Source organism: Prionailurus viverrinus, chromosome D2 (genome assembly GCF_022837055.1).
Source record: "Prionailurus viverrinus isolate Anna chromosome D2, UM_Priviv_1.0, whole genome shotgun sequence".
Classification (NCBI taxonomy): Eukaryota; Metazoa; Chordata; class Mammalia; order Carnivora; family Felidae; genus Prionailurus; species Prionailurus viverrinus.
This window is the reverse complement of record NC_062571.1, coordinates 77,088,397-77,232,575: the sequence shown is the minus strand read 5'-3', so window position 1 is coordinate 77,232,575 and position 144,179 is coordinate 77,088,397. Positions and strand designations below refer to the sequence as shown.

At 43.0% G+C, this 144,179-nt stretch overlaps 1 long non-coding RNA gene across 1 annotated transcript; it reads right to left on the bottom strand.

The window, feature by feature from the left end:
* Positions 1 to 53,918: 53,918 nt before the first annotated feature.
* LOC125148115 (uncharacterized) lies at positions 53,919 to 92,497 on the bottom strand. The gene is made up of 6 exons (XR_007145426.1): positions 92,417 to 92,497; positions 91,438 to 91,524; positions 86,415 to 86,595; positions 84,292 to 84,675; positions 56,582 to 56,731; positions 53,919 to 54,075 (listed from the first exon to the last, which is right to left on the bottom strand). It is a non-coding gene; the product is annotated as an uncharacterized LOC125148115 (long non-coding RNA).
* Between the last annotated feature and the right edge of the window lie 51,682 nt (positions 92,498 to 144,179).

Below are 144,179 nucleotides of genomic sequence, written 5' to 3'. Positions count from 1 at the left end.
ATGAACACCCATTCATAAAACCTTTTAACAGTGGTTTGCCATTTGGCACTGGAATAAAAACAGAAATTCTTGGCAATACCTACTTGGCCCGTGTGAGTGCCTCATCTTCGGACTCATCTTGACTTCTTCGCACCTCAGTCACTGCCACCCTGGCCTTCTCTCAATTCCTGGAACATGCATGCTCTCTCACCTCAGGGTGTTTACACTTTCAGCTCCATCCTTCTGGAATGTTCTTCTACCTCAACCAGGTTAGCCAATCCTCACCCTTCAGATTTCCATTCAACTACCCTTCTGGAGCAAAACCTTCCTCGCCCCTTCTGAATAGGTCTCCCACCCCACACATAGCAGATCTCAATAGGTTAGGTATCCATCCAGTACCTCGAACCTCACGTCTCTCCTCTTCAGCACTTACTGTTGTTTGTGTCTTAGTGATTTACCGAGTATTTGATACAAGTTTCTCTTTTACTACACGATAGGCTCCATAGGGCAGGCACCAGGTTTCTTCTTCATTGCTGTGTTCTCATGACCTGGGTCAGTGCCTGGTGAGTTACAGGTGCACAGTAAACATTTGTTGAGTGGATGAATCATGAATGGATGAACGCATGCCTTTGTGTTTGCCCATGTGCCCGCTTGATTGAAATTCCAGCGTCCGGCACCAAAGAGCATTTGTATTAGGGAATGTGTAAAGGAAAGTGTTACTGGTCACCCAGCCTTTCATAAAATCATCTCAGTAGGGCCACCGCTGCAGCTACAAGAGCGGGTGATGAACTGCATGAACCTGCTGCCCAGTCAACACTAGTTCAAAACGCTCCCCAAGCAACTTACATAAAACCGTTCAGTGAAGTTATTTTGCGTTGATTTGTCCATTGGAACAAGTCAGGGATCTCTGCCAAGAATAATGATTTCCTTTTCAGCACAGGCAGTGATTCTTCTGAGAAAATTGCCCAGGAGGTTTGGCTGCCTCTGCAGGCTGAAGATGTCTACGAAATGGAAAAGGACCGATTTTTTCCCCTCATTCACTGTGCCAAATGGGCGTGTAGCTGTCCAGCTAAAATTACTTGCCCGCCTCAAGAAATTCAGGCAGAAGTAAAAAGAAGGCGGTGGCGGGAGTGAGATGAGAAGAACTCTGAGGCATGATGGCCACTGTTTATGGCTTTCTCTTTGCACCCCAGGCTCAGTGCAGACCCTCTAGGTATTCTCCTGTGTGGTCCTCACGGACACACTCCAGACGGGGGTGATGTCACTATCTCCTGTGACTGACGAAGGAACGAGTGGCTCAAAGAGGTTAAATGACTCAGCCAAAGTCCACATCTAGGAAATCAGAAGCCAGCGTCTGAGACCCAGGTCGGTAGGACCCACGCATCGTGTGCCATTATGGACCATAAATGAAATAAATCACGTACCTAGCATCCCAGCTCCCACCCTCCAGCCTCATTGGTCCTACAGCTAACACAGTGAACCAAACCCACATCTGAATGCAAATTGTGTGGCTAGAAGTGTAGAAAATCTCACAACAGCCCTGCAGAGTACAGTACAGGGCATCAATAATGTCCCTACAGTCACATCATTAGTAAATTGCCATCTTGGTATTTGAACCCAAGATTCTGGCTTCAGACTGCTATGCATTTGACCCCTTCTCCTGTAGAACATTCCCCTCCTCTTCCAGTGGCCAGTATGCCTCTCCTCTCTCCCCAAGCAGAGGTTCCTGGGAACACCTAAGAAAAAGAGATTAGAGAACCAAGACCCAAGCTGATGGAGAACCCGATGCCTGCTTTTCTGAAAGCCACCCAGGTGTCTTTGCATTCATGGCAGGTACTGACCACAACAATTATTCTGCTCTAGTTCCAGAGATGCTGAAAACATTGAAACATGAAGTCAGAAATCACTTAACAAAATAAAAACATTGCATTAACATCACAGGTCTGATTTTAACACTCTCTAGTCTGTTTATTTGGAAAGATCAGAAACCCTAACAGGATTCTTTCCCCTGTTCTCAGGGCGAGATTATCCCACCACACAAGCTGGGAGAGTCAACTGAAATCCCCACTGTTGAGAGGCTGAAAGAGACTTCCAGATTTCTAATAGGCTCCTCCTGCCTCAGAAGTTCTAGAAAGATGTCAAATTTCACTGGAGACGGCCAACAGTCCCCAGACACTTCAGAGCCCAAAGAAGCCTCAGGATGATGGTTCTTTGCACAGTTTAAATTACATCATCTGAGAAAGGAGAGTAGCCAAAATACAAGTGAGAAATCCCATCAGTGTTTCCCTGACAAAAGAGCTCTTGCATTATGACTTCAATTATTCTTCCAGCATTTCTGATTAAAATATAATCACTTTCACATGGGTCCACAGGAGATAGGACTCTGGAAAAGAAATGATTCCTTCTGCACAGAAATAAAAGAAATTATAGGGGCGCCTGGGTGGCGCAGTCGGTTAAGCGTCCGACTTCAGCCAGGTCACGATCTCGCGGTCCGTGAGTTCGAGCCCCGCATCGGGCTCTGGGCTGATGGCTCGGAGCCTGGAGCCTGTTTCTGATTCTGTGTCTCCCTCTCTCTCTGTCCCTCCCCCGTTCATGCTCTGTCTCTCTCTGTCCCAAAAATAAATAAACGTTGAAAAAAAAATTAAAAAAAAAAAAGAAATTATAGGATTTTAAAAGACACGGTATAAAGTTAGATATGTGGCATTTGGTCAGGACCCATCAACATGTAAAACCCTCATGCTCTCTGACACACTACACCCCCAAAACCTGCCCTGTGACCAGGAAGGAGGCACATGAGGGTCCATTGCAGGAAACCCCACGAGGGTGGGCATCTTGGTCTAGAACAGGCACTAACATTTACTAAATGCCTCAAAAATATTTATTGAATGATCAAATAAGTAGAGACAAGCCAAATACCAGTCAATAGGGTGTGGTTCGATGAGTTAGAGCAGAGCAAGACTTTGGAACAAAGGTCAGAGGTCAATTGTAAACATACACCACCATGTAAGGCACCCTTGTTATGTCACTGAGGGTAAAGCGGATGACTTGTATTATCACTTTTTGTTGTTGTCAACATGGAAAGAACAAAAGTCCTGGAAGTGTGTGTGTGTGTGTGTGTGTGTGTACGTGCGTGTTCGTGGCCAAACTGGTAGCTGTGTTATACATAAGGAGTTGGACTAGGAGAGAGGATTTATGGGATAGAAGACATCCATTATTTACTTTATATTTTTCTGTTTGGTTTGAATTTTCAGCAGTCAATGTGTATTCATTTGTAATTTAAAAAGTATATCAACAATATCAAAAATAAAGGCTGCTGCCTGTTGTCTCATAAGCTGAGATCTCAGCTGTACAGGCTTCTAAGTTTCCAATATGCTACAATTCACTGGCATTGATCTGTCTCTCTGGCTCTCATGTGGTTCCGAGTTTGAATGTCAGCCAGGCTTGGCTATTGGCCACAGGACAAGGGTGGGGGGCAAGCAGGGGTCATGACGAAGGGGTTACAAAACACAAGGCTGGGGACACCTGGGTGGTTCGGTTGGTTGAGCATCCAACTTTGGCTCAGGTCATGATCTCATGGTTCATGGGTTAGAGTCCCGCATCGGGCTATGTGCTGACAGCTTGCTCAGAGCCTGGAACCTGCTTCAAATTCTGTGTTTCCTTTGCTCTCTGCCCTCCCCAACTTGGACTCTGTCTCTCTCTGTCTCTCAAAAAAAAAAAAATAAAAGTGAAACACACACACACACACACACACACACACACACACACAGAAGGCTGAGCCCTGGCCAATCCCTTTACATCAAACATCAGAAATCAAATTATTCACTGGACGAAACTGGAGAAAAGTCACGAAGGTTACTTGTCATTGGAGTTTTAAGAGGGAGCTCTGGGGTGAGCAGTGCCACCAACAGTTCCACAATCAACACCTTATACCCAGTGGATACGGGCTTACAGCATAAGCATTTGCAATAAGTGCTTGTTCACCGAGAAGTCCAAGATCAGACTGTGGCAGGGGCTAAGAGGTGGGTCAGAGGCTGTTGTTGGTGGCTCTGCCAGATACCCTAAATCTCCTTCTTCCCCTTGTCTTTTTTTCCCATCTTCTCTAAAGGCCCCAAAGGGCTTCCTTCCCCCAGTCCACAGGGTTAACACTGCTCTGCTCTGTTTCCTCCGGTGACATCCCCCAGCTCCAACCTGGCTCTTCTCTCCAGCCCAAGCCTGGCTCTGAAATAAAACACTAGTTCCCTGCTAAGCACTTACCACCTCCCTATTTACTTATTTGAAGAACTTTATTACCAGTTATGAGGGACATATGAGGACTTACAAAAATATGCACCTAGAGGGATCACAGAAGCAGTAAGCAGCAGTTCTGGCTTCCGAAGCTATCAGAAACACCCTAAAGTCTCGAACGAGAGCCCGCCCCTAAGGACTCCCAGGGTTGATACACGTCTGGATAAAATTTTCCATCTACATTTAAAATTTTTGCACGTATAATTTAGATTCATAAAATCACTGCAAGATTTTTCTAAAGTCACCAAAAAGAAAGTTAAACCAATACTGACAGTCCGATTAATCACATTCCAGCAATAGCGTAAGGAACCCGAAAGAGCTGGAAAAAATGAATGGCACAAGGCGGGGGGGAACGCCTGTACCTTTTTCCACCTAAAATTAAGTTAAAGTTTTCTAGAAAATAGTCCAGAAAATATTCTAATTAAATATTAATTGTACCACCCATTAGTGTATACTGGAGATACAGATCATTGGCGTCCTCTTAGAAACCCATAATTCAGGCTTTAATACTTAGAAATTACAGCAATAAGGAGACAGTAAGATTCTTACCCTGTTACTGCAGAAAACTGAAACACCAAAGACATAAACACATGGACCAAATGGTAGTCAAATGGCAGATTCTATTTTGGACCAGTAGAGAAACCTAACATAAAGACAGCCCAGGATGACCTCTTGAGGTCACAGTTGGGGGAGGCAGCCTGAGGCCCTTCCTGTCTGAGTTCCCTACAAGCATCCACTGGGGTCCAGGCAGAGAGCAGAGCAATCCAGGAAGGGATGTAGGGTCAGGCTGTGGCCCCAAACCATGGTTGGGGCAGAGAATGCAAGACAGGACGAGATCATGCAAGGTCCATGGTCTTACCACCTGGCGTCCTCTGAGGAGCAGATTCTGGGGAGTTGGGTATCTGTCCGACTTAACAAGATCTCAGATGGGAAGGGGTACCACAGGCTTCTGATGGCCTGCTTCCCTGCCCAAATTACCAAAGTTTCTTTGATTTGCAAGGATAGACCCACTCTAGCTCGTTGAGGGGGTGGGGTGGATGAAAGGACATTCTTGGAAAGATACTGGACTATCTCATGGTCAGTTAGATATCCAAGCAGCCTGAGGCTTTCTCTCTCCATTTCCACCATTAACATGACTTGGTTCCTGCAATACTGTAGTGCAATCCTGGGGCCAACCATCTGGAGTTAGACTCCACAGCTTAAGGGCTCAGTCTCCGGCAAGACTGCTTCTCCCTTCACAGACTAGCCACAGCCTGGGGGGGGGGGGGCCCAGGCCACCTGCACTCCTGACCAACTGGCTACAAATCGAAACCCTCCTCAATCTTGCCACAGCAATAGCAAGAGTGTATTGATTATGTGAATTTCAGAAATTACATTAAGTCCCCAACTTTATGATTTAGGAAAGCGTGTATTAAAGAAACACTGGCTCAATTCAGAAACAGCCGAGGATAGTAGGTAAAGAGACTGGATATGTCAGAATGACTGAAACACGGTTGTATGATTTGATAAAATGGAAAACAGAAACGACACAGTGGCATTCTTCTGCCCAAGCCCACAATGGCAGACTCATATCATACGAGGATGGAGAAATCTCACCCCAGAGCTAATATCTAACGTCTGAACGTTCTTTGTGCTTTTGACTCATGTTAATCATTTATCCCACAGAAACTGCTCTGCATGGTGAGTTGATAAGGAAGCAATATTTCCCTTTTAGAAACAACTGGACAAAAATAATTGGAGGCTCAGAATCTCATTATGTGTGTGACACACTTCCTCTTTTCCAACTTGTCAAGTCCAACTAGAAAGAAAAGATTGATGCCCACAGAGTACCCCTGGGACCACTGGCTTGTCCAACATTGACCTCTATGATCCCCAACAGACTCAGGAAACAAATGAGCTTTGGGCAGCTTGGGTTTCAATATTATATTTACATAAAGCTACCTGCATTTCCCCTTCATTCTAATTTGGAGGAATAAATACAACGCCCTTTTTACAACCCCCATGATTTGTTGACTGGTCAAGAGGTTGGGAAAGGTAAGGAGCACGCCCTGGAGCGGGTAAAAGAAAGTCCTAGTTGCAATATGGGTGGAGGGAATGCACTGTTTCTAGTCTAGCTCAAGGCTGCATAATACAGTTGGCGAGATTTATCTTCAAACAGATAACAATCATCTCACCTTTTTCTTTTTGCAGACAGGCTGGCTCTAAGCTGTGCGCACACACAAAAAGCACAACATACAGGGAGAAAAGCAAAGCAGCTACAGAAAGCTGGAAGGCTGTGGCTTCTCCTCTTGGTCAGACCCTCAACGGGGCTGTTCCTTGACCAGGAGCTTTAGCTTTAATCAAAAGGACAGTTTCAGTGCAGTGACCGACAATCCACGGGCCACAGATCTCGGGGGGAAAGGAGTAATTTCAAAGACTGTGAACACACGTGGCAACAAGCACTGCCATTTTCATCTTTCTTTTGTTACCATAAAAAATAAAATGATGCCAGATTTATGCCTGTAGGTGCTGTGAAGACTAACTTGCTTTTAAAATATTCCTCAAATGACCCATAACATTTTGTCATATTATATATGTTCTCAATTAATAGATATTAAAAAGTACAACCACCATAGAGTGAAAATCTGTGCAAGTTTTTGCCATTAAAATAGGATGTTTCTCGGTCCCCTAAAAGCTGGGAATGGCTTGTCTAGTCTACTGGTTCCTGTTCCCAGTGAGGATGCTTTGCTCAAAGCCCTAAATGTTTCCTTAACTCAATCAGCCAGTGGAGAAGCCCATACATGGTGAACCACTGTGTGAACGCCGTATTTACTGGGCCACCGGGATAAAAAGTATACTCAGGAGTACCTGGTTGGCTCAGTCAGTTCAAATCTGACTGTTGATTTTGGTGCCGGTCACGAGCTCATAGTTCGGGAATTCGAGCCCCGCGTTGGGCTCTGTGCTTATAGCATGGAGCCTGCTTGGGATTCTCTCCCTCTCCCCCTCTCTCTGCCCTGTCCCTACTCATGCTCGCTCGCTCTCTCTCTCTCTCTCTCTCTCTCTCAAAATAAATAAATAAACTTTTTTTTTTTTTTTTTTTTTTTAAAGTATACTCAGCGGGAGCCTGGGTGGCTCAGCTGGTTAAGTGTCCGACTTCAGCTCAGGTCACGATCTCACAGTCTGTGGGTCTGAGCCCCGCGTTGGGCTCTCTGCTGATGGCTCAAGCCTGGATCGTGCTTCAGGTTCTGTGTCTGCCTCTCCCTCTGCCCCTCTCCTGCTGGTGCTCTGTCTCTCTCTCTCAAAAATATATTAAAAAATTAAAAAGAAAAAAAGCATACTCAGAATAGACCGCCTACAGATTCTCAAACTAAACAACTTTAAACAAGAATGGTTCTTAAATAGTAATAAGAGCCTCTTTGTGAAGCCTATTTTCCCAAGCAAAATGCCCACAGTAGTTCCCCAGGAAGGAATCAGGGATTAGCCATTCATTTCCAGAAGACATGTCCCAGTGCCTTTCCTGAGAGCACTGTCTTGTAGGAGAGCTAAGGCTGGGTGTTATCGACTGATTCATTGTCTCCCCCATCCCAGATTCTTATGTTAAATCCAAACACCCAATATGATAACATTAGGAGATGGGGCCTTGGGAAGGTGACTAGGTCACAAGGGTGAGTTCTTATGAGTAGAATTTTTTTTCTTAAAATAAGGACCCCAGGGAGCTTCCATGTGAGGACACAGTGAGAAGACGGTCATCTATGTACCAGGAAGTATGTCTTTACTAGACATCAAACCTGCTGGCAGCCTGATGGTGGACCTCCCAGCCTCCAGAACTTTGAGAAACAAATGTTTGTTGTCTAAGCCCGCCATCTACGCTATTTTGTTGTAGCCGTCCAAACGGACTAAGACAACTGGGCTCTGCCCACGAGGAGTTTCCACCTGCTGGGAAAATGGAAGCCTACAAATGATGAGCATCCACTGCATGTCCCACATGTGTATGTGATTAGCAGTTACCCAAAGAAGAAAGTGGTGAACTCCAAGAACGACAAATGATGTGCCCCATAAGCCAAAAGGCGGAGAGAGATCTGTAGCTGCAGGAGATCAAGGAAGATTGCCTGGAGAAAGCAACATTTGATCTGCTTTTTGTTTTTTTTTTTTTTTTAATGTGTATTTATTTTTGAGAGAGAGAGCGTGAGCAGGGGAGGGGCAGAAAGAGAGGTGGACAGAGGATCCAAAGCAGGCTCTGTGCGGATAGCGGATAGCCCGATGCGGGGTTCGAACTCACAAACCTCAAGATCATGACCTGAGCCGAAGTCGGCCGCTTCACCGACTGAGCCACCCACAGGCGCCCCCTGACCTGGTCTTTAAAGATTACTTCACGTTGCTGCTGGTGGAAGAGAGGGTCAGATCTTCCGCAAAGCACAGCATTGAGACTTGCGATCTGTATGCACTTCACGGAAGCATTGACTTGCTTGAGTCCAAAGACAGGGGTGAATGCTAACGGTTTCCTTGTTTAACCCCTCAGTCAGTGTGGGCCACGTCCACCTAAGAGAGACAGAGGAGCCAAGGCCAGACAGGTGACCCCCAGCGTCCCGGCCTATGACTACAGTGAAGGGTCAAAGGAAGGGTATCGGCCCAGGTGTCCCCGGCCCTTTTCCCATGTGTATAATGCAAGACTTCCGGCCCCTTGAGAAATGCGTGTGTACGTTCACACACATGCCCCCAGCGCCCATCCCCCGGCACCCCTACTTTGAAGAGTCACCAGAGAGTCTTCACATAGGCTCACAACAGCTCTTGCCTTTTGTCCTGCAGGCCAGTGTCCACAGTGCTGACACTAACGCTGAAGTCAAAGGACACTCCGTTTTCCCAGTGCCGCCAGCCTCCTCCAGCCAGAGTGGGCTGCTCTTCCTTCTCTGAAGCCCAGCTGTACCCCACGATAAGTGGAAAAGACGCCCCCCATCCTCACACGGCGTCATGATTCCCACCCAAGGCCAGGCCATGGACACCCCTCACCGCTCCCTTCCCTCCCCACAGGCTCTGTCTCTCCACGGGCCTCACAGGACAGGCCAGATCAGCACCACCAGTGTCAGAGACCCACCCCAGACCAGTCTCATCTTCTCCATACCACGCCTCCCCGCTCAGCTAAACACACCCTGGGAAATGGCCTCCTGGGGGTAGTTTGTCAGAAAGTGAGTTCCGGAGAAGTAACCTGGGGTCCTAAGCCTTCGGGGGAAGGAGTGGGAGATGTCTAGCCTCATCTTCTCAGTTCAGGTCAGTCAAGCCTTGGTCCTGAGGGATTCTTGCTCAGTAGGTTTGGGGGTGTGGCTGAGCACTGTTACTGGCATTTTCAAACGATGCCAATGTATATCGAAAGCCAAGAACCACCACCTAGGTGTCCCCAACTGCCAGGAGGAAGTCAGCATATTTTATCATCTCAAACCCACTGGAAAAGAAAAAGTACATAAATACCAAGAGTTGTTTTTAAACCAATGAGACATTGGATTAAACTATTTTTTTTTTTTTTTTTTTTTTTTTTTTTTTTTAAATTTTTTTTTTTTTTCAACGTTTATTTGTTTTTGGGACAGAGAGAGACAGAGCATGAACGGGAGAGGGGCAGAGAGAGAGGGAGACACAGAATCAGAAACAGGCTCCAGGCTCTGAGCCATCAGGCCAGAGCCCGACGCGGGGCTCGAACTCACGGACCGTGAGATCGTGACCTGGCTGAAGTCGGACGCTTAACCGACTGCGCCACCCAGGCGCCCCTGGATTAAACTATTAAATGTGTGCTCAAGACCCAGCAGAGTTTGGGTCCCCAAAACACCTGATCTTTAGATGGTTTTGAACCTGGCCCAGGGCATGAGGAATCTGCACTTAACACCAGGGTGCTTGCCTAGGTTTCTGCATTGCTTTTCCCACGGCTTCAACCACAAAGAAGAACCCAGAAACGTAGACCCTGCCACAAAAGCCTTCAGCTGTGGGAACAGCGCTCCCATAACCAACATGGCAAAGATTGAACTGAAGTGTGAACCAGCAGACTGTTGCGGCTTTAGTGTACCCTCGGGGCAAGATTCTTCCTCCCTGCTGTTCATATTCCAGCCAAGGGGCCCATCAGCCTTCACAATGCTTCACCCTGCACACTATTATTTTCACATTGCTTCTGTAAGTGCGGTTGCCAACTTTCTGATAACATCCATCCACCTCCAGGAAGGTGGAAGAGATCTTCTTTAACAGGCTCTGTGAGAGCCTTCCTCAACATAGATGTTTTACAGACTCCTAGTCATGTTCAAAATGGAAGAGGAGAAACATAGCCCCATCTGGCCATCTCGCGTGCTTACATTTTTAAATATTTTACGAGAAATGGTAATTTTAAAGTAGCACTCAGAAATCACTTTTTTACAAATCTTATAATCTTATTCAACTTTTTACAAATATGCCAACAAAGCACTACCTTGTTCCAAGTGGCTCAAAGAGCCATTAGAAGCAGATCTTGTTCTTTTAACCTTCCTGTAAGTATATTTCTATTGCGCTGAAATCTATGTTAATATCATAATGGCTCCATACTGCCAGCTAATGTGATGTATTATGAAGTATGAAGAGCTGAGTAATTTCCATATTATGGGACTCAAATCTATTCTTAATGGGCACCTAAATGTGTATTTATATATTACCTCATAATAAATCACGGAAATGACCCAGAAGTTTTTAAGCACATTATTTGAAAACTCCTAACAGCTCCAGAAACCTCAATAAATCTCACTGTACAAATTAATATGTAATGTTTCATTTGACTTACACAAGAAAAATGTATTTTAAAGGCCTACAAGCAAAAAAAAAAAAAGTACATCTATGTATGTCACCTTTGAGTTCATTTATCAAGAGGAGAAAAGGAAAAAAAAATGATGTGCCATATACCCGAAAAATCTGTTGATTTAACTCTACCTGTTATAAATGAAATGTTTTGTTTTTTTGTTTTGAAATGTTTATTTATTTATTTTGAAAGAGAGAGAAGGGCGTCTGGGTGGCTCAGTCGGTTGAGCATCGGACTTAGGCTTAGGTCATGATCTCACGGTCCGTGAGTTCAAGCCCAGCATCTGACTCTCTGCTGACAGCTCGGAGCCTGGAGCCTGCTTCGGATTCTGCATCTCCTTCTCTCTCTGACCCTCCCCCATTCATGCTCTGTCTCTGTCTCAAAAATAAATAAAACATTGAAAAAAGGTTTTTTTATAAAAGAGAGAGAGAGGAAGGGGAGGGGCAGAGAGAGAAGGAGAGTGAGAATCCCAAGCAGGCTCTGCACTGTCAGCACAGAGCCCAAGGCAGGGCTCGAACTCACAAACTGTGAGATCATGACCTGAGCCAAAACCAAGAGTCAGATGCTCAACCGACTAGTCACCCAGATAGCCCTAAGTGAAATGTTTATACAAAAAAAGGACACTATGCTTTGAGGAGAAATTTTGAGTTAATTTTCCAGATCATTTAAATTAAATTAATATCCATTTCAAATATTTAGATTATTAGAGCCAAGCTGAGATAGAATGGTTTGAATTCCTGATGTAATATAATCACCTCAAGTACCTTCTGAGTGTCTTTGTCAGTCTCTATTCTAGGATTGTTCTAGCTCTTGGCACAACCAGTGGTGGCCCTAAGGTTTTGGTGTTTTCTTAAGTCTCTATCCAAAAAGGTCTAGATTGATTTTTCTTCCATGCAAAGAACAAAACTAATTCTGTTGACTGAAAACTAGAAATTGCCCTATGGAAATTACACTGTAATGAACTGTAACTCATTAGTTGCACGTGGGCCTTTTTGGTGGCCTGGACTTCCATCCACCCTGTGGGCTCCTCCTTGGCCTGGGACGCTGGCATGCAAACTCTCTTCACCCCACATTCACACCGGTAGAGGAACCCCTAAGTCGTGTCTGGATGGCTTCCACTGACCCTCCTGCTCTACCCTCCACCCTCCTCCACTCTGCACTATTTGCGAAAGGCTCTCATTGGACCCACCACTCCTCTACTTGATTCCCCATGACCAACACTGCCAGGAAGTAGAAGGAGGGAGGAAAGTGAAGTGGGGGGTACCTGTGTCCCTTGGCTTACTTTTGGTCTCGCAGTTCGGACAGCACCCTCTACCAAAGGTCACAGCTCCTGCTGGGAGATCCCCTCCTCTAGTTTAAGCTTCCCTCCAGGTCCCAGCAACTGCCCCCTCAAGCCAAAGGGTGATGGGAACATCCCCAGAGCCCTGAACCATCCCTTGGTGTTTCCTCTTATCCTCCCCACGCTTTTATAAATAGCTACCTTGACTTGTTTTTCTAAGTTATCTTGTACATTTTTCAGCAGCAAAAGCAAACTGCGTTTCCGATCTCTCTCTGTTTCTTGCCAGGGGAGAGCCTTTATACAAAAGGACACATTTTGGATTTTCCTCATTGTGAATTTTAACCCTCTTTTTGTATAATTTCTACAATAATTCATAAACATTTATTTTAACCTACTTTTCTTTTACTTTTCAGGTCAATTTTTTTATTCTTCACTTATTTGTTAAAATAAAGATTCTTGTGTAGTAAAAAATGGTGATGTAATTATATGATTATATATATAATTATAATTTTACGTGTCGACTTGATCGGGCCATGGGATATCCAGATATCTGATTTTTTTTAATTAAATTTTATTTATTTATTTGAGAGAGAGAGAAAGAGAGCATGAGCATGGGAAGGAAAGAGAGAGGGAGAGAGAGAATCTGAAGCAGGCTCCATGCTGTCAGTGCAGAGCCTAACATGGGGCTCAAACTCATGAACTGTGTGATCATGACCTGAGCTGAAACCAAGACTCAGACACTCCATTGACTGAGACACCCAGGCATCCCTGTGATTTTTTTTTTAAGTAAGCTCTAAACCCTATGTGGGGCTTGAACTCACAACCCCAAGATCAAGAGTCACGTGCTCTATTGACTGAGCCAGCCAGGTGCCCCTACCAAGATATCTGATTACATATTATTTTCGGTGTGTCTGTGAGAGGGTTTCCAGAAAAGATTTAGTGTTTGAATTAGTGGACTGAATAGGGCAGATGGTTCTCCTCAATGTTAGGTGTGCACCATTCAACCCATTGAGGGACAGGGGGAACATATATATATATATATATATATATATATATATATATATGAATGAAACAGTGTCTTTGTAGGTGTCATTAGGTAAGATGAGATCACACTGGATTAAGGTGTAAACTAATCCAATGACTAATATTGGATAAAAGAGAAAACACAGACACATGTAGAGAGAGAAGAGCCTATGTGAGGATGGGGGCAGAGGTTGGAATGATGCATCTACAGGCCAAGGAGAACAAAGGATTGCCAGCAACCACCAGAAACCAGGAAGAGGCAAGGAAGGATGCTTCCTTCAAAGCTTCAGAGGGAGCATGGCCCTACCAACACCTTGACTTTGGACTTCGAGACACCAGAACTGTAAGAGAATACATCTCTGTTGTTTTAAGCAATCCAGTTTGGGTTCCTTTGTCCCCAAAGCCCTAGGACATGAATCTGGGGGTGAGTGCTGTCCCACCACATGAGCTTCTTGGCATCTCTTAGGACACAACACTCTCAGATTGTCAGTATTTTAGCCATTTTAGCATGTGTCCTGCCCCAATAACTGTGTTTTGATGGTGTGTCTTCTCCCCAAGAATCTTTCCATATATCTCTCTTCATTTCCAGTGTCTCCTGCCTCCCTCCTCTCCACCCAAGACCCTTTCCCCAACTTCCTAGGAGAGGAAAAACAGAGTCTCTTGTAAGAGACTCACAAGAGTCCCATAAAAGAGAAACCAATACGCCCAGGTGGTGCCCACTGGACCCCTAGTCCATGGACAGCAGATCATGTCAACTGTCACCACACAGGTCACATGTGCCTATGGCCACCATGTTCCCAACGTTTTAGTCAAGCAAAGACTGTGACACTTTAAGATCATATCCATTCTTCTCCCCAGTTGTCGCCTTTGCCCATTGAAGCAGGTTCTTGTTTCATTGCTTCAAGGGAGAAACATGCTAGGGCAGAAAGCAACCAGCCTAAAACTTTCTTGGCTTTTGCTTTCCAAATCCTGAGCCCACCACATGGGGCAGAGCTGGTGGAAGAGGCAGTGGGGCTCCAAGAAGCAGGATGGTTCAGGGAGGGTCTTCCCATTGAAGAAGAGACTTCCCTGCGATTGGAAGGAGAGCAGCAGGGATCTGACCCCCCTTTCCCCATCCCCCATGAGAGAGCCAGCCAGACCCAGAGAGGACCCCAAAGTGTATGGTCAGAGACATCAAGGGTCTCAGACCCCCCACACCTCCATGCCCCAAGCACAGCACAGAACCACCCCTCATTCTGAAGTATGAGATACTCAGCAGAGGGACAGATGGTGGCTAGAGATCCTTTCCCTTTCCTGACTCTGGTCACAGCCCCCACGGGGTGTGGCAGGAATCACACAACAACTGAGAGAAGATTCCCCTTGTCTAGTAGTATGAGGAGGGGGACTTAGAGCTAAAAATTAGGTTTAGGGGCACCTGGGTGGCTCAGCTGCTAAGCCTCTGACTCTGGCTCAGGTCACGATCTCATGGTTCCTGAGTCTGAGTCCCACATTGGGTGAGCTCATGCCCCGCTTCAGGTGAGTTCGAACTCTGCTTCAGGTAAAAGACACAAGCCCCGCTCTGGGCAAGCCCTGCTTCTCTCTCTCTCCTTCTGGAAGAACCCCCTCCTGGGATTCTCTCTCTCTGCCCCTAGCTCACTTGCGCCCTGTCTCTCATAAATGAATGAATGAATGAATGAATGAATGAATGAATGAATGAATAAATAAATAAATAAATATTAGGTTTAAATTTTAAAAACTCCAGTGATACTTCTCGTACACCTGAGTTTATGGCCTAAGCACCACTAAGTCTCCCTGTCGGTTTCAGTGAAGACTGAGACGGGTGAAGGGCAGGTACTTTAATTTACAATTAAAGTCAAGGGAAGCTAACATTCCTTATTCCAAATTACACACAACAGAAATAAGGGCATATGCTTAACAGAAGACATCTTCTAGAATGTTCCCAGGAGCACTTCCCATAACAGCCCCAAATTGCAAACTTCCCAATGCCCATAGTTGGCAGAATGGATAAATAAACCACAGTATACACACACAATGAGAATGAGTTTTCAACTACACACAACATGGATAAGCCTCACAGACAAAATGCCGAGTGAAAAAAGCCACAGGAATCCATTCACATAAACTATAAAAACAGGCAAACGCATCTAGGCAGTTAGAAATTAGGGGCATGGTTGGCCTTGGGGAGAGTTCTAATCTAGTGATTAGAACTGGGCATGAAGGGGCTTCTAGGAGGCCAATTAGAGTTTATGAGAATTCTCTCACCTGAGCACTTATGACCTGGCACTTTTCTGCATGTGTATTTCCCTTCACTACAAAAGAAACAAACAAACAAAAAAAACAAAACAAACAAACAAAAATACAAGCTAAAGAAAGGAGAGAGTTTCAGACAAAGCGGGCAGAGACAGAGAAAGCTACACTGGGACAGATGGGGGCAGACAGGGACAGGCGGGGACAGTCCAGGCAGACACCCTACCCTCTCCAAAAGCATGAGCTATGTGGCCATCATGGCAGTACCAAACACACTGGCTTGGGAGGGGGGATTGGAGGAAAGAGATAGGATGTTTGAAACTACAAGATCTGGGTTGATGTTCCGACTGTTTGTAGGAAAGGTTGGCACTTAACAGGCAACCCTCAAGCGCTGCCCGCCCTCCCCTCCCCATCACCTGCTGACTATGAACAATGGTGCTAAGGCTTCTGAATTTTATAATGAGCAGAGCTGTGCAAAGTCTCTTACGTACTCCGTGCACGAGGAGAGGATTTCTATAGCCAGAGACAAACATTTACATTGGCTTGTTGCTGAGTGTGGCAAAACAGATGGCCTGCAGTGTTTCTTGGGGGGATAATGCCATTCACCCATAAGTCATAGCAATTTAATGACTGTTATAAATGGCTAAATAACTTTTTCCAAAAACCATAGTATCACTGGAATTGTGTAGAGGCATATGAAACTGTGCTCAGGATATTTCCTAAGAAAGCTGGGCTCTCGTATGCCTTGCCTTACATTCCCGATGGACTAATCCGCATCCCATCCAACCCTAGGTGCAGCACAGATGACCTTCAGACTTGCTCACAAAGATCTTCACTGTGAGTTTTTTGGTGGCCTGAGAAATGTTATCTTAGCTGGGGACCTACAAGCCCCTGGAGGATAGGACCATGGGTTATCAATTGCTGGCGTTAATATACACCAAAAAAAGTATATATCTGGACACAACCCCCATGACTCCACAAGCATTTCCCCACTTGATTCATTATCCTCCCTTATATGAATGCATGTTCATCATCTGCATTACCAGGCCTCTAATGATGCCATGTCAGACCCAGATGTCATCTCATTATTTCTGACACTCACAGAACCCACAACAGTAAAAGCCAATTATAGGCTAGAGAAATCCCACAAGACCTTGCCTATTCTAACAGCTAATATGTTTCTGCATCATTATACTCAGAGACGGCCCCATACGATGGATGTCTGTGCATATCTGTCCTGGGCAGTGGGCCCTTCCATTCACAGGGGTAAAGAGATGGAGTTTGGAATAGCTGGCTGTTGGAATGTCCTGGCGAAAAGCCATGGGATTCATTAGCAGCTCGACACCTGAGGTGCTGTCTTTTATTCTGACAGACACGAGGAATCAATTTCAGAGAGTGCTTCATTGACTGAGTCAACTTGGCTGAGGTGGGGCCATATTTAGAGATCCAGTAGAGGGTTAACCAGAGGAGAAACGTGCTGAAGATCGGCAAGGTAAAGGGAAGCAGCAGCCATTGCTTCTGGAAGCTCATCACGGTTAGGCAAGGTGAAAACATGCTGAAGACCTGGGGCTCTAGTGTGTTCCTGTTCTTCCCTCAAAACACGTCCAGCTGTCCTTCCTAAATGCCAGCCTACTAACCAGCAGGACATCCAGACCCACATCAAATGGAGAGGAAAGTCCTCCACAGACTTCATCCCCGCCCCTTGGTGGTCTCCTGCGAGCAGTGGGACCTGTGTGGAAGCTTCCCAGTTTGGGCAGCAAGCTCTGACTTTCTACCCGGCTTGTACTTCTGGACAGCTGGCGAATGACTTTTCTCTGACCTTCCAACGCTCCTTTCTGGATTCTTTTTCCAGCTTAAAGGACTGGCCTGGTCAGTGGGGTCAATAGAGGCAATCAGTGGGAATTCATTTCTCCATAAATGTTTATCCAGAATCCTCCGTGGACTGAGCACTAAGGATACAGAAGGAAATAGATAACCAGTCCCTGTCCCCCTGAGCCAGCACATCTAGTAAGAGGATATATCGTTCACAGGAATTTACAACATCATAGGCACCAGGCTAAATGCTCTACATAAAGGATTTCATTTAATCCCCATAAAAAGAATTTTAAACCGTAGGTACTATTATTGCCTCCATTTAACCAACAGGGAAACTGAGGCTTAGTGAGGTTAAGAAACATGGATGCCACCAATTCCAGAAGGCATATTCTGACCCACTTTGCCATTGAGTCTCCTTGGGCAGGAAGATTCCCCCAAAAAACCCAGACAAGTTTCCAGTGCAGCAGGTACACACAGCAAGAATAAGCCGGCCCCTGAGGAGCTTCTTGTCTCGTGTCCAGAGCTCCTAAGTGACTTCAGTTGAAGGAAACACTAACCCTGGAACAATGCTATTCTGGCATCTGAAAAAGGCCTTATTGGAGGACAGTGGGCACAAGGGCAAGGCCAGCTGCTGGCCAGAGACACAGCTAGGCAGCAAGGCAGGCCCAGGCCCACGTAGGTGGTTGTTGTTTTATTAATACACAGGGATAATTAAGTTATCAATCAAGTTCAAAATACGTTACTTGATCTTTTCTGTGTTAATAAATAAATAAGTGGTAGAATGAGCCAGAATCAATTCCAAGAAGAATACCCAACCGTTGATGTGGTTTTTCTCACAGATGATGGAGAAGAGAGGTGATTCCAGAGAACTCTCACTTTGCAAATCAGACATTTCATAATATGTGAATTTTCAGCAGTGAAGATATAGACTTTTGTCTATATCCAAAAAAAATAAACAAATGAAGCCGCTAAGGTGGCCAGGAGTCTACATTGCAGTATTGGTTCAATTAAGAGGCGTCTTCACTGCAAACACCATTTGTTCAGAGGCAGCCCACTGGCCCAGACCTTGCCTTCCTCACTCTCTGCACCCAACCTTTGCATTTATATACATTCAGAGAAGAGAGCCGTATTAGCAATTGCTCTGTGGTAATGAAGTCCAAGTTCACCTGTAATTGATCTTGTCTTATACCTCTTTCCCAATTCATATAAAGTCTGAACCATTAATCATTCCAGTAAAGCCCAGAAATACTGCGTATACTGATCGCCGGAATTTTATCACTTGCTGCTCAGGAAACAATGAGCTCAAAAAAACTTGATAGCATTTTCATTACAATTTAAGAATATCACTCACAACTTTTTTTGTGGTCCTGTCACAAAACAATATGTAAATACATATTATTCAAACCGATACACTAATGAAAAGGTTGGATTTGAGTTTGCCAATATTCTTCTTGGATTGATTTTTACCTTTTTTGTCAAACAAATGCAAAAACTGAACTGAAACTTTGCAAAGAGACAAGTTTTCTTCATTAACAATAGAGGCAGAAGCCTAGCTATTAAACTGGGCCCCGTAAGAATACTCTTTCTAAAGTCAGTACGAAATCCCAATTATTAGTGATTTCCAGTTTAATTATATAGTTTGGAACAAAATAAAAACAGGTTTCAGGGGAGGCTGGGTGGCTCAGTCGGTTAAGTATGCAACTCTTGATTTTGGCTTAAGTCATAATCTCATGGTTCATGACATCAAGCCCCACGTCGGGCTCTTTGCTGACAGAACAGATCCTGCTTGGGATTCTCTCTCCCTCTTTCTCTGCCCCTCCGCTGCTTGTTCTCTTTCTCTCTCTCAAAATAAATGAATAAACATTGAAAAAACAGGTTTCAATAATAATTTCATCTTTTAGTGAATACAAGTATTCAAAAGGCACAAAACTATGGGTTGAGTCACATTGGACTCTTCGTGTCTTCCTACCCACCGGGTTTATGCATCTCTGCCCTCTGTCCTCAAACTCCTCACCCCATCAGTCCTGCTTAGCATCAACCCCCAGGTGGACTATCACTCTGGGAGGTATTATAGGACCTTCGGCTCCCCTTTGATAGAATCAATCTGCAAATCTTCCCTAATCCAACAGCTTCACGTGGTTTGTGTACTATGAACTTCCATTGTTGACAGGTCCTTGCAGCCAGGGTCTGTTACTACTGCCTTGGCTCCTGTGGCCAGCCTGGTGCCCAACCTAGAGTCTACACTTGGTAGCACCAACAAACAAATATGAGGATGGTGATCCGGACTCAATGTCCAGCCTTGCCACAGTACTGACTCTTTCATGCTCAACAGTCATCAACTTCTCTGGAGCACTGTTTCCTCATCTATGACATGTAGAAAAATAAAGAATCACTACATTACAGGATTTAGAATTGCAGAAACATCCAAGGCTATAATACATAGGAAAGCAATTTGTAAGGGATAAACTAATAAATACCTTATGGGACTACTCAGTGCTCAACTGAGAGAAAGTTTGAGTTCGATCTGAAGGGAAGAAAAAGCATGGGTTTCCAATTTTAATTCTAAATCCTTTCCAATTTATTCAAGCCCAAGTAAAGAATCCACTTACATTTATTAACATATCTCTGCCATGTGTGAATTTTGAATCTGTAAGATCCTGACTGCCTTAGTCTGCAAATTTCTCCCAGTTGGTCTCAGTGTATGTATGTATGTACGTATGCATACATATATATGTATATATAGATATATACACACACATATAAATATATATGGAAAGACATATATACGTGTATACACATATACATATATATATATGGAGAGACATATATACATGTATACATATACATATATATACATATATATGATATTTTATTGGAAAGCTAAGAATAAAAATAAAGATAGAAATTATGTTTTCTTCGGCAAGAAGATTCTCTTGTTAAATTGATGTAATCTGTTCTTTTTCTTATTTAGAACTTGCCTTGGGAAATAGTATTGAATATCCCTACAGAATTTGGGGGGTTCTTAATGCTTTTTAAAGTACTCTATACGTACAATGTGGGGCTTAAACTCACAACCCGGAGATCAAGAACTGCTCACTCTACCAATCGAGCCAGCCAGATGCCCCCTAACCCTACAGAATTTTTTAAGAGATCTACTTTGAGTTAATTTTCTAGGACATTTCACCCCATTTTCCAGTTTTCTCCTCTCCTTACCAACTTTCACCCAAAAAGCAACAAACATGCATTTGTACATTTAATTATCCCTGAAGTTCAGACTAATCCAGGCACTTTCCAACACAAAGGCTGAAATTCCAATAGCAACGACAAGTAAGCAGATGGGCTGTTTATGGGGAAGCACAGGAGAAAATGATGCAGCCTACTTTATACACCTTCTCCAGGCAAAATAACTCCAGGCCCTTTACCACATTATTAAAGTTATAAATTAATCCAGCTTGAGGGCTTGGCAAAGAAATAACAACTACGGAGAGAGGGGGAGAGTCAGGGAGCAGATCAGATAAGGAGGAAGGTCCGCTGTCAGCAGAGGCGCTGATTTTGCACATGTGGCAGGATTCTCAACTACAGCCTCCTGCCACCTCCAACACAGATTTGTTCTAAAGTCTTCCTTCTGATGTCTGGTGATGGAGAGCAGCTGAAGCAGCATTCCGTAGGAGCACTGGAAGCCCCCTGGCTTGCATTAGGAAGGAGAGGTCTCTCTGTAGACCTCTGATTTCTATGCTGAACTCAGCCACGTTGCCATTTTGGACATGACACCACATTCTTTTGGTTACTGGTTATAACAACGCACCTCCCCAGTGTGAGAATTGTAAACTCAATGGAAATAATAGTAAGTGTACCCGGTAGGGGCTGTCGGCCAATGAAAATGATGTGGCCGATGAGGGCTCAACAAAGTGATATGTATTCTGTTCTTTGCAAATTCCAGGCACTTGAATATTTGCAGATTGAGCTACCTTGCTCTCCCTTTTTGAGTGAAATACATGAACCACTGGCTACAACTCTAAGTGATAGATAGTGCAGAATCTACCAATCTACGGATTATTCTTGGGATTAGCAGGCTGTCAATGCTCCGACCCGCCACTTAACAATGGCTATTTACATACCCAGTGCTTGAAAATTTCTAGAACCCTTAAGAAATCTTCACTCATATAGGGAAAAGATTATAGTCCACACAATTTATATTTTAGCTGTTAAAATTTATTCCAACATTTCTGGAAAATATTATTAAAAACTGACCATTCACAAAGGTAAGAAAAACCCCTCTGCATACGTTATAGCCAGGGTATTGGTATTTCCAGACCTAGCTCTGGGCCTTGAGCAAGTCACTTTTCCTACCCTTCTCCATAGGTAAAAGCTGAAGTTTGGTTAGATCTAGGGTTTAAATAAACTTCACGGCAAATCAATCAAAACTCAGTATTATATTGGAAAGGGTTGTGAGGCCGCATCCAAGCCTCATGAGAAAAAGTGCAGAGGTTGATTAGCAATGTCTGAAATGAACCAAAGAAAGTCCAATGGTGCAGGGGCACCCCCCGGGGGATGATTGATCGCTAAGATCTCTCCAGCGTCTAAAATCCACGCAGAATATGAGCTCTGGCATGTCCTTTCACGTCACCCGCTCCAGAAAGCCAATCTAAGCACAGTCTCTCATGAAGCAAGGAAGGAGGGAGTAATGCTCACCAGATTGTCTCCAGTCACAAGGAGTTCAGAGAGAGAAAATCCAGAGATGGGGCCAAGAGAGAGCGACAGAGAGCCCTTGTAGAAGATCAGAACATGCCACCCCAAAATATGCTACTTTGGCATAAGTATTTTTTTTTTGAGCTAAAGACCATTGAGAAACAGCAAATGTCAAAAAACCTCTCTGCTCTTCCTCATTCCATGATTTTGCACTTGCCTGGCTATGCACCCAGCAAAACAATTTCTTGGTGAGCCATACACCGATCAGTGTATGAAAGGAAAGCTTCCTCCTGCATTTTGCCACCCTTGTGAAATAGCCACAGCAGTATAAATTATGGAAATTCCAGAGTAGGGCCCTCAAACTTTACCAGGGGAGCTTGATAAAAATACAGATTCCTGGGTCCCATCCCCAGAGACTCTGATTCAGTTTATCTGGGTAAATCTCAGGAATCTGCATTTTAAACCAGTTCTTCAGGTTCCTGGAAAGCAGGTCGCAGAGGGCACCACACCTGGGGGAAACCCCTCACTGGGTAATCCATCCTACTTTTGTAGAAAGTATTGCAATAGGCCCCCATCGTCCCTGAAATGAGCCAAGAGTTCTTTCTGATTTGTATCTGGTGATATCCATCAAACATGTTAACGCCAACCACAAATTAACGACTTTTAAGCAATTTGTGTAGGTGGCTGCCCACATCATCGATCTTAATTCACAAACACTGATGACGGTCTACACAAGAGTAATAATGTATCCAACCTCACACATAAATCTTTCAAATGGAAGTTAAGTGGGTAGATGTAAGACTCTGGTGGGCATTACTCAATGTCCCAAGAGGTAGCATTAGGTTAACAGAACTGAAGCTGAAAAATCAATCAGACTATCAGGAGAGCGCCTGTCTTGCCCTGTTCAGAGCCACACCCAACTTCAAAGCCAGTGCAGGGACTTGGAGTAGAAACCCTTCTCCTCCGGAAGGTGGGTGTGCCATGAACCTGGAGACCCTCTGGAGGGCTGTGGTCACTTGAAAAGGAGAGTGGAATTGGAAGAAAGCCAATCTCCACAACTCAGGCAAAGTGCTCACAGTCTGCCTCAAATGGTGGAAGTGACTTTGAAAGATAGAATCCAGACATTACAGAGGTCATGGGTTGTCTATCCAACACCCCTTCTTTGGGAGAACATCCTTTCTCTCCTGTTACATGATGACCTTGCATGTTACACAGCCTCACTTGCTCGATAGTGATAGGGGTGGCTCAGATCTGCTTTCCCTGCCCACCGTGATTGGTCACAGAGATGGTCATGTGGCCCAAGCAGAACCAATCAGAGTCCTCCCATGATATTTTACATGCTTAAGACTGAGAAATAGAAAACCATGTAAGCTCAGAAATGTCACTGTGCAGTTTAGCTGCCAGGATGGCAAGAGCCATTCTGAGAACAAGCAACACAGAGGAAGGAGGGCTGGGAGATTCAAAAGTCCGAAGACCATTGTTTGAAAGCCCAGATCTATCCCTGAATTCTACATTACATAAGCCAATGCATAATTTTGTATATGTTTTTAATTGTTGTAAAAAACACATAATTTAATTGTTGTAAAAAACACTATTTTTAAGCGTACAGTTCACTGGTATAAAGTACATTCACACTGTTGTGCAACCATTATGACCACCATCTCTAGAACTGGAACTATACCCATAAAACGACTCCCCATCTCCTCCACGCAGACCCTGCAGCCACCATTCTACCTTCTATGATTCTGACTACTCTAGGTACCTCATGTAAGTGGAATAACAAAGTATTTGTCTTTTGTAACTGGCTTATTTCACTTAGCGTAATGTGCTCAAGGCTCATCCCTGTTGCAGTGTGTGTTGGCATTTCCTTTCTTTCCTTTCGAGGTTGGACCATATTCATATGATATGAATAGACTCATATCATTTTCTATTATTTGTATGTACCTCATTTTGCTTTTCTATTCTTCCATCAACGGACATTGGTGTTCCTTCACCTTTCGGCTCTTGTGAAAAATGCTGCTATGAACATGGACATACAAATATCTTTTTAAGCCCCTACTTTTAGGTATATACTCAGAAGTAGAATTGCTGGATCATATGGTATTTCTATTTTTAATTTTTTGAGGAATCACCATACTGTTTTCTTCAGGCTGTAACATTTTACATTTCTACCAACAATATTTGTTATTTCCTCCTTTTGACAGTCATCCTAATGAGTGTGCAGTGGTATCTCATTATGGTTTTGATTTTAATTTCCCTAGTGATTAATGATATGAACATCTAGTCATCATGTGCTTATTGACAATTTGTACATCTATTCAAGTTCTTGGCCCATTTTTTTGAGTTCTTTGATTTTTTATTGTTTTTGAGTCATAGGAGTTGCTTGTACATCATAGATATTAGCCCCTTATAAGATAAATGACTCGCATATATTTTCTCCCACTCCGTAGGTTATCTTTCACTCAATTATGTCCTTTGATGCAGAGAAGTTTTTAATTTTGATGTAGTCCTATTTGTTCTTTTTTCTTTTGTTGCCTTTGCTGTGGTATGATATCCAAGAGCTCATTACCAAATCCAATGTCGTGAAGTTCTTCCCCTGTTTTCTTCTAAAAGTATTATAGTTTGAACTCTTACCCTTAGGTCTTTGATCCATTTGATTAATTTTTGCATTTGGTGTAAGACAAGGGCCCCATTTTATTCTTTTGCATGTGGATATCTAGTTTTCTCAACACCATTTGTTGAAAAGACTTCCTTTCCCTTACTGAATGGTCTTGGCAACTTTGTTGAAAATCATTTGACCATATAAATGGGGTTGATTTCTGGACTTTCTATTTTATTGCATTGGTTTGTATGCATATCTCGGTGCCAGTGCCACACCATTTTGATTACTGTAACTTTGTAATAAATCGGCTTTGTAAAAAAAAGTTTTTAATTAGGATGTGTGAGACCTCCAACTTTGTTCTTTTTCAATACTGTTTTGACAATTTAAGGTCGCTTGAGATCATATGAATTTTAGAATAGATTTTTCTATTTCTGCAAGGAAAAAAAATCCCACTACCATCAGGATTTCAATAGGAATTACACTGAATGTGTAGATCACCTGGGTTAATACTGACCTCTGAGCAATATTAAGTCTTTGAATCCATGAACATGGGATGTCTCTCCACTCATCTGTGTCTTCTTTGATTTCTTTCAGCAAAGTTTTATAGTTTTCAGTTGTACATCCTTCACCTCCTTGGTGAAGTTTATTCCTAAGTATCTTACTCTTTTTGATGGTATCATAAATGGAATTGCTTTCTCCATTTCCTTTTAGGGCTGTTCATTGGTAGTATATAGAAATGCAACAAATTTTAAAATGTGTTGATTTTGTATCTTGCAGCATTGCTGAATTTATTCATTGTGACAGGTATGTGTGCATGTAGTCTTTAGGGTTTTCTACACATAAACTTATGTTGTCTGCAAACAGACAGTTTTACTTCTTCCTGTCCAATCTGGATAGCTTTTATTTCTTTTTTTGATGAATATTTCTGGCTAGGACTTCTAGTACTATGTTGAACAGAAGTGGCAAATGCAGGAATCCTTGTCTTACTCCCGATCTTACAAGAAAAGCCTTCAGTCTTTCACAATTGAGTGTCATGTCCACTGTGAACTTTTCATACATGGCCTTTACTATGTTTAGCTGATTTACTTCTATTCCTAGTTAATGCATTCATTTTTAACATGAGTAAGTTTTAGTTAGGTCCCTGTTACTTGCAATCAAAAGATTCTTCACTAAAACAAGCATATTGTAATGTCTACAAATACTTGGTCCTGGCAAAAGTGAGCACCTGTATGAGAGTGTAGCTCAAATACATCACAGAGTTATGGAGCCAGCCCCACCCAACACACGATAGAGTCATTTCTGGGGTTGCAGAAACTGACTTCTTTGTAGTCTAGTGTGTTTTGGTTTCTTTACAGGTGGACAAGCACCCTACATGGACCATAGAATTTGCACAACTGTGTGCTAATACACCTTATACCCTCAAAGGAGGTAGAAATGGGTCAAGAAACTTGATCACAAAAGGCAGAGCATGTGAGTCCCAGAAAGGGGGAGGAAATCCAACCAGTACCCAACAACTAGAGGTTTGGGGCATCACTGTTTATAAATGAAAAGCCATGTGTGGTGTGACCACGTGTGACTCTCACCCTCAAAGTGCCAGAGGCAGAGATGAGTCCATGCTGCTTCTGAAGCCCCAGAAGCACATCCTACTTCACTGATCCCAAACACACAGAGCACTTGAGGGCCACATGGTTTTTAGATAACTAGTTTGGTTTATGGCCAACGAGAGGGTTAAGCTGAGGTGTGATTAAACTTGCCCCATTTGTCAGCACTTGGAGTTTGTGGGCACCATGCTGGCTGCTGATGACAATGACAGAGAAGATCAGAGACCAGCTGGCTCCAGGCTTTGGTGAACACAGCTGGCCACACACCGAATGGTAGTCAATTAACAACCTTGGGTTCCAGGTACTGAGCTTTTCAAAGCTCATTTGTCCCACTACCTCTAGAGGTACAACCTAAAACCTGGGATAAAAGAGTAGAGTGACATCTTTTACGCACAGAGTACTAGTCGTGTCGGTCATCCCTCTTGCTCCCCCTCGACGATCCCCTTGACTTCTGGGCGACTTGTTCTGTCCAGTCTCACAGTGATGGCACTGCCTCCCAGCAGCCCTCCCTCCTCTATGAATGAGTCGCCCCTCCAGTGTTGCTTGTACCCTCACTTAGCACCACTCTATTTTCCTGCACAATACTCACTTGCGCCATGATGTCTCTCCCAGTTGGTCTGCAGCTCCCAGGCAGCAGGGACCTCCTTTTACTTCTTGTTATGTTTATTTATTTATTTTTGAGAGAGTGTGGGTGGGAGAGGAGCAGAGAGAGGGAGACAGAGAATCTGAAGCAGGCTCTGCGCTGTAAGCTCTGCACAGAGCCCAACACAGGGCTCAAACCTACAAACCATGAGATCATGCCCTGAGCCAAAATCTGATGCTTAACTGACTGAGCCACCCGGGTGTCCTGGGGACCTCCTTTTAGTTACCTTTCTATCTATTCCATTCTATTCCCCAAAACCCTGCATAATGTTCACACATAGTAGGTACATGACACATGCATATTACATCGATATAAATGGAATCTATTAAACAGATAAGAGAATCACACACAAACTGCAGGATTGGGGCTTTTAGAGGCTGAGAAGGCTCAAACTAGGCAGCTGCAAACAGGTGGAGGAGGGAACTTGTCCAGAGAAGAGACCTCGCAGCCTGAGCACAAAGGGAGTGACATAAAGCATGCTCTCTACCACAAAGGCGCTGGGTTTCTAGCAGAACTCACGCCCGCCAGCGAAAGCCACTTGGAGATGGAGAGAGTGGGTTTTCCACTCAGTTTCACCCACACGCATCTCCAAGGAGAGCACGGGAGGCTGACTTCTAGATAATTACATGAACTCTGATCATTCAACTGGCTCTGCAAAATTGGATTCCAAGAGGGAAAAAGTTTAAAGGGAAACCTTACGTGTTAATATCCCAGGAAAATCACCCTAAACCAATATATTTCAGCTCAGCCTTAGAGTACTTTACTGACTCACAAGTAGAAAGGATTCTGAGGGGCACCTGGGTGGCTCAGTCGGTTGAGCATCCAACTTTAGCTCGGGTCATGATCTCGCAGTTGGCTAGTTCAAGCCCACATCGGGCTCTGTGCTAACAGCTCAGAGCCTGGAGCCTGCTTCGGATTGTGTGTGTGTGTGTGTCTCTACCCTCCCCCACTCATGCTCTGTCTCTGTCTCAAAAATAAATAAACATTAAAAAAAATTTTTTTTAAATGAAAGGATTCTGAAACTCTGCTGGGCATCAGATCACCTCTGGAACTTGGGCAAATGCCTGGATTCTGATGCCCCTGTGCCGGCCAGCCTGGGAATCTGCATATTTTCTCTCTCCACCACTTCCTCCATCCCCCTGCCCCAGAATCTGCATTTTAACAAACACCCAGTGATTCCAATGCCTGTGGCCAGTGAAACTGGCTTCTGGAAGCACAGCTGCTGGAAGGGGGGGTGCGGGGAACACTCTCAGGAACCCCCACCTGGGGCACAGCCCTGGTGCTCAGGCTGGTCCCTGCTGTGTTCTGCACTTTGAACCAAGCCAAGATGTGGGTGGGGTGGCGACATTTCCCTTTGAAAATAGGAACATTTGATCCCTGCAGAGATGTGTACATGAGACTGTCCTCTTTCAGAGGTGGGCAGAGTGAAGCATCCCACCTCTCCGAGAGTAAACCTTGCAGAGTGGGCCCAGCGAGCTGCGTGCACAGGCTTCACCTGCCTTGCCCTCAATTCCTTAAACCCAGGGATGAGCAAATGAGAGACAAATCACACGGGAGGCAAACATAGAACGGATTTTTCTTTCTTTCTTTTTTTTAATTAACACATTTTATATTTCAGGGGAATTAATTTTAAACATAACTGTCTCCACCTGGCAAATTTTCAGACCTGCTCAAGAAAGTAACTTACTATGGGAATTCTGCAGGCACACAATAAAAGCACAGTGGGGGCGCCTGGGTGGCTCAGTCGGTTAAGCATCCGACTTCAGCTCAGGTCATGATCTCACAGTCCGTGAGTTTGAGCCCCACGTCGGCCTCTGTGCTGACAGCTCGGAGCCTGGAGCCCACTTCAGATTCTGTGTCTCACCCTCTCTCTGCCCCTCCCCTGCTGCTCATGCTGTCTCTCTCTGTCTTAAAAATAAATAAAAAAACATTTTAAAAAATTAAAAAATAAGTAAATAAAAATAAAAGCACAGTGGGAGAAGACAGGGGGCAGTGGCTTTAGGGCGGGAGCAGAGCTGCCTGGTTTCCTAAGGTGGATATGGTTAGACTTTGACTTCCAATTTCTAATCTCATCCCACCGCCATGGCAAGCCCTGAGCATTGGGTAAATATCGAAGAGGTGACTCAGCAACACAGAGAATGCTCGTAATCCCAAAACGAAAAATACATATACCCCCTCAGCTGAATGTTAAGAGATTTTCTAAACTATGCGGTGAGAAGTTGCTGTTGCCAAGTTGAAAAATAGTTGGAAAACCTTAAGAAGACGAGCTGTTTGGGTTTGAGATTGTTTTGCAGACCATGGAGACCAGGGAAGCTTTAATCATACTGAATGAAAATTAAGATTGCAGGGGCCATTTTTATTTTTTTTTTTTTAATTTTTTTTTTTCAACGTTTATTTATTTTTGGGACAGAGAGAGACAGAGCATGAACGGGGGAGGGGCAGAGAGAGAGGGAGACACAGAATCGGAAACAGGCTCCAGGCTCTGAGCCATCAGCCCAGAGCCCGACGCGGGGCTCGAACTCACGGACCGCGAGATCGTGACCTGGCTGAAGTCGGATGCTTAACCGACTGTGCCACCCAGGCGCCCCTGCAGGGGCCATTTTTAGAGTGGTTCAGTACTTGGGCTTTGAATGCAGACAGATCTGAGTTTGAATCCACTTTTTCTTAAAATCCACTTTTTAGCTGTGTGGCCAGAGGCAAGGCACATAATCTTTCTGAAGCTCAGTGTCTTTATCTGTAAATGGGTTATAATAAATCTCAGCTATGAAGATTAAATGCAGTAACAGAGCCCCGGTGAGGAAAAGTTCGTTGATTTCTCTTTACTGATTTTTTTAATGGTCTTTGAGGATTGGTGTAATGCAAGGACTTCTTGCCACCAAGTCAAGCCCCAAAGGCTACTTACTTGCTCCCACTGTCCCTGAGGCAACAGAAGGGGGACTTAAACTCAAGCACCCAGATGTCTCAGCTGGACCTGTCATTCAGGATTGAGAGAAACAGAACAGGTGGGAGCAGCAGAGAGTTTAGGGACAACAGCTCTAGGGACAATAGCTCATGTCCTGGACCCCAGGGCCAGTAGGCATTAGGGGACGCTACCAAGGCTCAAATTGTGGATGACCATTGGTTCTGGCTGCCCAGCTCTCCCTGTTCCAGGCCACACTCCAAGTAGGTGTCCTGATCCTTTGCCTATAAGTTCCTTTTCTAACAAAATTAACCGGGGTTGCAATGTTTATAGCAGCACTATCAACAATAGCCAAATTATGTAAAGAGCCCAAATGTTCATCAACTGATGAATGGATAAAGAAGATGTGATACACACACACACACACACACATACAACACGCACGCACACACACACACACACACGCACCCAATGAAATACTACTCAGTGAGGAAAAAGAATAAAATCTTGCCATTCGCAAAAACACGGATGGAACTGGAGGGTATTAAGCTAAGTGAAATAAGCCAGTCAGAAAAAGATATATACCATATGTTTTCACTCATATGTGGAATTTGAGAAACTTAACAGAAGCCCATTGGGGAAGGGAAGGAAAAATAAGTTACAAACAGAGAGGGGAGGCAAAACATAAGAGATTCTTAAATACAGAGCACTGAGGGTTGATGGAGGAGGGGAGGTGGGAAGGTGGGAGTGGGGAAAATGGGAGGTGGGCACTGAGGAGAGCACTTATTGGGATGAGCACTGGGTATTGTATGTAAGTAATGAATCATAGGAATTTACTCCTGAAGCCAAGACTATACTGTATACACTGTATGTTAGCTAATGTGACAAGAAAGAAGAGAAAAGAAAAGAAAAGAAAAGAAGAAAGGAAGAAAGAAGGAAGGAAGGAAAAGAAAGAAAGAAAAGAAAAGAAAAGAAAGGAAAGGGAAAGGAAGGGAAGGAAGGGAAGGAAGGAAGGAAGGAAGGAAGGAAGGAAGGAAGGAAAATTAACCAGGGTTAGAAGAGCTGGAGATTAAGTGAATCAGTGCTCCATGATTGTACTAACCACACCTACATAATGCAATCTCCGTAGAAACCCTACCTGAAGGGATTTGGAGAGCATCTGGTTGGTTTATGCATCCATGAGCTGAAAGGGTGCCACACCCCAAACTCCATGGGGACAAAAGCTCCTGCACTTGGGACCCATCTGGACCTCACCGTCTGTACCTCTTCATTTGGCTTTTCATCTGTATCATTTGTAATAGTCTCTGTAATAAACTGGTAACAGCAAATAAAAGTATTTCCCTGGGTTCTGTGAGCTGTTCTAGCAATTTATAGAACCTGAGTGGGGGAGGTGGTCGTAGGAATGCCCAGTTTGTAGCCAAGTCAGACAGAAGTGTGTGTCACCTGGGGTCCCAGAATTTGCAGTCGGCATCTGAAGTAAGGGGCAATCTGGTGGGACTATGGTGACTGCTGTGCTCTGGGCAGTTAATGCCAGAATTGAATTAAGTTTTAGGACACCGGGTTGGTGTCTCCATAGAATCTGGAGAACCGCTTGATGTGGAAAATCCACACATCTGCTGTCAGAAGTTCTGTGAGTGGAGAAACAGTTTTCATTTAATGCCTCATACCAGAGAATTCAAAACCCCTAGCAGAAGGCAGAAGTCCTGGCTTTCTATTTTCATTTGACCAGACCATATTTCTCTTAAGCACTGTGCACAGGAAGTTGGAGTTGCCTAAATGATATTACCATAAAAATAGCTGCCCTATATTTCTATATCAGAAAGTAAACCTCAAGAGGAAAAAAAAATCCCAACTTTGGATCTCTGAAGAAAAAGTACAATATGGAGTTTCATTGTGTTATCTCCATCACTTTCCCTCCTAATAAAACCCTTCTTCAGAATTCCATCCATATTTTAATATTTCGGTTTAAATGAATTTAAAATGATTTAAATATGAATCCACTGAGGTCTTTGAAAATTCAGATTCAAATCAGGAAATGTGCAAGGAAGATTAAACCTATCTGGTATATAGAAGGCCACTTGAGATTGTGTCAACTGGGGTTTTCCAAAGAAACAGAACCAGTAGGACAGAAACAAATAGAATTTACAGAGAAATTTATTTTAAGGAATTGGCTCATGTGCCTGTGGGACCTGGAAAGTCTGAAATTCATACGGCCAGCAGGTTGGAAACCCTGGAAGGAATTGGTGCTCAACTTTTGAGGCAAAATTTCTTCTCTGGGAAACCTCAATTTTTGCTCTTGAGACCTTCAACTGATTGGGTGCGGCCCACCCACACCATCAAGGGTAATCCTTTGCTTAACATCAACTAATTGTAGACATTAGCAACGTCTACAAAATTCCTTCATAGCAACACTTAGACTAGCATTTGGTTAAATAACTGGGTGCTATAGCCTAACCGAGTTGACCCATAAAATTAACCATTATCACTTAGCAGAACTCAGCATTTCAAACCTTTCCCCCATGCCATAGTGCAGCCAAGTGAATTATTTGGCAAGCTACGTGCATCATAAAAATTAATTTGATTAATCACACCCTCCATTTCATTCATTTTGCCAACATACTTGTCACTATATAACACAATATATGAGTATATATACTTAGAGATATGCACACATATAAAATCTGACACAACATACCTTTCCAATGTGCTGGTACCATAAGCCTTTTTTTTTGCTCATTTCCTCCCCAAACTGGCTATATTTTTTTTTAATTTTTTTTTTCCCAACGTTTTTTATTTATTTTTGGGACAGAGAGAAACAGAGCATGAACGGGGGAGGGGCAGAGAGAGAGGGAGACACAGCATCGGAAACAGGCTCCAGGCTCCAAGCCATCAGCCCAGAGCCCGACGTGGGGCTCGAACTCATGGACCTCGAGATCGTGACCTGGCTGAAGTCGGACGCTTAACGGACTGCGCCACCCAGGCGCCCCAAACTGGCTATATTTTAAGTGAACATTTTAAATTACTTTTTCTACGGATGATGCTTTTGGGTTCATCACATTTCCCTTTTTTGTTGTTGTTAAAATGATGATATTTAACTTGCATTTTCATTTCAAACCATTATGTAGTTATTGTTTAGAGCCCAGAAAACCAATCTGCTCTCTGCCTGTCCCTCAGACACCAGTGATTTTGCCATGTTGAGATGCACAAAGAGAAAAGCTACACACCGTTTCACATCTGAGTGAGCTCTGATAGTCCTGAGCTCTGACTATCGTGCAGCAGGACATTTGATGGCCATTAACCTCTTGCTTAATTACTTTGGCAAATGTGGTTCAAAAACAACAACGACAACAACAACAAAAACTAGACAGGAAAATCCATGCCTGCTTCTCTGCAATAAACACGGGCCAGACTGCAATTGTATGGTGCTAGTGAGATCCAAAGCACTGTGAGTCTTAATAATAATTTCTGGTAACGGAGGAGGGCTTGTTTTTAAGGTGAAAAAAAAAATCAGTAAGACTCCTTTTGCCTAACCAATCCTCATCTGTTTGTTTTCTCCAGACTTTATGATGATCATTCTGTTGGGTATTCCTTAGCAAACCATAACCCAGAGTGATTTAATTGGCTTTAATAATAATGCTCACTGGTGCTTCATCCTTCTGGAAATTCATTGCAACATGAGTGCATAAATTGGCAAATGCCTGCCGTTGGGGATGCCTGGTTATAACTCTCACCTCTGGACTCTCATAAAAATCAAAGAAATAATCACGGCCTCTTCCATCTTGACTTTCCGATTGATTATTCTTCCTCACCCTCCCGCCTGCTGATGATAATGCTCTGTCTGGATCCAGCTAATATTCAACACGCTGACACTGTCTCAGAAACAAATGAACTTCCCTGGTTTTTCCAAACCATATTTCTTTCCTTTGAATTGGTATCTGCATAGGTCCTTTTCACCAACATAAAACGTTTGCTAGTGCAGACACAACGTAAATCTGTGTTTACCTGTGGTTTGCCTTGAAGGAAACCATACAGTTTGCGTGCCTCAGCTTTCTAGAATGAACTTGGAATGCTTTTGGCTTGGTCAGGGAATATTCCAGATAATTGAAGGTCTGTGGGTTTGTTTGTTTGTTTGTTTCAATAATTTGGAGTTTCTCTAATTGCTTCCACTTGATCTGGAAAATACGTAACTAAAGCCTTTGTAAAAAGGCAATATTTAGGGGCACCTGGGTGGCTTGGTCAGTTAAGCGTCCGACTTCGGCTCAGGTCATGATCTCAGAGTTTGTGAGTTCGAGCCCCACGTCGGGCTCTGTGCTGACCGCTCAGAGCCTGGAGCCTGTTTCAGATTCTGTGTCTCCCTCTCTCTCTGCCCCTCCCCTGTTCGTGCTCTGTCTCTCTCTGTCTCAAAAATAAATAAACGTTAAAAAAAATTTTTTTAAAGGCAATATTTAGAAAGATTTACCAATTTATGCAGTATTTATCCATGGTTTTAATGAATTAAACAACTGGAAGGTGAATTTAAAAACAGAACCTTTATAGGGGCGCCTGGGTGTCTCAGTCAGTTAAGTGTCTGACTTCGGCTCAGGTCATGATCTTGCAGTTGGTGAGTTCGAGCCCCGCATCGGGCTCTGTGCTGACAGCTCAGAGCCTGAAGCCTGCTTCAAATCCTGTGTCTCCCTCTCTCTCTGCCCCTTCCCCATTCACGCTCTCTCTCTCTCTCTCTCTCAAAAATAAACATTAAAAAGATAAAAACTAAAAACAGAACCTTTATAAGTATATACCATCCTCACCAGGACAAACGGATTCCCTTATATTTTAAAATTGGTTACAGTTATCACTATGTTTAGTCCCTCCCATCCCAGAGATGCATAACTGAATCAGTAGAAGCAAAATTTCAGGAAGCTGAGTTTTAGGAGAGACTCAAAAGATAACACAATGTCTAAATATTTTTTTCACAAAACGTTAACCCTCTCTCAAGTGGGCCAAAGCTCACATTTAAAATTTTTTCGTTTCGGGGCGCCTGGGTGGCGCAGTCGGTTAAGCGTCCGACTTCAGCCAGGTCACGATCTCGCGGTCCGTGAGTTCGAGCCCCGCGTCGGGCTCTGGGCTGATGGCTCGGAGCCTGGAGCCTGTTTCTGATTCTGTGTCTCCCTCTCTCTCTGCCCCTCCCCCGTTCATGCTCTGTCTCTCTCTGTCCCCAAAATAAATAAACGTTGAAAAAAAAAAATTTTTTAAAAATAAAATTTTTTCGTTTCATTTCAGTAGCTAATGAGCTAGCCGCATTCCTGGAAACCTTTGAAATACATTAAAACGTCCTTGATTTGTAGGTATGTGTGTAGACCATCTGAGCAGTGATTTACATTTTCTAGAATGATGTCCTCTTTAGTACTTGGGGACAAGGCACAAAGATCCTGTTTACAAATAATAAGCTGCTGGTGGTCAACAGTTGATTTCATAGACATGACTCCGTGCCAACATTAGGGGTCACAACAGTTTTGCCCAGAGTTGACCAGTGAGAAGCAAAACTGGTAAAGGGGAGGCTCACAGAAGACTGAGTGACTGGAACTGACTTTTCTTTAGGGTGAAACACAGGGTTCTCAAATATCAGGTGGCCCATCTCCTCTTCAGAAAAAAAACAAAAATATCAAAGGTAAAGCAGAGCAAACATCATAAGAAATTGGGGAAGGAAGGAGGGGGGCGGGAAGAAGGGAAGAGAAGGGAGAAACCGCCTTTTGTATGCTCACTGGAGGAAATCCAATTTACTTTTTGCAATTTTGAAAATAAAATCCAGGATAACATTAAGTAGGGGGAAAACATTTTTTAATAAAAGGAAATAAAGAAAGAAGAGCCAGCGGCCGCCTCAGGACAAGCAGCAGCTTCTCTAAGTCCCAGGCTTCGAGCATCCCAGCATCAAGCTGGAGCCTAGCTTTTCATCTCCAGGGATGAAGAAAAGAGAAGAGAAAACAAAAAGATGAAGATTATAAAGACACAAGCAAATGAGAGGGCTACCCCCGCAAGAATCAAATCAAATGAAAGGAAATCTTAAAGTTTCCAGAACACCAACTATAAGTTTCTATTTCAAATAGGCTAAGATTACGATTCAAGGCATTTCTAGACAGCTCATCGGATGTATTTGAATGAAGTGTCAAGAGTTAGTAAAACTGGCCATTTGGTAATGCATGGCTGAATTAAGTTACAAAAATTGAAATTCTTTAAAAAGTCAAACCAGTTTATCTGAGATTAGGGATCTATCCTTTCCACCACAACCCTCCCCCCACCCCCCCCCACCCCCGTGTTAAACCTGGCTTTAATCCCAATGCTTGGCCGTTCCGCTCCCTTTGGGCTCCAGTCACGAGTGGAAAGGACTTGCCCAGATTAAGACCCAGGTTGTACTTATTTATTATTTATTTTTTATTTTTTATTTTTTATTTATATTTTTATATTTATATTATATATATTTATTTATTTATATTTTTATTTATATTTTATTTATTATTATTATTTACCTACATACCGTGCACTGCCTAGTTTCAACCGTATATCAGAGATGTCTTCCCGAAATAGAAAATCAAAACCAGCAAAGTCAGTCACCACAAAAAACAATATAGGCACTGTTACTGGCCACTAACTGACCCAGGAGCTTTCTGTTGGTCAAAGCGACACGTCCCTCTTTAACTTTCTTCCTTGAAGAACAACTTTTCAGATGATAATTTGTCTTCCCATTGGGCCTTCACCAAGAGAGAGAACATTCTGGCCACACAATTCAATTGCACGATCCCCCTTTCATGATAACACTCCTCAGTGTGAATGAGTAAAGACTTCTGCTTTTATAAATCAGCCTTTGTAGGCTTGGCCACTGGGAGCCATGCCAGAAGTCTCTGCACATCAGATTTCTCACACACACAGCTGATGCCCACTTTCTCCATCACGGCAAAAAGCAGTAAATGTCATCCCAAGAGCCCACCAATTAGCCTTCACCCCTGGGTGATAAACCGCCCTGGTATCGTTCTTTTATCCAGGGCTGGAGCCTCCACTTTCCACTGTCACGGAAAACTCAGTAACTCAATTATTGGACAAGCCAGGGAGCTTCGCTCCAGTTGTGTCAATAACAGAAAGTTCATCACACGACAGATCAGTGAGAGAATGGCCATGCCCAGAGGTAGGCCCATGTATTTGTCACCCCTTGACTCTGTGTATAGTGTTGAGCACTGGGTGTGTCCCAGGCAGTGTGTGTGTGTGTGTGTGTGTGTGTGTGTGTGTGTGTGTGTGATATTAATAAAGAAAATATAATCTACACCCTCACTGTGGCTTGTTCAACCTGACCCCTTGGCCTCTTCAGTGAAAAACACTTTCTAGTTCTTTAGTCGCCGAGCTGCCTCCAATTGCAAACAGGCATGGGGAGGGGGTGGGCAACAGAAACAGACGTTGAACAACAATGCTGACGATGCTGTGTTTCCGGACACTGGCAGAAGCTATACAACTTCCAGGCTCCCACCCATCCCAGTCAGAAATGTTATCTCTAAAGCTCGATCACTCTTTTTTTTTTTAATATATGAAATTTATTGTCAAATTGGTTTCCATACAACACCCAGTGCTCATCCCATAAAATGCCCTCTTCAATACCCATCACCTACCCCCCCTCCCTCCCACCCCCATCAACCCTCAGTTTGTTCTCAGTTTTTAAGAGTCTCTTATGCTTTGTCTCTCTCCCACTCGATCACTCTAATATATGACACCAGAGGCAAAGTTGGATCTGAACAGCCTGCTGTGAGTAATGATCTTCAACAAGACGTGTGTCTGCTTTTAGTCCTCTGCTAAAGTTTCCTTATGAAGCAGTGAAATGTCTGAGGACTTCCCCCTTTGCTTTTAGAATTAAGTTTTAAATGGTCAGAAAGGAAGTCTTTGTCAGCACTGTTTATACTCTTGACCGCTTTGGTGAAGAGAGAAATGGTATCCACAGGAGCACATTTCTCAAGCGAAACAGATCCAAAGGGAGAAGATAAAACTCAGGGATGAGAAGCTCCTTTTTGCCAGTTATCAGGACAGATTTGAAGCCTCTGCCCAAGCACAGCTTTTGCCAAGTGCAACAGTGCATCCCAGCTTGCCTCGGAGCTAATAGCCTAAGCCCCGTATTTCCAGTCCCACCTGAGTAAGCGAAAGTAATGAATAGTGATTATCATGGAGATATTATGCTTATCATCCGGTCTCTTATTGTCTACAGCGCACCTGCTCCAAGAAGAACAGGTATTTAAAAAATCCTACATCTTGCTAGTAATCACAGGAATGCAAATTAACACCGAGATGTCATTTTTCACCTGTGAAAGTACAAATTTTTTAAATGCTCTTACCCAGGGGTTGACTAAGGTGTAGGGAAGCTGTTTCGCAGGGAATGTAAGTTGGTACAGCTTTTTGTAAGATGTTGCGTCAGTATGCATTATAAACTTCAAACTTTGTGTATGTGTGAGCTTGGGAATTTTTTTTGTTTGTTCCAGCTGAAAAAGCAGAAAAAAAAAAAAACCATAATTCCTAATGACTTGACCAATAAGGAGACTTATTTTCTCACAAGGCAAGTGTGGTGGTAGAAAGCCTCAGGGCTGGTCACTTGAGAAACCCCATGAGGTCATCATAGGCCCGGATCCTCACTGTCCTCCTGCTCTGCCCCCATCAGCTCGTTGGCTCACTCCGGTCATGGTCAGACACAGGATGGCTCCAGCAGCACGTTTTCACATGCTAATAACCCAAAGCAGAAAACAAACAAAACCCTGCCTCTTCTTCGATGTCTTTACAATGTAGGAAGTCGAGGGACGCCTGGGTGGCTCTGTTGGTTGAGCATCCGACTTTGGCTCAGGTCATGATCTTGCAGTTTGTGAGTTCAAGCTCAGAGCTGGAGCCTGCTTCAGATTCTGTGTCTCCTTCTCTCTCTGCTCCTCCCCAGCTCATACTCTGTCTCTTGTCTCTGTCTCTCTCTCAAAAATAAGTGTTAAAGAAATTAAAATGTAGGAAGTTTCTCCAGAAGCCTCCAGAAGCTCCTAGAAGACTGCCCCCCTCTACTCTCTTGTTGGCCTAATTCAGGAGTCATTGGACCACCAACAGCAGCACCTCAGAAATGGAATCTCTCAGCCCATCCTGGACCTACTGAATCAGAAATTCAGGGTGAGGATGATTCTGTTTCTCCAGATTGAGATCCACTGACCTAAGCCAACCAAGTGACAAGGGGAGGTAGGATTACCACTGTTGATCCATCTCTCGGGCTGGGCATCAAGCCACCTTCCCTGAGCACAAGGGTCTCACCTTGCTGACCTCTACGCACCTTCCCACTTGTGTGATGATCCCTAACTCACATCCAGTATCATTAGTATGTTTTCCAGCTGAGGGGCCAGAAAACCTAACTGAAGAGGTTTTTAACATTGAGGAGCGTTTATTGATTCATTCATAACAAGGGTAACGCATGGGGTTAATTCAGATGCTTACCTTTCTAAACTGTTTATATTCCTCTCCTCCTTTCTCTGTGGGAGGGAGATTCTGTGCCAGTAATAAAATACATCCATAAATTCTTTGATACTCCTCCCTTCAAAAAGTGAAGCCTGATTCCCCTCCCCTGGAGTGTGGGCTGTACTCAGTGACGCACCTTTAACAAACAGAATGGGGTAGAAATGATGATGTAAAACTTTCAATACTGTGTCACAAAAGATACCGTGGCTTTCTCCTTGCTGTTTTTCTCTTGGGTCACTTGCTCTGGGGGAAGCGAGCTGCCATGTTGTGAATACCCCAGCACCCTAAGAAGAGGTCTCCACAGAACTGAGTTCTCCTGCCAGGAGGCTGACATTTTGACTACAGCCTGAAGATTCACGAGATACTTGGAAGTGAAACTATCCAGGCTAAGCTGCTCAGTAATTCCTGACCCACAGGAGCAATGAAGTAACGTTTTGGTGTTTTTAAGACCAAAAAAAAAAAAAAAAAAGATGTGGGACTGACTTGTCATATACCTGATGCATAACTAGTAGAAACCCCCAGAATAACGGCTTGGGCTTCTGGAGCTACTTGTTTTATTTTACAACCTTTTCTTCTTCCCAAGACATGTATGATTCCCCACCAGGGCTGGGCTGTTTTCTTTCTACACTTAGGGCCTGTTACTGATTCTGGTCCATTGTGAGGCAAACTTTCTCCTTGTTTGTGCTGATGATTTCTCACTGAGACGACCTGGCATCTCCCTCCCTCTGCATCTGATTCCCATGGCCTTGCCTTGCTCTTTGCCACTTTCCTATTTGCGTTCTAACAGGGATCTACTGGAAAGAAACTGCATCTCATCCTGTAGCACTGACTCGAAGAGTAGAAATTTCCTGGGACTCCTGGGTGGCTCAGTCGGTTGAGCGCCCAACTTCGGCTCAGGTCATGATCTCGCATTTTGTGAGTTCGAGCCCCATGTTGGGCTCTATGCTGTCAGCTCAGAGCCTGGAGCCTGCTTCCGATTCTATGTCTCCTTCTCTCTCTCTCTCTCTCTCTCTCTCTCTCTCTCTCTCTCTCTGCCCCTCTGCCACTCGCATCTCTGTTTCTCTCTCTCAAAAATAAATGTTAAAATAAAAAATGCAGCTTCCTCAACCCCTTCCATGGTCCATTATCCAATTCTGAGGCACCCTAGTTTTTGAGAACTGCAACTATTTTTTAATTGAAGTTATGGTTTACCTACAATAAAATGTGCAGATGCTAAGTGTTCTAGTCAGTAATTATTGACAGTTATGTACACCTGTGAAACCACCCCCTAAACAAGAATTAGCACATATCACCCCAGAAAATCCTCTCTTGCTCCTGTCCAAGCAATCCCACCCCCCCCAAAAGCCAAGACTACTGCATTTCTATGATCATAGAGAATTTTTCCCAGAACTATTGCTTTTAGAAACACTAAGGCTAAAAAAAATTTCTTATCTGTCATTTGAGAGCTCTAAATAAGCCATTTTTGCCTGATGAGAGGAAGAGATTTCAATAGTCCATTTGAGGAGACTGTCCCATTTTCCTAGGAGAGCCAGCCAAAGGGACCTTTTAGCAATGCAAATACAGAGCCTTCTGAATTGGCTATGTGGCTGGAAATGTGATTGGAGGGGGAGGGAGGGTGCTGCACGGGGAGAGCGTTCCAGGTTTCTGTGCTGGAGGCAGAGCTGCGGCTCTTAGGCACTGTAGAGAAAAACGTGTCAAGGACGGTGGAGGGGTTGCCCTGGCATGTGCCCCGACCCCGAGGCTTTTGGAAAGGGTCCAGCCCAGGGTTAGGGGTTGAGGGCCCCAAGTAGATGGGATTATTTTCATGAGAGACCTTGTGACAGTCTGCACTCAAACAAGCATCCTCAGCAAAGGTGGCTATTAAGAATGGCACTTTGTAGGCGCATGGGTGGCTCATTCAGTTGAGTGTCCAACTTCGGCTCAGGTCATGATCTCACGGTTCATGGGTTTGAGCCCCACATCAGGCTCTATACTGGCAGCTCAGAGCCCGGAGCCTGCTTCGCATTCTGTGTCTCTCTCTCTTTCTTCTTCTCCCCTATTTGCATTCTGTCTCTCTCAAATATAAACATTAAAAAAATTTTTTCTTTTAATTCTTAAAAGAATGGCACTTTCCCCATCAAGCTTCCTAACTAACCTACTACTGGCATTCACAGAAGATTTTGATATATATATATATATATATATATATATATATATATACATACACACACACACACACACACACACATCTGGCTCAACCATTGAATGAATTGTCTTATTAGTTCTCATAGCTGTGCAGTTAATTTGCCAGGGTTTCCTAAATACATATCTTCTGAAAATAAGGATACTTTTATTTTTTTCCTAATTGTTATAATGGGTTTTTTTTCTGCTTTATCACTTTTACTACTATTACGTTGTTTTAAAATTTTTTTTTTCAACGTTTATTTATTTTTGGGACAGAGAGAGACAGAGCATGAACGGGGGAGGGGCAGAGAGAGAGGGAGACACAGAATCGGAAACAGGCTCCAGGCTCTGAGCCATCAGCCCAGAGCCTGACGCGGGGCTCGAACTCACGGACCGCGAGATCGGGACCTGGCTGAAGTCGGACGCTTAACCGACTGCGCCACCCAGGCGCCCCAGTTTTAATATTCTTTAGAATGAAGATATTGGTGTTGAACGTTTGACTAGGCTGAAAATTATAGATTTGGGAATAGAGCAGCTATCACTGGAGTAAACAGCAGAGGCCACATCAGTAGTTTGGGTGTGATGGGATAGTGGCTGGTGGTAACAGAGAAACAGAGAGTAGGGGCCTGAACAAATGTTGGACTGTGGTAAGAGAAGGCAAAGCCAATGTAGACCACAGCTCCTAATGCTGGTGGTTTCATTGACATTAAAACCATGAAAAGAGCTCTACTTGGACACAATCTTGATAAAAGAGAAGGAAATTAAATACACATCTTAGTTTATGACAGACTTGTGACTAAGGAGCCAAGACAAATTAGCAAATAGCTTTAGTTTCTACTTTATGGTGTGACCCTTCATCTACCAACAAGAAGAACATATTTTAAGAATTAAAGTTTGGGGCATCTGGGTGGCTCCGTTGGTCAAGCATCCAGCTCTTGATTTTGGCTCAGGTCATGATCTCACAATTTGTGGGTTCAAGCCCCACATCAGGCTCTGTGCTGACAGCTCAGAACCTGGAGCATGCTTCGGATTCTATGTCTCTGCCCCTCCCCTGCTCACGCTCTCTCTCTCTCTCTCTCTCTTTCTCAAAAATAAACATTAAAAAAATAAATAAATAGGAGGAGGAACCAAGATGGCAGAACAGCATGGAAGCTTTTTGTGTGTCTCGCGTCCATGAAGTACAGCCAGACCAACACTAAACCATTCTGCGCACCTAGAAAACCGATTGGAAGATTAACACAACATCTGCACAACCTGAACCACAGAATTCAGCAGGTACGCGACACGAAGGGCTGAACTTGGGGAGCAAGAAGCCCCAAAAGGTAGGTAACCCCTTTTGCCGGCAAGAGAGAACAGAGACTGGGGAGGGGGGGAGCATTTGGGAAAAGCACCCATCCCCAAAAGCAGCTGGAGAGAAAGTGGAAAATTGGAAACAGCCGCAGGGACTGAACTAAAAAGGGAGAAAGGAGAAAGGAGAGAGGAAAGGGTTTAAATTCGATTAAGACTGTAAACAAGGAGAGTGAGTCTGCAACTCCGCAGCTCCCTACCTGGTGGTGCTCTGGTGGGAAGGGCGAATCCCCAGGAGCAGAGTGGAGTCTGGGAGGTTCTCAAGCCACACGAGGAAAAGCGGTTCCACTGCTGAAAGGACATTTGGTGGAGACAGTTGAAGCCACCTGGTCCCAGCAGACCCCAGAAAACGGCCACATTCGCTGGGGCTGAAACAAGGTCGTTAAGGCTGAAGACTGGTGCCAGATGTGTGTGGTGATTTTCCATAATCCCTGAAAAGCTGCTGCCACACTATCTCATGAACTTTTCTGGGGCGGGCGGCACCTGGCCACAGTCTTGGGGCACCAGCCACAGAAGGGTCCAGCAAGCATTCCTGGGTGCAGCCAACATTCGGCCGTTGCTCATTCGGCCATTGCTGGGTGAGACCCTCCTGCAGGGGGCGGAGCGGGTCAAAGCTGCTGTCCTGCGGAAGTAAGGGGCGGGGGAAAACAGCAGCCTCTGAGACAAAACTCGGGAGAGAGATACTGCCTGGGCCTGGTCACAGAGAGTGTAAAAGCGGGGAGTGAACAAGAGCTGAAGACAGAGGACCGGTGCACGATTGCTGATCCGGGAGAAGCGACTGGGTGGCTAGGTGACGCCATCTTTCACCAGTCCCACGCATGCGCATGCGCACCCAGGAGCACCGCAACAATCCACCCCAGTAGGCTAGCAGCGCCATCTAGGGGAGAGCAGAGCTGTTACACCGAGCCCCGCCCAACTGGGCCAACTTTGCTCCTCAAGAATACAAACCTCACAAACCTTAATTTATGGACTATAAAGAGCTACATGGACTGACCTGTAGGGAAAACGAAGCAATTTCAGTCCTACTTCAATCTGTTAGCATGTTCATCTACTCAATTATTTTTTCTCTCTCTTTTTCCTTTTTCTCTTTTACAATTCTTTTCTTTTTCTTGAATACAGAAAGAGAAAAAACTCATTTTTATTTTCAATTTTTATTAAAAATATGTCTTTAATTTTTATTATATTTTTTACTTTTGTGTAAATTTTTTCAAATTCTACTTTACTTCCATCATTTTATTTTAGTCTACTTCAGTGTACTCACCTTTTCAAATTTTCAAACAATTTCCCTTTTTTCTTTTTTCTCTTTTTCATTTCTTTTCCTTTTCTTAAATGCAGAAAGAGAAAAACATAATTTTTACTTTCAATTTATCTTAAAAATATTTTTATTTAATTTTTGTTACTATATTTTTTGCTTTTATGTAATTTTTTTCAAATTCTACTCCCATCATTTTATTTCAGTCTACTACAGTGTATTCACTTTTTCAGATTTTCAAATGATTTCTTTTTTTTGTCTTTTATTCTTTCTTTTTTTTAATCTTTTTTTCCCTTTTTCATTTCGTTTCTTTTTTCTTAAATACAGAAAATGAAAAAATTCATATTTTTTCTTTTTAATTTTTATCAAAAATATTTTTCTCTAACTTTTTCTACTGTATTCTCTGCTTTTGTGTATTTTAGTCTACTTTAGTGAGTTCATTTTTTCAAATTCTCAATTTCCTTTTTTTTTTCTCCCCCTCTTTTTTTTTGTTCCTCTAATCTGTCAAACCACTTTCTACACCCAGATCAAAACACACCTAGGATCTAGCATCATCTTTTCTTTTCTTTTTTTTTTTTTTTAATTTTTTTTTCCAACATTTATTTATTTTGGGGACAGAGACAGAGCATGAACGGGGGAGGGGCAGAGAGAGAGGGAGACACAGAATCGGAAACAGGCTCCAGGCTCTGAGCCATCAGCCCAGAGCCCGACGCGGGGCTCAAACCCATGGACCGCGAGATCATGACCTGGCTGAAGTCGGACGCTTAACCGACTGCGCCACCCAGGCGCCCCTAGCATCATCTTTTCGATTTGTGTGTGTGTGTTTAATTTTTAATTTTAATTTAATTTCAATTTTTCTCCCTCATTAATTCCTTTTCTCCCTTCAAAATGACAAAACGAAGGAATTCACCCCAAAAGAAAGAGCACGAAGAAACGACAGCCAGGGATTTAACCAACACAGACACAAGCAAGATGTCTGAACCAGAATTTAGAATCATGATAATAAGAATACTAGCTGGAGTTGAAAATAGACTAGAATCCCTTTCTGCAGAGATAAATGAAGTAAAAAATAGCCAGAATGAAATTAAAAATGCTATAACTGAGCTGCAATCATGGATGGATGCAGTGGTGGCAAGGATGGATGAGGCAGAACAGAGAATCAGTGATACAGAGGACAAACTTATAGAGGATAAAGAAGCAGAAAAAAAGATGGAGATTAAGGCAAAAGAGCATGATTTAAGAATTAGAGAAATCAGTGACTCATTAAAAAGGAACAACATCGGAATCATAGGGGTCCCAGAGGAGGAAGAGAGAGAAATAGGGGTAGAAGGGTTATGTGAGCAAATCATAGCGGAAAACTTTCCTAACCTGGGGAAAGACACAGACATCAAAATCCAGGAAGCACAGAGGACTCCCATTAGATTTAACAAAAACCGACCTTCAACAAGGCATATCATAGTCAAATTCACAAAATGCTCAGGTAAGGAGAGAATCACAAAAGCAGCAAGGGGAAAAAAGTCCCTAACCTACAAGGGAAGACAGATCAGGTTTGCAGCAGACCTATCCACAGAAACTTGGCAGGCCAGAAAGGAGTGGCAGGATATATTCAATGTGTTGAATCAGAAAAATATGCAGCCAAGAATTCTTTATCCAGCAAGGCTGTCATTCAAAATAGAAGGAGAGATAAAAAGTTACCCAGACAAACAAAAATTAAAGGAGTTTCTGACCACTAAGCCAGCCCTGCAAGAAATTCTAAGGGGGACTCTCTGAGGGGAGAAAAGATGAAAAAAAAAAAAGAAATATATATATATATATATATATATATATATATATATATTTGGTATATATATATATATACCAAAAGCAACAAAAGATTAAAAAGGACCAGAGAACACCACCAGAAACTCCAACTCTACAAGCATCATAATGGCAATAAATTCTTCTTTCAGTACTCACTCTAAACATCAACGGACTCAATGTTCCAATCAAAAGACATAGGGTAACAGAATGGATAAGAAAACAAGACCCATCTATATGCTGTTTACAAGAGACCCACTTTAGACCTAAAGACACCTTCAGATTGAAAATAAGGGGATGGAGAACCATCTATCATGCTAATGGTCAACAAAAGAAAGCTGGAGCAGCCATTCTTACATCAGACAATCTAGACTTTAAAATAAAGACTGTATCAAGAGATGCAGAAGGGCATTATATTATAATCAAGGGGTCTATAGACCAAGAAGACCTAACAATTGTAAACATTTATGCACCAAATGGGAAAGCACCCAAATATATAAATCAATTAATCACAAACATAAAGAAACTCATCAATAGGAATACCATAATAGTAGGAGACTTCAACACCCCACTCACAGCAATGGACAGATCATCTGATCAAAAAATCAATAAGGAAACAATGGCTTTGAATGACACATTGGACCAGATGGACTTAATAGATATATTCAGAACATTTCATCCTAAAGCAGCAGAATATACATTCTTCTCCAGTGCACATGGAACATTCTCCAGAATAGACAATATACTGGGACACAAATCAGCCCTAAGTAAGTACAAAAAGATCAAGATCATACCGTGCATATTTTCAGACCACAATGCTATGAAACTCGAAATCAACCACAAGAAAAAATTTGGAAAGGTAACGAATACTTGGAGACTGAAGAACATCCTACTGAAGAATGAATGGGCTAACCAAGCAGTTAAAGATGAAATTAAAAAGTATATGGAAGTCAATGAAAATGATAGCACCACAACTGAAAACCTCTGGGACGCAGCAAAGGAGGTCATAAGAGGAAAGTATATAGCAATCCAGGCCTTCCTAAAGAAGGAAGAAAGATCTAAAATAGACAACCTAACCTTAAGCCTTAAGGAGCTGGAAAAAAAATAACAAATAAAACCCCAAACCAGCAGAACACAGGAAATAGGAAATAATAAAGATTAGAGTAGAAATTAAGGCTATCAAAACAAAACAAACAAACAAACAAAAAAACCAGTAGAACAGATCAATGAAACCAGAAGCTGGTTCTTTGAAAGAATTAACAAAATTGATAAACCAGTAGCCAGTTTGATCAAGAAGAAAAAGGAAAGGACCCAAATAAGTAAAATCAAGAATTAAGGAGAAGAAATCACAACCAACACAACAGAAATAAAAACAATAATAAGAGAATATTATGAGCAATTATACACCAATAAAATGGGCAATCTGGAAGAAATGGACAAATTCCTAGAAACATATACACTACCAAATCTGAAACAGGAAGAAATAGAAAATTTGAACAGACTCATAACCAGTAAGGAAATCGAATTAGTAATCAAAAATCTGCCAAAAAACAAGAGACCAGGGCCAGATAGCTTTCCAGGGGAATTCTACCAAACATTTAAGGAAGAGTTAACACCTATTGTCTTGAAGCTGTTCCAAAAATAAAAGTGGAAGCAAAACTTCCAAACTCTTTCTATGAAGCCAGCATTACCCTGATTCCAAAACCAGAGACCCCACTAAAAAGGAGAACAATAGACCAATTTCCCTGATGAACATGGATGCAAAAATCCTCAACAAGATATTAGCCAACCGGATCCAACGATACATTAAAAAAATTATTCACCACAACCAAGTGGGATTTATACCTGGGATGCAGGGCTGGTTCAATATCCACAAAACAATTAACGTGATTCATCACGCCAATAAAAGAAAGGACAAGAACCACATGATCCTCTCAATAGATGCAGACAAAGTATTTGACAAAATACAGCATCCTTTCTTCATAAGACCCTCAAGAAAGTAGGGATAGAAGGATCATACCTCGAGATCATAAAAGCCATATATGAACGACCCAACGCTAATATCATCCTCAATGGGGAAAAACTGAGAGATTTCCCCCTAAGGTCAGGAACAAGACAGGGATGTCCACTCTCACCACTATTATTCAACATAGTATTGGAAGTCTTAACCTCTGCAATCAGACAACACAAAGAAATAAAAGGCATCCAAATCAACCAGGAGGAGGTCAAACTTTCACTCTTCGTAGATGACATGATACTCTTTATGGAAAACTCTAAAGATTCCACCAAAAAACTGCTAGAACTGATTCACGAATTCAACAAAGTTGCAGGATATAAAATCAATGCACAGAAATCGGTTGCATTCCTATACACCAACAATGAAGCGACAGAAAGAGAAATCAAGGAACTGATCCCATTTACAGTTGCAGCAAAAACCATAAAATACCTAGGAATAAATCTAACCAAAGAGGTGAAAAATCTATACACTGAAAACTATAGAAAGCTTATGAAAGAAATTGAAGAAGACACAAAGAAATGGAAAAAGATTCCATGCTCCTGGATAGGAAGAACAAATATTGTTAAAATGTCGATACTACCCAAAGCAATATACATATTCAATGCAAACCCTATCAAAGTAACACCAGCATTCTTCACAGAGCTAGAACAAATAACCCTAAAATTTGTATGGAACCAGAAAAGACCCCAAATAGCCAAAGAAATCTTGAAAAAGAAAACCAAAGCAGGAGGCATCACAATCCCAGACCTCAAGCTATACTACAAAGCTGTAATCATCAGGACAGTATGGTACTGGCACAAGAACAGACACTCAGATCAATGGAACAGAATAGAGAACCCAGAAATGGACCCACAAACATATGGGCAACTAATCTTTGACAAAGCAGGAAAGAATATCCAATGGAATAAAGACAGTCTCTTCAGCAAGTGGTGCTGGGAAAACTGGACAGCAACATGCAGAAGAATGAACCTGGACCACTTTCTTACACCATACACAAAAATAAACTCAAAGTGCATGAAAGACCTCAATGTAAGACAGGAAGCCATCAAAATCCTCGAGGAGAAAGCAGGCAAACCTCTTTGATCTTGCCCGCAGCAATTTCTTACTCAACACGTCTCCAGAGGCAAGGGAAACAAGAGCAAAAATGAACTACTGGGACCTCATCAAAATAAAAAGCTTCTTCACAGTGAAGGAAACAATCAGCAAAACTAAAGGGCAACCGACAGAATGGGAGAAGATATTTGCAAATGACATATCAGATAAAGGGTTAGTATCCAAAATCTACAAAGAACTTATCAAACTCAACACCCAAAAAACAAATAATCCAGTGAAGAAATGGGCAAAAGACATGAATAGACACTCCTCCAAAGAAGACATCCAGATGGCCAACCGACACATGAAGAAATGCTCAACATCACTCATCATCAGGGAACTACAAATCAAAACCACAATGAGATACCACCTTACACCTGTCAGAATGGCTAACATTAACAACTCAGGCAACAACAGATGTTGGCGAGGATGCGGAGAAAGAGGATCTCTTTTGCATTGTTGGTGGGAATGCAAGCTGGTGCAGCCACTCTGGAAAACAGTATGGAGGTTTCTCAAAAAACTAAAAATAGAACTACCCTATGACCCAGCAATTGCACTACTAGGCATTTATCCAAGGGATACAGGTGTGCTGTTTCGAAGGGACACATGCACCCCCATGTCTATAGCAGCGCTATCAACAATACCCAAAGTATGGAAAGAGCCCAAATGTCCATTGATGGATGAATGGATAAAGAAGATGTGGTATATATATATATACAATGGAGTATTACTCGGCAATCAAAAAGAATGAAATCTTGCCATTTGCAACTACGTGGATGGAACTAGAGGGTATTATGCTAAGTGAAATTAGTTAGAGAAAGACAAAAATCATATGACTTCACTCATATGAGGACTTTAAGAGATAAGACAGATGAACATAAGGGAAGGGAAACAAAAATAATATAAAAATAGGAGGGGGACAAAACTGAAGAGACTCATAAATATGGAGAACAAACTGAGGGTTGCTGGAGGGGTTGTGGGAGGGGGGATGGGCTAAATGGGTAAGGGGCATTAAGGAATCTACTCCTGAAATCATTGCTTCACTATATACTAACTAATTTGGATGTAAATTTTAAAAAATAAAAAATAAAGTTAAAAAAATAAAAACAAACAAATAAACAAACAAATAAATAAATAATAGAACTTCCCTGAGTGACCTTATTTACATCTAAAGGCATCCCTAACAATATTTTACTAGTGTGGGTTATCTTTTCCCCACAGACAGGAATGTTCTGGGTAGCTCATTTGACTTTTTACTTTCTTCCTTTAATACCACTGTATCTTTGAGATCAGTCTGTTTTTCACATGTGTATACAAGGGTATTGAGGTTGAGCATAAAATGAGCCCCTGGTAGTCCTCCTGCAGTCACATTGCCAGTGCCACAGAAACCCAGGGTGGCCCCCCAGATTCAACCAAACTCTCTCCCTCTAGAAGTAACTGTATCCCAAAGTTTTGCTCATTATTTCCTTATTCTTTGTTAGTTTTGCCATACGCGTCATATACTCCTAAATGATATATTGTCTGATTTTTCATGCTTTTCAACTTCACATAAATGGAATTACATGCATTTTCACGCATCTTTTAAAAATTCAGTATTATGTGCACAGTTCATTCCTGCAGATGCTTATAACTATTGTGTATTAATTTGCATAACCACGCATCATTATTTATCCAGTCTTCATCCTCAGACATTTGGATGGTTTCCAGTGTTTTACTGGAACAAAGCTGGTATGAATGTTCCTGAGCATCTGTGCAGGAGCACCTCGATGCCACAAAGCGGAATTGCTAGGTTAGGGGTACACACGTCTTCAACTTTCACTCAATGCCACACCAACGTCCAAAGGGGCTGCAGCAACCTCCATTCCCACCAGCAGAGGGTAAGTGTTCCTGTGGCTCTAAGCTTTTCAAAGACTTGATATTGTCATAATCAAACTTGTGTCAATGTTGTAACTATAAAATATGGCTTTAGTTTGAATTTCCTTGATAACCAATGAACTCGATGGTCTTTTTATACATTTATCAATCACTGAGTGAAGTGACTATTCAAGTCTTTAGTCTTTTTTTCTCTGTTGGGCTTGATTAGTAAATAGACGATTATTTTTAACTGCTATATGATACTCCATTTTATGAATTTGCCACACTTACCAATTCCTCTTACTGTTGGATATTAGCTTATTTCCAAACCTTTGTTATTACAGGCAATGCTGTGGTAAACATCCTTGTATGCAAGTCTTGATGTAGGCAAGAAATTTCCTCAACCCGGAATTGCTGAGTCTTTGAGTATGTGTATATTCAGTTTCCCTAAAAGCTGACAAATGGCCCCCCACAATAGTGGCACCAATTTTCCATCCTCCCCAGTTTCCCATCCTCCTCCAAGTTAATGAAGGTTCCCATGCATTCTCCACACATCTTTCCGCACTGGACATCATCCACAAGGCATCTCTAGGTAGCACTGTCTCGTTTAGTCTATGAATAATTTTGGAAGGTAGAAAGTGAAAATGAACCAACATGTTTCTAGTACTTTGCAATTTGGGAAGCATTCTCATCTGCATGACCTATCTCACTTTATGGCCAAATAGATCTATTTCCCTTGCAAACCATACTCAAAGCCAGTGAACTGCATTCTGTAAACTCAATATCCTGCCTCATACTTCCATGTGAATACAGGGGTCTTACCAACCCAAAGAACCCCCAAAATATTTCCCAAACCCTTGGGATAAAGAAGGAGCCACAGTATCATAATCACTCATGCATTTCTACCGACGAAAGCTTGCTCACAAATTGTTGATTTTTCTAGAGCTTTGTGACTGTGTTCCTTATGTTGGTAATATGTCATCCTAATGATTTTATTTTAACGGTAATGAATTATGACTTCGTTCCTGCAGTAAGGCATATGGTATCCCTTTTCAATCCCAAGTGAATCAGTGTTGTAATAATGAATACCAACTTCATCAATAACATTAGAAAATACAAAATGTTGTTCTCTAGTCCTTGGCATCTCTTTCTGTAATCTTTGCCCTCCATCACTTTGACTAATATTTTCTAGATTTAGCTTCCTTTTTGTTTAGCTTCCTGTTGTTTAGCTTCCTTTTTGTTCATGCATGTCGGCCTGAATTATAACTTCCAGATTCCGTTTTCACTAATAATTTTTGAGCGCTTATATTGGGCCGTTTCACACACTGGATCTATCGTTTATCATGGAGACAACCTGGACTCATAAGAGCCATTTGGCCCAAAGTCCAAAGGGTGGAGCCGGGATTTTAACCCCAGGTTTTGACCTCAAAATCTAGTGCTTTCTCACGCCCCAACTTGGTAGAGTTTTTGTTGTTTTTTAAATATCACACATTGAATTCTGGACATTTTAGTTAATTTTCTTTAGAATCCTAAAGAAATTTGAATGGTATCACTTCATCCATGATGCTGGAGTCCCTGTGGAGTAAAAGGGCCAAGCCTACATTTCAGATAGGACCTTGTCTCTTCTGTCAAACTCAGCTTCTCTGAAAAACATCAGGTTGAGGGTGGAGGATCCCTACCTCCACCAGCCAGCCACCCTAACTGATATTTTCATTCCCTTTCCCTGTGAGAATCAATACCAACAAATCTGAGTCTCTGTATTTCTAGCTATACCTCTTTCTGTGTATAGATTTATGCCTTTGACTATCTTAGGAATCTGTCTAGAATGGGTGAGAATACCCCTTATTTTCCAGCATCAAATTTAAATCTTCCAATAGGAATTTGGTTTTCAGAGCAGTACTTGACTCAGATTAAGCTAAGACTACAAAAACCTCAGACTTTATAAGAATATGATGAGTCATGTAAGATAAAGAGTCTGGAGACAGGACACTTAGATGTCATAAAATTGTCACTGAACAAGTATGCTCTCTTAAATTTTCTCTGCCAGCCTCCTGTGCCTTTCTGACTGCTGTTCCCACTGCCTGAAAGTAACCCAGCTGCTCCCATCCTCACCAGCCATCTGGCCTGTAAAACACCCAGCTGAGAAGTGGTGTCCTCATGATTGAAACCTTTCAGACATCCCCACCTGTCCCTTGTGATAGTCAGCCCCTGCTCCCACACAATGTTGCAGTGATGCAGTCATTCAAATCACCCATTCATCTGGCAAATACTCACTGAGGGCCTACCAAGTGCCGGGCACATTTGGCTGGAGCAGAGGGTAAGACATCATGTTCTGAAACACCCCGGGGGGTCAGGCTGCAGCCATTCTCAGGATGTTAGGTTTTGGCAATGAGTGAAAAGGGGATCTATCAGAGGATTCTGAGCACAGGTGGTCAGATCTGGAATATTTTCGATGCTAATGTGCCTTCCTACTAGATGGATTATCAAATATGAGAGAAAGAAGTATGAGTTGGAGTCCACCCCTCCAGGACAGTCCTTACCGGACCGGCGCACAGATATTTATGTATCTCCGCTCCTTACTGGATTGCAAGACACCCAGGACAGATGCTGTCTCGGGATTCTCAACCTCCAACCTAGGGCAGGACACGTAGGCAAGAAACATGTGTTGAGGGCGCCTGGGTGGCTCAGTTGGTTAAACGACCAACTTCGGCTCAGGTCATGATCTCACAGTTCATGGGTTTGAGCCCGGAATCAGGTTCTGGGGTGACAGCTCAGAGCCTGGAATCTGCTTCTGATTCTGTGTCTCCCTCTCTCTGCTTCTGATTCTGTGTCTCCCTCTCTCTCTCTGCTCCTTCCCTGCTCACATGCTGTCTCTCTCTCAAAAATAAATAAAAATAAAAAAATTTTTAATAAAAAAGAATTTCTTAAAAAAAAAAAAAAGAAACACGTGTTGAGTCTAATGGTCAGCATGAGTGTGTCTCAGCCAGGAGTTTTATTAATGAACAGGAAGGCTAAGACAAGCTTTTTGACATCACTTGGGAAAATAACAAGTCAGAGGCAAGGAGAGCATTGCCATCCAGCCCTCCAGCGTCTCCCCTCTGGATGGGTACTCACCAGACATCATGAACACTCTGTGCTTCCATGAGTGGATGCGAGAAGTGCTGTCAACGAATGACCTCTTTATTCAAGGATGCGGTGGCAGGTGGAATTAATTCTCTGCATCTGTTGAAATGTAAGGGGAGAAATCGGTCTTTTCAGAATGTTACAACAGCAATTATTTAGGGCCAAGGAATTTCCCCAATGCTTAGTTTCAGCCAAGCAGGCAGGCTGCTCAGGGCTTGTGAGAACTCAAGACGGCTTTAATGCAGTGTGGGGGCAGCACCGAGAAGCTACTGGACTACCCGGAGATGCCCCACTCTGGCAGCCTGGGTTCTCCTGGAAGCAGCCAGAATGAATTACACTCCTTCTGGGAGCCAAGCCTCTCCCTGATCCTGTTCTGTCGGCTCTGCGGGTGTTCCCTTCGCTGTCTGTGAGGGTGGAGCTAAAAAAGCCACTGGGAACAGCATCAGTAAGCATTTCTACAAAGCATATTTTGCACATACTGGAGTTAGAACAGCCAAAGCATGGAGTGAATACGGGTATGGCCACAAGGATGACAGAAAGTGCTGTTTTTCTGTCCTGCCACTCCTGAACCTGTCTGACGGGTAGGTCTACAGCCAGGACTGAATCTCCAAGGAGTGAAACAAGTACATATGCAGGGTACCAGCTAAGCAGGGAGAAAGCCAAGAAATTTTAAAATCCAGCAAGAAACCATCTAAATTTCAGCATGTATAGAAGCTCCGTGTCATTTTGAAAACACAGTTGTATTATGGTTTCATGTCAGTCTTGTTCTGAATCCTGTATGCTGGGTGGCATCGTAAGCTTCCCAGTGTGTACGAGTCCCCATCAGAATCCGGGCCCCCTCCACACACCCGGAGGGCTTCTCAAAGCTACCTTTTGGATATAAGAACCAAAACCCCTTCATCTGATTCTAAAAGGCAAGCTCTTCTATGTGACAGATTCTGCAAAGTCATAAGGACCCAGCAGCGTCTGGGGCTTGTCAGCATTGGGCAGCAGGTGCGTGACCAGTTACAAGGCGACCACAGCGCCGTTCTACCTCGTTTTCGGAAGCATCTCTATGAACCAGCTGCCATCACGGGTGCCTGAGCTGCACGGCAACCTCACATCCTTCCTCAAGATGTGCATCAGTCTGTCCACAGCGGACTAGAACAACCCCTGGCCCTAAAGGGGGAAGGTATTCGTACCCCCAATGGAACTACCACCAAGTATCATCAAAATATTCCTGTGCTCCCCGACACCAGCTATATTGCACTGTGTTTATTTATGCTTTTTGAGCTGGGGATGGAAAATATGTTGTATTGTGATATCTCCCACGTCCTTGATCACGATAGATGTTAGATTTGAGCACAGTGTTTTTCCCACTGATCCCAGACTAGGTCTCAACATTGTCTCAACACTGCCCTCCAGGCATCCACCACCAACCAGCCAACCAAATGGCACTGGCACTTGACATGAAGGCTGGTTTTCATCCTCATCCTCAGCTTTTTGAAGGGCAGGACCATGTCTTCTGCCTCTTTGCATCCCAGAGAGCACCTAGCCCCTGTCGCAGATACAGAAAGCAATCTGGACTAATTTTTGATTCCAGAACTTTACTATACATTCAGCCAGTTTTCCCATGCATGTGGGAATATAGACCCAAATCCGACACACTCTACAACCCCAGAATCTCAGAGTCCTTCAATAAGTACTTATGAAACCACCTCTGATGAGAGCAATGTATCATAGCGATGACCCCAAAGAAATTCCGTATGGGTCATTCTGAAAGGCCAAAGACATGGCCCCAGAAATTAGGTTAGTTAAGGGCAAAGTGCTATTTTAAACAAAGAGCAGTTAAAGCATCCTGACTCCTTAAGGACTTGCCTTCCAGAAGCAATACTGCCAGGCTCATAGACACCCTGGCACTCTGTGATAAAAAGGCTTCAAGATGACATCCAACATTACCAAGTCATTCCTTTTGCATCTATTGTCCTCGTTACCACTGTTAAGAAAATGAACAGGAAAGGCTTCTGCGACTGGATAATGACTTCTTCTGAATCCTGTCCACCAGTTGTAAGGTGCTACCCAATCTGACAATCCGATTTGTTTTCATTTCTCCTTTAACCAACCCGAATAGGAGTTAGGTTGCAATTTTTGAGAGCGCCTTATTAATAACAGGGTCCATCCGCACCTGTGAGTTGGCACCTGATATTCCCATCGTGGCAGGAGCTGCAGCTTTCATAATACCCGATTACACTAACTAATGAGGCCCATTAATCAGTCCTCATAGCTTTCGGGATGCCAGAGAAGGCTCTGTTGACCTTTGGAGCAGGCTGAACCATTATCATCATATTCTAGGTGTCAGATTTCCAATGAAGCTAGGTGTGGTTAGGATCTTCACTTATGCTAGCAACAAACTCGTGTTTTTAATGCCTCTCCTCCCATTTTTTGAGTAGAGCAGTGACTACTTGAGACAAATAGCCTGACGTAGTGCTTTGGATCCTTCTGAATGAGCTCAGTTGTCTCTGTTTCTTTAGCACGGATGCTCAGATCAAATGAGTTAATGCATATGGGAGCTCTCTGCATGGCAAACAGCACGTAGTAAAGAGTGATCAGTAAGTACGTCACTCACCCAGCAGGCGCCACGATGCTCCAGCCACCATTCAGACAGACCCCAGATCACTACATTGGCTGCTCAGAGATGTCTGGAGCACCCAGTCTCTTCTTCTCTGAGTGACACCTTCTGGGACTTCCATCAGCTACTTTTTTGGCAAGTCTGTGGCTTGGTGAGATTATGGAAATGAATGCAAGGATTAAATAAATGTTTGCATTTCTGTGACCTGGGGCACGTTATTTCACCTCTCCAAGTATTGGTGTCCCATTGATAAAATGAGGACTCAGGGGGCTGGTGGAATTTATCTAGTGACCTCAGCAGGGTACCTTGAACATAATAGGATGTCAACAAACAGTAGCTTTTATTATTCATTAAATGTTGTTCTTAATCAAACTTGAACACTTTTGAAAGGCAAATTAAATCTGCTTGATCCACTAACGGACAGTTTCTTGTCTGTTACAGGCAGCAAAGCCTCTTAGGAATGTTTCGTGGGATTTGGAGCTATTTTTATAAAAGAGAATCTGCCTGGAAGTTACTCATGCTGAACCCCTGGAAGCAGTAGAGACAAAATTGCTTGAAAACAGAAAAGAAAACTGTCTAAAAGCAGAAAGGTACAAAACAAGTGCTTTGATCAAAGCCGCCCAGGTAGTTAACAGCCACACCAGCCCTTCTGGCTTCCAGTCCAATGTTCTCTCCTCTACACCAGACACTTCTCACTTTGAACTTGGGCAAACATCAGAGGTATCTCAAGAGAGGACAGTCTCGGGAGGCATCAACAGCTGCAAAATCAGGTGTTGTTTAGAACAGGTGTCACTTGCAGTACCAACAGCCCACCTTATAGAGGGCTCCTGGGTGCCAGCCCCCTCACCGCAAGCCTTATCTCGAATCTTCTTGACCATCCCCAGGGTTGGTGCCAGCATTCTCCTCATTTGACTTATGAGGAAACTGAGCCTCAGTTAAAGTCAAGTGGCTGTGATAGGCAAGTTTTCCCACCTTACACAAACTATTCCAATAACTAGGAAGAGGGAAGGCCCTGAATTACTTCATCAGACCATGAAATCAAAGCTGGATAAGAAAATATAGTAACTATATTTAGACAATATTTTAACTATACAGACTATAGGAAATTATAGTCTAATCTTACTTATGAGCACAGAGGCAAAAAGGCTAAATACAATATAAGGAAAGTGAATTTGGCTCTGTCGCATACAGAGAAAGAGAGAGCAGCTATAAAAACATTACAGCCAACTGGGATTTATCCTGTGAATGCAAGGATGGTTCGATGTTAGAATATAGATATAATCTACTACATCAACAGATTAAAGAAGAAAAAAAGGGTCATCTCAATTATAGTGGGCTGCACGGTGGTCTCCCAAAAGATATGTCCTTTCCCTAATCCCCAAGCCTGTGAATCTTATTTGATTTGGAAGAAGTCTTTGCATACATAATTAAGAAAGTCTTGAGATGAGGACTTCATCCTGGATTATCCGGGCCCTAAATTCAATGATGTGTTCTTATAAAAAACATAAAGAGAAGACAGGGCAGAGGAGAAGGCAACAGGAAAATAGATTCCATCATTAGAGTAATGCAGCTACTAGCCAAGGAAGATCAAGGATTTCTGGCAAATATTGCAGACAGGACAGAGGCGTGGAATGGATTCTCCTGTAAAGTCTCCAGAAGGAACCCACCCTGCAGACAATTTTTTTTAAATTTTATTATTTTTTTGACAATTTAATTTCAGACTTCTGGCCACCAAAACTGGAGGAGGAGAATGAATTTCTATTGCTTTGAGTCATCAAGTCTGTGGTAATGTGTCACAGCAGCCACAAGAAATGAATACATCAGTGAATAAAGAAACATCATTCAATAATATTCAACACAAGTTCATAAAAAAATAACTCAAAAAACTGGGAGTGGGGTGCCTATGTGGCTCAGTTGGTTAAGCATCCAACCTCGGCTCAGGTCATGATCTCATGGTCTATGAGTTTGAGCCCCACATTGGGCTCTGTGCTGACAGCTCAGAGCCTGGAGCCTGCTTCGGATTCTGTGTCTCCCTCTCTCTCTGACCCTCCCCTGCTCATGCTCTGTCTCTCTCTGTCTCAAAAATAAATAAAAACATTTAAAAAAATTTTTTTAAATTTGGGAGTATAAGAGAAAGTCAATTTATAGATGGGGCAAAGATACTTGCAACACGCATCCACCATAGGATTAATATTCAAAATGTGGAAAGAACTGCAAGTCAATAAGGAAAAGACCAAAACTATAATGGGGAAAAGAAAGGCTACTAAAAATGAACAACTCACAGAAGAACAGACAACTCAGTCTCACCTGTAATCAAGAAAATGCAAATTACAATACTAATGAGATGCTATTTCACACCCCTCAAACTGACTAAAAGTTTAGAATGAAAATATCAAGTTGGCAAGTGTGCAGAAAAATTAACTCAGCAGGCCTGACTGCCTAAATCTTACACATTCTCGGGAGGGCCTGCTTGCGTGTCTAGCCTCTGGCTGGTCCCTGGGGACTGAGCTATTGGAATCTTTATGATATTAAGTGATAAGGCATTTTATATACTCTAACCATGCTACACCAGCTGTCTAGGTAATGTGTGCAGACCCTGTGATTTTTGGTGAACAGCTACTTCCCTTCTGCAGATCTGGAGTTTCAGTAACTAGAGCTAGTCACAAAGGCAACATGTGCCTCTACGATCAACCTCCATTAAAGTCTCCAGACACTTAGGCCTTCCCTGGACACACAATACTTCATACCTATTGCTACCATTAGGTGTCAAAGGAATTAGCACATCCTGTACAGTTCCACTGGGAGAGGACTTCTGGGTGCTCACACCTGCTGTCCCCAGACTTGGTCCCTTGTGCCCTTTTTCTGTATGGATCCTGCTTTGTTTTCTTTCCCTGTAATAAACCATAGCCAGGAGTAGAAACTATTTCTGAGTGCTGTGAGTCCTTCTAGGACATCACTGAACCAAGGGCTGGTTTGGGGGACCACTGGACCAGTGACAATGTGGAGAAACGGGACTTACACAGCAGCCACTGTGCTGATCATTTTGGAGAGCAATGTGACAAGATCAGGGAAAGTTTGAGATGTATGTGTGCTAAGTCCTAACAATTCCATAGCTATGCTCCTAGCCTAGAAACCCTCTCCCTTGGTCATGTAGAAAAATGTTTGCTGCAGCATTTTTTTCTAAAAGTGAAAAACTAGAAACAATTTCAGAATCCATTGAAAGGAGAATGGAAAAATAAACTGTCATATTTGTATAACAGAAAATGGCAAAGCATTTCAAATGAATATATAAGAGCTACATTGACATGGATAAGCCTCAAAAACAAAATATTATATAAAAGAAGGAAGTTGAAAAATTATATGCACAGGAGGATACCATTTATTCAGACTTGAAAAACATGTAAGATTGTCTAAAGCATAAAAATGACACTCAGTGCCTTCGTGACAGAAGTTATTGACTAGAGGAGGAAAGAACTAGAGTGGGGGAGGGGGAGGAGACGGGTTTTACAGAGATCCACAATATTTTATTTCTTACAAAAAAAAAAAAAAAGACCCATAGCAAATATGGCAAAATGTTAAGATTTGTTAAAGCTAGATGGTGAGTTTGCCATATTATTCTTACATATTAGAAGCATCCCACGATAAAAAAAATAATAATAGTAATAATAACGTAAAACCGAAGGGTCAGATAATTTGCTTAAGATCACAAATTGCATTGAACTGAGATCTGAGTCCCAGCCCCCAAACCTGGCTGCAAAATTCACTATATGCCCTTTCATTTCAGTGATCTGTTCATGAAAACCCAGGCACATTAAGCTAAACCCATCTATAGCAGGCTCATGCAGAGCCCTGAATTTAGTTTCAATAAAATGCTCATTTCACATTAAAACTTCAGTTACTATTTACAACATTTAGTCATATTCTGAGTTTTCGCAAGCTCTTATAGGACGGTCCCACACTAATGACAAAGATCTTTGAGATGGGCTTCAGGAGGCAATGAAAACCCTAGAGAAGGAAAGGCTACAAAATCTCTTGAGCCAAAGGGTATCTTTTTCATTTAAAATATTGACAAATATAAAATTAAAATCAATATGAAGTTGTTAAAGACATACAACTTGGCCAACTGAATATAAATTGGGAGTTTTTAATTAAATAATTTATATATACTCATGGTTCATTTCATCCTTTAAGAAACCTAGTGTTTCACTTTGTCACTGAAACATCACAAGACTGAAACCAGTATATTTCATATTTAAAGATGAAAAGCCAGAGAGAAAAGATAAAGATCAAACGTCTGAATTCTCAAAAAGTAATTTGCAGGAGATATAAGGCATTTATGGTGATGCTGTTTTATAATTTACTCTTAAAAGGGGGGTTGACCAGTTTTAATTACTATTTCTAATTTTTTTTTAAATTAATACTTGCCAGAAATTTTAAGGAATTGTTTTTATGGGTGGTGGGTGTTTTGTTTTGTTTTGTTTTGTTTTTAGTGTTTTGTGTGTGTATGTATTTTGGGGCTTTGGGGGGTGGGGGCAGGTTTTGGTCAACACGTTAATTCAATTTCACAAAGTTTTTCTAAATAATTACTTAGAAGCATTTTTCTAGGTCCTGTAGAGGTAAAGAACCTTTTGGTCTACTACTAGTAAAAACCACTCTTACTATTGTTACTCTGTTGGATGCTTCTCCATATGCTAACAACTTGGCCAGAAGATTTGCACAAAGAAAATAAAATATGTGTGTGCAGAGACTAAAGATCATAAAGAATAGTTAAAGAACATGCTAAGAACACAGAGCAAAAAAAAAATGGAAACAAGGGTTCAGAGAAAGGAATTTTAAAGTTTGAGGTACTGAGAGTAGAGATGTTCTCTGATTATAAGGGTGCTAGAGAGAATGAGTTTTCTAGTGTTGCTATAACAAATTTAGTGGCTTAAAAGAACACAAATGTATTTATTGTCTTACAGCTTTATAGGTATAAGTCCAACGTGGTTCTTATAAAGCTAAAATCAAGGAATGCAGGGCTGCGTTCCTTCTAGAGACTTTCAGGGAGAATCTGTTCCCTTGCCTTTTCCAGTTTGTACAGGCTGCCTGTGTCCTCGTGGTTTCTTTCCCTGTCTTCAAAGTCAGCAATACCCAGTGGAATCCTACTCACATCATTCTGACCTCCTTTTCTGTCTCCCCTTTCCATTTTGAAGGACCTCTGTGATGACACTGGGTCCATTCACAGAATGCAGCATAATCTCTCTATCTTAAAATCAGTTGATTAGTTGGGGTGCCTGGGTGGCTCAGTCAGTTGAGCGTCTGACTCTTGGTTTTGGCTCTGGTCGTGATCTCGGGGTTCGTGAGTTCAAGCCCCACATCTGGCTCCACACTGCTGGTGTGGAGCCTGCTTGGGATCCATCCTGCTTGGGATCCTCTATTTCTCTCTTAATCTCTCTCTCTCTCTCTCTCTCTCTCTCTCTCTCTCGCTTTCTCTGCCCCTGCCTCTCTCTAGGATAAATAAATAAACTTAAAAAAAATCAGTTGATTAGCAACTTTGATTCCATCTGCTCCGTAATTCCCCTTTGCTGTGTAATGTAAGATATTCACAGATTCCAGGGATTAGGACATAGCTATCTTGGGGCAGGAATTATTCTGTCTACCCCATCAAGGTTGCTAGAGAATTTCAACCCAAACTAATTTAAACAAATGTGTCTGTTTATTAGAAAGGTGCCATGGTATCATAGCACTTTAAGGGGAGCCCAACCTCAAGAACAGACCCCAGCCAGTAATCCCTCTTTCCCAACTTCTCATTTATGCTTGGCTCTACATCAGCAGGTTGTGTCTTCCACTGATGATTGGGTTCCTTTATCCTGGATGCACACTTCAGAATATGACTGCCAGCAGTTCGTGGAACAGGACATCTTGCATCCCAGCATCAAGAAAGGGAGCTTGCTCTCTCCATTTTTTTACTCTCTTCTAGTTCTGAGATATCAAAGAAGACCCTGCTTCGTCCATCTTGAGCCAAGGTCTTGGCTATAGGTTCAAAGATGCTGCCCCATAGAACCACAGAAATGGTACAGGAGTAGGGGTGAGATAAATAGTTCCCCCCAAAAGATGAAGGAGTGGTAATGCATAAACAAACCTCTAGATATCTATAACAGTGACCAAGTTGAGTAAGACGTCTTCCTGGTACTCAAAGACCACGAAGACCAGATGAAGGTATGGGAATACACAGATTTCAACCTAATGGGATGAGTGGGATTATCACGCTCTGCGCAAAATCCTTTAGGGATTTAGAGTGACCCCTTCCATCAGCAGAGCTCAGTGAGGCTGAAATGTAGGGTAGACTAGAGGAACAGCCCAAGGTAAAGCAGGACAGAAAGAGCAGGAGCCAATTCTGAAAGGTTTCAACAACAAACTAAGGTCTTCTTTTAAAATAGGTGACTGACCGGGGTGCCTGGGTGGCGCAGTCAGTTAAGCGTCCGACTTCAGCCAGGTCATGATCTCGTGGTCCGTGAGTTCGAGCCCCGCGTCAGGCTCTGGGCTGATGGCTCGGAGCCTGGAGCCTGTTTCCGATTCTGTGTCTCCCTCTCTCTCTGACCCTCCCCCGTTCATGCTCTGTCTCTCTCTGTCCCAAAAATAAATAAAAAATGTTGAAAGAAAATTTTTTTTTAAAAATAGGTGACTGACCATAGATGGAACCTGTGTTCTAGAAAGATCACAGCCCCACCCCCTTGGTTAAGCAGGGGGTTGACAGTTGCTAGTTAGAACAAGACTCGGTCCAGAGGCACAAGTCAGGAAGCTGTTACTACCGTCTAGAGGGGAGTCCATAAGTGGGCTGAAGCATTGGGATGGAGATGGAAAGAATGGAGGCGACTTCAGAATGGAATTTGAGAAGGCAGAGGAGAACAGTGTGGATGGATAAGGGGACCCAGGGAGTGACTGTGGCTGGGATCCGGGAGCCTGCCTCCAGAGCAGGGACATCTTGCTGGTTGCAAAGAAATTGAATCTAAACTGATTTTTGGTGACTTTCAGTCTTCTCCGGGGGTGTGCTAGTAAACGTCTAACTACTAGCTCTAGTTGAGGGGAGGGCATGATCTGTACAGTTTACCAGTTTCCATGGCATAAGTACTCCTACTATGGCCAATTTCAAACTACAGGAAGCCACTAGATGCAGAGTTGGAAAACCAGCCAGTAGCAATTGGCTCAGCACACCCTGGCTTCCCATTCTTTATGATGCTCCTTTAAAATCACCAGGTCCTGGGGTGCCTGGGTGACTCAGTTGGTTAAGTGTCTGACTCCTGATTTCAGCTCAGGCCATGATCTCATGGTTTGTGGGATTGAGCCTCGCACTGGGCTCTGTGTTGACAGTGCAGAGCCTACTTGAGACTCAGTCTCTCTCTCTCTCTCTCTCTCTCTCTCTCTCTCTCTCTCTCTCAAAATAAATAAATAACATTTTTAAAAAACTTCTAAAATCACCAGGTCCCTTCAACAGAGAGGCAGATCTCCAGATCAAGGCTTTCTCCAGCAGGACTTGGAGGGGATCTATTGCTCATATACCTCTCCTGCTAAACCTTCTCCAGGCCTCTTCAGCAATTGAGCACCCAGCCACAACACAAAGGAGAAGAGAAAACACAGGTTTGCAAATACATGGCCAAAAATTGACGAGAGCAGCTGGCCAATGAGCGAAAAGAGAACACAGCAGATAAAATGGAAGGTGGCACAGTACAGTGGCCAATAACTCAGAAGTCAGACCACCTGGGTTTCGATTTAGTTCCTCCACTTGCTAGCTCCGTGACTTTGGCCCAGGTATATATAACTTCTCTGGGCCTGTAATTGTGATCTCCAAAATGGGGAAGTAACCAACAGTTACTTTCTTCCTAGAGTTATTGCACGGATAGGTAATAAGGTAAGATAGTACCTGGTGAGTAGTAAGCATTGGATAATGCACCTGAGGATCACAGAGCTTCATCTTACTTGTGTAAGTGATATCCTGCTAACGAAGTTACAACCAAAGGAAAAATAGCTTTCATTCCTTTGCTGACCTTGATAAGTATTGAATGGGACGTGGTCAACGTTATGTTGGATGATGAGGCCCATGAAGTCTGAGAGTTTGGGAATGTGTCTCCCTCATCGCTATCTCCAGAGTGAGGCACAGGGCCTGGCCCATAGAAGGGGCTCCATACACATTTTTGCTAACTAGATAGAGCACTGAATGCTGCAGGGGCTACGAGAATGAATAAGATTTTCAGCTGACCTTGGGGGACTTCTACCGGCACATTTTTCTGAGACGTTAATGACATTTGTGTCTGCCTTAAGACAGAAGAAAATTACCAATGAGGCAACCAATAACAAAGGCTACTACAAACACATTTACCTCCAAAAAGCAAAGGCAACTTTCTCTCCAAAACCTTAAGTGGCAGCTAAAGTGTTATCTCAGCTTTCATAAAAAATTATCAAATGTCAGCCTTGTAAATATTTATGATCCTAAACAGTTCATATTTGAATATCAATTGTTTAAAGACTATTTGAGTGCTTTTTGACAGAAATCTTATATCGTACACATTCCCTGTACACAATGCTTAGAAAATGTGCCTTTATAAGAATTTCGAGGAGAAGGTCACAAAGGTAACTAAATGTGATTGTACAGGCCCATCCAGACCTTCAGTTATTCTGGGCAGTACGTTTATAAAGGTTAGAAGAAAACAAGTTTACAGATAAGGAGGCCACTGTGACTCTTATTCATGATTAAATATTATTTAGGTCATAGTGTTTCTGCTTCTCACATGAATTTCCAGACAGAAGGAAATGAGAGAAAGGGCAAAGAAGTCATTACACTACAATGCTCGTTAAAAGTTCCAGCCAGGTGGGGACATAGTAGTGTGTTTGGTTAAGTTCATGATTTTCTGCCAGTAACCACCTGTGATTTCAAATGAGTCTTCTGGGCCTCAGTTTCCTCACTTGTAAGAAAAAATACTCAAAGTCATGTAAATAGTAAGCATTGTTGATGAACTACTAATCATTCATCTAAACAATGCAACTACTTCTGAACGTCTGATATGCATTCCCTAAAACATAATGGTTCTATCAACTTGCTAATGGGCACCTAAGAATCACAAGAAAACTGGACGTGTTTTACTCAACCACCCAAGAATAAGCCCAAAACTCTCTGAAACCATGAGTCTCAAGTGTTTCATTCCACCAATACCCCATCCAGAGCAAAAATGTCTGGGCATTACTTAAATTTCAGTTTTTATCCATTTTTCTCTATTCTGCCTGAAAAAAATCAAAAGAAAGGGGAAAATGGCGAAGCCTTAAAAGCAATCTGTGAAGTCTGTTTGAGAATTGACCAGACTGGATAAATTTGTCAGAGCTCAGAAATCTGTAACCACTTACCAGGATTTCTTTGGTATGATTGGCCAATTGGAAGAACAACTTACTCGTTTACCATAATACCTAACTGATGTGAAATTGCCAGAGGATGAGGGATTCTACGTAAAGAATTTCCCAGAAAACTGACAAAGATGAAAAGTTTATTTTTCAGCATGAAGAAGTGAATGCTTTCTAAAATATATAGCCTATTTTCCTGTCTGCTTATCTTGAGAATAATGAGCTCGATTAAACCTTTCTGGGAAATCAATTTCAGCATCATTGAACATCCATGACTGTACAAAACTGTGCTAGCTTATCACAAGTCACTATCCAGGCTGATACGGCCGGGCACTAGTTTTCCCAGACTGCCTTGCAGCTACAGTCTAAACAGGTGACCCAAGCTTGGCCAATGGAACATTCTGGGGTGTGTTAGGAATAGGTGGGGATGGGGAGGGTTATTGGAGGTCTTATTGTTTGGAATCCAAATAAAAAGAGACGAGAAGGAAACACTCTCTTCTCTTCTGTACATAGTCACGACCCCAACGAGGGGAGCCACACCCTGAGGATGGCTATGCCTGAGCATTTGGAAGCATCACAGAGCCACTGATCAAGCTTGGATAGGACCCTGGATTTCCAGGTAGGTGAGAAAATTGGTATCCTCTTACGAAGTCACTGCAGTCAAGGGATCCTTTACTCGCATCTAAAAGTGCTGGGCTTACGGGTAAGGTCTCCAGGAAAGGCTAAATTGGGGTTCAAAGCCAGAGCATTTGTGGAACGGGTGACCCAGTGGCCGTTCCAAGTAGCTGCCCAAGTTGATATTCAAGGTGGCCTTTTGTTGGACTATGAAGGACGAAAGAGCTTGTGTGCAGGTGTTCACTCACAGGCCTCTGCCTCACAAAGATAGACAGGATGGAGGGGCAGATAACGGTGTGGCCCGGTGCCCAGGTGAGGCAGAAATGTGACCATGAAGAGCTTGGGCTCTGGGCTCCGGCCCGATCGCCACTGTACCACAGGAGTACATCGACTGCCTGTGCCCCTTCCCTAAGCGAGACAGTGATCGTGCCTCCTCACAGGGCTCTGGCAGGACTGAAGGCTGGATTTCACCGGCTTTAACACGTCACGGGTCACAGGATGTTAAGCGGTGGAGAGGGAGGAAAGGGCCTGTGACTTGGTGAAATGTGGGGAGTTTATCAAGTGCCTGGAGCAGAGAAAGGGCCACGTGCATGTCTGCCGTGATCAGTAGAGCGGGGGGATGGGCCTTTCCCTGCAGCTCCACACGGGACAAGGGACAGAGAGCCCCTTGGGGACTGGTGGTTTGGGCAGTGAGGAGAGGAAGCCCCCCCCCCCCCCCCCCCCGCCCCAGCACAGAGGCTGGAAATCCTACAGAGCAATTCAAGGGGAAACCAGGAAGACATGGGATGACCGGCCAGAAGAGGGGGTCACTGCAAGAGCGAGGTGGGGACAGGAGCAGGCAGGTCGCGGTCCCTGCTGCTACCGCAGCTTCACTGTGCACACGTTTTCATGGGTTGTTGGGAGGTCAGCCATGTTTTCCCCCATGAAATGCCCACCCCCCCCCCCACCATCCGCTGCACGTGTGAGTGCTGGCAGAGCTTTTTTTAAAATGTTTTATTTATTTTTCGAGAGAGAGACAGAGTACGAGCAGGGAAAGGGCAGAGAGAGAAGGAGACACAGAATTTGAAGCAGGTTCCAGGCTCGGAGCTGTCAGCATAGAGTCCGACGTGGGGCTCAAACTCAACAACCTTGAGATCATGACCTGAACTGAAATCGTACACTTAACCAACTGAGCCACCCAGGCGCTCCTCTGGCGGTGCTTTCTGGACCATCCCTGGACTCCTCCCTCACCAACAGGGTCCTCTGCTCCCCTCTCACATCACCCGCTCCTCCCTCATTGCCTTCTTTGGATCTTCCTGTCTAGGAAATCAGAAAACCAAACATCACCAGCTACTTGAAAGGCTCTTTTGTGAGGAAAGCAAAGTCACAGCTCGTTCCTCTGTTCAGTCACCCAACGGATAATTTCCAGCACCTGCTTTTGCCAGACGCTGTCCAGGCACCGGGGACACAAAGGGACATAGAGACCAGGCTACAGCCTGATGGGATCGACAGTTTAGTGGGAAGCAGAGATGCCAACATCTAAGTAAATCAACAAGACGATGCAGCCGTTATAACTGCTGTGAGGAAAAGCAAGCATTGGAAAGATTAGAGGAGCCGATGGGGAGTCGGGGGCAGGATGAATGTTCTAGATCTCTCCTGAAGGTGCCATATGAAATGAGATCCAGAACATGGAGCCTGACTTACAGATGTCATGCAGAGGCCACGGCAGGGGCCCAAGACCAGAGGCAGGAGGCAGTTCGGGGCATCTGAGCAGCGGAAGGCAGCAGCAGTGAACAACAGGAGGCCACGTTGGCACCTGGTTCCTCTCCAGCATCAGCAGGAGGCCACTGCAGGGCTACTTGGGGTGGTGGTTCTGTTTTGGTTTTCAGTCCCTGGAGGAAACACTGTGATCTGTATTTCGGATAGCTTGCCCTGGCTGCGGGGCAGAGAGTGGATGGAGGGGAGTGGGAGAGGAATCAGGCAAGTCTTCAGGAGGCTTGCAGTTCACCGGGGAGAGAGAAGATGGTGGTGGGGACCAGGGTGGTCACCCTGAAGATGATGAGAAGCGTTCAGATTCCAGGTCCATTTCAGAGGAGCAAGGGGCATGTGGGTTGTATTGTGTCTCCCAGAAATATATGTTCAAGTGCTACCCCACAATACCTGTGACTATGATCGCTTTTGCAGAGTCTCTGAAGATACAAGCGAGATGAGGTCATACTGGAGGAGGTTGGGCCCTAAGGTCAATGACTGGTGTCCTCACCAAGAGACAGATGGGAAGACACAGAGGCACGCTGGGAAGGAGGCTGGAGAAGTGTAGCCATAAGCTATGAGGTGAAGGCCAAGGGCTGCCAGCAACCTCTGGAAAAGCTGGAAGAGGCAAGGATGGGTCATCCACAAGTGCCTCTAGAGGAACAGGCACCTGCTGACACTTAATTTCAGATTTGGGAGAATAAATGTCTGTTGTTCCAAGCCACCCAGTTTGCAGCCATTTGTTCCAACAGCCCTGGGAAATTAATACAAGCTCGTGTAGAGAAGAGCTCACGGCCTGAGAATGTCAGAGAGTTCTGCGGAGCTGGAGTAAAGGGAACACACATTCCTACAACGGAATGAGCTTTCTGTGGTCCAGGTCGTAAATAACACACTCAGCTGCAGCTATCCATCCCCTTCCTTGGGGTGCTGATTGTGGCAAATGGAAATCCCTGCCTCTGGGGACACCGACCGTATAACTAAATCGATTGCCCATAGCTGAGTAAGTCTCACACATACACACTCCCTTTCCATCACCTCTCTGCTCACTACTGCCATCAATGTCACCCTAACAAATGTATGCCCCTGGGAACAGGGCTGTCAAATCCATCCTGGACAAAGACTTGCAGAGCCTTATCTCAGTTTTGAAGAAAAAAAAATTGTCCTCCTTTTGAGTCAAAAGATCATTAGACACAATTCACGGACGAGCTACAGATCAGTGCTGACCATTGAAGGGAGCTCTTAATGGAATCGTAAAACAAACCCCATCTCTTGGAATTTTGCAGAGCAGAAATTTTGGAGAGCCACCTTATGTGGACCTCATCAATGCCTGCTTCTTCCTGCCTTAAACTATAAGGAGCTCTTTCTGGTTCAGTCTGCTCCGCCAGTGGTCAACTCCTTGAGGACAGGGATCCTGTCTGGTTTAAATGTGTTTTCTTTTAAGCCTAGTCCATTCACTTATTCAATAAATGTTGGTGGAGAGCACTCTGCTAAGCCCCAGGCATCTTGAATTCTTGCTGAGTTGAATTAAATACCTTACACTCCCTGCTAGGAATAAAATAATGTAAACAGACGGAAGGAACTTGCTCATCTGTTTAAAAACGAGAAAGAAAAAAATAGTAGAAAAAGTCTTCTGGGAAAGACTGTGGGGTCTCCATACCCAAAGAAGAAAGGGACAAAAACAGAAAAGGGAGAAATTCACCTTACAAGATAATTAGGCAGGACCAAGGGGATCTCAAAATCCCACCCAACTCTAGGCTAGCATGTTTCACTGAGGGAGGAAGGATAGGGAGGTATTCAAGAACAGAGATCTCAGAGATAGGCTTGAGTTTGGATAAACTTCTAGGCTAGCATGTTTCACTGAGGGAGGAAGGATAGGGAGGTATTCAAGAACAGAGATCTCAGAGATAGGCTTGAGTTTGGATAAACTTAGGAATCAGGCAGCCACATGCTAATTGTGACCTCTTGCTGTCCTTCACTCTGTTCTTTCCTATTGATCCCTCAGCCTACTTTAGAATTACGTGTTTGTTTCATTTCTTTATTATCTGCCTCCTCTACTCGAGTAGGAGCTCACGCTTCATGACTATTTGCTCAAATATATACTTACGACCTACATGTGCCTACCAGGCACATGTAGGCCATAAGTATATATTTGCTGAATGCATGAATACATTAATTATTTTATCTCCCTAAGCCTCATTATCATTTGTAAAATAAAAATTATAGTTATATTCATGTCCCAAGGGCCAATATGAGGGTCAAATGAGATAAAGTATTTCAAATGCTTGTTTCATAAAGAGGTGTTTGATAGATGAATACCAGGCTATAACTAATATCATTATCATTGATATTACGGACACAAAGAGCTAACTTATTCAAATATTAAAATCAGAACTAGAACACAGTTAAAACGGTAAACTACATGATAAAGAGACATTTGGAAAAAATGCTTAATAAGATGGGAAGTCTGTCAGGTTAAAATGAAGGCACATTAAAATCAGGTTAAAATGAAGATGTAAATTGGATAAGGAGAAAGCTTCCCCTTAGGTAAGAGACTGGGGGTGCTGACCAGGTACCAGAAGGAACGGGTGACTCAGGCTATATATTCCCTTAGAGATGCCATTGCATAGTCCACTTGCTCCGACAGCATCTTCAAAGGACAACACAGAAGAGAAGCAGTGGCTATACTTTGTCATGGAAACCAACACAGCTTTTCCCTGCCAACCTCAAGCAAGTTTTGTTCCTTAATACTCAAAATAAAACTATAAAAATTCTTTTCTGAATCATCCAGTGTACCACCTAAAAGTTGTATTCTCATTACCTGTCAAGTACATATTTTCTTTTTACTTTTTGTCAGATTTTACCTTGGAACACTCAAGAGCTCCAGCAAGGCATGAGAGGATACTATTCAACCCATAGTTTGTGATGTTCCAATAACATACACCCAGAATCTGGTTGTAATTCACACTCCCCTATAGCTTATTTATTTCTTGTCAAACTATTTGAACTGCAACCTGTACTTGAAAACATTTGATCTAGCACATCACCTGGGGAGACCCTGGTTTACTAATACTCCTGAAACAAGTCCATGGCCAGATTTCACCATGAAGTTGAGATGTTGGCTACATGGCTTCCTCCCTGTAGATTTACACCGTTAGTCTTTTGGCTTCACAGCCATCTGAGACATTGTTCTGTGATATACGGAAGTAAAAATTTTTCTTGTTTTATATCTCCTTAGTCCAGAGATCAATGAGCTTTCTGTAAAGGGCCAGGTAGTAAATATCTTAGACTTTGTAAGCCACATAGCCTTTGTCACAACTATTCAACTTAGCCATTGTCACCCAAAAGTAGACATGGACAATATGTAAATGAATGGTCATGGCTGTCTTCCAATAAAACTTTATTGACAGATAGCTATTGGATTTAGCCCAAGGGCCATAATTTGCTGGTCCCTGCTTTAGTCAATGTTTTGTCCCACATTTAGAGAGCCAGAAAACTAATGGACTCTTGTCTTAAGAAACTAAAAGGAAACACATTCTAAAAGTAAACAACTTCCTCATTTGCACTAAATGAAGTATAACAGTAAAAAAAAAAAGCCCTATAAACTATAGTTCTTGATGTTTTGTTGTTTGATCAATTCTTCCCAGTACTGATTCTATGGGAGCACAAAATAGAGAGTAGAACCCCTTTTTCAAATGCTTCTCTTACATAGAGCCCTGACATATGAAGCTAAGGGAAATGATGAAGGGGTTCTCCAGACGGTCAGCATCTTCATTGTTTTGGGTATTTTTGAGTTATCTGGAGATGCCCTGTGCTACTCCTGCAAAGCCCAGTGTAGTGGACACCGGTAAAGAGCACAGAGGATGGGACTCAGAGTTGGAGACCTGAGCTGAAGACTTGGCTGCTTCTAGTTTCTTTTTAAATTGCAGAGATATGAGAAGACAAGAGCCAGAGCCCCAAAAAGATGCAGATGGTGATCTTGGCCCCCACAGGCCAGGTCCTAGTAGTTTGGGTTCTTATAGACACCCAGCTGGTCTTCTGTGGTTTGCACCATTTTCTTCCAGTAAACTCCATTTTGATCTTTGCTTAAAAGTTAGCATGGGTACATGTCTGTTCTTTATGACCAAACGATCCCTAAAAAAGTTAGCAGAATTAGTTCTAATGACATTTCAGTCTCCTTTATCTCATGCTGAAAGAGACATCAAATGGGCCAACTGAATCCTGGCATTCATTTTATCTGCAAATTCTTAAATTAATAAAATATTTTTCAGTCTGTCATGAGACAAAATGTAGAAAGAAGATTTGGACTTCTGCATATTTCCCTACAGTTGTTTACAGTTCAAAATTCTACTTCAAATTCTACCAGAGAATAGTCCATACAAAGGCTGCTGATTCAAAATCAGAAAAGTGTGATTCATGAGACAAGAGTAAAATAATTGAAGCACGAGCCAAGCTAAAGAAAGAGGAAAGGTGTAGAGCAATCAAGCAATTGCACTAGGTATTTACCCGAAGGATACAAAAATACAGATTCAAAGCAGTACATGCACCTTGATGTTTATAGCAGCATTATCAACAACAGCCAACCTATGGAGAGAGCCCAAAAGTCTATCAACTGATGAATGGATAAAGAAGATGTGGTGTGTGTGTGTGTACACACACACACACACACACACACACACACACACACACACAATGGAAAATTACTCAGCCTTCAAAAAGAATGAAATCTTGCCATTTACAAATGACACTGATGGACCTAGAGTGTATTATGCTAAGCAAAATAAGTCAGTCAGATAAAGACAAATACCATATGATTTCACTCATATGTGGAATTTAAGAAACAAAAGAGATGACATATGGGGGGGCGGTGAAGAGAAAGGAAAACAAACCATCAGAGACTCTTAAAGATAGAGAACAAACTGAGGGTTGATGGAAGGAGGCGGGTGGGGGACAGGCTAGATGGATGAAGGGTATTACGGAGGGCACTTGTGATGAGCACTGGGTGTTGTATGTAATTGATGAATCACTGAATTCCACTCCTGAAACCAATATTGCACTGTATGTTAACTAACTAGAATTTAATAAAAATTTGGAAGAAAAAACAAGAGTAAAGGTATAGAGATAAACAAGTCTGACTACCTAAAAGGAATAAACAACCGAGTGACGAGGTTCTGGGGGTGGTGTTGGAGCGTATTAGATAAGAAGCAAGCAAGAAGGCTCAGAAAAGTGTTCTGAATATTGCTAATTCCATTAGAAGGTAGAACTATCCCTCTGCAGGAATTTGCCACATTATCTTTAGAAATTAACTGGGGGCTTCTGAGGTTGGTCTATATAAGCAGGTATGAGGTGTGTATTAGAGCGTTAGCTCCCACTCACCAGGAAGGGGGAACGCTAGAGCTCCCCTTCTGGCACTTGGTCTCCCTTGAAGGCTGTGCTGCAACCCGACACAGCCCGGCCTCCAACACATGGCACGCACCTGGCACCAGAGCCACAAGCAGGCAGGTGGCAGTGCCAAATGTAAGTTGAAAATTCATCCCTTGTACCTGTCGAGCTCTCCAGAGGGAAGAGGGTTGGCTTTAAGAACAAAAAGTGTTGTATAAGACAGTGGGAATGGAATTGATTGGGTCTCAGGTGCCTGAATCTGGACTTGTTACTAGCAATGTGACCAGGTTGATCATTTTGACTTTCAGTTTCCTTATTTGGGGCCTAGGGCTAGCCAGGGATAGGAAACCCAAGGCCCGTGGGCCAAATCCAGCTGCGACCTGTTTCTATAAATAAAGTTTTATTGGAACTCAACTACACCACTTCTTTATTTTTAGAAAAAGTTAGCCAGCCCTTGTCCTAACTGCTTTCTGGGACATCTTCCAAGTTCTCTGACTCTTCTCCATGGTGTCATAAGAGGCCGTAAGAACATGCTTCCAATGGGTATGTGTGTGTGTACATGAGAGAGAACAGGATTCACCTTTCTCATTCATGACAATTACAGGTCATGGGTTGGGCTGCCAAGAGACTTCCCATGAGAGTGCTCAGCCAACCAAGAAAAGGAAGATTCCTGGGGGACACAGCAAAGTTCATTGTCTCTGATGGGCCTGCAAAGAGAATGAATCTGTGTCTTTCCATCCTGTAACACGCAGCCTTAGAGGTGGTACCGAACAGGCTTCTCTTCTCTTCAAGTATCAGAAACCCAGCCCACAGCCACTGCATCCTGGGCCAAACTCAAACCTGAAACCAATTGTAAACAATCTCACCGCTTTGCTCGGTAATAGGTTTGGCCAATCCCGCATTTACAGGATGACTTAAATTCCAGCTTCTCAGAAATTGTAGATTTCCATTTTCTTCTCAGCTAACACAACTCGCAAAGAACAGCCAACCACTGGAAGGGCAGCCAGTTTCTATTAAACTCTACCAATTATGTAAGAGGATTGCTTCTTGTTCCAACTGCCCATGCACATTGGATGTTAGGGGATAATTTTCCACAGAGAAATCCAATTCCTGGAGGGGCAAAGACCCTGAAGCAGCAGCCGCTGCCACCACCCTTCCTGTAGCGGTGAAATTATGAGCTGACAGCCCTGCCAGCTGGTACTTTTCTGATGCGGGTCATTTGTCATCTTGACAGGAAGACTGGAAAGCAATTGAATGATAGTTTTAATCCACGTGATAGAGAGCATATTTGTATCAAAAATAAGTGTATGCAATTATAAAGCCGTTTTAAAAAATCATTAATCCTTAAAATCCTCCATCTGGTGTGAAACAGGCTTCATCTGGGTATTTAACAAAATTATGAAACCAGGTTCTGACCGCACTGTTTATATTCCCCTGGTGGCATCCTCCTTGTACTCAACCATCTTCGGCCACTGGACTTACAGATCCCGCAGCTTTGTAACTTTCAGTGGAAACTCTACCGCCATCATGGCAGCCTTCAAACATGATGCTCCCAAGGGCATCAGCAAGGATGGCAAAGGAAGTGAAGAGCATTCCAGTTAAAGGAAGGGGGTACAGTTCACCATACCAGCGTCAAAAAGCACCACACAAGGGATCAGAGTTTTGCTACCGTCTTGTTAAAGTAGCCAACGTGTTCATTGTTTTATGGTGTCGAACGTATATTATCAGTAACCACACTAAAGGAAGGTTTGGGATTTGCTGTTCTACCATGGTCTCTATAATTCTTCCTCCTTTCTCCCACCACCTTATTCACCCCTTTCCCTCTTCAAAATGAAATCAGCTATTCAGTGGCTATACTGTATTTAAATGTTTGAGAAATTATCAGTTTGTCTTTCTTGAATTCAAGTTCCTAAAAGGTAACTGTTTTTGTTGGTGGTCCACATTCCCTTTGTAAAGGGTTTGTGTCTAAGGGTGTTTATATTTCTGGGAAGTTCCCTTACAGGGTTATCAGTAGGAACCTTGAAGGATGGTCTGCAAGTATTTCTGAAAGCCTACTGGAATCTACGTAAAAGCATGGCTTTGGCTGCAGGGTCCTACAGTGATAGGAAGCCGGCACACAGCTGCTGGCACCCACCACTGTTCTCTGCTGTCCTCATCCCTGATCACAGGGAGATCATCTTTAGGACTACAACTGCCCCCCCCCCCCCACCCCAGAGCAATGAATGCTGAGACATAACTAACGGTCTTTCTCCAACACGAATCTCAATGTTCTCTGCATCCTTGTTTCTTGGACAAGCATTCCCTCACTGCAAGTTTAAAGTTGCATTTAAGCCCAGCTTTTTGAAGTGGGAAGGGCACGTTTTCTCCAGACTGATTTTGTTCGACTATGGCTTGTGCTTTTTCATTCCCCATTTTATGATCTTAAATATATTATTTTAGCATTAAGTACACCAGTAACTTGGGGAAACACAATGTTCAAATACAAGGATCCCAGCTGGATTTGGACTGTGGTTTGGAAGAAAAATATTATCATTCCAATGTGACTTGAAAACTCAAAGGCTTTGTGATAAGCACATGTGGAGATTTGCCTTCTAAAACCCTAAAATATTCTCTGCTATTCACAACGTTTACAAATGCACATGAATAAAACATCATGATTTCTCATGGAAAATAGTCTAAAATGTTGTCCAAACAAGAGCAGCCACCGGGAAGCCCTTTGAGGTTACATAAGTCCACAGATTCTCCAGCCATCGGAATTGGCAGGGCCCTCGGGGATGCTTCTGATGAGTCCCTCACTCTCTAGTTCTAAGAGTGTTAAAGTACCTCGTGTTTGGAAAACACGGTTTCTGCCTTAATGCAGCCTTCAGTATGGGTTGTCAGGGCACAGAGAATACTGCAGATTCTTAACATAATACTTCACGTGATGTTTCTATGTGTAGGCTTGGACCTTTGCCTTTTATGTTAGGATAGATATTTCCCATAGAGGATTTTAGGGTTTTTCAAATTCATACCTTCTCTGAGTGTTTGCTGCCTGTTATCAGAACTCTGCAAAGCCTACCCACCTCTGACCTTCTTCCCTGGTCCCACCTCCAAACACTACCAGTATTATTTTCTGGGCACCCAGGACTGATTATTAACTTCTCCAAGTCTGATGCTTCTGCATTGTCTATAGAATGACACTGAAGCTTTGCAGCAAGGAACTTATTACACTCCTGGCCTAGACAGAGTAATGGGAGGATTTATCCTCCAAACATAACTAACCAAAAAAAATACACAGATATGGGAAATAATGGTTTCCAAAACACTGGGCATCAGCCAGTGAAGAACAGCTCTCAGATCTCTGAGAAGCAGGAAACAAATAGGGTGGGCCCTATGATTGTTCCTCTGTACTATAGACAGTTTCCAGGCCATAGCACAGGCTGGGGATACCAGACAGAGCCTGGCAGAGTTTCTGAGCTGAGGAGACACAGCTGAGCATCCAGACAGACCAAGGCAGCTACAGTTCACAAGACAGAGCACCAGGGAAGACAAACCTGCACACAGAGAGAACTCTGGACTTGCACACTGTTCCTTCCCTTCATGCAACCAGCTAAGTACTGGTAAGCACATGTGTGTATTCAAACTTTCTAAATCTAGGGAGCTACTTGAAAGGATTAGAGGTAATAGCGCCTGGTACTCACACGGATAGGTCTCTCCAAGTCAGATTGTAAAACGCTTCAGTAGAGTACACAGAAAGGTTTACCTTAGTAATGAGAAATAATTAAATCTACACAGAGTATAGCTCTGGTCCCACCTAAAAAAAATCAGAAGCGAGACCCAAAGGGCCAAAACACTTCCAAGTAACCTAAATTTGTCATAGAACAAAGCTCAATAAAATTTACAGACATAAAAAAAATCTTACACCCCACAAGATACGATTTACAATGCCTAGCATACATTCAAATATTACCAGGTGTGCAAAGAAGCAGAAAAATATAACCTCTAAAGAGGAGAAAAATTAATCAAAATTGACACACAACTGACATAAATATTAGAGCTGGCAAAGACATTAAAACAATTGTTATAATGATAATTCACATGTTCAAATGTCACATAGAGCTGTGGAAGATATAAAAAGTATCAAATTAAACATCCAGAGGCTACAATGTCTGAGGTGGAAAATACACTGGGTGAGATTAATATCAGATTAGACATGGCAGAAACAAATATCAATGAACTTAAAGATATTACCATAGAAACTTTCTAAAAGAAAACCCAGGGAGATAACTTAGACAATTAACAGAGCATCAGTGAACCATGAGAAAAGTTCATGTAATCTAATATATGCATACTTGGAGACTCCTAAAGAGAGGAAAGAAGAGACCGAAAAAAGTATTTGAAGAAATAATGGCTAAAAATTTCCAAATTTGATGAAAACTAGAACCCACAGATCCAAGAATCTCAACAAACCCCAAAACACACTTGTGTGCATGCACACACACACACACACACACACACACATACACACAACATGGAGAAAACTACACCACGGAACATCATAATCAAATTGCTCAAAGCCTATAATAAATCAAGATAAAAATCTTAAAAGCATTCAGAGGAAAAAAGACATCTCAAATACAAAGGATCAAAGACCTTTTAAGATTACAGATTATTTGTAGGAAATAATACATTAAGGAGAGTGCAACATCTTTAAAGTAATGAAAGAAAACAATGTCAACCAGCAAAATATAGCTTTCAAAAGCAAAAGTGATATACTTCTTAAGACATACAAAAGTAGGAAGGCTATATAACCAGCAAAATATAGGAAATGTTACAGAAAGTCCTTCAGGCAGAAGAAAAAATATACCAGTTGAAAATATGGATCTGCATATAAGAATGAAGAGCACTAAAAGTAATAACTTCCTGGGTAAATATATTTTTTTTTCTTATTGTTAAGCGTCTTTAAAAGATAACTGTGAAAACAAAAACAAAAAAGCAGTATGGTTTATAACATATGTAAAACGAAAATGTATGACAAAAAAGCAAAAATGCCAGGACAAGAGAAATGGAAGTAAAGTTCTTATATGACTTACTACCACTCTAATACCGATAGACTACAATAAATTACAATGCATACCATAAACCTTAAAGTAACCACCAAGGAAACAAAATAAAGAATTATAGTTAATGAGCCAAAGAGAAGACAGTAAAAAAATATTCAGCTAATCCAAAGGTAGACAAGAAAAGAGGAAAAAGAACAGCGAGCAGTTGAAACCAATAGAAAAAAAAAAAAAGACAGCAAAATGATTTAAACTGAATCATGTGAATAATCACAGTAAATGGAACCCAGAGTCCCTCAGAAGAAAAGAAGAGGGGCAGGCTGTGGCTTCTCTGAGTCAAGAATTAGAATAGGGAGGTTGACAAAACCTGCACTCCTTTTTAAACCTCCTTTCCCACCAGGTAAACTTACTTTCCTAGTCTCACCTGGGGTTACTTCCTGGGCAGGTATACTTAAGCAGTCCATGACCCGAGCAGCCGCTGACTCAGAAGTAGTCACTTACAGCCTCCTCCTTCCTGGTGCTCACCTGCGCAACCTAGGCTGAGACTGCCTTATTGTTCTTGGCACGTCTCTTGTCTACCCGGATTCCTTGAGGTTCTAGAGTCCAAACCTGGTTCCCGCATACCTCCAGCCTGCTGTGGCACTCCGTGACCTTTTCAAAGGGTAAATCTCATGTCATTTCCTGCTTACCATCCTTCAGTAGGATAAAGACCAAAGCCCTGTACTTGGCCAACAGGGTTCTGCATGGCCTGACGCTACTAGCCTTTTAGCCCAATCTCTCAACATATGCACGACTCTTTGAGACCCAGATGTACAGACCTGTCTCTCCACCGCCACTTCCAGATTTCTACTCCTAGTTAATTCCAACACTTACTTTGGATTTCAGTACAATTCTCTCTTCCTTGGGGAGGTCACCCCTTACCTGTCAATGAGCCATTCCTCTATTACAATTTCCAACAGCAAAAGGTGCCTGTTCTTCCACAGCCCTTACCACAGCGATCATATTGCATTCAAACAACCATTTGTTGGGTTAGTGTTGATCTCCATGAGACTATAAACTCCATGAGGACAGGTACTCTGTCCACTTTTGTGTCCTTAGTATTTAGTTCATAGTGGCCCTGAGTAGGTATTCACTCAGTGGGTGACCAAATTAGCCTGGTAACCTAGGTGTGATATGAATGATATGGACCATAAAATGGACAATATTAGTTTTCTCATCTCTCACTGGACAGGACTCTCTCTTCCTCAGGAAGCCTCCCACCTAGGTCTAAGGAATCAAAATGCTGGGGAAATCGTCTTCAGTCCTCAGTGGGGTCCAATCTTTAATGTCTTTTATTCATGATTTCTTTTAACAATTGTTCTTTTGTTCATGATTTCTTTAACAATTGTTGGCTCTACAACAAATTGATCAAATACCCATAGTGTGATGTTTGCCACTGTTCCATGCACACAGTTTTACTGTGATGGTCTCCTGTCTGCCTCTGTGGCTAAATGGATTTTTAACAAAGCACATCCTCCCTAGAGCTCTCAAGGTTTATATACACGCAGTTGGGCTGATGGGATTACTGATGAGTGACAGAGCACAATTGAATCAAAATGGTCATTCCAAATGAATATAAATACATTCAGGATTGGGGAAAACCTGATGCTAGCTTTATTTGCACCTCTCCTACCTCAGAGACAACAACAATAGGAACTTTCATTTATTAATTTTAGCATTGTCAAGAAATAATAGAACTCCCTGGTAAGTCCCACCAAATAGATTTCAGGTAAACATTCTCCATTCTGCACTGACCCAAAATCAGCCCACAGAGGCCACGGCCTTCCAATCCTACAATCTCCCCAGCCCTTTCTCCTGTTCTCTTGAATACATTTGATTCCAATAGCTTTCAGGATTTGGGGTTAGATATAAATTAATTTTCTCCTGTTGGCATTTGTGTTTATTTTTACCTTTTTTTTTTTTTTTTACCCCAAGGGATTAAATCGTATGTTTCCAGAAATCTCTCATTGTACTCTAACATCACCTGTATACTTTTCCACAGGAGGGAAGGACACAGAATAGGTTGGGATAGCATTTTTTCCAAACAGAAGGGACAGAAGAACTGCTTTGCATGATGTCCTCCCTACAGCTTACTTTTCCGGTCTCGTGTTGGGTCACAAAGAAGGGAAAGAACAGATGCAAGTTTCTCATGCTCCTCATTACTCCCAGAGATGTCCCAAGCAGCCCCAAATCTCATAAAACTCTACCCGACGCCAAAGCTTCTGGCTATACCCACGCACTGGAACGAGAAAGTTCTACCACGTCCCAGAGTCCTGCCTTATTGTATGGCAGCATCGTGTTAACACAAATCCCTGGGTCATGTTCATATCTGACATCTCAGACTTCTTCTTTGATATTTACTGCTTTCGTATTCATCTCATTTGATCGTTTGAATACTGTGAGACAAGCAAGGCAATTTTTATCATCCCCATCCTAGAGATACAGAAACGCAGGCTCTATGTAGACATCTTTTTCTGCTCATCCAGACTCTTTCCCCTTCTTCTGATACTGGTGTCTACCTCTCCCTTAGGAAAAACCTGTACCCATATTTGGTTTCCATGAGGCTGGTAACCACAAGACAATGCTGCTACCTCCTATGTTGCCACTATTTCCCTAAGCTAAGAGAGGGTCATCACTAAAAAAAAAAAAAAAAAAAAAAAAAAAAAAAAAGCCAATTGGACTTTCTGTCTCCCACAACTTTGAATCACACAGAGAATTCAAGGCAGATGGCTGTTGGAATCAAGGGACAGCCCACAATGTCTGCTGCTGAGATCCTTGGAGTGGCCCTGTTTCCTAAATCCCCCTTTCTTCTATAACTCTTCCAGTCTGCTCCCAGAAGATCTGTTTTTTCTTAAGTTAATCATAGTTTTTGTTGCTTATGACCAAACAACCTGACAATATGTTGCCAGTCGCCCAAACTCTCAGTCTTGAACAATGATCACTGGTGTTCTTTGTGCTGTGCCATGCAGTAGGATATAGTGATATTAGTATCTTACCCAACACGGAGAAGATAGGACAAATACAATAAATATAAAGGTAGTGCATTATCTAGGGCAATGGTTCTTAAATAGAGTCAATTTTGCCCCCAGAGATACATGTGGCAATGTCTGGAGATATTTGTGGTTGTCCTATCTGGTAGGGGTATGATGGATGCTACTGGCCTCTAGAGGGTGGAGACCAGGGATGCTGCTAAACATCTTACAATGCAAAGGACAACCCCCAATAACAAAAAAATACCTGGCCCAAAATAATAGCACCAAGGTTTAAAAACCTCGATTTGGAGAAAATTGAGTTATCCACCGTATTAGGATAACACCAGGAAGTAGTATGAAGAAGAAGGAAGGAAGGAAGGAAAGAAGCGAGGGAGGGAGTGAGGGAGGAAGGAAGGAAAAAAACAGAAAAAAATGAACTCCAGGTTTCAATGGCTTAACACTTAAAGGTTTGCAACTTGCTGTTGCAGATATGTTATGGACAACTGGTCTTTCTGTAATGACTTGGCAATCCAGACCTTCCTGTTATGTAACATCACCAGGTTGCTGAGGCAGGGGATGTAAGAGCTGGAGAATTACATGCAGTCTTTTAAATATCCCAGCACAAAAGTGACACCTATGCCCTCTACTCATGACCCAAACAATTCTGCCACACCACTCACACAACCCAGTGATGCTGTATTCTGCTAGATACAGAAATCTATCCTCACAATGACTAAGGGACACAGCCAGTTACCCAGTCATATCCCGTGTAGTGCATTAGTCAGTAACCTCCTAGAACCTAGGTTCTTTTTGGTTGTGGGTTTTTTTTTTTAACCTCAAAGAATTACTTTGCTATAGCACCCCCTACCACAGCCAATATTTCTTATCTCTAAATAAGGGTCATTAAGGCCTGTTTTGCTGTGTAATGACTGAACTATGAATGGCAGTAGACAGGACACAGTTAGCTAAATCCCACTGATTCAAAAGGGCATTTCCTTCCAAGGATAAAGTCACATAAATGAAATTATATCCATACCTAATGCAGAGCACTTCTAAGCAAGACTGGTATATTTTCACTGGAAATAATTAGTTGGAGTCAATTTATGCAGAGATGTCATAGTGCAGTTAAAAAATCTTTAAATATGCATGAAGTAGTTTCTCAATCATTTGGGGCAGTGTTTCCTAACCATGGGTAGAGTTACTCCCATGGTCTTTTCTAAAAATAAATGTTGGGGCTGATCCTCCAAATGTCTAATTCAACAGAGGTATATCAAGATTATTGAGGGTGCAAATAAAGAATCTGATTCCAGCTAACTGAAAAACAAAAGGAGAGAGGTTTCTAGAAGGATAGTAGGGAGCTGACAGAATCAAAGGCAGAACTCAATAGCCTGGGCTAGGAAAGGCAGAACTGGTGTGCTCCAGGAAGGGCAGCAGCAGCTGTCCAAGGTCCTGCTGAGAGCTTCAAGGTGGTTCATCTCCGTTTCCCTTCCCTCCCTTTCTCCTGTTGGCAGAGAGAAGAGCTGCTGGACGGGCCTGAAGGAGAAAGGTATCTCCATCCCTGGATGGATCAGCTATGAGGGTGTATCTTTCATTAAGCTGTGAATTACTTAACCCCTTTGTGCCTCAGTCTCTTCCCCTGTGAAATGGATGAAAATAAACGAATTCCAAAACAGAAATTTACTTTTAAAGTATATCTGTTTCCTTGATATTTGCGTTCCTTGAGATTCTCTGTTTTTCCTCACCTATAAGACACGGTTCTGGAACCAGACTGCCTGGCTGGAATTCAGATTCACCATTCAGTAGTTGTGTGACCTTGGGCAAGTTTCCTAACCTGTCTGTACTTCAATTTCCTCATCCATAAAGTGTGATCATATTTGTAGTGAACTCATAGGGTTGTTGTAAAACTTAAATTAAATTAGTATTTGCAAAACAGAATGGCACATGTACACAGTTGGTATTACTTATGTTTGTTAAATAAATGAAAGAGAATGCAGGAGGCATTTCTGGTCAGTTAGTATATCCATTTCGTTGGCTCCCAGACATTACGTCTGGGTAAGGATACCAGTTAGACAAGGACTACTCCATTTTATTTCTAAACTTACCATTTTTAAAAAAATGCTTATTTTTAAAAATTTTTTTAACATTTATTTATTATTGAGAGACAGAGAAAGACAGAGCATGAGCATGGGAGGGGCAGAGAGAGGGGGAGACACAGAATCTGAAGCAGGCTCCAGGCTCTGAGCTGTCAGCACAGAGCCCAATGTGGAGCTCAAACTCACAAACTGTGAGATCATGACTGGAACCAAAGTGCTTAACCGACTGAGCCACCCAGGCGCCCCCCCAAAAAATGCTTATTTTTTAAAGAGAGAGCAAGGGGCAGAGAGAGAGGGAGAGAGAATCCCAAGCAGGCTCCATGCTGTCAGTGCAGAATCTGACGCAGGGCTCAACCTCAGCCACCATGAAATCATGATCTGCGCCAAAACCAAGAGTTGGATACTTAACCAACTGAGCCAACCAGGTGCCCCTAAGCTCACCATTTCTCAAATTTAGATTACAGAAGACTTACCCTCATGCTTATCAGGGTCTATTCAACTGGATAGGAAGTGAGATCACTGGGTCTTGTATGGATCAAAATATCGTGAGATGCTTTGATCATTGGGAACTACTTGGGGTCCAGATGTTTTCCTGGCTTCAGCACAAAGAAGTGACACCTACTTCTGGTTGATTTTGAGGCAGTGAAAGTCTTATTAGGGCACAGATGACAAAAAGGCTGTGGGAGTTAGCAGATGGTACCTGGTACACAGGCCCTTCAAGATGAGCAACAGCTGGAGAAGGAAGGTGAGCTGCCCCAGAGCAAATTGTTTTGCATACGAATTACTGCATTTCTGATTAAGTTTCCCTGAGGCTTACTGGAAGGAAGACTTTTGTAAAACTTTCTCTTCAGGAGATTCTGCAGAGAAGAAAAAAGTCCAGTGAACACAATCTCTCGCTTTCTTAAGAATTGTTGTAAACACACAGCAAAAAAATTATCATCTTCGTATCCCATTCCCCGCCCCCTGCCACCATTCTACTTCCTGTTTCTATAAATTTGACTACTTTTGATACATCCCCTAAACAGAATTGTACAGGATTGGGTTTTTTGTGATTACTTTATTTCACTCGGCATAATGTCCTCAAGATTCATCCATTTTGTAGCCTATGACAGTCGGAGGCTGAATAATATTCCATTGCATGTTTATACCACATATGGCTTATCCATCCATGTATCACTGGATATTTATGTTGTTTCCACCTCTTAACTGTGGTGAATACCATTACTGGGAACATGAGTGTGCAAATGTCTCTTTCAAACCCTGCTTTCGATTCTTTTGGATATCTACCCCAAAATGAGATGGCTGGGTATTTTTAACTTTTTAAGGAAACTTCATACTGTTTTCATAGCGTCTGCACCATTTTACATTCCCACCAACAGTGCACAAAGGTTCTAATTTTCTCCACATCCTCCCAACCCTGTTATTTTCTGCGGGGGTTTTTGTAGTAGCCATCCTAATGAGTATGAAGTGATATCCCATTGTGGTTTTGATTTGCATTTCTCTGATGATTAGTGATGGCGAACATCTTTTCATATGCTTATTAGCCATTTGTATTCAATCTTTGGAGAAATGTCTATTCAACTTTAAATGCGTGTTTTAATTGGGTTATTTGATTTTTTGTTGTCCACTTGCATGTGTCCTTTATACGCTCTGGATATTAACCCTTTATCAGATATGGGGTTGCCTTTGCACTCTGTTGACTGGACTGGGTCCTTTGATGCACAAGAGTTTTTAATCTGGTTATAGTCCCATTTGTCTATTTTTTTTGCTTTTGTTGGTCTGTGCTTTTGGCATCATATCTAGAAAATCATTGCCAAGCCCCATGTCATGATGATTTTCCCTCTATTTTCTCACCTAAGTTTTATGTCTTACATTTAGGTCTTTGATTCATTTTGAGTGAATTTTTGTATGTGGTATAAGACAAAGGTCCAACTTCATCCTTTTACATTAGGAAATTCAGTTTTCCCAGCACAATTTCTGGAAGAGATCTTTTCACCTTCTTTTGACTTTCATCAAGAGAGGATCCAGTAGGGCTGCTAATGCCCTCCTTACAGGCTCAAAAAGCCCCAGTCAGACAAGGAAGAGAGTTTAATTCACACCTCGCTCATGTGAGCCTGCTTCAAGGTCATTGTTCACCTTGCAACTTGCAGCCACAACCCTGACTTTGCTTCCACTCACCAGATATTCAACTATTTTCGGCTCGGGCTTCTGACCGTGAGGAATCAGGTTTTGCTTCATCTGTTTCTCAAGACTCCTGAAACAATCCTATATTCAAGACACAACCCAGTGAGGCCAATTTCTTTGCCAAAACTTAACTCACCAGGTTTCATTTCATCTTCCGAGTACTTGTTAATCAGAATTAAGATTGCCCCCACGACCTAATGTTTGGGAGACCGCAGAAAAATACTTGTGATGTTCTTTTCAAGTTTTATTTATTTAAACTCTACCTCCTTGCAAAAACTAGCTACAGTAGCTTGATGTGTAATAATTTCATCTCATTCCTTGAAAGCTCACTGATAGTTTTTTAGCTTAGATAAAATGACAGAGTATAAAGGCACCACTGTTCACTTCTTGCCAACTGAGCACCCATACATACCTCTTCTAACCATACCTAACTTCCAAACAAAGAAGATAGCAAAATCATGCTTCCACATCCCTTCATACAACTGTTCCTTGAACACTTGAACACACACTCCCAAAAAGAGGATACAGAGTCTTTTTATCCCTCTTCAGGACATTTTCACTCCTCTTCTGAGTCACACTTTCCTTTTGATATCCTGTAAGTTAAATATGAATATATAAAGTTAACTACTATTAACACAACTTATGAACAATGGTGGGAGAAGGGGGGTAGAAACCAATATATACTCAAATATGGACAAATCAACATGAAGAAGAAATGCTCATGACTCTTACAGCTTTTATAACTTATTTCTGCAAGTGGTCATGTGGTAAGAGCTAGTATAACTTTCTTCCTTCACTATTTACTCCATATCCATTTCAGCAATCATGTCAGCTAGTCATGATTCCTTGCGTGGTGAGGCGACCCAAACCTTTGATTCTAAAGGGTCTAGACAATAGAAGTCCAATAGAAGTCCAATTGGACAATAGAAGTCCAATAGAAGTCCAATTGGACAATAGAAGTCCAATAGAAGTCCCCACTAACTCATTGTGGTTTTCCATTGACTTTAATCACAGGACATGCATGTTGTAAGAGGTACCAGGAGATACTTATCTCTACCACATAGAAGCAACCATTGATAGTCAGGATCACTCAGCCCAGCCAGAACAGAAACTTCTTTGCCTGTTGATTCACTGGGATGAGGGGCCCAAAGTGGCTGGCAGCCTTAACTTCCCATTTAATGGAACCATTGTTCTGTCTCCCAGTGGAAGGAATTGTCCCTTGGGAACTAAGGCCTCCAGACAGGCAGACCCAAAGCCTCAGACACGGAAAGTAAAATTCACTTTTGGGTCACTAGGAATAATAATGAGCAGAGCCACCTGATATCCACTCCTTGATTCCCAGTCCCAAGAAGGTTATGGGGAAAACAGCACCATATATTGGCTCCTGATTTAGAGGATATGATCACGATGCTACAGGGTATTTCTGCCTAAATGGCACTGTAAATGGATCTCCAAAAAGGCAATTCAGTGTTAGCCGCCTCAGGACAATGTGGATATGGTCAAACCAGCAAATTCCATGAGCATGTGTCTACTGACACTATTTGTTCAAGACTAATCTCATATATACTACTTACGTTGGATGATGGGGTGCTGCTATGCTATGGCTTAACAGGTGGGCAATTAATGATAGGTGGTTCAGGTCACAAGGTCACTTAATGGCCTGTGGTCAAGTATGTGGCATTGCCCAGTAGCACTTGGGGACATGTGTGATAAAAATAAATAAATAAACAATAACAAAACAAACTACTTCCCTCAAGTTATCCGGCGCACTTAGAAACAACCAACCCAAACCACCATACTCCTTATTTTCACTAAAATATTTTATGGAAGCAACTACCTGGTTATGTATAAAACTATGGGAGCAGGTAAAGACGTCTATGGAAGGTTGCTGACTGTGCATCTGTGGTGGGTCTGAAGCCACTGTAAGGTGACAGAGATGGAAGTCAGGAAGAAAAGCTGGACATGAACAGGGAGAGGTAAGGATACAACAGGAACTGCAAAGATCATCTAGAACACACAATGACAAACTGGAACCCACGCACACACTCGAACATGTGTCTGTCTCACCACACTAACCCTGTGATGTAGTAACTGGCAGAAGCTGGTGTCCCTTGCCACAGAGTTGCACATGCACCTGCCCCGGGACCTGGAGAAGCTGGTGGAAGAGGTCCAGCGAAAGCTGGAGGAGCTGTGAGCTCACCTGCACCAATAAAGTGACTTAGCAACAAGGCAAGGGGCCACCAGCTGCGCTCTACACTGACCTTCAGAGGGCTATGGCTGCCACTTCACTTCTGGTACTAAGTCTTGTGCAAAATCCTCTGGTGGCCAACCCCAATCCAGAATCAGACGTGGCAAGGAATTCTGGGAAACACAGTTCCACCTATGTTGACATGATATGAAGCCAGTGCAAGGATGGAAATAATTTCTTAGGTTGCTGGAAATCTCCAGGAACGGTTTTTCAGGAATAAGTTTCCAACTCAGGGTCACTTTTTCTTTGATATTCATGTCAATTTGACTGCAATATTATGTCTGGTTATTGTCATCACAGCTAATTTATCACACATTAATCACACATTTACTATATGGGGGATATTAGCCAAATACTTTGCATCCTTAATTCATTTAATTCTCACATCATCCAATGGGGTAGGTCCTATTATGTCTCCACTTTACAGATGAAGAAATTAAAATGTGGGGGAGAGGTTACATAGCTTTCTAAGCCTGTACAGAGAGTAGGAGGCTGGGCAGGCATCCAAGTCAGTCTGACTCTTGTGCCCTTTCTCTCAACCACAATGCTCTAATATCCTTAATTTCAACCAGGATTTAAATACCTTAAACCATTCACAAATTAAAAGCATAGAATCTATGAAATTTGGTTTTGAATGGAATCTTTTAAAGAATATTTGTAACCATAAAAATCTAAATTAACGTACTTACACTAACTTAGGGGTATCATAATTTGCTTCAGATCCCTGAAGAGCTTAAGAAAAAAGCACTAAGATATAAAATTATTTATATTCATCTTGTACAGGGTAGAAGAGCAATGCTAAAGTAATCAGATGAGGTGTCATAAAAACAAGGTAAGAGGAACATACATTTGCATATTCTTTCACTCCTTTCCCTGATATTTGCTAAGAGCACCATATGGGTAAGTGGCTGTGGGCATAAACTAAGCCCTGTTGAGAGTGTTGAGTCTATAAGGGGGGATAAAGCATCCAGAGAGGGGATGGGGGATTTTCCCTATTACGAACCAGAACCCAGGGCAGATGGAATATCTAAGAGATGGAAAGATTGAGCGAACAAGATTTTAGTGAAGGAAGAGAAATTTCATCTAAACCTGATTTCCTTCCCCTTCATTTTTGGTACTCATAGAAATCCAGGTCTATGTGGGAATCTCAAAATATTTTTAATTTTGGCAAAGAGCCTTAAATTCCATGGAAAAATGATGCCCAGGGGCATCAAGAGGCCTGGGTCCTATTTGTCCCACTAACTCAGCGGGTGGTCTACTTTCTTTCTTCTCTAGGTCTCAGTCTTACTGTCTGTAAAATGGAAGAAGTGAAGGGGGTGGGGTGGCCCTCAAGACAATAGATTTTCATTCTAGTTCTAAATCTGGCCTTCTTGGACACTAGACTTGTTCTCACAAAAAGGAACAAGTAACAAAAGGAACAGGAACAGGTAACAAAAGGAACAGGACACAGAAAAGTAACGCTTCCTCAGGAAGGTACACCCTTGATGCAAAATACACATGCTGTCACTGCTGTGCTCTGGCCAATTTGTATTCTGTCATGTTTTCTTCAGTCCCAGTGATAGATTCACTGGGATCCACCATTCCTCTGCCATTTTCCCGCAAGGCCACCAGAGAGCTGAAATCACAAGTCCATCTGTGCTGCAGGTCAGAGCTAGGAGGTCATCGTCCCCAGTGGGAACCAGTAGCCCCAAACCCTTCCTACATGAGGGACGCAGATTCATTTCACAGGAAGATACTACTGGAAAAGTATCCTTAAGACTAGAGCAAACTTTGCAGAGTAAATAAAACAAGGGGCATGTGATCCTTGACAACCATATTGAGGAATGGGTTAAAAGCAAAATTGTTTAAGTGATTAGGGTAGAAAACCAAATAGATCAAGCAATACATTACCAAAAAATAAAAAAATAAAATAAAATAACAGTGTGTGTGTGTGTGTGTGTGTGTGTGTGTGTGTGTGTTCTGTGGAGAGATTTTAAGATGGGGAAGCATCCAAGCTCCATGTCTCCCAGGTTAAGAATAGCCATCATTAACAAAGACTAAGAAATCCCAGTTGCTAGACCAAGCACATTACATGCATTATCTTATCTAATCCTCACATTAAATTCATGATGGATGCTATTCCTGTCCCATTCCACGGATGAAGAAACAGCCATAGACAGGGGAAAGGTTTGTCCAAGCCCACGTGGCTAAGGGAAGCACCAGGATTTGAATCTGGGCCTAACCCTAGACACCTCTGTCCTTCTATTCACACTGATCCTTAAATAGGAGAAGTGGACTCCTCCTACAGAGGACCACAGTTGGATGAAAAGCTCCAATTTGAGTGTTTGCGCCATTGGACACTTGCCTCGGTCAGGCTGAAGGGGTGTGTCGAGATCGGTGTTAGGCATGTTTGAACACGGATGAAGGAGCACATTCAGTCACATGGACTGGATGAATACGACAGGGCTGGCACTATGCTAGGAGCTGTAGGAAGTACAAACAACGTAAAGCAGTGAGGCCACTTGCTGTGTTGGGTATATGTGTGTAAATTTGAGGGTGATCCAGACAGCAGTGCTAAGCTGTACTTGAGTGAATTGCTGAGTCTTCTCAGAGAGAGCACTCTTTGAAATAAGCCTCAAAGCACAGTAGAAGCTCGCAGCTGAAGGAAGAGGGGAAATGTATTTAAGATAAACCTTCGGAAATGAAGATAAGTCTGAGAGCACCAGACTTAAGCTTCCCTTGCTTTCTAAGAGTGGTGAAAGCCACTGCTCCTTGGCTCGTGCTAGGAATGCTCCAGCTCTCTTTAAGCAAGGCGGACTCCCCTTCCCCCCCATCTGCTCCTCCGCAGTGTGATTTGAATTAGCAATATGGAGGTGGGGCATCAGAGACCTTGCCGGGTCGTGGAATGAATCAAGCATGGATAACAGCCCTTCTGTCATCCAGCTGCAAGTCAAAAAACACTGGGTCCCAGAACATGGGGGCAGTCATAATTTATTCATTGAGAGCCAAGAAGAACGGGGTCGGTGAGGATTTAACATTCTAATAGGAATGATATCACACTCATTCGTATTTAGAGCCTAGAAGAAACCTCCTGCTCTTGATATGGCTGCTAAAAAAACACAAAACAAAACAAACAAACAAATAAAAATTTAGAAAGAGTACTAAAGAAACTTGGAAGTGAGCCAGTAGGAGTTGAGGAAGTCATTACCTGAACTGAAGAATCCTGCTTCATTCTCCTCTTTAGCCCTACTCTCCGGGTATTTATTCCAAGCCTTGTCAAGGCAGCTGTGATAATCTGAAATTGTGTTTAAAAACAACAAAACTATGACTAATAGAAGAACATATGGAAAGAAAGCTAAAATCGGGTTGCAGGTTCAAGAGACCAGCACCTTAATTTACAGTAGGGTCTCTAACTTGTGGCAGTACCTACAACTGGTGTCATCATCCAGACACTTCTTCCTGACTATTCTGTGTTCTTTCCTTGTCCTGGCCCCAAGATCATCTGCAACTTTTCTAAGCACTTTCCACAGAGTCGTCTGGGGCCTTTTCTTGGGTTTTATCTCTTACTTCAAACTCTTCTTATTTCCATGAGAAAGAATAGTGTTTGGTCACCAACATAACTGAAAAACTTGAAACCTTGATGCTCCACAAATTCCTAATTGTTTACCTCCTCTCTTGGATTGCCCAGCAAGACTTTACCTCATGTTTCACAAAGATTTTGCTCCAAAAATATTGTTACCCAATTTTGGAAAAGTAAATTGGACCCTAAGTTATAGATGGCATCTTTCTACTTAAGAAAAAGCCCTAACTAAATAGTTTACAGACTAAACAGAATGTCCTATAAATATTTGCACCCTCACAAATCCATTTTATAAATCATATTTTAAGGACATTAAAAGATCAGGATACTACCCTCTCTAACTGCTTAAGGCTTTGCATGAACATATTATACACAGTCATTGATGGTTATCATTAATATTAGGCCTTACAAAGAGCTTCATTCCATCAAAATCATTGCTCGTTCACAAACATGGCAAAACACCAGCTTCCAAATTTTTAAAAGAAATGGAAAGCGTAGGCAGAAAATCTCAAACTCAGAGGGGTTTCCTTATGCACTGAAATCAACCATTGACGGAATGATTCTTTAAGGCACCTCTGAAAATTAAGCAAATTAAATTTTTACCTACCTTACAGGCAATTTTGTAAGATATTTATATTCTCAAACGAAGTTCCATTTCTTCCCCAAAGTGCACTCACTGAAAAAGTCTAGAGAAAAAAGGCAACACATACAGATGAACTTCAATGAATCTGGATTCCCAGGAAAGCTCTAAGCAAAGGTAAAGACACAGTATACATGTCAACTGTTACTTAAGAAGAAACCTTAAGATGTAACCCAGGATAATACACAGAAAATGTTCATGGACACTACTATCACAGAGAGAGAAAAGTGGCCCAAGTTAAGAATTAGCTCATTTCCACTACTGTGGGGGGCTGGGCCCCGGTGCCAGGCTGAGACCAGGTCGAGCAATGTTCCCCGTTGCCTCAAGCCAACTCGGTGGTTCCCCCTCCCATTCCCCCACTTTCAAGGGCATACAAAAGCCTTGTCAAGGCTGAGAGAGTTAATTCCTGAAGCCTGTGGTCTGCAGGTGTTGGCAGTAATGCTACCTCCCTTTTTCTACCCCGAGTCAGATAGAAACAAACATGGGAATTGTGTTTTGCTAGCAATCTTATCAACAAGGTCTTGTGACCCGTCTAGAAAATGCACAAGAAACACAGAACTAAATGTTTTGGTTGGCAGCGATTATGTGAAACCTGTTTATTCTTAGAATGGCCTGACCCATAAGAGTCTGGATATAAAAGATTGTGTACAGCAACAATAAAGCCGTCACTTGGGCCATCAGCCCAGGGGACCCTCCTGTTCCCAAACTTTCTCTTCTCTCCTTTTTCTTGCATTCCCCTACCCTCAGGACCCTGACCTCGGTGTTTGTCGCGCTGGTCGCGACACACTACCCCTCCTCTGTCCTTTTGGAGACCCAGGTTTTTACGTTTCCACCTAGAGTTCCCCAGAAGTAGCCATCTAGGCAAGCCATGTGTAGCATTAAAATGTCTGATGACACAGAATTACCTTTCCCTCCTTCCCCACAGTACATCAAAGTTCCTTCTTACACAGCTGTCCAAAAACATTCTGCCTAGATACAGAAACGTTACCAAAAGTGTGGCCCATGGACCAGCAGCACTGACATCATCTGGAGGCTTGTTAGAAATGCAAGTTCTCAAAGTACTGAAACCAGTGCCTCAAAGAGGTAACGGGCTCCGTTGCAGCATTATTCGTGATAGCCAACATATGGAAACCACCTCAGTAAATGGATAGATATATAAAGAAATGATGGTGTATACATAGTGGGATTGTTCAGATTTAAAAAAAGGAGATCCTGCCATTTGCAACAGCATGGATGAAACTGGAGGACATTATGCTATGTGAAATAAGCCAGGCAGAAATTTAAAAAAAAAAAAAATTAACTGTGTGATCTCACTTACATGCGGAATCTAAAAAAGGTGAATCTGGACACCTGGGAGGCTCAATGGTTAAGCGTCCAACTTCGGCTCAGGTCATGATCTTGTGGGTTCAAGTCCCGCATCAGGTTCTGTGCTGAGTCTCTCTCTCTCTCTCTCCCTCTCTCCCTCTCTCTCTCTCTCTCAAAAATAAACATTAAAAAAAATTTTTTTAAGTTGAATTCATGGAATCAGAGAGCAGAACAGTGGTTACCAGGGGTGGGGAGGTAGGGGAGATGTCAAAGGGGACAAAGTTGCAGTTACGTAGGATGAATAAGTCTAGAGATCTAACATCCAGGCATGAGGCCTATAGTTAATAACACTGTGTTGAATACTGAAAATTTGCTAAGTGGATTTCAGATACTTTCCATAACAAAAAAAAAGAAAACGTGGTCACCTGTGAGATAGACATGTTAATTGACTTGGTTGTAGTAATCACTCCACTATGTGTCTCAAATCACATTGTACATCCTAAATACATACAATTTTTAAAAATGTTTTTATTTATTTGGGAGAGGGGGCAGAGAGAGAGGGAGAGAGAGAATCCCAAGCAGGCTGAATGCTCAGCACAGAGCCCAACACAGGGTTCAATATCAAGACTGTTGTCATGACCTGAGCTTAACCGACTGAGCCACCCAGGCGTCCCAGATATGTACTGTTCTTATTGTAAGAAATAATAATGAACAAATGCAAAGTCTCAAGCCTTACCTCCAGCAACTAAAGCTGAATCAGGGACCTGTTTTAACAAGCTCCCCATGTGGTTCTAATGCACAATCAAGTTTGAGGCTCCCTGACAGAGAAACTATCAGAGAGAGAATTCCAGCAGTGGAGAGACAAGATGAGCCAGGGGGAGGACCCCTTTCAACAAAGGGATTCTAGTCTAATTACCCACTAACCCCAAGCCAATTATTGACACATGAAATGAAAAAATAAAAAAACTGGAAAAAACTGGAAAATGGACTACAGTCTTATTGAACAATTACCCTGAACTCTGGATGTGAGGATTCAAAATTAATGACTCAAGGTTATTGGAAATGAATGGTACGTCTCACTTAATTCTCCGGGTCTCCAGAGAGAGGCTAATTGGGGCCCATAAATTAGAAGAAATTATTTAACAAGTTGATTAATGTTCTGAGAAAAGGGGAGGGGCCCAAAATGGACACATTCTGCTGATTTCTAAAAAGAGGATTTAATGAAAATCAATTGCTTCACCCCACTGTAAACAAGCTGGATCAATCTCTGCTGTGGGGAGTCTCGTCAACATGCAAGGGGGAGGAAATGAGGCCACAGTCAGCAGGATTTCAGAGGGAGTCAGTGTTTGCCAAAAGACTCTTTGTCACCTTCAAGAATGCAAGGGCATAAAAGGAAGAAATCAAACATCAATTTCAGCCAAGAATAGATGTTCCCTTAAGTGGGAAAGGGGAGACCCGGCCCCTAGTCATCTAGAGTTAAGTAAATGATTCTCCTGGGTTAACCTGCTGTCGGGCTGCACTTCAGAATCCCAGGGTTTGCTGTGCCTTTTCAATGATTTGCACACACCGCAGTGTGGGTCTGCGGGAACAGATGGGGAGTCTGGCATTGCTGAGTCGAGGCCGACACAGCAAAGGCCTCGTTACTCAGCAGTGGGCTCCTGGCATTGCAGATTACCCAGGTGGTTTGCATGGACCCAGACCCCCCACTTCTTCGACCATGGCCTCAGGTCACCTCCCAGACCAAACAGGACCTCACCATCTGCGGGTCCCCCTCCCCTTCCCTATAAAAGGCTCCAAACCCCCACCCCTCAGTCTAGGGGACATTCCAGTTGGCCCTGCCTCACCAGGTTGTAGTTCCTCAGGCTCCAGGTAGAGAAACCGACCTACGTGTGAAAAGCAAAGAATCTGGGAGGCCTGCACAGTTAGATTGAGCAGCACTCGGGACACAGAAACATTGGCCTGGGTCAGCGTGGCAGGCAAAATAACGCCTCCCAAAGATGCCCCACATCCTGCTCTTGGGACCTGGGGGTGCTACATGGCAAAGGGACTTAAGGTTCAGGTGCAGTGAAGGTTGCTGACCAGCCGGCCTGGAGACAGGTGGTTATCCTGGATTATCCAGCTGGGGTCCATCTAATCACATGCACGAATCCTTAAAAGTGGAAGGAAAAGAGACAAGAGAGAGGCTCAGAGAGTTTTCCTGGGGATGGGCCTCTACCTGGCTTCAAAGCTGGAGGAGGCAAAATTCAGGCAACCTGCAGAAGTGGAAAGGCAAGGAAATGGATTTCCCCTTGAGCCTCAGACAGGAAGGCAGCCCAGCTGACCCCTGACCTTAGCCCAGTGAGCCCTGCATGGAACCTCTGACCTACACAGCCTATGAACTCCTAAATGTGTGTTGTTTTAAGCCGCTCCATTTGTGGCCACTTGTCAGAGCAGACAGAGGAAATTCCTATCAGCAGGGGCTGAGGGGTCAGGGCCTCTGTACAGAGGAGCCTCTGCGGGCTTTGCAGGACCTGCTCTGGCCTGTGTCTCAGGGTCTGTTGGACACAGCCCCTGCCTGGCTGGAGGGGGAAGTGGGGAGGAAGCAGGGAGGAAAACACCTTGCTTCGAACCATTAACCCCTGCCCCGAAGTTGCACAAACACTAAATTGGTGGAAATTCTAAGAAATAAGGTCAGCGCCCTCATTATTGATTGTATAAAACAGATTTGATTCGCAGCTTTTAGAAAAAGAAGCTGTGTGGTTTTGAGCCTTTAGAACAATCTTGACCAAGCAATCTCATCTTCAGATAATGTCTCAAAACGATGTGACAGGGCTAATAAAATTGTTTTTAATGTACAAATGGAAAAATGGATCCTAGCATTTAATATTTTATAAAGTCCCTATTCTGTTAGAAACATTTTCACTTCAATAGCTAATTATATGTAGTAATAGTATCTAAAATACACAGTATTCGGGGCACCTGGGTGGCTCAGTCAGTTAAGCGTCCGACTTCGGCTCAGGTCATGATCTCGCGGTCCGTGAGTTCAAGCCCCACGTCGGGCTCTGTGCTGACAGCTCAGAGCCTGGAGCCTGTTTCAGATTCTGTGTCTCCCTCTCTCTCTGCCCCTCCCCTGTTCATGCTCTGTCTCTCTGTCTCAAAAATAAATAAACATTAAAAAAATTTTTTTTAATAAAATACACAGTATTCAATTTTTTTTTTTTTTTTTAGATTTGGGTAAATCTGGCATCATTCTGCTTGGGGGAGGTAATAGAGATCCTAAAAACAGGGCAGATGTTGTCCAAAAACATAGAAATAATACAGAAGGGTGATTTTCAGTAACCTCTAGAGAAAGAAGGTGAAGGTTCTCCATCTAGCCCATCCCTGTCTGCCTGCCACAAAGATGTGGCTTTGTTAGGGCCAACTGTTTTGCTGAGCCACACTTATTGGTGAGTGCTGCAGGGTTAAGCAGGTCTCCTCGATTTTTTTTTTTAAGAGAGTGACACAGATAGGGCGAGTAGCAGAGGGGCAGAGAGAGAGAAAGAGAATCCCAAGCAGGCTCCCAGCTGCCAGTGCAGAGCCCAATGTGGGGCTCAAACCCATGAAGTCGCAAGATCATGACCTGAGATGAAACCAAGAGGCAGACACTTAACCAACTGAGCCACCCGGGCACCCTGTCTCCCCTGTCTTCTAGTCTTATAGGCCAGTGTGCTCTGCCCAATGTCAGGCCATTGTCAGCCCTGGGCATTGGGACCACACAGGGCTTTTTCTTGCTATTTTCTTCTCTGTGGGTATAACCCCCGCCCCCTACCGGCCACCGCCCAGAGCTGGGGGCAGTGTTGGGTGGCTTTCCTCTGAAGCTGTTCAGGTTTAGGAAAGAAACAAAGGTCCTCTACAAGGTCAAACCTACCCTACCTGGGAGATCTATGCCGGCTCTCGGGTCCAAAGGCCAATTAACCATCAAGTGTTAGCAGGGCATATGAGTCAGGGCTTGATAGAGAAATAGAACCAACAGGATATGTACAGGGATATATAGGAGGAGATTTATTATAGGAATTAGCTCATGCAATTATGGAGACTGAGAAGTCTGCCAGATCTGCCAAAACCTGGAAAGCTGGTGGAGTCACTCAGTCAGAGTCCAAAACCTGTGAACCCATGAGAACCAGGGTCCAAGGGCAGGGGAAAAATGGGAGGTCAGTTCAAGCGGGGTGAATCCACCCTTCTTTCACCTTTTTGTTCTGTTTGGGCCCTCCATAGGTTCAATGGGCCACCTACACTGGTGAAAGCAGTCAGTTTATTCAGTTCACCAATTCAAATGCTAACATTTCTGGAAACACCTCACAGGTACACCCAGAAGTATTTTACTGGCTCTCTGGGCATCCCTTACCCCAATCAAGGGGACACATAAAATCAACGATCGCATAGGGTGTTCTCTATCATTGTGCTCCAATGCTCTTTGGAAATCAAGTGAGCACATGGGGGCCAAGGCCAGTTAAGGGGAGTCCCGAAGCCACAACAACTTCCCAAAGCCATCCAACCTGCCCTTCAAACTGTGATATCTGAAAAAGAAGGAAACAGGGGAAAGAACTGAGTAGAGAAAGAGACAGAGAGGAGGGAGGACAATCTTCTGACCAGCAGCCAGTCAGCCTCCCAGCAACAGCTGTCTTGTACGGTGTCTGAACCCACATCAGTGTGGTAGAGCCCCTCCTTAAGGAATGTGGTGAAAACCTCAAGACAAGGGAAAGACAGCCTGGCTACGTGTATGTGCACGACATGCCCCACGACTCTGTAACACAGACCACCCATTCAGACTGTATATTACCATATGTGGGAGACAAGGGAGCAAAAATTGTACCAAAGGCAACCCCCACTGTGTTCGGGGCTCAGTCTATTGGGTCTTAGCCTGCTGAGTCTGTGCTCGCACGAATAAAGCTGCTTCCTGGAAAGAAAAGCCTCGGTGTCCCGACTCTGTGTGTGACCCACTGCTACGTTACACGGGGGCTTGCCCAGGAGGTGGAGGCGGGGTTTCACTTCCCTTGTCACCAGGGTACAATCCTCAGGGCACCAGGAGAGGTAACCTTGCCTGGCACCAGGGGCCTGCTTGATCTGCAGGAGACTAGCCCCTCCTGGCAAACTGGGATGAGGACCCCAGATGCACAAAAGAACCCAGTGAGGCCCAAGAACCAGCTCAGGGAGTGCTGCCCATCAGCCTGGCAAGAACCCAGGTTGGTTTTGGTAGACCTGCCCCTAAGAGGCAGAAGGGGAGCCCGATCACCTCCCAGAGTTGCTCAAGTAGTTTCAGAAGGAAAGAAACCGCAACTCTAAAGCACTGGCTGCTGGGCAGCAGGTTAGAGTCACTGTGTGACTGTGTGTGAATGAGATGGAGGCAGAAAGGTTCCGGCCTGACCAATGGGCTGCTGAGTGTTGAGTCCCGATCCACAGTTCCATGGAGACCTCATACAGCTCAGGGCAGCATCAGACTTCCTCGGAGTCTGATCCGGGTCAGAGCTTAATACTGAACCTACCAATGCTAAGAGGTGCCTGAAATATCTCCAGGAGGAGAGCAGATAAAGAGAGTGTGCATCCTCTCCAAATTAGCACCCCCCTTTCCCCTTTTTCCCTCTCTTGTTCATGAAAGTTGTCCATTATGGGGAGGAGATGGGTGGAAAGCAGAGTAAACCGACTCCCCTAGAGTGTATGTTGAGGAATTTCAAAAAGGGATATTCAGGAGACTATGGTGTGAAATTGATTGGCCATCATTCAGGGTGGGCTGGCCCTCCAGGGGCTCACTTGATAAGGAGCTAGTTGGCCGAGTATTCAGGGTCTTTTTCAGGGATCCAGGCCACCCCGACCAATTTCCTTACGTTGACCATTGGCAAGACCTGGTCCTATCCCGGCCACCTTGGCCAAAAGTCTGTACTGAAGAGAACTGTAAAGTTATGATGGCTCATGTCACACTTCCTCTAAATGCCGACCAAAACCTGAAAAACCCATACTGTTGGCAGAACCTGAGAGGACCCCACCTCCATATGCCCTGTCACCTGCGCCTCCAGCCGAAGCCCCACCAGACCCTGTCCCTAGTCCTGAGGCCTCGCCACCTCCAGCACCACCCGCCTCTCTGGATGTGACCGGCTCGCTCAGACCACCAGTCCTAACCCCATACACTCCTCCCAGAAGGCGATTAGAAATCGGGCCAGTGGAGAGAGTCCCTCCCTATAGCAACACCGGAGAGCCCTACAGATGCCACTGAGGGAAACTAGGGGACCCATCTATTATGATCAGGAAGGCCAGATCCAAGGAGGCCAGCATGATTTTGTGGACCAACCCTTTACCACTACAGACCTCCCAAATTGGAAGCACCTACCTCTTCCTATCCAGAGAAGCCCCAGGCTGTGATTGAACTAATGCAGTCTGTGATTCAAACCCATAAACCTACTTGGATGGACCGCTGCCAACTCCACCTGACTCCCTTCGACACAGAGGAGGGTCACTGAATTACCCAGGCGGCCCTAAAATGGTTAGAGGAGAATGCCCCAGCTGGGACGCCAGACACCCAGGCTTATGCTCGGGCTCACTTCCCTGGGGAGGACCCCAAATAAGACCCAAGTGACTGAAGTATAGATGGAAGGCTTGCAAGGACTGAACAGTCTCAAGAAGCCCTTCTAAACAGCATGAAGGAAGTAGGGGGAGGGGGGAGCCATAAATATGAGTAAAACATCAGAAGTGCTCCAGGGACCGAGGAGAGCCCGAGCCAGTTCTATGAGACACTATGTGAGGCATTTCGTCTCTACACCCCTTTTGATCAAAAGGCTCCCATTAACCAGCGGATGATCAATGCAGCTTTAGTAGGTCAGGCCCAGGGGGACATCCAGCGCAAGCTGCAAAAGCTAGAGGGTTTCACTGGCATGAATGTCAGTTGCTGGACGCAGCAACTAAGGTGTTTGTCAACGGTGACCGAGGAAGAACGCCGGAAGATGCAGAAGACAGACTTGTTAGCTGCTGCCTTGGTGGGGAGGTCGAAATGCTCCCAGAAAAGTGCCCCGCAGGGACGGGGCCAAAAAGGGCGATGGCAGGGAGGATCATCTCGCCCAGGACCAAAGTTACGATGGAACCCATGTTCCGTCATCGGGAGGACCACTGGAAAAATGAGTGCCCCCTGCGGCTGGGTAACTCTCAGCAGGGCCCCTAAGAAAGTGGCAGTCATGCATTGTCGGGGACAGCAAAGGGAGACACCAGGTCTGCATGGGGGAACCATAAGGCAGACCGAGAGGCAAGGGAGCCTCCTTTGCGGCCTCCAAAGGAACAGTGATCTGCGGCTTTAGCCGCCACGCTGCTCCCTCGTCCACTGGGCAGAATGGGACCCTGATTACTCAGGACACGAGAGTACCCGGCTTAAGAGTGAAAATGGAAGCTACTTCCCAGGTGGATGGTGGAAATTTGAAGACTGCCGAGTGGCAATTCCTGAGGCCCTGGCTCCAGTTTTTGTCAAGCGGTTCCATCAGGAAACCCACATTGGCCAGACAGCTGTCGAGACTACATTGAGCCGACATTTCTACATCCCTCGACTCTCCAGCACAGCCCGGGCAGTACATGAGCAACACGAAACACGTGCCCGGGATGACCCACGTCAGGGACCCAAGGCCACCCCTGGGGTCAGAGTTTCGGGGGAGCCCCATTTGAAAATATGATGGTGGACTTCACTGAGCTTCCCCAGGTCCGAGGCTGTAAATACCTGTTGGTGTTTGTGTGCGCTTTCTCAGGCTGGATGGAAGGCTTCCCTACTCGCACAGAAAAGACACATGAAGGGGCCTGACTTCTTCCAAAAGAAATCCTTCCTTGATTTGGGATCCCTATCACTGTGGGACGGTCGATAACAGGCCAGCGTTCGTGGCTGAGGCGGTGTGGCTGGTGGCAAAGGAGTTAAAGAGGAAGTTACACACAGCACACCGACCCCAGAGCTCTTGGAAGGTGGAATGAATGAGCGGAACCCTGAAGCTGCGATTAAGTAAACTATGTCAGGAAACCCACCTACACTGGGACCAGGTGTTGCCAATCACCTTGTTAAGAATCAGGGGTAGCCCCACTAAGTAGACGGGGTTCTCCCCTTATGAAATCTTTTACTGGGATGAGGCACCCGAATCCCCCCCATTATCAAGGCCATTGGGGAGGATCTACATGAGATAGGCAATCTAACCCTAAGGCAATAGATGTGGGCCCTTGGCTCTACCCTAACCACCTTACACCAGTGGGTTAGGGAGCAACCTGTGAGTCTGACCACAGACACTCGCCCCTTTAAACCAGGAGATGCTGTATGAAGGAGTCAAATGTCCAACGCCTAAAACCCCTCTGAAGAGGCCCGTTCGCTGTCATTTTGTTCACCCCCACTGGAGTACAGGTGGCTGAGATGGGTCCCTGGATTCACTACAGCAGAGCAAAGCCAGCATCTCGAAACCGGGAGTGCATTCCTGGCCCATCAACACCGTGCAAGCTGACCATATGGAAGAAGCAATGTGCAACTCTGGGAGACTGCAGCCCTGCGTCAGTCACTCCAGAAACTGACTGATCTACGCACGGCAGAAGCTTGAGGAATCGAAGGTCTGGTGCAACAAATAGACTGTCCTTATTTGCTCTATCTGTTTCCTTACTGTGATGCACTGTCACCCCTTGTTTCTCACTGTTACTGCGATTCTTGCTCTACTTTTCGCTATCGGATTGGCAGAGGCCACCCAGCCGGCTGGGAGTGTGGTGAGAGGTTTCTGTTAGCACCTGCCCTTTGTGGATAGGATGCTTCATTGGCATTGGTTGCTTTTGATCTGCACCCCTTCTGTAGACCTAGATTCTTCATCATATGACCCATGTATTTGCATAACCAGGTCAGGCCAGGGAGTCACTTGGACCTTACTGTACCATACCCACTTCTCATGCCAGGGAGGAGTCCTGGGGACCTGCAGACACAATGAGACCACCTATTCTATCTGCCAATGGGAGAGTCAATACACTTGCCTTGACCCACACTATTCCTCTAGTGAAGATTGGTTAGATGTCCTAGCCAACCAAGGCTTGGGGCCCTTGGTCAGCTGGACACAAATTACTAACCCAAAATGACCAATGTCAATGCTGTTTGACATATGTGCAGTTATAGGTATTGGCCCAGAGGTGTCTGTCATATGAAAAAAGCAGGCACTTGTCACAGGGGCCCAAGGACTCTTGATATACCATGCGGAGGCTTAGACTGGGAACGGGAATACCAACTCAATGACAAACACATGTGTGAGGAAAATGGTTTATGTGCCCGCACACCTGAGTTTTTATGCCCCAGGTGGAGCCGTGTTTCATGGGCTCCTTGGAAAAAAGAAGGCACAACAGCGCTCCTTCAGAAGGGGGCTGCTACATCAGGTTGTCAGTCAAAGGTCTGTCACCCTGTTAATTTTACCATCATTAACCCAGAAGATTCCAAATGGTGATGAGGCACCCGAATTGGCATCCAGATCCACGGGTGAGGCAGAGACCCAGGGATCGTGCTGTATTTCAAGAGAGACTACTGCCCATCCAACCATGTCCCATCAAGTCTTCCACTCCTTCTATGAAGAAATAAGAAGCAGCCCCCCCCCTCCCATTTCAGTCACAGCAAGGAACTTGTTTCTAGCTCTAGCAGAGACTATAGCCCAGACTCTGAAGGTCTCTTCTTGCTATGTATGCGAGGGAACCAACATGGGGGATCAATGGCCATGGGAGGCTAGAGAATTAGATCCCCATGAACCTTATGATGCAACAGAATACCCCAGTCCTACTGCTGGAGTTTGGCTCCTCAAAACCTCAATTATTGGGAAAAACTGCCTGCCCGGTGGAGATGAAAGTTCACCAACTCTGTTGAAAGCTTAACGTGCCTAGGCCAAAGGTTTTATAACTCAACTGCCTGGGAAACCCAATGGTGGGAGTCCCCAGATCACCTTGAGCCAGATCCCCACCCCTTGTCTAACTTCTCTCGTCTCCAAGAAGCCTGGGACAATGTTGGCACAGCCATCGAATGGCGGGCCCCAGGTGGACTATACTGGATATGTGGAAGGACAGTCTGTACAGTACTTCCCTCAGGCTGGTCAGGGTCATGTGTGCTGGGAACTATTCATCCATTTTTCTTCCTGCTCCTACTTGCCAGAGGAGAACATTTGGGAGTCCAAGTGTATGGGGAAAGGGAGACTCAAAGGAAATGATGTGCCCTACAAATTGGCAATTGGAAAGTTGACGAGTGGCCTCCAGAGCATAGAATCCAATATTACAGTCCTGCCACCTGGGCAAAGGATGGGTCCTGGGGCTACCACACTCCCATTTACATGCTAAACCGCATAATCAGACTGCAAGCAGTTGTAGAAATTATAACCAGTGAAACTGTCAGAGCTCTTAACTTGCTAGCCAAGCAGCAAACCAAAATGCACAATGCTATCAATCAAGTAAGTAACCTAAGGGAGGGAGGAGTTTGTAGAAAGTTTAACCTGAGCAACTGCTGCCTACAGACAGATGATGAAGGAAAAGTCATAGAGGAGATCACAGATTGAATGAGAAAGGTTGCTCGTGTCCCAGTCCAGACCTGGAAAGGTTGAGACCCCGGAGAGTTATTTGGAGGATGGTTTTCAACTCTCGGGGGATTCAAAACCCTCATAGGCATTATCTTCTTGATTTTGGAAGCTTGCCTAATCCTACCTTGCCTTGGTCCCCTGCTTATATGGTCTGTCTCCAGCCGCATTGAGGTAATGGTCACAAGCAAAACAGCCATGCATGTGATGATGCTATGGAAATATAAAACTCTAAACCAAGATGATGCTCTTTGACCCAAAATAGGGGTTCTGAGCATCAACAGGGAGGATGTGATAGAGGCCCTCCCTAAGGAATGTTGTGAAAACCTCAAGACAAGGGAAGACAACTGGGTATGTGCACATGGGTGACATTCCTCACGACTCTGTAACTTAGACCGCCCATTCAGACTGTATGTTACCATATATGAGAGACAAAGGAGCAAAAACTGTACCAATGGTAACCCCCCCTGCTGCACTCAGGGCTCAGCCTTTCGGGTCTTAGCCCACTGAGCCCGTGCTGGCACAAATAAAGCTACTTCCTGGAATTGAGGGGTAATGGGGAGCACAACTAATATATTCTGGGTTTTTCCAACATAATTTAGAGATGTGTCATATCAGATGATGCATGATTGAGTGCTAGCTAATTTTTCAAAACTTCTAGAAGGGAGATGGTATGGAAGTGAGGAAGGGCAGGAGGGGAATTTTATAATTCATCAGACTTAGCACAACAGTTCAGTTCTGTGTGTTCCCCTACAAAGGTGTGTATGTTAAGCACTCTCATTCCCAGGTGTAAAATTCTTACCTTGTGCTGATGAGGGAGCGTGGGTCAAGCCGAAGGCAAAGTACAGGCTAACAGCACCCTCCCCCAGGTGGGACATGTATGATATTCCTTGTACACTCACTCCCAGCTACCCCAAAACAGGAAAGGACAAAAAGCAAGTAAGTGTCTCTACCAGTTTACAAGAAAAAGGCAATCCCATCAATGGCCCAAAGTCCAGGAACTCCTATTCTCTTCATGTTAATGCTTTGCTAGAAGGAAAAACAACCTTAGCTTCACAGGAGCTAGGCCTCCAGCAAGTCTTTAGCATGTGCAAGTCTCTTTGGAAATTCCCTCTTGACTTTATCTCCTGGACTCCATAAAATGGTCACCCCCTACACTCACAATGCAGCTCTTCCTGGCCATGGGTCCTGTCCCCATGCTTTAATAAAAACCACCTTTTTGCACCAAAGACGTCTTCGAGAATTCTTTCCTGGCCATCATCTCCCAACCCCAAGAGCCCCACCATCACCCCAAAACCTCATCAGTGCCAGGAAGTTCACCTAAATGTCTAACCACACCTTTCCAAGTATGGAGGCTTTTGCCCCCAGAGAAGATATAACCAAAGTAATTTGATCAGTAGAACAGAAATGATCCATGCCTCACCCAGTTCATGGCAGCCTTCTGCTGCATTTTAAAGATGCTGGCATTTATTATCATTGATTACTTGGCTTTTAATTTGACATTTAATATAGCTCCTTGTCTCTGAGGCATTCAAGACCTACAGACGTTTCCTTTTCATGCCAAGTTAACATTTTGCCTTTCTTCCTGGCTCATCATTCTTAATCTCCTTTAAACACTGCCTCAAAGCCAACAGCTGTCTTTAGCCTTTCTGCCTAAAGTATTTCTGGTAATGATCTCTCAGGTTGCCAGTATATTTGAACTTTGATCCTCAATGACATCAGTCTTAGTGAGGCCTGCAATCCTTGGGGTCAGAAGCCTCAGCTCTTTATACATTCTGCAAGGCGTCTTGTGAACTTACAGCCTTCAATAAATTACACACTGGAGCCATGGCAATCGCTTTCCATCTCTACAGTTGGAACTTTGGTCATCCCTATTTTATGGAGATCTCTTAAGTAGATCCATTAATTCTGCGGTAAGCATTCTAAGTGCAGATCAGCATCTGCACGGCATGATTTGCCAACTGATCTATTTCACAAAGGCACCAGAGGGATCTAATTTATAACACCCTTAAGGAGGACTGTGATTTGTTATTTCCATGCAGAAGCTGGAAAGCTCTCTGTGGATCACCTTCTATACAGGAGCAACATTTACCTGGGCTGTGCCAAGCACCGTGCCCCTGTGGCTCCAGAGCCTGGGAGGCAGAATCACCTTAGAGGAGTACAGTGAGGTTCCTGGACAGCAGGCAGGAAGCCCACCCACGCCTTGATCTTGACCAGGGTTTAGACGAGGCAGACAGACCACTGGTCAATGGTGAAGACAGAAGGTGGGGATCCCAAAGGTCTCAGAAGAGGGCCCCGGGGCTGGAGTTCAGTTCTCACACATGGATCAATCGGCCCCAGGTTTGGAGCCAGAGTCCTCCTAGTCTGGGTTCACTTCTCCAGATGCTGGACATTTAATCCCGGTCAACTCACCTGACCTAACCTGAGTGAGACAGTCCCTGCCTAGCATCCACCCCTCCCGAGCCCCCATTTGCCATCTATGTGGGAGGCTAGCAGCACCAACCCCAGAGAAAAGTTACGAGAACCCACAGCACAATACCTGGCATGGAAGAGCTCATTGGCTATAAGGTTGCCATATTTTATTATCGCTTCTTATTGCTTCCAAACTTGATTCTGGCTCCTTTGGCTGACAATCTTCAAAGGCTGGGAAACTGAGTCAGTCCTGAGGCTCTGTATTCCAGTGAAATACAAACAGGTGGCTCCAGCCAGAAAACTCACAAATAATTCTGGGAACCAAAATGTCGCTTCTCCTGCACTGGCTCCTAAGGTGGAGTTGGCGACTCCTTCCTCTTGTCACCTGAGAGTGCCCTGTGACAACACATGAGAGCTGAGTTTTACAGCCCCCAGAGGCTACTTTTCCTTTAATAACCAAGTAATAATAACCTCAGCTCCCCCCCACACCACCACAACAGTCCCCCTATCAGTGTTCCCAAGAACATTCCAGAAGTGTACGCAGGGCCCATAGCTCTACTCACCCTCAGCTTCTCACCTGGCATACCTGGCTACCTTCTACCTGTTTCCTGCCATCTTACCCCAACTCTCTGCCATCTTCCCAGTGAACACAGCCTCAGAAACCACAAACACATGGGGTGCCTGGGTGGCTTGGTTGGGCATCCAACTTGGGCTCAGGTCATGATCTTGCAGTTGTGGGTTCAAGCTCCACATCGGGCTCTATGCTGACAGCTCAAAGCCTGGAGCCTGCTTCAGATTCTGTGTCTCCCTCTCTCTCTGTGTTCCTTCCCCACTTGCACTCTGTCTCTCTCTCTCTCAAAAATAAATAAAGATTTTTAAAAAATTAAAAAAGAAAAGGAAAGAAACCACAAACACAGACCTGTTGCCAAAGATAAAGAAACACATAATAGAATTCAATGTGGGGGGCAGAGGTGGATTATGTCACAGCCCCATGGACCAACTATTTCATGGGGCTTGCTCATTGGCCCCAAGCCAGCTGCCAGGTCGCTGGTTCACCCCAACCCCCACACCAAACCTCCAAGTTCATGTCCCTTGGTCACGTGATAAAACCTCTGCAGTCACCTGTACCCTCCACAGAGCCACCGTCCTTATGCAGAGGATGCCTCACTGCCCATTCCAGGCTTGGCTCACACTTTCATCTTTTCCACAGCCAGAAGCATCAAATAGTAATTTCCCCCAAAGTGGGGATCCCTGGGCCCTCAGAGACATCAAGCCTCCATCTCTGGCTACATAAGGAATGTGAAAACTTTGAATATCTTTCTTTCAAGGCTACAAGAATCCCAAGTACAATACTAGTAGCTAAGATGCCCCCAGTAGCACCCCATAGAAGGGGCTCACCAAAGGGCTCTTTCAAAACAAAGGCCTGTCTTCCCCCAACATTACTTTGTTTCCACCATGGAATAAAGAAACTTTAGAGGTTTTCAAAATAGCATTTCCCCTTGTCCTGACCACACATGGATCCCACCATTTTGTAATCTGTTTGTAATGTCCTCCTTCCTATACTATGCCAGGATTTTGACACCTTTTATAACCCATGACTCCCTCCTGCTTCTCCATGGATCTCACCAAGGTTTTGTAGAACTTCGTTTTCTACAGTTTGTGTTTGAAATAGGTATTTGAAAGCATTTTTTTAAGCCACATACCCCTCCCCAGAGGTTCGTACCAGCCCTCCTGGCATCTGTTTATTCTACTCCAGAGCCTGGGAGTCACTTATGTTCGACTATAAGTTCCTCCAAGGGAGGCACTGTCATCCACTTCTGTGGGCCGCACTTTTGATCAGTCCCCAGGGGTAGTGGGCTCCACTCCTGAATATTTCCACATCATGAATCTTTGCATTCCTTTTTATTCCCTCTGCCGCACCTCACTTGAGTCCACCCCTTGGCAGCCACTCCAATGTTCTCCCAGACTCTACTCCTGCCCCTCCACAATTGGCCACCCACACTCCAGGCAAAGCAAGTTTTCCAAAATGCAAATCTGGCCATATCACTCCTCAGCTTAAATGCTGCCATGGTTTCCCACTGCTCTTAGGCCAATGTCCAAAATGGCTCTCAAGAGCCAGCATGTCCTGGCTGCGGCCTACGCCTCCAGCATCATTTCTCAGACTGCCCTCCGCTTCCTACTCTGTGCTTAGCCAGGCTGGACCTGTTTTAATTCCTCAAATTTGTCATCCTCCCTCATCTCCCATCTTCTGGGCATGCTAGACCCAATGTCTGGCCCACAGTAGCTCCTCGATACCCATATGTGGCAAACAGATGAATCAATCAGTTATTTACTATGCCACTCTCTACCTATCAAATTGCCTGCCTGACACAGGAGTAGTTTTTCATTAAATGTTTGAAGAAGAGGAAGAGAGCTGAGATGAGAAAAGAGAGGGACATAGGAAAGGGACTAGAAGACAAGTAGTATGCTGATTGACAGGAGCCACGGACAGATCAAGAACCTAAACAGTAGAGCTGGAGAGGGTGAAGCATGTAGGATAAAGAAAGGACAAGCCAGGGAGACAACAGTAGTCACAGACTGGGAGTCTTAAGACCTTAGCCAGTCCCTCTGAGTTGGGCTCTAGAGACAGGTCTAAGTTCCAAATGGTCCAGGTGGCCAAGAGGGCTTCTGCTCCCTTAGGTGAGTTATTGGAGCTCACCTTTCCACACATTGTCCTTTCCAGAAGAAGCGCTGTTCCAGCAGAGGGAAAGGATGGAATCAAGCCTGGGCAGACCCTTGACTGAATTTATAAGCTTGACTTCCACCACCAGAGCTACACCAAGGTCTCATCAGCTGGTCTTTGACCAGGGGCTCAATGTCACTCTGGCCATGCTAAACTCAGAAAATGATATGAAAATAGCTAGGCCAAGAAACCAAAATCGAGACGGGTATCTCAAGGTCATACCCATCCATGAGGCAATTATATAGTCAAACTATTATACAGCAAAACAGCATGCCAACTCGGAGCAGCTGTCAAACATTGTCTTCCTCCTAGAAAATGCATCTCCTCTTGTACTGTAGTAAACTTGATATCTGTGTATCAGCATTGCTTTTAGAGATTGAGTCTGCATAAATTTATACTTCACATAGAACTCAGCCTATAAGGGGAGACAGAAATGTAAACAGTAGATGTTCTGCAGTACGACAACACAGGGTCCTCCTCATAGCTGGAACTCAAATAATTGTTGCAAAGGAATGAATGAGTGGGTGTTAGGGTAGAGGTGGATCATGACATCCAGCAGGGCACTGAGAAAAAGCATACCTCATACTGGAAAGGAAAGTTAAGTCCTAGAAGCCAGAGAGGATGGTTATGATCTGGGGAGTTTGTTAGAGGAGTTTCTAATCATTAAAGTACTTATTGGAAAAAAGACTGGACATTACACAGAGTTTAAAGAAGAACACAAAACCCACAAACCCACCAACGGTTTAGATAAATTCAAGTAGATGTGGGGGAAATGGGTGAGCAGGGATGGAAATGAAGCCAGTAAGGAAACTGGTCAGCTGGGCTGGGCTAGTCAATGAAGGAAGGGTATAGGGATTGTTCCTGGGAAGAAAGAATACTTCAGTTGGCCATACCATGGAACCTCCAGTCAAAGATGTGTTGAGACTTGAAAAACATCTGGGACCTCATACTGATCGTTCAGAGAGAAAGATTGGGTAAAGGGGTATTGATGATTGATACTTCCCAACACTCCTCCTAGGAGGCTGGAAAGTTTGTTTGGCTTGGAACACCCCACTCATTACACATGCAGTGGCCAAAAGCCCCTGTCAAATCATCAGGCCTATCTAACCAGAAAGACACAAGACTCCTGCCATCACCAGAGAGAAAAGCACATAAGCTAACTCTTCGCCAATCAAGTCCAAACTCACTTTTGGCACTTGGAGCGGGCACGTGTAGCAGGCAGAATAATATCCTCTGCCAAAGATTTCTATGTTTTAATTTTGGGGACTTAGGACTATGTTACCTATATAATGAGAGGGACTTAGATGTGATTAATTTGAAAATCTTGAGGGGCACCTGGGTGGCTCAGTCGGTTGAGCATCCGACTCTTGATTTCAGCTCAGGTCATGATCTCCCAGTTCATGGGTTCAAGCCCTGCATCACTGTTAGTGCAGAGCCTATTTGGGATTCTTTCTCTCCCTCTCTCTGCCCCTCCCCCTACTCTCACTTGCTCTCTCTCTCTCAAAATCAATAAATAAACATTTTTTAAAAATCTTGAAATAGAGGGGCAACTGGGTGGCTCAGTTGGTTAAGCATCTGACTTTGGCTCAGGTCATGATCTCATGGTTTGTGAGTTCAAGCCCCACATCGGGCTCCACGCTGGTGGTATGGAGCCTACTTGTGATTCTCTCTCCCTCTCTTTCTGTCCCTTCCTGGCATACTCTCTCTCTCAAAAATAAATAAATTAACTTAAAAATAAATAAATATTTTAAAAAAATATTTTTTATTAAAAAAATTTTTAGTGTCTATTTATTTTTGAGAGAGACAGACAGACAGACAGAGCACAAGTGGGGGAGGAACAGAGAGAGAGGGAGACACAGAATCCAAAACAGGCTCCAGGCCCTGAGCTGTCAGCACAGAGCCTGATGAGGGGTTCAAACTCAAGAACTGTGAGACCAGGACCTGAGCCAAAGTCAGACGCTCAAGCAACTAAGCCACCCTGGTGCCCCAAAATTTTTTTTAAATTTTTAAAATTAAATAAAAAGAAAATCTTGAAATAGAAAGATTATGCTAGAATATCAGAGTGGGCCCGGTATAATCACAGGGTCTTTATAAGGGAAAGAGGGAGGCAGAAGAGAGAGATTTGAAGATGCTATACTGCCAGCTTTGAAGATGGTGGAAAGGGGCCAAGAGCCAAGAATAAATGCCAGCAGCTTCTAGAAGCTTCAAAAGATAATGGAATGGATTCTTCCCTAGAGCCTCCAGAAAGAAGCCAGCTCTGCTGATAACCTTGACCTTAGCCCAACAAGACCCATGCTAAACTTGGAATCATAGTAAATTTATGTTATTTTAAGCCAGTAAGTTTGGGGCAATTTGTTACAGCAACCATAAGAAACTAATACAGCATGTCCTTGTTGCATACAATTATCTCCACATTAAAGGACATATTGCATTCACGGCTCCTGCCCAGAAGGTTCTGGTAGGGCCCCCTCAGTCATGTGACAATCAGAAACACCCCCCATGTTTTCAAATGCTCACTGCAGCAAAGGGAGCATCCAGCCCATTTGAGCACAACTGCTCAGGGGACAAGCAAACCTTTCTTTCCTGCTCCCAACCCCTCAAGCTTCCATCACCCCTGCCATTTCCTCTCAGTGCCAATTCCTTAAATTAAAAGGCTCCTAAAATATCCAGAAGAAAGAAATGGGGCTTGGTAGCAAAGGTAGAAACAACGGGTATACCTGGACAGAAAGACATTCATCCATTTGATTCACTTACACACATTTGCCTCTGTATAGATGTCTGTTTCTATATATGTGCTCAACCAAGTGCAAAGACATCACTTATAGAAGGTTCTGCACCAGCTGGAGGGAGTCAGCTAAAATGGCAGCAGCCAGGCTCCCTGATTGACAGCATGAAATCCCATCAGCTTCCCTCCAGCAAGCATCGCTGCCTGTCTCAGAATCCAGAAAGCACAAGATTTTCATTCTGGGCGTGGAGAAACTGGAAAACAACAGAGCAAGCTGGAATTCTCACTTGCATGGTCTGCTGGATGAAATGATCCTTGTCGGTGTTCCCTTTGGTTTTCCTCCCAGACCTGCACACCAGAGACCAGTCCTGCCTTAGGTGGATTGCTGACGACCCCTGTAAAAAGACTGCCATTTGGACATCCCTTGCTTGCTAATATTCCAGATACTAGAGCAGGGATGTGGAGAAATTCAGGTGGCTTATCTCTATCTTAGCTTCCAGGAAAAGAGCTTCACAGATCACACCATTATTTCCCATTAGCCTAAGAATGGTACCCATTTCTCCCTTAGAGAGAGGGTCTATATAGATAGGTAGTGGTTTCTGAAGGCCCATAAAAGAAAGAGGAATTCAAAGATATTTTTTTCTGTCTTCAGCTAACATTTGCTGCATGCTTCTTTGAATTATTCATTATTAAAATTATGCCATCAGCAAAACCAAACTATGTCTGTTAAGGGAAGTTTACCCACAGAAGTTTCAGAAAGTGGAATATGGATTACAATCACCATGCCTTTTTTTAGCCTAATTATTTTTCCCTTACAATCCAAACATCGCCATGGTTAATGCTACAGAAAAGCAAAAGCTAATTGATTATATATATATGTAGTCACTGGAATATACTTTAATGCTCCACGGTCAACATCTGTTATTCTATGTTACTTTTCTTAGGTTCAAGAGAATTTTCAGCTATGTCATATTGTTAAGCTTCTTCAAAGGGAATATTATCACCCAAGACATATGAACAAAATTTTTTAATGTCAGAAAAGTCTTATTCTTATGTTTCCAAAAAGAGTCATGGCCAAGTTCTCACTGGGATGCTCAGGTTACTCTAACTGGGTCTCCACACCTCTCTGCATCAGGTTCCCCAGGCCCCCCAAATAGGGCATACATTGTGTACTCGTGCAGCCATATGCATATACACATACAGAGTTGAATTGCTTTGGGACTTCACCTTTCTGCCTTCAGCTTAGATTGGAATCACAGGTTAGGGTAAGCGTCAAAAAGAGAAAATCTATCCTACTCCACTTATTCCTACATCCCAAGGACGTGACCTTGGGGAAAGATGGTCTTTGTTAAAATGAATGAATGAATCAATGAATGAGGCCAAGGTGTGGAAAATACCACAAGGTTTTTTATGCAAGCTCCACAAGCCACGACCTGTGTGACCTTCAGCAAATTGCTTAACCTCTCTGTGTCTGTTTTCTTATCAGTAAAATCTGGATAATCTTAGTACCAACTGCATAGGGTATGTGAGAATTACATGCATGAATACATGAAAAGCACCTTTAACAGAGGAAGAGATATAGTAAATGAATGGACAGGTAGAGGATGCATAGATAGATTTTTAAAAATAAGTCGTTGCTAGAGTAGCAGGCTTCAGAGATCAATCAGCCACTCAACAAGGATTGATTTAGCACGGAGGAAAAGGCAGGCTCTGGGCGTGTTGCTATGGTTATGATCATAACCAGTCAAGCTGGGTTTTCAGTCTCACAGAGCCCTCACTGCAGTCTCCCCAGAACGCATGGAGTTTCCACATAACTGACATGCTCAAACCATCGCCATCTTGATGTGGACTGAGCAGGATATGAGCTGCTGGCTCAACTATCTGTGGGAAAAAACACAAGCATAACAAGATCGTGGGCACATTACAGGCTTTAAGGCTGATTGGCTTGAAAAACACTCTAATAGGGGCGCCTGGGTGGCTCAGTCGGTTGAGCATCCGACATCAGCTCAGGTCATGATCTCAGGGTTTGTGAGTTCGAGCCCTGCGTCAGGCTCTGGGCTGATGGCTCAGAGCCTGGAGCCTGCTTCCGATTCTGTGTCTCCCTCTCTATCTGCCCCTCCCCTGTTCATGCTCTGTCTCTCTCTGTCTCAAAAATAAATAAACATTAAAAAAAATTTAAAAAAAAACTCTAATTGAAGGCATACTGGAGTCATTACAGACAACTTTAAATGGTCTATCAGTCATTTAAAAAAAAAAAGTATAGTGATTCCCCTATAACAGTCACTGTTCTTTGGCACCAGGATGAAAATTTGATCACAGTGCACCCAAAATTAAATATTCACAAAAAACATTATCATCATTCCTACAAAGCCGGCAGAAACAGTACCCTATCCAAGGCACGGTCTCGTACTACCATTTCTTTTTTTTTTTTAATTTTTTTTCAACGTTTATTTATTTTTGGGACAGAGGGAGACAGAGCATGAACGGGGGAGGGGCAGAGAGAGAGGGAGACACAGAATCGGAAGCAGGCTCCAGGCTCCGAGCCATCAGCCCAGAGCCCGACGCAGGGCTCGAACTCCCGGACCGCGAGATCGTGACCTGGCTGAAGTCGGACGCTTAACCGACTGCGCCACCCACGCGCCCCTGTACTACCATTTCTAAAATGTGAAACAATGGGCGGCCTTCATGAGGCCCCTGGGGATCAGGCTTACATTAATTGGCATCGCCCTTTCTGTCATCTGTTAAAAGCCACGTCCATCAACCCTCAAACCCCTTCTTACAGGATGTAGCTTTGGGAACAAGGCAGGATTTGTGTAGCACAGGAACCACGATCTGTAAACCAGGCTCTAGAAGCTGGTCTCTGTTTCAGCTGGCAAACATTCACCCCCAAGAGAGTTTGTTTATATAACTTATCCTACAGAAGTCTCAGGATCAATCCAGCAATGCAGAGATTCCAAAAGGTATGGCTCCTGGTACACGAGCAACTAGTTGTATTTTCTACAAAGCTTAGAGGCACATTTGCAGCTTTGTTTCTGAGCAGAAGCACAGCTTGAATATTCCACTGTATGTATGTATATGTGCATATACATATGTGTATATGTATATGTGTATGTACATATGTGTATATGTATATGTGTATATACATATGTGTATATACATATGTGTATATGCATATGTGTATATAGATATGTGTATATGCATATGTGTATATAGATATGTGTATATGCATATGTGTATATAGATATGTGTATATGCATATGTGTATATAGATATGTGTATATACATGTGTATATGTATATGTGTATATAGATATGTGTATATACATATGTGTATATGTATGTGTATATACATATGTGTATATGTATATGTGTATATAGATATGTGTATATACATATGTGTATATGTATATGTGTATATACATATGTGTATATACATATGTGTATATGTGTGTATACATATGTGTATATACATATGTGTATATGTGTATATACATATGTGTATATACATATGTGTATATGTGTATATACATACACATATACATACATATCACATTGTCTTTATCCGTTTATCTGTTGGTGGACACTTAGGTTGTTTCCATACCTTGGCTATTGTGAATAACGCTGCAATAAACATGGAAGCCCAGATATTTTGATTTCTTATTTTCATTTCCTTTGCATATACACCCAGTAGAATTGCTAGATCATACGGCAGTTCTATTTTTAATTCTCTGAGTTACCTCCACACTGTGTTCTATAGTGGCTGAAGCAATTTACATTCCCATCAACAGTGTACAAGTGTTCCCTTTTCTATAATGGCATTCAATTTATATAATTGTACTATTATATATAGTACAAGTGATCCTTATCACAACTCTGTTGAAGCATGATTATCCCCATTCTGTGTGCAGAATACATTTTCTAATTCACCATTATCCTCTACCATAAAGAAATGGAGATGTCTAGAAAGACATTTTTCCAAGATTCAGAGTTAGGGTGTTACCCCAGTGTATCAGCCTCCAAAGCCCACGTTCTAGATCAATGCACCTGTGGTTAACGGTTTCTTCAGTGCCAGCTTTAAAACAAAACAACAGGAAAACCCTTTCTTGAAGCATTATAGACATGGAATAAACTACACACCCATAAGGAATACATTGTAAGTTTTGACATATAGACCCTTGTGAAACCAACAAGACAATCAAGGTAATGAATGTCTCCATTACACATCACAAATGTTTCCTTGTACCCCTTTATAATCCTTCCTCATATGCTGCCCTATCTCCCACTCCCCACAACTTGCTGTTGCTGTCACTCTAGTTTACATTTTCTAGAATTTTATATAAATGGAATCCTATCATACCATACTATTTCTGTGGCCTGGTTTCTATCACAAGGCCTAATAGTTTTGAGATTCATCCATGTTGTTGCAAGTATCAATAATGCATTACATGTGTTGCCGAGTCCTACTTCATTACATAGACACACCATTTGTTTTTCCATTTACCTACTGACGGGTAATGGGTCGTTTCCAGATGTGGCTGTCACAGCTCAAGGTGCTCTCAATATTTGTGACAAGTATTTGTATGGACTTCTGTTTGCATTTCTCCTGGGTAAATGCCTAGGAGTGGCTAGATCATAAATGTGTGATTCAGTTTTTAAAAAAATTTTTTAAATGTTTATTTAATTTTCAGAGACAGGGAGAGCAGGGGAGGGTCAGAGAGAGGGGGAGACACAGAATCCGAAGCAGGCTCCAGGCTCCGAGCTGTCAGCACGGAGCCCGATGCAGGGCTCCAACCCATGAACCGTGAGATGGTGACCTGAGCCGAAGTCAGACACTTAACTGACTGAGCCACCCAGGCGCCCCTGTGTGGTTCACTTTTAAAGAATCTACCAAACTGTTTCCCAAAGTCCTTTCTCCATTTCCTACTCTTGCCGGCAGTGGATCAGAGTTCCAGTTATGCTACGTCTTTGCCAACCGTTGATATGATCAGTCATTTTCAATTTTGAACATCCCAAAACGTGTGTGATAGTCTCTGTTGATTTTAATTCACATTTACCTTCATGATGATAATGGCGAGTATCTTTTCATACATTTATTGGCCATCCATATATTTTCTTTAGTGAAATGTCCAAATCTTTGCACGGTTTTTATTGGGTTTTGTGGTTACTGAGTTTTATGAGTTTGAAAATTATTCTCTGGACATAAATACTTTGTCAGATTGATTTGTAAATGTTTTCTCTCCTTAGCTTGCATTTTCACTCTTAAGAGTGCCTATCAAAGAGGAACCATTCTTAACTTTGGCAAGGTCTTACTTTTCTTTTACGGATTGTGCTTTTGATGCCCTTTAAAAAAAATTCTTTGCCTGATCCAAAGGCGCAAGTATTTTTCTCCCGGAAGGTTTATAGTTTGGTGTTTATAATCCTTTTAGTTAATTTTGTACATGTGAGAGGCAGGAATCAAAGTTAGCTTTTTAAGTAGAAATGTCTAATTGTTCCGACATCATCTGTTGAAAAATAATTATCCTTCTTTTGTTAGATTGCCTTTGTAGCTTTATCAAAAACAAATTGTACACACACGGGTTATTACTGAACCCTGTTCTGTTCCATTCACTATTTATCTATCCTGATGCCAATACCACACTGCCCTAGTTGCTATAGCTTTGAAATATGTCTTGGGGCGCCTGGGTGGCTCAGTCGGTTGGGTGTCTGACTTCAGCTCAGGTCATGATCTCGTGGTCCATGGGTTCGAGCCCCGCGTCGGGCTCTGTGCTGACAGCTCAGAGCCTGGAGCCTGCTTCGATTCTGTCTCTCTCTTTCTCTGACCCTCCCCCACTCACACTCTGTCTCACTCTCTCTCTCTCAAAAATAAATAAACATTAAAAAAAATTTTTTTTAAATATGTCTTGAAGTCAGGGAGTGTCTTTCAACTTTGTTCTTCAACAAAGTTGTTTTATTTATACCAGACACTTTGCATTTCCATATGAATTTGAGATCCACTTGTCAGTTTAAGAAAAAAAAAAGTCTGTTGACATTTTGATTGGAATTGCATTGCATTGAATTACCTCATCAATTTATACAATAGCAACAACAACAAATTCCTGGTAGACTTTCAATGGATATAGAATTCTAGGCTGTTGGTTTTTCTCTCAGTATTTTTAAATACTGTTCCATGGTCTCCGGGTTGGATCATTTACAACAAGAAACCTGCTATCATCCATGTGTTTGTTCCTCTACATGTAATAAGTATGTTAAAAAGTGTTTTTCCACAGGAATAATTTTAAAATACAAGTAACAACCATAAAATGTTTTCCTTCTGTTCTATTTGCAAAGATCTGAACTACTGTCTAGCTGGGAAGACACGGGCATTATGTGCCCTGTTGGTGGGAATACAAATTAGTGCCGATTTTTGCCATGGTAATTTGATACAATCTAACCCCAAAATGTCTGAACCCTTTTACTTTTCTCCTAGCACTTTTCTCTAGAGATATATTCAACAACTGTGGAAGTATACAAAACCACATATGGCCACATTGTCTGAAGTCAAAATTTCAAAATACAAATTATAAATAGATTTTTAAAACATGAGTTTACACATCAAGAAAATCTACCCTATAAAACAAGTGGACAATGATTATTGGCATGGGAATATGTATTAGTAAAGATACTTTTGAGTACACATAGCAAGAAACACAATTCAAACAAGATTAGGAGAGAAAAGGAAAAGTTATTAACTCCTATAACCCAAGGAAAAGAAATATGACTGAACAACCCAAATAGAAGAAAAGAACAACGACCAAGACAATAGACAAAAAGCTGGAGGGCTATATACCAAACCATAAAAAAGATGATCTCTGCAATGTGGGACTGTGGAGAATTCCCACTTTCTCCTTTACACATTTCTCCAGGGTTTCAACGTTTACCACATGAGTAAGAAAAAATTCCTGTTTCAAAATAAAACTTCAAAAAAGTCCAAAATCTTATCAGGCTCTGGGTATGAATTTTTCATACTTGCAGTGAAACATTATTGAAAATGTTTAATTTTTAATAATCTAAAGGAAAACATGGAAATGTTTTCTTCAAACTCTTTTGGAGTCCTATCCTTCAACGAACTAGCTTGACAACTCAAAGCACTACCCTCCTTTATACAAAATATTTAAAAGCATAGCTATTTGCCAAACAGCTTCTGGAGAATTTAAACTCCAAATGCTACCACCACCACCCCCCTCCCCCACAGCAGTGTCCTAAATGCCTCAGCAGCATTTTATAGACAAGAAGGAATGCGTGCCCCGCTCACATCCCCCGCCTAGCCAGGAAATTTTCAGTAGAACCCACGTGTAACACGATGAGCCCTCCATGAGGTCATGGTAGCACAGGACATGTAAGCAAAGAACACAACTTCCAGCATGGCAGGGTCCACGGGGACGTCCCATCCCTGCCCTACGTGCACCGTCATGGCGGAGGTACGCCGGAATTTCACATTTTAAATTCTATCACAGGACCAAAACAGAGGGAAAGTGGCACTGGGTTTCCTTAGGCCATTCAACTGAATATGTGAGTACCAGTCTCGAAGCTTCCTAGGTTTTACTTGTCTATGCTTTTTCATTTTTATCTATTCTTCAGCTGTTCCTAGCACTCACCCACTCTACCAGAGTCCACCAAAAGGGCTCCAACGCTAGTAGCTAGAAGGTATTTGGAAAGAGGGAAGATTTTTCCTCTCTCTCCTTGTTTCCACATACAGGGATATCAGTCAGAGTAATACTCCCTGCCTCTCCCTGACCTTCACTTTCCCTCCCCATGAGAGGAGAAGGGGTTTCACTGATGGTTGGGGTTGGGATAAAGACTTGGGTGTTGTGTCTCTGCTTCTTTGCTTTCCCTTGGGACCTGCATTCCTACAATGTGTAAGTGCTTTGGTCTTCCCCTGGGGAAAACCTGAAAGTTTAGCAGTAGAAACTCTGCCCATGCAGACCAATCCACAGTTTTCCAGAATGGGCTGGACTAAATGGTTAAGTCTGCCAACTTGGGGATTTACAATAGGAAGCTCCAAGGCCATGGTGTTTCAACTGCTCTAAGAGTCCCAGAGCTGACATTTTCCTCTAAACCTGCCTGATTTCTCGATTTCAGACTGACTCAGAATTCAAGTGAGGAAATTTTTACCCAGAAATCTCACTTCTAGAATTTACCCTGAGAAGCCATCTCTACAAGTAAGAAACAGCATATGCACACAGTATTCATTGCCGTGTTGTTTAAAATAGCAAAATATTAGAAACAGTTCAAAGGCCTATTCACAGAACACTGGTTGCACAAACTTATGGTACCATACACATAATGTATGGCCATACATTATGGCCATATGTATGGCCATAATGTAATGTTAGCCATTTGATAAAAATGAGGAAGATCTGTATAAAGTGATATGGAATAACTTCCAGGATGTATTATTAAATGAAAAACACAAGATTCAAAAGAATTATTTAGCATAGGTTTTGCAGAAGAGTAAAGGGGAAGAATACACACATACATACATGTATGTATTTACTTCATTTTTCACAAACATAAGGATTGCTCAAAATCTAATAAAAAGTTATCTAAGGGGAGAACAGGAATAGAGGTAGAAAAAAATAAAGATGGCGAGGAGTCTTGACTATACCTTTTGCATAGTTTTGACTTTTGAATTATATAGCTGTTTTTCTTTTTTTAAATTAATATTAAAAATTAAATTAAATTAATATTGAACCAACAGAATGAAAAACAAATTATACAGTTGGAGACAGACACACATTAATATAACTGTAGATCAAGTTGATAACAATGCCACATAGAAAAGATCAGGAATTAATTCAAGTAATTTTTTATAGCACCGTTCTTTGACTGCATAGACTTCAGATAGATTCTAAGCACACAAAGAACTGCCCCAAAATCGTGAACTTTACTTGGTGCTTTGTCATAGGCAGTGATATTAACATAATAATCCTAAAACTATTTTCTGCGTGTTTAAAGATAGAACAAATTCATAAATATAGTGAGTTGCAGGAAGGCCAGTTAGCAAAAAGGAGAAGGGAGATATAAATATTGAGTAACAGAGAGTGAGAAAGAAACCTATGGTATTCTATTTGAATTAGAGGTATCAATATAAGCTCATGAGTTAAAATATCCTTTTCTCCCTAGCTCTGTCCACTGAAAGGTCTAGAATCAAAGACATCCTCGCAGCAATAAGCATACCTAATGTCCAGTTCTTCTTCTAGATATTATTCTCTAACAAAAGGAATCAGAACTCCTTGGAGAAATGACTGATTCCGTATCTGAGACAGGGAAAGTGGAAGATGAGCCTGGACCATCTTGTTAGGCAAAAACAATAAGGAAATGCTCGAATGAAGAGACATATCAAAAGAACACTGGAGTCAGCTCTAAGGACTCCATTGGTCAAACTTGGAACAAATTGAGCAAAAAGGAAATTATATGTTAATTCAATAATAAACCCAGGGCACCTGGGTGGCTCAGTCGGTTGAGCGTCTGGCTTTGGCTCAGGTCATGATCTCACATCCATGAGTTCGAGCCCCGCGACGGGCTCTGTGCTGACGGCTCAGAGCCTGGAGCCTGCTTTGGATTCTGTATCTCCCTCTCTCTCTCTCTGCCCCTCCCCTGCTCACGTTCTGTCTCTCTCTCAAAAAGCAAAAAACAAAAACAAAAACAAATTAAATTTTAAAAGTTTTTTAAAAAATAGAAAAATAAACCTATTAATCCAAACTACTACTTAAAATTAAGTGAGGGAGATCTTTATAGAAAAATGTCAGCTAAGAAATGCAAAAGGATAGAATTAGAAAATTACTATTTTTTCACCACTGATGTAATTATTGATTTAGGCTAGGATCATCTATGGATGTTAAAATCCTTGAGTGAAATTCATGGGGTGAAAGCTTATTGAGGATAGGATATTCACACAGTCTCAAAGCACCACCCCATAGATTATGGATTAAACAAGGAATTGTTACAATGCCATAATCTGGAGATGCACACTAGAACTAAGTGATGGAATCTGCCCTTACTACCAGTGGGACAAACTGTTAGCCGTGTGCCCCTTGATGTGATGCAACAGGAAGAACACAACATCACCTCTATGGTATTCTCAGGAAAAATGTTTTATTCTATTTGATCATAAGGAAACATATAGGCAAATCCAGATTATGGAACATTCTACAAGACACCCGGGTCAGGACCTTCCAAGTATCCACGTCAAACAATAGGAAAACTCTTCTCGATTAAAAAGAAACTATAGAGATATAATAAACAAATGCAATATATGAAAAAAAAAGTCACCTATAAAGGGCATTACTGGGTGACTAGAAACATGGATGCTAAATTGTATGCATTTTAAATTTGTGGATACATTGTGTTGTGGTCCTATAAAAGATTGTTCTTATTCACAATGAGATTTTTTTATATAAATGGGGGGAAAGGGATGCCACTTATTGTCTCCCTAAAACTCCAAATTATAATACCTAAACAGATAATACCAATTTATTCTGACCTAGCCAAAAACTACTGTCACGTCCTAGCTTGTTGAAGTGTTCTTATCAACATTCCCAATAAGCATCACTTCATTACTCTTGTTTTTTTTCTTTATTTCTGTCTTACCTTTCCTGTGGGACAGGGAACATGTCTTCTCATTTGTACTCTACATGGCCATACCGTATCTTATCAGCTCGAACACACACAAATTCTTACTGTGATTAGTAAAATTTTTATCTTTTCTGAAGTTATTTGCCAGCACTAATTATGCCACATAACTGTGGTACCCCCTATTAGGGCATCATAACCACCTGTTTCATGAGGACCTAATATTAAGACTGAATTCATCCTTTCAAAAATATCCACCTAATACCAATTATGTAGGATGATCATTGTAAGCATAATTCTTTCCGAAATGGAACCAGCCCCCTTTTGCCCCCTTGGAGCCCCCTGAAAGAGCTGAACTAGAAAGGGACACAGGATCATCTGCCCTACTCGTTCCCAAACCTCGTAGCACAAAAGAATCTCTCTAAAGCTTTGAAATATCCCCGAACATTTCAAACATGCAGAAATGCCACATATTAAATTAGCCAAGTACCCAGCACAGATCATTTTTGCATTTTGTCATTTTTTTTTCCAGGTTTTCTCTGGATTTTTTTAATTTTACATGAAAAATCATCACATATACATTTCAAATACAGTGCTGGAGTCCTCGGAAAATGAGGGCAAACAAGACACAATCTCTGTTCTCAATTTAGTGGGAGAGGCAGACAGGTCATTGCAACACAAGATGATAGATGTCACAATAAATACAGATGATAAGAGGCACATAACCTACCACTGAAGGGGGCTGGGTCCCATTTTGGAAAGAATTATACTTACAATGACCATCATCTCTTGAATACTATGAGCACCACAGTAGAGACTCTGCTAAATCAAGGCTGCCTTGAAATATCTAAGGTTGTGGTTACACTACTTCCCATGGCTATGCCATGTCTGTAGAAACCTCCAAATAAGCCTTCAAAACTAAGGCAACCTGAAGCTCTGCTTATCCCCTAAAGCCTCCAGATCCTTGGCACTCCTGATCTGCAGGGGGGCTTATCAAGGGTCTTCAGGGCAGATGTGGGAATCCATCAGTTCCCCGAAGATGCTACGTACAACAGCTGTGATGAAATCACCCTCACTGCACAAAAGAGGCGCTGTTTTATCATCTTCTCTCTATCACAATAATTGCACAGTGCACAGGCTTGTTATTAAGAACTGGGCATCATCATGAAAAACATGTTGTTGGAAAACACCTGCATTGGCAAAGCGAAAATGAGCTGACCCAATTATTTTCTCCATTTCTAATTCTGGATGGGATATTAAGAGTAACTGAAAAAGAACACATTGGCAGGAAATGGAGATAATTCTGCTCGGAGGGGAAAAATGCCCACAGAGCTCTATGGGACAAAACTCTGAAGTATCATCTAATTATACTTTCACACACACACCCTCTCCCCCTGAAAAATGCCAGGGGTGAAAACATGTCATCCACAGTCTTTCACCCACCAACGATTTCTCCCTCACATCCAATTTGAAATTTTTAAAAATTCCAATCCAGAGCTCTTTGAAGGATAATGATGGGAAGGAGACCCTGCCAAGCACACAGGATGGGATTCAATGCACTATGACTGGAACAGATGGCCCAAGCAGAAGCCACCAATTCAACGTGACAGCCCACGATTAAATTGCTCCCTTTAAGTCTTCAGCAATTCTGTGACCCAATCCTTACTAGCTTCTCCAGAAAACACAAAGAGACTTGGGTCTACACAAGCACCGACAAGGCACTTTTCAAATACATGGGGACTTGAACAAGGTCTGAATTAGAAAGGGACACAGGATCATCTGCCCTACTCACTCTAGGTAGTACTTGTGTACTAGGTAGCACAAAAGCATCACTCTAAAGCTCTGAAATATCCCCGGACGTTTCGAACATATAGAAATGGCATATAGTCAATCAGCCAAGTACCCAGCACAGATCATTTTTGCATTTTTCATTTTTCCCAGGTTTTCTCTGGGTTTTTTGATTTTACATGAAAAGTCATCACAGATGCATTTCAAGTATGTTTTGTATCCCTGCATGGTTTCTGTTTCTCTCCCAAGACAATTATTATGTTGAAGATGGTATGTCCCTTTCCCATACATATCTTTACATTTTTAGTGTAAATGTGTGTGTCCATAAACAACATACTGTATTATTTTAGGTTTTAAAATATTCATATAGCACTGTACATATTCTATAACTGGGATTTTTTCACTGAACATTTTATTCTAAATTTATCCATGATACATGAAGATGCATTTCATTTATTTTCTTTGAAGTAGTCATTATGTTTTTGATGTATCTCTTTTAAGCCGTATTTTTTAACTTTGTGTTTTTTGAGGCTGTCTTTGAATCAAGAATTTTAATTTGTGTTTGTTGTGGATGCTCCTATAACTTATTTCTACAATCATATTTTGTGTTTGTTTACCCTGATTTTTCTTTGCTCCTTTTTTTGTTTGTTTGTTTTTGGACTTGTATTGAGTTCTGTCTCTTTTTATAGACTGGTTTAGAAGTCATGCTTTCCATTTTTATTCTCTTCATAGTCACTGTTATATTTTCAATAAACATTTAAGCAAGTAGCTGAATCCTGCTGACATTAATACAAAGTTGGAATATTTTAATTCCTAACTCCCCACCCTCTTTACCTCTGTAATTGTTACCACTGCCTGCTCTTGGATTCACCTTGTTTTAAAACCACCATCAACTGGTCTTTTCTAAGCCAACCTACATTTAGAATTGCCAACATTCTTATCCATTTCCCCATCAGGTGTCTCTTGCACCCTTCTCTTTCCATCTGTATTGTGCTTCAGCAAGAAGGAAACATCCATCCCTTTCCACAGGGTCTGCAAGGAACAAACTCTCTCAAGTCTTTGTATGTTTAGAGGTGTCTTTTTTCCCATCATCTCTCCTGAATAGTTTGGGTATAAAATTCTAGGCTGAGTTTCATGTTCAGCGTTAGGAAATCATCGTTCTGTGTTCTTCTGGCATCCGATTTCTGCTGAGAACCCTATCATCACAGTGTATGGTCACTCCTTGTAGATAATCTATACATTATCTTGGCAGTTTCTAGGATTTCTGTTGGATAGGCACGTTCCACCATTTCCCTATGTTGGTGTCTGTGTGTTTTCTTTTCCTTCTGGAGACTCCACATGCTCCTTCAATCTCTGCTGTATATCTTGTCATTTCTCTCTCATAGTTTCCTTTTCTCTCTGCACTACATCTTGGATGATTTCCTCAGATCTTTCTCCCGGGGAAGTCAGTCTCTTGTAGGTGTGTCTAACCTATACTTAGACCCCTCATGTGAGGGATTTTTCCCCCTGTAATGGCTATATTTTATTTCTTATCATTTCTATTTGGTTCCTTTTCAAATTTGTCTATTCATTTATCATATGGTTCTGTTCTTGCCTTATGTTTTCTAGCTCTTTTATCTTTTGGGGTATCTTATTGTATTACTATCTCTAGTCCTTATGGTGTAAATTCTGCAGAGTCGTAATTCTCCTTCATGGTGTTTTCCCATATAAGCTTTTAATTTTTTATATGGGGAGCTTATCTTCAAGTGACATCATTTTCCATGGGAGTCCTAATGCTCTGGGAATTGTCCATGTTCTCACAGAAGATTCTTTTCCCTTTTACCATCCCAAACAGAGGCCCCTACTTTCTTGCTCCTTCCCCAGGCAGGTGGATGGAATTTCTCATACCTCCATTTCAAAGTTCCCAGCATTGCACAGAGTGCTGTCCTGTATGGGACTGAGACTTTGTATTAAGACATCAATCCCTGACATCAAGTCAGGAGGTTTTAAAAAATTGATTTCTGAGTTCCATTCTAGACTTCCTGCACCAAAAGTCTGAATGTGGCACTCAGGAATCTACTCATCACGTTGCTGGGTCTAGTAATCCTACGTATCGGCAGAGATAGGCTAAAAATCTATATTTCCTAAGAGAATATTAGTGTCAGAAACACTAATGGAGGAGCACTAATTTAGTGCCTTCAAGAAACTTCCTCTCTCCATCAACAGAAGAAGAGCAAAGTGTAGCTTAATGGTCCACCGGTTAGAAATAATAAACAGCAAGCCCACACTACATGCCATCACTTTCTTAGGTGATGCCCTTCCATACAAAGGATTTCCTCCTATGAGTCTCTAATCCACCGTTCCACTTTCCCAAGAATACTAGAATCCTCTAATTATCAGCAGCAAGAATCCATTTGACACAAAAAGGAAATTCATTTCTTAAAAGTCCTACGTGAAAAACTTAGGGATCTTTTATCTTTTATTTAGGCATCCAGTTTACCTCTCTGGTTAGTTCCTTATGTTTAATTTTGAATCCTTCATCCACAGGTTTAATTAAAGTTTTATTTCCTACAATAAGCTGTACTTCCATGGCTTCATATAAATACCAAAATAAAACCTGACATTATAAGAAATTAGTTTTCATTTTTAGTGAGAAAAATGAAGTGACCTTTTGTAACCCATAAGTAAACTGTTTATGCTAAGCATATTATTTTTCCCCCCTAAATGCAAGGATCCTTTTCCATTTTGAACACATCTTTATTATGCAGCATATGTTTTCAGGAGCATTTAAAGTCTGTCATATCCTGCCCCACGATTCTCTTCAATTTCATTCCTCTCCACTCCCTCACTCTGGCTTCAGCCATGTTGAACGACCTACAGACCAGGTCACTCTGTTTTAACGCTTTTGAACATTTCGCACGGTGACTTTGGACAAAGTGCTTTTGCTCTGCACGATCTGGTCCCATCTCTCCCACCACCACCACCTCTACCTTCCCTTCCACCCTCCACTCCATTATCCAGCACCTCCCTACCCATCCTTCGAATATCCAAATACTCAACCTACAAATATCCACAAATATACATCTCGTGTAGCACTTGTCACACCTGCTACGATAATTAATTCCCTTAGCCTCAGTAGAGTATAAGTTCTTTGAGGATAAGGACCATGTTGTATTTAACTGTCATGTGCTATTTGGAAAAGAAAATGCTTATTAAGTAGCTACTATCTGGCCAAGTCTTGCTGGGCAATGGGGACTCAATGTGAGGACCCAGGCATTCTGCCCACGTGGCATGTAGTTTTGGAAAAAATACAGTTGAATGACCACATAAACAAGTGTGCAATTATACATTGTGAAAATCTTACACACAAAAAGTACAAAGTATACAACAAAGGGATCTGGTTTGTTCTAGAAGGCTTCCCTTAGGAAAAGATGTTTGAGTTAAGACAGCAATTGAGAGGGGTGCCTGGGTGGCTCCGTCAAAGGTTAAGCCTTCGGCTTTGGCTCAGGTCATGATCTCGTGGTTTATGGGTTCGAGCCCCACATCAGGCTCTGTGCGGACAGCTTGGAGCCTGGAGCCCGCTTTGGATTCTGTGTCTCCCTTCCTCTCTGCTCCTCCCCTGCTCACGCTCTGTGTCTCTCTCTCCTTAAAAAATAAATAAACATTCAAAAAAAAAGATGAAGAAGAATTTTAAAGGACAAATTAAGAGAAGCTGGGTATTTCTATTTGGGTTTCCAGAGAAAAAGAACCAATTAGAAAATATGTATGTAATCTATATCTCTATATCTAAATTTATGTATCTACCTATAGATCTATTGACAGAGACAAAGAAATTTATTATGCAGTTACAGACCCTGAGACGTCCCACGATCTGCAGTTGACAACCTGGGGACCTGAGAGAGCCAAAAGTGTAAGTTCAAGTCCAAAGGCAGTAAAAGATCAATGTCCCAGCAAGAAGACAGTCAGAGAATGAACTCCACCTTATTCAGCTTTTATTCTATCTACCTCTCAATGGACTGGATGACACACACCCACACTGGGGAGGGCAGTCTGCTTTACTCTGTCTACTGATTCAAGTGCTAATTTCGTCAAGAAACATCCTCACAGACACACCCAGAATAATGTTTAACCAAACAGACACCGGGTCACGTTGATACAAATAGTTGACTATCAAGAAGATAGGGACTAGCATCCCAAGAAAAGAGTAACCTACTTGAAAGACTCAAGGAAGAAGCATTTAAGGAGAAGACCGGAAGCCAGGGTGGCTGGAGTCCCAGAGTGAGGTGCTGGGCAGTCACAGTTGAGGCTGAAGAGGGGCAAAGGCAGGTCTAGCAGGAGTTTGGATATCCACAGTAAGTCACAGGGGGATACAGGTGACATGTTAACATGCATTCTAGTCCTCAGCGTGGTGTCTGAGAAATAGGGTCTCAATAAATGTTTACAAAAGAATTAATAATCCATGAACAAACACAAAATCGACCTTGAGTTCAAAGTCACGCAAGGCCGAATTATTATCTGTTCGAGAAAAATCAATTCTCGAAAACAAATACAGAAATATATTCATACGCTCATTCAACAAACATTTGTAAGGTCACTGCCTTAGACAATTATTGTGGGGTACTTCAGAGAGCGATCAGAATCCCATCAACAGTGGCAGAGACATTTTTCTGAAATCCAGAAATCCTCTCATTCTATTTCACTGATTTATTTCAGTTAAACTCAAGCAACTGTAATCGTTTGGTTAATAAAAAGTGAATATGCTACAATCCAGTGTTTCCCAAACCATTTTTATCCATCTGTCACTCCTTCTGTTTATACACATGTTCTAATATTAATAAAAGTTAGTAATCTCTGGTGGCAAGACTGCTTAATGATTTGTTACCTTTCATCTTTATATTTTTCCATATAGCCTGATTTTTTTCATGTTTATTTTTATTTATTTATTTTGAGAGAGGGAGCAGGGGAGGGACAGAGAGAGAGAGAGAGGGTAAATCCCGAGAAGATCCCTTCACTGTCAGCACACAGCCCATCGTGGGCTCAATCTCCCGAACCGTGAGATCATGGTCTGAGCCAAAATCAAGAGTCAGATGCTTAACTGACTGAGCCCCCCAGGTGCCTCATAGTCTGATTTTTAAATATAACGAAGTTCATATCATTTTTATAAAAATATTCCTATTTTTACACTACCTAAAAAAAGCATTAATTTTGACCATACCTAATGCAGCCATATAAACTTAGGTCTCTCATAAAAATTGAGGAAGACATTTCAGTCCAAATAGGTTAAACAACTAGTACAAAGTCCCAGAGTGAAAACAGCTAAGATAGTCCTTATAAGGAATTTTGCTTGTTCTAAAAAGTAGAGGTCTAAAAATTTGCCATTGAAAGGCAGAAAGTAACCTATCTTCTCCTCCCTGTGGTTCCCACAATCTCCAAACAGAGGGGAGAGTACCCCACACAGGAACACACACACCCCTGGGCAACTGCCACATTCTTAGTCTCTTTCTGTCTAGAGAAAATGATTTGACACATGCTAAATCGGAACTGGTGATACTTAGTCATGTCCCGGTATTTCACAGCAACACTACTACAGTATGGAGACAAATAGGTCAACTTCTTCTCTCTCTTTTTTTTTTTTTTTAAGAGGAAGAGGCTCTCTTTTTTTTTTTAATGTTAATTTTTGAGAGACAGAGACAGAGACAGAGTGCAAGCACGGGAGGAGCAGAGAGAGGGAGACACAGAATCTGAGGCAGGCTCCAGGCTCCGAGCTGTCAGCACAGAGCCCGATGTGAGGCTCAAACTCATGAACCAGGAGATCATGACCTGAGCTGAAGTCAGGTGCTTAACTGATGGAGCCACCCAGGTGCCCCAGAATAGGTCAACTTCCAACTAATTGTTACAATTCCCTTCTTTACCAAAGAATTTAAAGGACATGATTACAAAAGAACAGGGTGGAAAAAGGGGCAACACATTATAGAACATGTCTCACATTTTCTACCACAGTTTCTATCATCCCTGTGTATATAACATTCCTAGTCCACTTCTAGTTTTCCCTTTTAAAAAGTTATTTTCTTTCCTGCAACATCAGCCATGTGGTAAGATTTGTTCCTTTAACACCTATTAAGTGCCTGAAGGACCCCAGAAACTCTGCTAAGCGTGGAGAAATCAAAGATCAAGAGTGTGTTATCCCTACCCTCAAAAACCTGTCAGGAGCAACGTTTTCTATTAAAGATATCATTAAACATTTGTTTCCACACTACTGATTAAAGATTGAAAAATTCTAGAAGGAAATTCTAGATGCTATTGCAACTATCATCTTAAAGTAATTAATGCAGAAAAAGGACCTACAGTAGAGAGTAGGTGTTTGGCCTTTAAAAAAGGGGGGAGGGCAGGCAGGGAGGAAGAAGCCTGGTATTACCATAAATGGTAATTTATGCTAAAAATACGAGAGACCCTATCTGAGACAATCTTCTCTGGCCAAGAGAAGTCACTGGGCAAGTGACATTAGTCACTGGGCAAGAGGGATTGAGATGTACTTTTTGGACCACTATTTCCGGCATATGGAGAATATATTTGCCAAAGTGTTCTTCCTTGAGTCTCTCTCTTACGTCTTTCTGAGGATTCAGGTAAGCACTCTGCTTTAAGCCATTAGTTGAAATAAAATTGGCCCCAGTCTGCTGGTGGTAACACACTAGCTCCTTGAACCTCAAGAGGCGTATAGTATGTTTGAAAGTGATTGCTACCCACCCAGGAATAATTGCCAACTCCTCTAAAAAAGATAAAAGGAAAAAATCACTACAAAATAGTGCGTGGAGAACCATTGAGACCAAATGTGTCCACCCAGCTAAATCTCATGGCTGGAAAAGGGGATCGCTAGGCACCAAAAATTCAGCTCTTTCTACTCCTAGGAGAGATTCCTAATGACTTTAACTGTGCAGACACATCCATACAAGTTGCATGCCTCCCTGCCCTACAAACGTTTCCAATATGCTTTATGAAATCAAAGTGTCTTAGTGAAGAAAACACAATCCATAGTGGCACAGGAGCGCTATTAAACTTTGAACCCCACAAAACTCTCCTCTAAAACCTTCACAGAAAACGGATCCGTTTATTTAAAACTTGTCTCAAGCTGCTCTTTCTCGACACCTTTGTTTTATTAGAAGAATTAGAACTTATTAAGGCTGCCAGAATAATCAGCTTCCCACGAACACACCCTGAGGATCTGAGAGAACAACCATTCTAACATCCCCATTAATGTTTATTCATAGTTTATGGTAATTTTGTAACGTGAATAGTCAACACAGTAAGAAAATATTCTTTACCATGTCAAAACTATAATCCCTAATGGCTTCACACACAAAAAGAGAATCAACTTCTCTTGATGAAAACCTGAAAGCAATGTAATTTCTCTCTCAGATGCAGTAAATAATCTGTTGCATGCCCCCATTTCAACTCTTTTTATAAGATAATAAATCTTATAGTTGAAAGTAAAACCTTTTGTGGATTCGGGGGGAATCTTATTTTGGACATTTAGAGTATTTTAACGGGGTTTTCCAAGCAGAATGGGCATCTTAACTTTGCAAGGGCCCCTCCTTGATCACCAGGCTCTTAACGTCAGCAAACCCCCCAAAGCTTAGAACCACAGGATACCACCGACACTCCTTGGCTGGAGGTCAGGAGAGTAACTCTGGAAAAGGATGCCCACAGTCTTCTGTTCTCGAGGGTAAAAGTTCAGTCTCTTCTCAAGAACTGTTGCTTTTAACAGGTTCCATGGTCTTTCTCAGAGACTCGGGAATTCTTAGGAAAGGAAGATGGCCAAATTTTTTCTTGAATGACAAGGTAAGAAACTGCATTTTTGTTATGCACCCTCCCTCCGAAGACCCAGAGGGGAAGTAAAGACTAAGACTCATTTCCTACAACCACATTAAGGATTTGACTTACAAGATATCAAGTGGAGGAGAACAAGTGGAGGAGAACACAGGTGATGTTTAGAACGGGCCTTTAGAACTCCTCTTCCCAGAAGTCCAGCAGAGGGAAAAAAGAACGGGGCCAATTACTTACAAAGAAAGGCGGGGGGAGGGGGGGTGGTAGGGGTGGGGTGGAACTAATCCCCTAATCCCCTAAAAGAAAAACTTAGGGACTCTGAACAGGTATCCGGCTCTTCTACAGGAAGAATCTGACCCAAAAGCACTCAGCCATTCATCCATTCTTTGATTCGCCAAACACTTCTTGGCATCTACTCGATGCCAATCCCTGTGCTGGGCCCCTAAAGGCAGGAGACGGGCCTGCCTGCGAAGAGCTGAGTCCAGGAGGAGAATCAAACTAGTGAACACATTACAGTACGTGGTGATGTGTGCCCAAGAGCATCATGAGCTAAGAGTTGAAAGGGGAAAATTCATTGCGTGAAGAAGTGAGGGAATGGGGTTTCCATGGGGTGGAAGGATCAATGCTGGCAAAGACACCAGGGCCAGAAATAGGAAGAGCGAGGGCCGAAGAGCTGGGAGCCCAGCAGGGTGAGGAGGGCAGCTCTGAGCCCACTGGTCTGTGATCGAGGAGAACTTTGAGCAAATCGCCAAACCCGGAACTCTGCCTCTCTACCTGCACATCGGCATCAACCAGAGGCTTAAAAAAAATAAAAACCAGTGCTTGGGCCCCTCTCCAAACTAATTATATCAGAATCTCAAGGTGTGGGTTCCAGCAGCCGTGGTTTTAAAAGCATCCCAACTGACTCCGATATAGTAGGAGTCCCATGGCTCACTATAAAAAGGAGTTCATTTCAAAAATCCCAGCTCCATGGGCTGTCGTGAGAATGAGAATACGGAGGGCTTGAGGATGGAGAAGAGACAGAAGGTATGGCAGAGTCAGATCGTCCTCACGGCTCAGTGTCCCTCATGCCAGGCACCGTTCTCAGCTCTTCATGCGTACAACACAGGCCGTGCAGCTCCTTCATACCTCTCTGCTTCCAGAGGAGGAAAGGCCTGGATTCAGACATGAAGGCTCTAGGCCTTATTACGTGGGTATGGATGAGCCTCATCATCAGGGAGTCATGCGATGATCAGAATTGTATTATTCAAAGTCACTGTGACTGTAACAATGACTATTGTAGACAACTGGTTGAAAGGGAAAGAGACAGAGGCAGGGAAATGATGCCATTCCATATCCACAAGACCGACTGAAAGGGTCTATAAAAGGAGAAAAACAGCTCTTGGAAACCCAGAGCCTGAAAGGAAAAAAAAAAAAAGGTACAATAGGCTGGTGGATTTTCTCCTAGTACTTGCGAGACTTCATCAAGACATAAATGTGTTCCGATACACAAATAAGCCCCATTAACCGCCTCCTACCTCTTGCACAATTTCAAGCCTCAACATTATCATCATCTGAGACATTTTTCATCATGTCTCTAGAAAAGTCTGAATAATACGCTTGGCATACTTCCATCGTTTGCAAGAATTTTGTCTGTTCAAAAGTGTTTTTTAAAAATGCTCTAATATTATCATCATCTGTTAAGGGAGTTCGACTTAAATGATTCTGTCTATGGCAGTGTGTTTTATTGTTAATCTTAATTCCAGTATAGTTAATATACAGTGTTTTATTAGTTTCAGGTGTATAACATAGGGATTCTATGGCAGTTTCTATTCAGAGTTAAACTATTTTTCCATTACTAATATATTAATGATATTACTGTCGTCCAACTCTAAGTGGATATTCCTATACAACAAGGTAGATGCTAGCATTCCCACGGGACAGATGACGACACAGGTCAGCCTTTAGAGGGGTCATGGTTACAGAAAGAATAAACTACCCAAGTACCAATTACTGTATTTGTGTACATCTCTAGAAGTTCAAAATTACCATTCAACAACTCCAGAAAATAAATGCGGCAACAGAGTCTTTCCTGCTCATTAACTCAAGTCTACTTACCAGGTAAGACAGCTGGGTCTGTTTATTCCTAGGGAAAATGGCTGGCCAAATTTAAGTTGTCTCATACAGTTAAAATATGCCAAATATAAAATTTGGCACTTTTTCTCCATTTTTTTTTAATTTTTTTTTGTTTTCAACGTTTATTTATTTTTGGGACAGAGAGAGACAGAGCATGAACGGGGGAAGGGCAGAGAGAGAGGGAGACACAGAATCAGAAACAGGCTCCAGGCTCTGAGCCATCAGCCCAGAGCCCGACGCGGGGCTCGAACTCACAGACCGCGAGATCATGACCTGGTTGAAGTCGGACGCTTAACCGACTGCGCCACCCAGGCGCCCCTTTTTTTCCATTTTTTATTGTGGAAAAAATACACATAACTTTGCCATCTTAACCATTTTTAGGTGTACCATTCGGTGGGGTTAAATACATTCACAAATTTGTACAGCCATCACCACCATACATCTCCAGACTCCATCTTATAAAACTGAAACTCTGTACCCATCAAACAGTAATTGCCCCTTCCCCCTCTCATGGAAACCACCGTTCCACTTTCTGTCTCTGATTTTGACTAAGTATCTCCTGTACGTGGAATCAGAATATTTGCTCTGTTTCACTGAGCATAATGTCCTCAAGGTTCATCCATGTTGAAGCAGGTGACAGGATTTCTTTCCTTTAAGACTGAATGACATTTCATTTTATGTATATAACAAATTTGGCACTTTTGTGGATCAAAAATAGACATAATGGCAATCTCATTTGGTTCAACCTACTATATTAGTAGGACGCCATGCACAGTTTTCAGTAACTTAGACTGACCTGTTTTGTTCTTCTTTGCACATGGCAGGTACTGTCAGGATCTTGGTAACAGCATCTGAGACCCTGGTCATGGGCGTCGGGGTGGGGGTGCAGCTCTATAGTAAGAATATAATATATAAGAGAGGCAAGGTCAGCCTCAGTTTTCCAGTTTGGGCTCCTGAACTAATTAGGCTTCCTGTGTCTTTATAATCCTCAAGGGCAAATTATCTCCTTCCTTGGCTCTTACCAAACATGACCAGCCTTTGCCTCTGTCCCCTTGATTCTGGCTCATACTTCTCACTGCCAGATTCATTGCCCTTCATGCCCTTGAGGGACAATACAGCTTTCTTGCAGGGGGTCCCCACCAATGGAACCATTGATAATATTGCCACTGGGAGCTGTGTAGATAAAGGCTTAAAAATGGGGGGTGCCTGGGTGGCTCAGTCAGTTAAGCATCTGACTCTTGATTTTGGCTCAGGTCATGATCTCACAGTTCGTGAGTTCCAGCCCTGCATGGGGCTCTTCACTGTCAGTGCAAAGCCTGCTGGGGATGTTCCCTCTCTCCCTCTCCCCCTCCTCCACTTGCACTCTAGCTCTCTTTCTCTCTCTCTCTCTCTCAAAAATAAATAAACTTTATTTTTTTTTTAATTTTTTTTTCAACGTTTATTTATTTTTGGGACAGAGAGAGACAGAGCATGAACGGGGGAGGGGCAGAGAGAGAGGGAGACACAGAATCGGAAACAGGCTCCAGGCTCTGAGCCATCAGCCCAGAGCCTGACACGGGGCTCGAACTCACGGACCGCGAGATAGTGACCTGGCTGAAGTCGGACGCTTAACCGACTGCGCCACCCAGGCGCCCCAAAAATAAATAAACTTTAAAAGAAAACAGATTGGAGTAAGGGGTGCCTGGATGCCCCAGTGGGTTAAGCATCCAACTATTGATTTGGCTCAGGTCATGATCTCACAGTTCGTGAGTTCCAGCCCTGCATGGGGCTCTTCACTGTCAGTGCAAAGCCTGCTGGGGATGTTCCCTCTCTCCCTCTCCCCCTCCTCCACTTGCACTCTAGCTCTCTTTCTCTCTCTCTCTCTCTCTCTCAAAAATAAATAAACTTTAAAAGAAAACAGATTGGAGTAAGGGGTGCCTGGGTGCCCCAGTGGGTTAAGCATCCAACTATTGATTTGGCTCAGGTCACGATCTCACAGTTCATGAGTTCAAGCCGGCATCAGGCTCTGTGCTGACAGCACAGGACCTGCTTGGGATTCTCTCTCTTCCTCTCTCTCTGCTCCTCCCCTGTTCATGCTCTCTTTCAAAATAAATAAACTTAAAAAAAAAAAAAAACAGATTGGAGTAATAATAATTCCAAAATAGAATTTTCATTCCTATACCAAGCCTACTTTCCAGTGAGTAAGAGAAACATTTTTTAACTCCTAAGTTACAAAGTTGTACAAGAAAAGGAGTATGAAAATATTTAGCAAAGAAATCAAGCACTCTACAAATACTAATGGTTTTTATGTGTATCATTTTTTCCAGGACCACAGAACAGAAAGATTTTGAGCCTGTCTTTTCAACTATGTTCCATAGTCAGATTCAGAGATTTAAAAAAAAAAAAAAAAGAATCCAAAATAGCCTCATTGGGATACACTGTAGTACAGGGACCCATCCATGAAATTACCAGATAGCAACTAGGAGGATTAGGTCGATCTATATCCTCAACTCAGAGGGATCACCAGGGCATACACTGATACACATTAAATACATGTATGTATGTCTACAAGGCATAAAAAAGGTATTACAGACTAATAAATACTTGGAAGTAGTCCCCTGTGGGAAGGAAAAAAGGACGGGGGTGGGGGGGGGGAATAGAGAAGTAAACCTCCATGTATTTCTTCAGCAAACAATTTGTCAGAGCACAAGGAGAAAACCATGGATTAAAAAGACAAGAAACCTATCACTTTATTGTAACATGTGACCCTCTTAGACCCTGATTTGAACAAAAGTTTGAAGTAGGAGACAATGAACATTGTCTGCTGGACATTTCCTGCTAAGGAATTATCGTTAATGTGGGGAGATAAGATTGGAGGGGTTTTTTAAGCCCTTATCTTTTAGAGACACATTGAAATATTTACATATGAAGTGGTGTTTGCCACCAAAATGATCCAATGGCAGGTACAGATAAAACAAGATAACCTGATAATTACTGGAGCTAAGTGACACTACACACTTAGGTCCAATAGGTTATTTTTCTCCTTTTGTGTATGTTTGAAATGTTCTATAATAAAATGTTACAAAAAGCTTTTTTAAAAAAAAAAATATCTGGCTTTTTCTATCTTCCTAATTGTGTGATTTAGGGCCATCGATTTGAGCTCTATAGGTTTCTGCCCTTTTTTCTGAAAGGGGGGATAACGTGGCTTAGCCTGGAATAACCTCTCAAGAAGCTTGGACCCCACTGGGCCATTGGACATGCCCTCACCAAAGAGTAGTAGCTGTTTCATGACTACTTGTCACCTCCCTCGGAATGTGCTAGGGGAGAACTCAAACCTGGCACATCTGAAACCGAATCCATCAAAGCGGATAAATGAATGAATGAGCGAATGAAAGAAAGAAAATAATCCACATCATCATTCTGGTCTATGCTCCATTGGTTTCTTCCTCATAGCTGGGTTTTTCACGACAGCTGTCAAGAATGCACAGTTTTGACCTCAGCTGCTCAGAATTTAGGCTTCAAAAACAAAATCACCATGAACTGAATTTTCTCTCGCTTTTAGCATCCCTACTTCAACTAACAACTGTAGATCTCTAGGATTACTGATATTGCTAAATGGGGCTTGGCAAAATGCATGCTTCTGGACTCAATCAGCTATACTGTCTGAGTTCTGTTTTCTATATCCTTTGTCTTTGGCAAGAGCGAACATCCAAATTACACGTAACCTCAAAAGAATTCATGAACTTAATAATGTCTTTAGTCTTATTTGATTAATCACACCCAAGAGTGTAGCAACCTATGTTTTTTCCATTAACCATTTTATGCCCAACTTCATAAGATTCAAGTCAGATATGTCACGAGAGACTTTCCCCCAGGGAAGGTTAACCATTCAGAAGCCATATTATAATCAAAACACAAGGAAGAAGGAACACCCCAAGAGACTGTTTCCTACACAGCACCTAAGATCTGAGTGATTTATCAAGAGCCTTGGAAGCACATTGCATCAAAATGTGGTCTCCTGATGGATTTCACACTAGTAAGAATCCCTTCATCACTGTTTGGTAACGAACACCTTTCCATATCCTCAGGAATAAATACCGTGCTTCTCATGTTCACGGTTTTGAAAATTTGTTTCAGACCCATTAGCTCCTTGGCCAATGAATATATTTATTTCTAGATAGATACAGACACGGTAACTTTGCTACACCATTAACTCGCCAAGGAACATAAGGGCTATGCCTTTCCATATTGCCCTTTTGTACTTTTTTCGGCATACGTGTAAAACAACCCATATCTTGCATCTACGCATCATTCAGCTCCTCCTAGGTGAGGTTTTTATGGCTAAGAAAAGCATTAGAATTACAGACCATCACACCTGAGAGAACGTACAGTAGAAATCCAGTTCATTGCTGCTGTCTCACAGCGAAAGCGGGAGACACAAAGCTTTCCTGTTTTGCCCAAACCAGTAAGACTGGTCAGGGGTAAAGCCAGGCTGCAGTCAGGACTTCGGATTCCTGGTTCAGGGCTCTTTGCCCCCACATGATTTGAGTCTAATGCCCTTGGACTTCAACCTACTGAAAATAAATTATTCTCTGGTCCTCATAAAGCAGTCTCTTTTTCAGACCATTCAGGTGCCACTAAGGATTTATCAGAATGCATTAAGCATTCCATTTTCAATAGCCCGGACCAAAGCTCCATTTGCATAGAGGGAATGCTCACAGTGGGGACAGACCCCCTCAGAGGACCTATTCTGTTCCTGCTGTCTCTGTAAAGCCTGAGCCTTTCAGAGAATGTGTGCACAATCCTGACAGGAACAAGCCCGAAAGCCCCCGGGGAACACGGGGCTAACGTGCCAGTGCACACTTGTCCTAAAATTGCAAGCTCGCGAACGCTTGAAATTGAAAGCACACAAACATTTCTTCACGTTTATGATTTCTACTTCAAAGTTGACACGAAGCGCTCCTTCAGGGTGGTTTGTGTGCCCATGCCATTCATTAAAATTAATCTAATTCTGTAACCAGTAAGAGTGATCAATGGGTAACCAGAAGTCAATACATTTAAAATTAAACAAAGTAGCCTGTTCCCCACCTACTCTCCATAAAACCTATCCTGTTTGTATGGTCACGGTCAATAACCTGTTTACCAGGTGCCCATGCCTGAAACTTCCATATTGTCTTCCACCTCTGTCTCACCTCCCTCCCACCCAGTGTCTCCATGCCACACTCATGACCCTTAGAAAATGTGTCTTGATTCCTGTAGTGGTTGTGACCCTACCACTCTCCACTCCCTCGCGTTCCCCTTCCTAACAGGACCCTGAATTTCCCAATCATCCTGTTCAGTTGGGTCAGTCTGGCCACCACCAGCCCCAGGAGTGGGCACCAATGGGTATAAAGAGTAAGCACGGCTCATCCTTCCTGTCTACAGCCATCCTTCGGGAGTTGGGCACAAGACCCAGTTCAGACCAGTGAAATGCAAAGCGATGGTTGAGGAAAGTGCCAAGGAAAGGAATATCCTCAGTCTTCTACGGGAACTGCTGAAGTGCACGCTCTCTCCCTCACTGGTGGATAAGAGAGCACTGGTTCTAGGGGAAACCCCACTGGAGAAGATCAGAAATCTAAAAAGGAGCCAGGTCTCCAGTGACACTGTTGACGGATCAAGCTCTGCCCGAAGGTTGCATTTACTGCTGAGCTCTCTACCTAAATATACCTATACTTCTCTTTATTTGATGTTAGTGTGAATTGGGCTTTCTGTTCCTCCCAATCTGATAATCCTAAAACAAATTCATTCCCTTCGCCTCAGCCACACTAACAGTTCAGGCTCTCATTTTATGAAGAGTAGTATCCTGTTCACTCCACCTGCTCCTGGAATCGCTAGTCTTTAATGTTTATTTATTTTTGAAAGAGTGATAGTGTGTGAGCAGGGGAGGGGCAGAAAGAAAGGGAGACACAGAATCCGAAGCAGGCTCCAGTTCTGAGCTGTCAGCACAGAGCCCAATGCAGGATTCGAACTCATGAACCGTGAGATCATGACCTGAGTGAAAGTCAGACACTTAACCGACTGAGCCACCCAGGCCCCCCAAGGAAAAGCTACTCTTTAAACTATAGTTCTTGGAGAATGACATTATATTATGACATTTATTGAACACTTATGAGGCATCAGACACTGGTTTGAGTATTTTATGTGCATAATCACATATGACCCTCATAAGAATCTTATGAGGTAGGAGCTATTGTTAACTCCATTTTATAGAAAAGGAGTTTTTGAAAGATGAAGAAATGGTCCAAGGTCACACTATTATGCAGTGGAGAGCCTAGACTGAAACTCAAATCTGCCTAATTCTGAGGCCCTTGATCTTAATCACTGTGGTAGTCCCCTCCTGTGAAAGTTCCAGTGTCTCCCAATAGCACCTACTAAATACAGTGTAAGCTCCTAACGTGGCCCTCAGAGCTCTTCCCATTTGGGGCCCATCACCACATTCTTCCAGGATCCTAAGGTATGTCTGAAGCAGGGGTCTCCTTGCTCCAACAGGACACAAAGTCTCATGCCGTTGATTATGCTGGACCCTCTGCCAGCAATGCCCTCCCCACTCCTTCCCTCTCTGCAGAGACCCAGATCAAACATCACTTCCAGTGCACCTCTTGTGCTGGTACCCTTGGCACATTCGTCCTGGAGACCGACTGCTTACAAGGAGCAGGAACCCTCTTGAGGTAGCTTAGGTAAGGGGATGTGTACCGGGAGGACATTGTGCAGTCGCACCAGCTTCTAAGGACAGGAAATAAAAGGCAGCCAAGCCACACTAGGACTCAAACCACCAACTAGGGATTCAAGCCTGCTGGCTCCCCAAGGTCTCCTGGACTCACAGCTCTCTCCTGTTCCCTTCCATGTCTCTCTCCCCCATCCACCAGCTTCCCTCCACAGACTGACATTCTCAGCAAACCTCTTCCATCTACCCACATTCCCCTACTCCTTGCCTTCAGTCTTCCTGCAGTCTCTACCCTAGCTCCCATCCTCCTGGCAGACAAACGTCCAGTGCCTCCTCAGCAGGTCTCTGCCACTTATGCACATTCCCAGAGAATCCCATTTTCTCATCCCACCAGGTACACTCAACTGTGGCTACCGGATGCTGTCCTAAGACAAGCCCATCTGCTGAGGTCTGCCTTTCAACAGGGGCTATGGATGCCCTGCCCGCGTCCCCCTCCTCCCACCATTCCTGTGCACAGCAACCCAGTGGCACCCTACTGCCAGCACCTGAGGCACTCTGCCGAGGGCTTTCCCTGGGTGCCTCACAGAGAAGGTCAAGTGTGCTGGGGAACTGATACCCCACCGAAACTCTCCACCAAAGACTTGATGGGAGATGGTTAATAAGCCAGCTCTAGCGCTCTGTTGGGTTAATGACGTGGGGTGCTCATCACGCTGTCCCTGACCTGGTTGGCAGAATCAAGCCTTAGTTGCCCACAGTATTAATCTGCTTGATAACACACCCTTTACTGACTACCTTCACGGCTCCTAGGATCACCTTCCAAAATGAACTATCTGCGATCGCATTCTTGTCTCAAGATCTGCTGCTAGGGAAACCCTACCTGAGGCAAGTGGGGCATATTCTCCCAGAAAGGGGTGCTGGCAAGGCAGAAAACCTAACATCTGTAGGACGCCCATTAGTACAACACTGTCTTATCTCGTATTACCTTTCATTGTTCACCCACCTATCTTTCCAAAGACAGTATGAGCTCCTGAAGGGAAGGGGTTGTTTCTTCTTCACCTTCTAGACCCCAGGGCTCTTGATAAGAGGCTTTGTATAGAGCAGGCCCACCACCATTTCTTGGCCAGGAAATTAGGTTGCATTTACCAAATGAGAGAGTCCGCTAATTGGATTGTACCCACACCCAATCGTCATTAACTTGGCTATACTATCATAAGATGCTCCTATAAACCAGTTGCCTTTTTTAATTACATACATTCCATTTGTAAGTAATATCTAGATGCTACTGTGCAGTATGATATATCACAGAATACTACAACCTGTTAAATCTTGCAAACTTTTAATAGAAAACAAGCCTAAAGCATAATTCCACTTTAATTGCATCAAGGCAAGTGTGACTTTTGCCTGACTCCTGAAATCTCAGTGGCCTGTTTATTAAACAGGCACCACTGAAATATTTGCACTCATTCTTATAAACTCTATTAGATAGGTAATTATCTTTTCACTTTCCCAGCTCAAAATACCATAAGGTAAATTTGCTAAAAGGTGCAGAGGGCAGGTGAAGGCTCCCTTTCACCCATGCGCTGTTGAACAATAAAATCGGCATGATAATTAAATGTCCATCATCCTAAAGTGTGTGCAGAAAACTAGATGGTGGCTGGAAAGAAAATGGACTGATATAAAAGTCCCAATGGGCTCAGATCAGTTTTAATTCTCTTTAAAAACTGACCTGTGTTGAATTACTGAATTAAAATAAACCTACCCTGAGTTGCCTTTCGTCTTTGCATAAACACATCTAAGGATGGAGGGATGTGAAGATTACAATCCATTGGCTGATACCCCCTGGACTCTCTCAAGGAAAAGGAATTAGGCTCCTTGGGTTTTGTAAAGTAGCATAAATGGAATGGATGAAAGGCAATAGTATATACATAAGAGTTAACATTCAAGTTTGAATCTGGCTCTGTCATGAGCAGCCTCAGCTTTCTCATCTGTAAAATAGAGATTGGAAATAGTACCAGAGTCACAGGGTTATCATGCAGACTGAACAAGATAGTGGCATGTCCAGCCCTCGACACAGTGTTAGTGCCCAGAAATCAGCACAAAGGATGGAAAACTCAGTGCAATAAGAAAAGGAAAGAATTCAATTAGTTCATCAAGCTTTTTTTTTTTTTAATCTTCACACCCTTTACATTTAGTATGGCTGAGGGGTCTCATTAATGCCCCCATGAATGTTAGGCCCAAGTGTCTACTGAAGTTGACCATAGTCCTACGTGGCAGCGAGTTCACTCCCAGTTACTATCCTGCAGTGAGAATGTACGAACAGCCACAGCAACATAGACAAATCACACAGGCGTAACATTGACAGAGAAGGCAGACAACCCAACCCAGTGCCCGGGGCATGATTCCAGAATGTATAGAAGCAGGTGAAACTATTCTAATATACTCTGTCTCAAAAGTCAAGAAACTGGTTACTCTTGAGGCATAGCAGCTGGAAGAGATTAAAAGAATCTCTGGGGTGATGGTAACGTTCTCTTACTTGAGGGGGTGCTCGGGAAAGGATGAGTACGCTTAGGGAAAGCTCAGTCTGTACACTCAGAATCTGTGTACTCACCTTCAGGTAAGTACGATCCTTCACTGAAAAGTCCACCAAAATAATGAGCGGGACTCCTGGGGCTCAGAAATTATGCCTTCTCCAGGTGTGGCTGACTCTTGTGCAGATGTAGCAATGCTGATGGAACTCTGCTGGAGGCCTGGGTAATCCTGGGAGGTGGTCTACCCACTGCTGACAGCCACTCCACACTGTTCATCTGTCTGCAGCTGAAATCCTAACCTCACCAGATAGAACCGCACAAAGCTGTCCCGTGGTCAGCTGGGGACGGGACATTGGCCTCTATGCCAAGACCGGGGTCACTTGGAAATGGTCTCTTAGCCAAGATCGAAGACCTCTCACTTCCGCCTCTGTCCTCCAATGTGTGGCCAGAAGGACAGCACGGAGATTGTTCCAAATTATTGCTACAGGGGACACCA